This window comes from Schistocerca serialis, unplaced genomic scaffold (assembly GCF_023864345.2).
Source record: "Schistocerca serialis cubense isolate TAMUIC-IGC-003099 unplaced genomic scaffold, iqSchSeri2.2 HiC_scaffold_849, whole genome shotgun sequence".
In the NCBI taxonomy this organism is placed as follows: domain Eukaryota; kingdom Metazoa; phylum Arthropoda; class Insecta; order Orthoptera; family Acrididae; genus Schistocerca; species Schistocerca serialis.
This window is the reverse complement of record NW_026048462.1, coordinates 887,326-1,031,504: the sequence shown is the minus strand read 5'-3', so window position 1 is coordinate 1,031,504 and position 144,179 is coordinate 887,326.

The window sequence follows — 144,179 nt, the reverse complement described above, 5'->3', positions numbered from 1 at the left end:
AGCAGTAAAGAAGGAATAGTGCATCGTAGAGGAGATACTCGTATCCCAAAAATAAAACATGTCTTTTTCAATGAAGCGTTACTCGATGTAGAAGGAGAAGTCATAGAACCCATAGTATCTCATAGCGACACAATTTCTCTGATAATTTGCCAATGTGAGTTAGCGAGGTATGCAGTAAAGAAGGAATAGTGCATCGGAAAGGAGATACTCGTATCGCAAAGAAATCCCTGTCGTTTCCACAGAAACGATACTCGAGTTGGAAGGAGATGTCATAGAATGCATAGTATTTCATAGCGAACAATTTCTGTGTTAATTCGTCAATATGAGGGAGCGGGGGCTGCAGTGAAGAGCGAATGGTGCATCGGAAAGGAAATACTGGTATCCCAGAACAAAATGCTGTAGTTTCCACAGAATCGTTACTAAACTTAGAAGGAAAAGTCATAGAAACCATAGTATTTCATAGCGATCATTTTCTGTTTTAATTTGTCAATGTGGGGTTGCGACGGATGCCGAAAAGAAGGAATAATGCAAAGGAAAGGAGATAGTCGTATACCAAAAGAAAATCCTGTAGTTTCCATAGAAACGTTACTCTATTTAGAAGGAGAACTCATAGAACCCATAGTATTTCATAGCGACGCAATTTCTGTGTTAATTCGTCAGAGTGAGGGAGCAAGTGAAGCAGTAAAGATGGAATAGTGCATCAGAAAGGAGATATGCGTATCCCTAAAGAAAATCCAGACCTTTCCATAGAAACGTCACTCGAGTTTAAAGGAGATATCATAGAACCTATAGTATTTCAAAGCAACGCAATTTCTGTGTTCATTCGTCAGTGTGAGGGAGCGTTGGATGCAGTAAAGAAAGAATAGGGCATCGGAAAGGAGATACCCGTATCCCAAAAGAAAATCCTGTCGTTTCCATAGAAACATTACTCTATTTAGAAGGAGAACTCATAGAACCCATAGTATTCCTTAGTGCCGCTATATCTGTGTAAAATCGTCAATGTGAGGGTGCGAGGGATGCAGCACAGAAGGAATTGTGCATCGGAAAGGACATACTCGTATTCCAAAGGAAAATACTGTCGCTTCCGCAGAAACGTTACTCCATTTAGAAGTAGTAGTCATAGAACCCATAGTATTTCATAGCGGCGCAATTTATGTGTTAATTCGTAAATGTGAGGGAGTGAGGGATGCAGTAAAGAAGGAATAATGGTTCGGAAAGGAGATAGTCGTATCCCAAAAGGAAATCCTTTAGTTTCCATAGAAACGTTACTCGATTTAGAAGGAGAAGTCATTGAACCCATAGTATTTCATAACGATCAATTTCTGTGTTAATTCGTCAATGTGAGGAAGCGAGGAATGCAGTAAAAAAGGAATAGAGCATCGCAAAGGAGATAGTCGTATCCCAAAAGAAAATCCTGTCGTTTCCATAGAATCATTACTAGAGTTGGAAAGAGATGTCATAGAACCCGTAGTATTTCATAGCAACGCAATTTCTGTGTTAATTCGTCAATGTGAGGGAGCGATGCATGCAGTAAAGAAAGAATAGTGCATCGTAAATGAGATACTCGTATCCTTAGAGAAAATCCTGTCGTTTGCATAGAAACGTTACTCGATTTAGAAGGAGAAGTCAAAGCACCCTTAGCATATCATAGCGACACAATTTCTGTGTTAATTCGTCAATGTGAGGGAGCGATGCATGCAGTAAAGAAGCAATAGTGCATCGTAAATGAGATACTCGTATCCCAAAAGAAATTCCTGTCGTTTCCTTAGAAACGTTACTCGACTTAGGAGGAGAAGTCATAGAACCCAAATTTTTTCATAGCGACGCAATTTCTGTGTCACTTCCTCAATGTGAGGGAGCCAGGGATGCAGTAAATAAGGAATAGTGCATCGGAGAGGAGATACTCGTATCCCAAAAGAAAATCCTGTCGTTTCCATAGAAACGTCACTCACTTTAGGAGGAGAAGTCATAGAAACCATACTTTTTTATAGCGATCAATTTCTGTGTTAATTCGTCAATGTGGATGAGCGAGGAATGCAGTAAAAAGGAATAGAGGATGGGAAAGGAGATAGTCGTATCCCAAAAGAAAATCCTGTCGTTTCCATAGAAACGTTACTCGAGTTGGAAGGAGATGTCATAGAACCCGTAGTATTTCATAGCAACGAAATTTCTGTGTTAATTCGTCAATGTGAGGGAGCGAGGGATGCAGTAAAGAAGGAATAGTGATTCGGAAAGGAGATATTCGTATCCCAAAAGAAAATCCTGTCGTATCCATAGAAACGTTACTCGATTTACAAGGAGAAGTCATAGAACCCATAGTATTTGACAGCGAAGCAATTTCTGTATTAATTCGTAAATGTGAGGGGGCGAGGGATGCAGTAATGAAGGAATAGTGCATCGGAAAGTAGATAGTCGTATCTCAAAAGAAAATAACGTCGTTTCCATATAAAGGTTACTCGATTTAGAAGGAGAAGTCATAGAACCCATAGTATCTCATAGCGACACAATTACTCTGTTAATTTGCCAATGTGAGTTAGCGAGGGATGCAGTTAAGAAGGAATAGTGCATCGGAAAGGAGATACTCGTATCCCAAAGAAAATCCTTTCGTTTCCATAGAAACGTTACTCGATTAAGATCGACAAGTCATAGAATCAATAGTATTTCATAGCCATCAATTTCTGTGGTAATTCGTCAATGTGAGGGAGCGTTGGATGCAGTAAAGAAAGAATAGTCCATCGGAAAGGAGATACTCGTATCCCAAAAGAAAATCCTTTGGTTCCCATAGGAACATTACTCTATTTAGAAGGAGAAGTCAAAGAACTCATAGTATTTCATAGTGACGCTATATCTGTGTTAAATCGTCAATGTCAGGGAGCATGGGATGCTTTACAGAAGGAATAGTGCATCGGAAATGAGATACTCGTATTCCAAAAGAAAATGCTGTCGCTTCCACAGAACCGTTAGTCGATTTAGAAGGAGTAGTCAAAGAACCCATAGTATTTCATAGCGACGCAATTTATGTGTTAATTCGTCAATGTGAGGTAGTGGGGGATGCAGTAAAGCAGGAATAATGCATCGGAAAGGAGATAGTCGTATCCCAAAAGGAAATCCTGGAGGTTCCATAGAAACGTTACTAGATTTAGAAGAAGTCATAGAATCCATAGTATTTCATAGCGACGCAATTTTTGTGTTAATTCGTCAAAGTGAGGGAGCGATTCATTCAGTAAAGAAGGAATGGTGCATCGGTAAGGAGATACTCGTATCCCAAAAGAAAATCCCGTCGTTTCCATAGAAACGTTACTCAATTTAGAAGGAGAAGTCATAGCACACTCAGTATTTCATAGCGACGCAATTTCTGTGTTAATTCGTCAATGTGTGGGTGCGAGGGATGCAGTAAAGAAGGATTAGTGCATCTGAAAGGAAGTACTCGTATTCCAAAAGAAAATCCTGTCTTTTCCATAGAAACGTTATTCGATTTAGAAGGAGAAGTCATGGAACCCATAGTATGTCATAGCGATCAATTTCTGTGTTAATTCGTCATTGTGAGGGAGCGAGGGATGCACTAAAGAAGGAATAGTGCATCTGAGAGGAGATACCCGTATCCCAAAAGAAAATCCTGTCGTTTCCAAAGAAACGTTACCCCATTTAGAAGGAAAAGTCATTGAACCCATAGTATTTTATAGCGACGCAATTTCTGTGTTAATTCGTCAATGTGAGGTAGCGAGGGATGCAGTAAAGAAGGAATAGAGCATCGGAAAGGAGACAGTCGTATCCCAAAAGAAAATCCTCTCCATTTCAAAGAAACGTTACCCGATTTAGATGAAGTCATAGAACACATAGTATATCATAGCGACGCAATTTCTGTGTTAATTCGTCAATGTGAGTTAGCGAGTGATGCAGTAAATATGGATTAGTTCATCAGGAAGGAGATATTCGTATCCCAAAAGAAAATCCAGACCTTTCAACAGAAAAGTCACTCGAGCTTAAAGGAGATATCATAGAACCCATAGTATTTCATAGCAATGCAATTTCTGTGTTAATTCGTCAATGTGAAAGAGCGAGGGATGCAGTAAGGAATGAATATTGCATCGGAAAGGATAATGTCGTATCCCAAAAGAAAATTCTATGGTTTCCATTGAAACGTTACTAGATTTAGAGGGGGAAGACATAGAACCCACAGTTTTTAATAGCGACGCAATTTTTGTGTTAATTCGCCAATGTGGGAGAGCGAGGGATGCAGTAAAGAAGGAATAGTGCATCGGAAAGGTGGTACTCGTATTCCAAAAGAAAATCCTGTCGTTTCCATAGATACGTTACTCGATTTAGATGGAGAGGTCATAGAACACGTAGTATATCATAGCGACGCAATATCTGTGTTAATTCGTCAATGTGAGGGAGCGATGCATGCAGTAAAGGAGGAATAGTGCATAGGAAAGGAGATACTCCTATCCCAAAAGAAAATCCTGTGGTTTCCATAGAAACGTTACTCGATTTAGAAGGAGAAGTCATAGCACCCTTAGTATTTCATAGCGACGCAATTTCTGTGTTAATTTGTCTATGTGAGGGAGCGATGCATGCTGTAAAGAAGGAATAGTGCATTGTAAATGAGATACTCGTATCCCAAGAGAAAATCCTGTCGGTACCATAGAAACATTCCTCTATTTAGAAGGAGAAGTTATAGAACCCATAGTATTTCATAGCGACATAATTTCTGTGTTAAATCGTCAATGTGAGGGAGCGAGGGATGCAGTACAGAACGAATAGTGCATCGGAAAGGAAGTACTCGTATTCCAAAAGAAAATCCTGTCGTTTCCATAGATACGTTACTCGATTTAGAAGAAGAGGTCACAGAACCCATTGTACTTCATAGCAACGCAATTTCTGTGTTCATCCGTCAATGTGAGAGAGCGAGGGATGCAGTAAAGAATGAATAGTGCATAGCAAAGGAAATACCCGTATCCCAAAAGAAAATCCTGTCGTTTCCATAGAAACGTTACTCGGTTTAGAAGGAGAAGTCATAGAACAAATAGTATATCATAGAGATCAATTTCTGTGTTAATTCGTCAATGTGAAGGAGCGAAGGGATGCAGTAAAGAATGAATAGAGCATCGGAAAGGAGATACTCGTATCCTAAACGAAAATCCTGTCGTTTCCATAGATACGTTAGTCTATATACAAGGAGAAATCATAGGACCCATAGTATTTCATAGCGACCCAATTTCTGTGTTAAATCGTCAATGTGAGGGAGCGAGGGATGCAGTACAGAAGGAATAGTACATCGGAATGGAGATACTTGTATTCCAAAAATTAATCCTGTCGTTCCATAGAAACGTTACTCGATTTAGAGGGAGAAGTCTTAGTACCCATAGTATTTCATAGCGATGAATTTCTGTGTTACTTTGTCAATGTGAGGGAGCGAAGGATGCAGTACAGAAGGAATAGTCCATCGGAGAGGAGGTACTCGTATTCCAAAAGAAAATACTGTCGCTTCCACAGAAACGTTACTCGATTTAGAAGGAGTAGTCATAGAACCCATAGTATTTCATAGCGACGCAATTTATGTGTTAATTCGTCAATGTGAGGGAGTGAGGAATGCAGTAAAGAAGGAATAATGCATCGGAAAGGAGATAGTCGCATCCCAAAAGGAAATGTAGTAGTTTCCATAGAAACGTTACTCGATTGAGAAGGAGAATTCATAGAATCCATAGCATTTCATAGCGACGCAATTTCTGTGTTAATTCGTCAAAGTTAGGCAGCGAGGGATGCAGTAAAGAAGGAATAGTGCATCGGTACGGAGATACTCGTATCCCAAAAGAAAATCCGGTCGTTTCCATAGAAACGTTACTCGAGTTGGAAGGAGATGTCATAGACCCCGTAGTATATCATAGCAACGCAATTTCTGTATTCAAACGTCAATGTGAGGGAGAGAGGGATGCAGTAAAGAAGGAATAGTGTTTCGGAAAGGAGATATTCGTATCCCAAAAGAAAATCCTGTCGTTTCCTTAGAAACGTTACTCGATTTACAAGGAGATGTCTTAGTATCCATAGTATTTCACAGCGAAGAAATTTCTGTGTTAATTCACCAATATGAGGGGCGAGGGATGCAGTAATGAAGGAATAGTGCATCGGAAAGGAGGTAGTCGTATCCCAAAAGAAAATAATGCCGTTTCCATGGAAAGGTTACTCGATTTAGAAGGAGAAGTCATAGAACCCATAGTATCTCATAGCGACACAATTTCTCTGTTATTTAGCCAATGTGAGTTAGCGAGGGAGGCAGTAAAGAAGGAATAGTGCATCGGAAAGGAGATACTCGTATCGCAAAGAAAATCCTGTCGATTCCACAGAAACGATCCTCTAGTTGGAAGGAAATGTCATAGAACACATAGTATTTCATAGCGAACAATTCCTGTGTTAATTCGTCAATATGAGGGAGCGGGGGATGCAGTGAAGAGCGAATGGTGCATTGGAAAGGAAATTCTCGTATCCCAGAACAAAATGCTGTAGTTTCCACAGAAACGTTACTAGATTTAGAAGGAAAAGTCATAGAAACCATAGTATTTCATAGCGATCATCTTCTGTTTTAATTCGTCAATGTGGGGGTGCGACGGATGCCGTATAGAAGGAATAATGCATCGGAAAGGAGATAGTCGTATCCCAAAAGAAAATCCTGTAGTTTCCATAGACACGTTACTCGATTTAGTAGGAGAAGTCATAGAATCCATAGTATTTCATAGGAACGCAATTTCTGTGTTAATTCGTCAATGTGAGGGAGCGATGCATGCAGTAATTAAAGAATAGTGCTTCGTAAATGAGATACTCGTATCACAAGACAAAATCCTGTCGTTTGCATAGAAACGTTACTCGATTTAGTAGGAGAAGTCAAAGCACTCTTAGTATTTCATAGCGACGCAATTTCTGTGTTAATTCGTCAATGTGAAGGAGCGATGCATGCAGTAAACAAGGAATAGTGCATCGTAAATGAGATACTCGTATCCCAAAAGAAAATCCTGTCGTTTCCATAGAAACGTTACTCGACTTAGGAGGAGAAGTCATAGAAACCATACTATTTTATAGCGATCAGTTTCTTTGTTAATACATCAATGTGGGGGTGCGAGGGATGCAGTAATGAGGGAGTAGTGCATCGGCAAGGAGATAGTCGTATGCCAAAAGAAAATCCTATCGTTTCCAAAGAAACGTTGCTCGATTAGAAGAAGAAGTCATAGAACCCATAGTACTGCATAGCGACACAATTTCTGTGTTAATTCGACAATGTGAGGGAGCGTGGGATGCAGTAAAGAAGGAATAGTGATTCGGAAAGGAGATACTGGTATCCCAAAAGAAAATCCTCTCGTATCCATGGAAACGTTACTCGATTTACAAGGAGAAGTCATAGAACCCATAGTATTTCACAGCAAAGCAATTTCTGAATTAATGCGTCAATGTGAGGGGGCGAGCCATGCAGTAATGAAGGAATAGTGCATCGGAAAGGAGATAGTCGTATCTCAAAAGAAAATAATGTCGTTTCCATAGAAAGGTAACTCCATTTAGAAGGAGAAGTCAAAGAACCCATAGTATCTCATAGCGACACAATTACTCTGTTAATTTGCCAATGTGAGTTAGCGAGGGATGCAGTTAAGAAGGAATAGTGCATCGGAAAGGAGATACTCGTATCCCAAAGAAAATCCTGTCGTTTCCACAGAAACGTTACTCGAGTTGGAAGGAGATGTCATAGAACACATAGTATTTCATAGCGATCAATTTCTGTGTTAATTCGTCAATCTGAGGGAGCGGGGGATGCAGTGAAGAGCGAATAGGGCATCGGAAGGATATACTTGTATCCCAGAAGAAAATGCTGTAATTTCCATAGAAACGTTACTAGATTTAGTAAGAGAAGTCATAGAAACCATAGTATCTCATAGCGATCATTTTCTGTTTTAATTCGTCATTGTGGGGGTGCGACCAATGACGTAAAGAAGGAATAATGCATCAGAAAGGAGATAGTCGTATCCCAAAAGAAAATCCTGTAGTTTCCATAGAAACGTTACTCGATTTAGAAGGAGAAGTCATAGAATCTATAGTATTTCATAGCGACGCAATTTCTGTGTTAATTCGTCAAAGTGAGGGAGCGACTGATGCATTAAAGATGGAATAGAGCATCAGAAAGGAGATATTCGTATCCCAAAAGAAAATAATGTCGTTTCCATAGAAAGGTTATTCGATTTAGGAGGAGAAGTCATAGAACCCATAGTATATCACAGCGAAGCAATTTCTGTGTTAAATCGTCAATGTGAGGGGGCGAGGGATGCAGTAATGAAGGAATAGTGCATCGGAAAGGAGATACTCGTATTCCAAAAGAAAATCCAGTCGCTTCCACAGAACCGTTACTCGATTTAGGAGGAGTAGTCAAAGAAAACATAGTATTTCATAGCGACGCTATTTATGTGTTAATTCGTCAATGTGAGGAAGCGATGGATGCAGTAAGGAACGAATAGTGCATCGTAAATGAGATACTCGTATCCCAAAAGAAAATCCTGTCGTTTGCATAGAAATGTTGCTCGATTTGGAAAGAGAAGTCATAGCACACTTAGTAATTCATAGCTACGCAATCTCTGTGTTAATTTATCAATGTGAGGGAGCGATGCATGCAGTAAGGTTGGAATAGTGCATCGTAAATGAGATACTCGTATCCCAAAAGAAAATCCTGTCGTTTCCATTGAAACGTTACTCGATTTAGGAGGAGATGTCATAGAACCCAATGTATTTCATAGCGACGCCATTTCTGTGTTAATTCGTCAAAGTGAGGGAGCGATTTATTCCGTAAAGAAGGAATGGTGCATCGGTAAGGAGATACTCGTATCCCAAAAGAAAATCCCGTCGTTTCCATAGAAACGTTACTCAATTTAGAAGGAGAACTCATAGGACCCAAATTTTTTCATGACGACGCAATTTCTGTGTTACTTCCCCAATGTGAGTTAGCTAGGGATGCAGTAAAGAAGAAGTAGTGCATCGGAGAGGAGATACTCGTATCCCAAAAGAAAATCCTGTCGTAACCATTGAAACGTTACTCGATTTAGAAGGGGAAGTCATAGAACCCATAGTATTTCATAGCGTTCAATTTCTGTGTTAATTCGTCAATGTGAGAGAGCGATGCATGCAGTAAAGAAGGAATAGTGCATCATAAATGAGATACTCGTATTCCAAAAGAAAATCATGTCCTTTCAATAGAAACGTTAATCGATTTAGAAGGAGAAGTCATAGAACCCAAATTTTTTCATAGCGACGTAATTTCTGTGTCACTTCCTCAATGTGAGGGAGCCAGGGATGCAGTAAAGAAGGAATAGTGGATCGGAGAGGAGATACTCGTATCCGAAAAGAAAATCCTGTCGTTTCCATAAAAACGTCACTTGATTTAGAAGGAGAAGTCGTAGGAACCATACTATTTTATAGCGATCAATTTCTGTGTTAATTCGTCAGTGTGGGGGTGCGAGGGATGCAGTAATGAAGAAATAGTGCATCGGAGAGGACATAGTCGTATGCCAAAAGAAAATCCTCTCGTTTCCAAAGAAACGTCGCTCGATTAGAAGGAGAAGTCATAGAATCCATAGTATTTCATAGCGACAGAATTTATGTGTTAATTCGAGAATGTGAGGGAACGTGGGATGCAGTAAAGAAGGAATAGTGATTCGAAAAGGAGATACTCGTACCCCAAAAGAAAATCCGGTCGTATCCATAGAAACCTTACTCGATTTACAAGGATAAGTCATAGAACCCATAATATTTCACAGCGAAGCAATTTCAGTGTTAATTCGTCAATGTGAGGCGGTGAGGAATGCAGTAATGAAGGAATAGTGCATCGGAGAGGACATAGTCGTATCCCAAAAGAAAATCCTGTCGTTTCCATAGAAACGTTACTCGAGTTGGAAGGAGATCTCCTAGAACACATAGTATTTCATAGCGACGCAATTTCTGTGTTAATTCGTCAAAATGAAGGAGCGAGTGATGCAGTATAGTTGGAATAGTGCATCAGAAAGGAGATATTCGAATCCCAAAAGACAATCCAGTCATTTTCATAGAAACGTCACTCGAGTTTAAAGGAGATATCATAGAACCCATAGTATTTCATAGCAACGCAATTTCTGTGTTCATTCGTCAATGTGAGGGAGCGAGGGATGCAGTAAAGAGCGAATAGTGCACCGGAAAGGAAATACTCGTATCCCAAAAGAAAATCCTTTCCTTTCCATAGAATCGTACTCGATTTCGAAGGAGAAGTCATAGAATCAATAGTATTTCATAGCGTTAAATTTCTGTGTTAATTTGTCAATGTGAGGGAGCATTTGATGCACTAAAGAAAGAATGGTGCATCGGAAAGGAGATACTCGTATCCCAAAAGAAAATCCAGTCATTTTCATTGAAACGTCACTCGAGTTTAAAGGAGATATCATAGAACCCACAGTATTCCATAGCAACGCAATTTCTGTGTTAATTCGCCAATGTGCGGGAGCGATGCATGCAGTAAAGAAGGAATAGTGCATCATAAATGAGATATTCGTATCCCAAAAAAAAAATCCGGTCTTTTCCATAGAAACGTTACTCGATTTAGTAGAAGAAGTCATAGAACCCAAATTTTTTTTAGCGACGCAATTTCTGTGTTACTTCCTCAATGTGAGTTAGCCAGGGATGCAGTAAAGAAGGAATAGTGCATCGGAGAGGAGATACTCGTATCCCAAAAGAATATCCAGTCGTATCCATTGAAACGTTACTCGATTTAGAAAAAGAAGTCTTAGAACCCATAGTATCTCATAGCGACGCAATTTCTCTGTTAATTTGCCAATGTGAGTTAGCGAGGGATGCAGTAAAGAACGAATAGTGCATCGGAAAGGAGATACTCGTATCCCAAAGGAGAATCCTGTCGTTTCCGTAGAAACGTTACTCGATTTAGGAGACGTCATAGAACCAATAGTATTTCATAGCAACGCAATTTTTGTGTTAATTCGTCAATGTGAGGGAGCGAGGGATGCAGTAAAGAAGGAATTCTGCATCTGAAAGGAGTCACTCGTATCCCAAAAAAAATCCTGTCGTTTCCACAGAAACGTTACTCGAGTTGAAAGGAGATCTCATAGAACACATAGTATTTCATAGCAACGCAATTTCTGCGTTAATTCGTCAATGTGAGGGAGCGGGGGATGCAGTGAAGAGCGAATAGTGCTTTGGAAAGGATATAGTCCTATCCCAAAAGAAAATCCTGTCGTTTCCACAAAAACGTTACTCGAGATGGAAGGAGATGTCATAGAACACATAGTATTTCATAGCGAAGCAATTTCAGTGTTAATTCGTCAATGTGAGGGAGCGGGGGATGCAGTGAAGAGCGAATAGTGCATCGGAAAGGAAATACTCGTATCACAGAACAAAATGCTGTAGTTTCTATAGAAACGTTACTAGTTTTAGAAGGAGAAGTCATAGAAACCACTGTATTTCATAGCGATCATTTTCTGTGTCAATACGTCAATGTGGGGGTGCGACGGATGCCGTAAAGAAGGAATAATGCATCGGAAAGGAGATAGTCGTATCCCAAAAGAAAATCCTGTAGTTTCCATAGAAAGGTTACTCGATTTAGAAGGAGAAGTCATAGAACACATGGTATATCATAGCGACACAATTTCTCTGTTATTTTGCCAATATGAGTTAGCGAGGGATGCAGTAAAGAAGGAATAGTGCATCGGAAAGGAAATACTCGTATCCCAATGAAAATCCTGTCGTTTCCACAAAGAAGCTACTCGAGTTGGTAGGAGATGGTATGGAACACATAGTATTTCATAGCGATCAATTTCTGTGTTAATTCGTCAGTGTGAGGGAGCGGGGGATGCAGTGAAGAGCGAATAGTGCATCGGAAAGCAAATACTCGTATCCCAGAAGAAAATGCTGTAGTTTCCATAGAAACGTTACAAGATTTAGAAGGAGAAGTCATAGAAACCATAATATATCATAGCGATCATTGTCTGTTATAATTCGTCAATGTGGGGGTGCGACGGATGCCTTAAAGATGGAATAGTGAATCGGTAAGGAGATACTCGTATCCCAAAAGAAAATCCTGTCGTTTCCATAGAAACGTTACTCGATTTAGAAGGAGAAATCATAGAATCCATAGTATTTCATAGCGACGCAATTTTTGTGTTAATTCGTCCAAGTGAGGGAGCGAGTGATGCAATATAGTTGAAATAGTGCATTAGAAACGAGATATTCGAATCCCAAAAGAAAATCCAGTCCTTTTCATAGAATCGTCACTTGAGTTTAAAGGAGATATCTTAGAACCCATACTATTTCATAGCGATCTATTTCTGTGTTCATTCGTCAATGTGAGGGAGCGAGGGATGCAGTAAAGAAGGAATAGTTCGTCGGAGAGGAGATACTCGTATTCCAAAAGAAAATCCTGTCGTATCCATTGAAGCGTTACTCGATATAGAAGGAGAAGTCATTGAACCCATAGTATCTCATAGCGACGCAATTTCTCTGTTAATTTGCCAATGTGAGTTAGCGAGGGATGCAGTAAAGAAGGAATAGTGCATCGGAAAGGAGATACTCGTATCCCAAAAGAGAATCCTGTCGTTTCCGTAGAAACGTTACTCGATTTAGGAGACGTCATAGAACCCATAGTATTTCATAGCAACGCAATTTCTGTGTTAATACGTCAATGTGAAGGAGCGAGGGATGCAGTAAAGAAGGAATAGTGCATCGGAAAGGAGATGCTCGCATCCCAAAGAAAATTCTGTCGTTACCACAGAAACGTTTCTCGGGTTGGAAGGAGATGTCATAGAACTCATAGTATTTCATAGCAACGCAATTTCTGTGTTAATTCGTCAATGTGAGAGAGCGGGGGATGCAGTGAAAAGCGAATAGTGCATCGGAAAGGAAATACTCGTATCCCAGAAGAAAATGCTAGAGTTTCCATAGAAACGTTACTACGTTTAGAAGGAGAAGTCATAGAAACCATAGTATTTCATAGCGCTCATTTTCTGTTTTAATTCGTCAATGTGGGGGTGCGACGGATGCCGTAAAGAAAGAATAATGCATCGGAAAGGAGATAGTCGTATCCCAAAAGAAAATCCTGTAGTTTCCATAGAAACGTTACTCGATTTAGAAGGAGAAACCATAGAATCCATAGTATTTCATAGCGACGCAATTTTTGTGTTAATTCGTCAAAGTGAGGGAGCGAGTGATGCAGTATAGTTGAAATAGTGCATCAGAAACGAGATATTCGAATCCCAAAAGAAAATCCAGTCCTTTTCATAGAAACATCACTTGAGTTTAAAGGAGATATCATAGAACCCATACTATTTCATAGCGATCTATTTCTGTGTTCATTCGTCAATGTGAGGGAGCGAGGGATGCAGTAAGGAACGAATAGTGCATCGGAAAGGAGATACTGGTATTCCAAAAGACAATCCTGTCGCTTCCACAGAAACGTTCCCGGATTTAGAAGGAGTAGTCATAGAACACATAGTATTTCATAGCGACGCAATTTATGTGTTAATTCGTCAATGTGAGGGAGTGAGGGATGCAGTAAAAAAGGAATAATGCATCGGAAAGGAGATAGTCGTATCCCAAAAGGAAATCCCGTAGTTTCCATAGGAACGTTACACGATTTAGAAGGAGAAGTCATAGAATCCGTAGTACTTCATAGCCACGCTATTTCTGTGTTAATTCGTCAGAGTGAGGGAGCGATGCATGCAGTTAAGAAGGAATAGTGCATCGGTAAGGAGAAACTCGTATCCCAAAAGAAAATCCTGTCGTTTCCATTGAAACGTTACTCATTTTAGAAGGAGAAGTCATAGCACCTTTAGTATTTCATAGCGACTCAATTTCTGTGTTATTTCGCCAATGTGCAGAGCGATGCATGCAGTAAAGATGGAATAGTGCATAGTAAATGAGAATTTCGTATCGAAAAAAAAAAATCCCGTCGTTTCCATAGAAACGTTACTCGATTTAGAAGGAGAAGTCATAGAACACAAATCTTTTCATAGCGACGCAATTTCTGTGTTACTTCCTCAATGTGAGTCAGCCAGGGATGCAGTAAAGAAGGAATAGTGCATTGGAGAGGAGATACCCGTATCCCAAAAGAAAATCCTGTCGTATGCATTGAAACGTTACACGATTTAGAAGGAGAAGACATAGAACCCATAGTATCTCATAGCGACGCAATTTCTCTGTTAATTTGCCAATGTGAGTTAGCGAGGGATGCAGTAAAGAAGGAATAGTGCATCGGAAAGGAGATACTCGTATCCCAAAAGAGAATCCTGTCGTTTCCGTAGAAACGTTACTCGACTTAGGAGACGTCATAGAATACATAGTATTTCATAGCAACGCAATTTCTGTGTTAATTCGTCAATGTGGGGGAGCTCGGGATGCAGTGAAGAGCGAGTAGTGCATCGTAAAGTAAATACTCGTATCCCAGAAGAAAATGCTGTAGTTTCCATAGAAACGTTACTAGGTTTAGAAGGAGAAATCATAGAAACCATAGTATTTCATAGCGCTCATTTTCTGTTTTAATATGTCAATGTGGGGGCGCGACGGACGCCGTAAAGAAGGAATAATGCATCGGAAAGGAGTTAGTCGAATCCCAAAAGAAAATCCTGTAGTTTCCATATAAACGTTACTCGATTTAGAAGGAGAAGTCATAGAATACATAGTATTTCATAGCGACGCCATTTCTGTGTTAATTCTTCAAAGTGAGGGAGCGAGTGATGCTGTAAAGATGGAATAGTGCATCAGAAAGGAGATATTCGTATCCCAAAAGAAAATCCAGTCCTTTCCATAGAAACGTCACTCGAGTTAAAAGACGATATCATAGAACCTATAGTATTACATTGCAACGCAATTTCTGTGACATTCGTCAATGTGAGGTAGCGAGGGAAGCATTAAAGAACGAATAGTGCACCGGAATGGAAATACTCTTATCCCAAAAGAAAATCCATTCGTTTCCATGGATACGTTACTCCAGTAAGAAGGAGAAGTCATAGAATCAATAGTATTTCATACCGATCAATTTCAGTGTTAATTAATCAATGTGAGGGAGCGTTGGATGCAGTAAAGAAAGAATAGTGCATCGGAAAGGAAATAGTCGTATCTCAAAAGAAAATAATGTCGTTTCCATAGAAAGGTTACTCGATTTAGAAGGAGAAGTGATAGAACCCATAGTATCACATAGCGACGCAATTTCTCTGTTAATTTGCCAATGTGAGTTAGCGAGGGATGCAGTAAGGAAGGAATAGTGCATCGGAAAGGAGATACTCGTATCCCAAAAGAGAATCCTGTCGTTTCCGTAGAAACGTTACTCGATTTAGGAGGCGTCATAGAACCCATAGTATTTCGTAGCAACGCAATTTTTGTGTTAAGTCGTCAATGTGAGGGAGCGAGGGATGCAGTAAAGAAGGAATTGTGCATCAGAAACGAGTCACTCGTATCCCCAAAAAAATCCTGTCGTTTCCACAGAAACGTTACTCGAATTGGAAGGAGATCTCATAGAACACATAGTATTTCATAGCGACGCAATTTCTGTGTTAATTCGTCAATGTGAGGGAGCGGGGGATGCAGTGGAGAGCGAATAGTGCATCGGAATGGAAATACTCGTATCCCAGAAGAAAATGCTCTTGTTTCCATAGAAACGTTACTTGATATAGAAGGAGAAGTCACAGAAACCATAATATTTCATAGCGATCATTATCTGTTTTAATACGTCAATGTGGGTGTGCGACGGATGCCGTAAAGAAGGAATAATGCATCGGAAAGGAGATAGTCGTATACCAAAAGAAAATCCTGTAGTTTCCATAGAATCGTTACTCGATTTAGAAGGAGAAGTCATAGAATCCATAGTATTTCATAGCGACGTAATTTCTGTGTTAATTCCTCAAAGTGAGGGAGCGAGTGATGCAGTAAAGATGGAATAGTGCATCAGAAAGGAGATATTCGTATCCCAGAAGAAAATCCAGTCCTTTCCATAGAAACGTCACTCCAATTAAAAGTAGATATCATAGAACCCATAGTATTTCATAGCAATGCAATTTCTGTGTTCATTCGTCAATGTGAGGAAGCGAGGGATGCAGTAAATAACGAATACTGCACCGGAAAGGAAATACTCTAATCGCAAAAGAAAATCCTTTCGTTTCCATAGAAACCTTACTCGATTAAGAAGGAGAAGTCATAGAGTCAATAGTATTTCATAGCGATCAATTTCAGTGTTAATTCGTCAATGTGAGGGAGCGTTGGATGCAGTAAAGAAAGAATAGTGCATCGGAAAGGAGATGGTTGTATCTCAAATGAAAATAATGGCGTTTCCATAGAAAGGTTACTCGATCTAGAAGGAGAAGTCATAGAACCCATACTATTTCACAGCGAAGCTATTTCTTTGTTAATTCGTCAATGTGAGTGGGCGAGGGATGCAGTAATTAAGGAATAGTGCATCGGAAAGGAGATAGTCGTATCTCAAAAGAAAATAATGTCGTTTCCATAGAAAGGTTACTCGATTTAGAAATAGAACTAATAGAACCCATAGTATCACATAGCGACGCAATTTCTCTGTTAATTTGCCAATGTGAGTTAGCGAGGGATGCAGTAAAGAAGGAATAGTGCATCGGAAAGGATATACTCGTATCCCAAAAGAGAATCCTGTCGTTTCCATAGAAACGTTACTCGATTTAGGAGACGTAATAGAACCCATAGTATTTCACAGCAACGCAATTTCTTTGTTAATTCGTCAATGTGAGGGAGCGCGGGATGCAGTAAAGAAGAAATTGTGCATCAGAAAGGAGTCACTCGTATCCCAGAAAAAATCCTGTCGTTACCACAGAAACGTTACTCAAGTTGGAAGGAGATCTCATAGAACACATAGTATTTCATATCAACGCAATTTCTGTGTTAATTCGTCAATGTGAGGGAGCGGGGGATGCAGTGAAGAGCGAATAGTGCATCGGAAAGGAAATACTCGTATCCCAGAAGAAAATGCTGTAGTTTCCATAGAAACGTTACTAGATTTAGAAGGAGAAGTCACAGAAACCATAGTACTTCATAGCGATCATTTTCTGTTTTAATACGTCAATGTGGGGGTGCGACGGATGCAGTTAAGAAAGAATAATGCATCAGAAAGGAATTACTCGTGTCCCAAAAGAAAATCCTCTCGTTCCCATATAAACATTACTGTATTTAGAAGGAGAAGTCATAGAACCAATAGTATTTCATAGTGACGCTATATCTGTGTTAAATCGTCAATGTGAGGGAGCGAGGGATGCAGTACACAATAAATAGTGCATCGGTAAGGAGATACTCGTATCCCGAAAGAAAATACTGTCGTTTCCATAGTAACGTCACCCAGTTAAAGGAAGATATCATAGAACTCATAGTATTTCATAGCAACGCAATTTCTGTGTTAATTCGTCAATGAGAGGGAGCGGGGGATGCAGTGAAGAGCGAATAGTGCACCGGAAAGGAAATACTAATATCCCAAAAGAAAATCCTTTCATTTCCATAGAAACGATACTCGATTAAGAAGGAGAAGTCATAGAATCAATAGTATTTCATAGCGATCAATTTCAGTGTTAATTCGTCAATGTGAGGGAGCGTTGGATGCAGTAAAGAAAGAATAGTGCTTCGGAAAGGAGATACTCGTATCCCAAAAGAAAATCCTGTCGTTTCCATAGAAACATTACGGTATTTAGAGGGAGAAGTCATTGAACTCATAGTATTTCATAGTGACGCTATATCTGTGTTAAATCGTCAATGTGAGGGAGCGAGAGATGCAGTACACAAGGAATAGTGCATCCGAAAGGAGATACTCGTATCCCAAAAGGAAATCCTGTAGTTTCGATTGAAACGTTACTCGATTTAGAAGGAGAAAACATAGAACCCAGTTTTTTTCATAGCGACGGAATTTCTGTGTTAATCCGTCAATGTGAGGCAGCGGGGGATGCAGTGAAGAGCGAACAGTGCATCGGAAAGGAAATACTCGTATCCCAGTAGAAAATTCTGTAGTTTCCATAGAAACGTTACTAGATTTAGAAGGAGAAGTCATAGAAACCATGGTATATCATAGCGATCATTTTCTGTTTTAATACGTCAATTTGTGGGTGCGACGGACGCCGTAAAGAAGGAATAATGCATCGGAAAGAAGATAGTCGTATCCCAAAAGAAAATCCTGTAGTTTCCATAGAAACGTTACTCGATTAAGAAGGAGAAGTCATAACATCAATAGTATTTCACAGCGATCAATTTCAGTGTTAATTCGACTATGTGAGGGAGCGTTGGATTCAGTTAGGAAAGATTAATGCATCGGAAAGGAGATACTCGTATCCCGAAAGAAAATCCTGTCGTTTCCATAGAAACGTCACTCGATATAGAAGGAGTAGTCATAGAACACATAGTATTTCATAGCGACGCAATTTATTTTTTAATTCGTCAATGTGAGGGAGTGAGGGATGCAGTAAAGAAAGAATAATGCATCGGAGTGGAGATAGTCGTATCCCAAAAGGTAATCCTGAGGTTTCCATAGAAACGTTACTCGATTTAGAAGGAGAAGTCATAGAAACCATTGTACTTCATAGCGACGCAATTTCTGTGTTAATTCGTCAGAGTGAGGGAGCGATGCATGCAGTTAAGAAGGAATAGTGCATCGGTAAGGAGATACTTGTATCCCAAAAGAAAATCCTGTCGTTTCCATAGAAACGTCACTCGAGTTAAAAGAAGATATTATAGAACTCATAGTATTTCATTGCAACGCAATTTCTGTGCTCATTCGTCAATGTGAGGGAGCGAGGGATGCAGTAAAGAACGAATAGTGCACCGGAAAGGAAATACTCGTATCCCAAAAGAAAATCCTTTCGTTTCCATAGAAACGTTACTCGAATAAGAAGGAGAAGTCATAGAATCAATTGTATTTCATAGCGATCAATTTCAGTGTTAATTAGTCAATGTGAGGGAGCGTTGGATGCAGTAAAGAAAGAATAGTGCATCGGAAAGGAGATACTCGTATCCCAAAAGAAAATCCCTTCGTTTCCATAGAAACATTACGGTATTTAGAAGGAGAAGTCATAGAACACATAGTATTTCATAGCGACGCAATTTATGAGTTAATTCGTCAATGTGAGGGAGTGAGGGAGGCAGTAAAGAAGGAATAATGCATCGGAAAGGAGATAGTCGTATCCCAAAAGGAAATCCTGTAGATTCCATAGAAACGTTACTCGATTTCGAAGGAGAAGTCATAGAATCCATGGTACTTCATAGCGACGCAATTTCTGTGTTAATTCGTCAGAGTGAGGGAGCGATGCATGGAGTTAAGAAGGAATAGTGCATCGGTAAGGAGATACTCGTATCCCAAAAGAAAATCTTGTCGTTTCCATAGAAACGTTACTCAATTTAGAAGGAGAAGTCATAGCACCCTTAGTATTTCATAGCGCCGCAATTTCGGTGTTAATTCGCCAATGTGCGCGAGCGATGCATGCAGTAAAGAAGGAATAGTGCATCGTAAATAAGATTTTCGTATCCCAAAAAAAAATCCCGTCGTTTCCATTGAAACGTTACTCCATTTAGAAGGAGAAAACATAGAACCCAAATTTTTTCATAGCGACGCAATTTCTGTGTTAATCCGTCAATGTGAGGGAGCGGGGGATGCAGTGAAGAGCGAATAGTGCATCGGAAAGGAGATATTCGTATCCCAGAAGAAAATTCTGTAGTTTCCATAGAAACGTTACTAGATTTAGAAGGAGAAGTCATAGAAACCATAGTATTTCATAGCGATCATTTTCTGTTTTAATACGTCAATGTGGTTGTGCGACGGACGCCGTAAAGAAGGAATAATGCATCGGAAAGGAGATAGTCGTATCCCAAAAGAAAATCGAGTAGTTTCCATAGAAACGTTACTCGATTTAGAAGGAGAAGTCATAGAATACATAGTATTTCATAGCGACGCAATTTCTGTGTTAATTCTTCAAAGTGAGGGAGCGAGTGATGCAGTAAAGATGGAATAGTGCATCAGAAAGGAGAAATTCGTATCCCAAAAGAAAATCCAGGCCTTTCCATAGAAACGTCACTCAAGTTAAAAGAAGATATCATAGAACACATAGTATTTCATAGCAACGTAATTTCTGTGTTCATTCGTCAATGTGAGGGAGCGAGGGATGCAGTAAAGAACGAATAGTGCTCCGGAAAGGAAATAATTCGTATCCCGAAAGAATATCCTTTCATTTCCATAGAAACGTTTCTCGATTAAGAAGGAGAAGTCATAGCATCAATAGTATCTCATAGCGATCAATTTCTGTGTTAATTCGTCAATGTGAGGGAGCGAGGAATGCAGTAAAAATGAAAAGTGCATCGGGAAGGAGATAGTCGTATCTCAAAAGAAAATAATGTCGTTTCCATAGAAAGGTTACTCGATTTAGAAATAGAACTAATAGAACCCATAGTATCTCATAGCGACGCAATTTCTCTGTTAATTTGCCAATGTGAGTTAGCGAGGGATGCTGTAAAGAAGGAATAGTGCATCGGAAAGGATATACTCGTATCCCAAAAGAGAATCCTGTCGTTTCCGTAGAAACGTTACTCGATTTAGGAGACGTAATAGAACCCATAGTATTTCACAGCAACGCAATTTCTTTGTTAATTCGTCAATGTGAGGGAGCGAGGGATGCAGTAAAGAAGAAATTGTGCATCAGAAAGGAGTCACTCGTATCCCAAAAAAAATCCTGTCGTTTCCACAGAAACGTTACTCAAGTTGGAAGGAGATCTCATAGAACACATAGTATTTCATATCAACGCAATTTCTGTGTTAATTCGTCAATGTGAGGGAGCGGGGGATGCAGTGAAGAGCGAATAGTGCATCGGAAAGGAAATACTCGTATCCCAGAAGAAAATGCTGTAGTTTCCATAGAAACGTTACTAGATTTAGAAGGAGAAGTCACAGAAACCAAAGTACTTCATAGCGATCATTTTCTGTTTTAATACGTCAATGTGGGGTGCGACGGATGCAGTTAAGAAAGAATAATGCATCAGAAAGGAAATACTCGTGTCCCAAAAGAAAATCCTGTCGTTTCCATATAAACATTACTGTATTTAGAAGGAGAAGTCATAGAACCAATAGTATTTCATAGTGACGCTATATCTGTGTTAAATCGTCAATGTGAGCGAGCGAGGGATGCAGTACACAATAAATAGTGCATCGGTGAGGAGATACTCGTATCCCGAAAGAAAATTCTGTCGTTTCCATAGAAAGGTCACCCGAGTTAAAGGAAGATATCATAGAACTCATAGTATTTCATAGCAACGCAATTTCTGTGTTAATTCGTCAATGAGAGGGAGCGGGGGATGCAGTGAAGAGCGAATAGTGCACCGGAAAGGAAATACTAATATCCCAAAAGAAAATCCTTTCATTTCCATAGAAACGATACTCGATTAAGAAGTTGAAGCCATAGAATCAATAGTATTTCATAGCGATCAATTTCAGTGTTAATTCGTCAATGTGAGGGAGCGTTGGATGCAGTAAAGAAAGAATAGTGCTTCGGAAAGGAGATACTCGTATCCCAAAAGAAAATCCTGTCGTTTCCATAGAAACATTACGGTATTTAGAGGGAGAAGTCATTGAACTCATCGTATTTCATAGTGACGCTATATCTGTGTTAAGTCGTCAATGTGAGGGAGCGAGAGATGCAGTACACAAGGAATAGTGCATCCGAAAGGAGATACTCGTATCCCAAAAGGAAATCCTGTAGTTTCGATTGAAACGTTACTCGATTTAGAAGGAGAAGTCATAGAATCCATGGTACTTCATAGCTACTCAATTTCTGTGTTAATTCGTCAGAGTGAGGGAGCGATGCATGCAGTTAAGGAGGAATAGTGCATCGGTAAGGAGATACTTGTATCCCAAAAAAAATCCCGTCGTTTCCATTGAAACTTTACTCGATTTAGAAGGAGAAAACATAGAACCCAGTTTTTTTCATAGCGACGGAATTTCTGTGTTAATCCGTCAATGTGAGGCAGCGGGGGATGCAGTGAAGAGCGAACAGTGCATCGGAAAGGAAATACTCGTATCCCAGTAGAAAATTCTGTAGTTTCCATAGAAACGTTACTAGATTTAGAAGGAGAAGTCATAGAAACCATGGTATATCATAGCGATCATTTTCTGTTTTAATACGTCAATGTGTGGGTGCGACGGACGCCGTAAAGAAGGAATAATGCATCGGAAAGAAGATAGTCGTATCCCAGAAGAAAATCCTGTAGTTTCCATAGAAACGTTACTCGATTAAGAAGGAGAAGTCATAACATCAATAGTATTTCACAGCGATCAATTTCAGTGTTAATTCGACTATGTGAGGGAGCGTTGGATCCAGTTAGGAAAGATTAATGCATCGGAAAGGAGATACTCGTATCCCGAAAGAAAATCCTGTCGTTTCCATAGAAACGTCACTCGATATAGAAGGAGTAGTCATAGAACACATAGTATTTCATAGCGACGCAATTTATTTTTTAATTCGTCAATGTGAGGGAGTGAGGGATGCAGTAAAGAAGGAATAATGCATCGGAGTGGAGATAGTCGTATCCCAAAAGGTAATCCTGATGTTTCCATAGAAACGTTACTCGATTTAGAAGGAGAAGGCATAGAAACCATTGTACTTCATAGCGACGCAATTTCTGTGTTAATTCGTCAGAGTGAGGGAGTGATGCATGCAGTTAAGAAGGAATAGTGCATCGGTAAGGAGATACTTGTATCCCAAAAGAAAATCCTGTCGTTTCCATAGAAACGTCACTCGAGTTAAAAGAAGATATTATAGAACTCATAGTATTTCATTGCAACGCAATTTCTGTGTTAATTAGTCAATGTGAGGGAGCGTTGGATGCAGTAAAGAAAGAATAGTGCATCGGAAAGGAGATACTCGTATCCCAAAAGGAAATCCTGTAGATTCCATAGAAACGTTACTCGATTTCGAAGGAGAAGTCATAGAATCCATGGTACTTCTTAGCGACGCAATTTCTGTGTTAATTCGTCAGAGTGAGGGAGCGATGCATGGAGTTAAGAAGGAATAGTGCATCGGTAAGGAGATACTCGTATCCCAAGAGAAAATCTTGTCGTTTCCATAGAAACGTTACTCAATTTAGAAGGAGAAGTCACAGCACCCTTAGTATTTCATAGCGCCGCAATTTCGGTGTTAATTTGCCAATGTGCGCGAGCGATGCATGCAGTAAAGAAGGAATAGTGCATCGTAAATTAGATTTTCGTATCCCAAAAAAAAATCCCGTCGTTTCCATTGAAACGTTACTCCATTTAGAAGGAGAAAACATAGAACCCAAATTTTTTCATAGCGACGCAATTTCTGTGTTAATCCGTCAATGTGAGGGAGCGGGTGATGCAGTGAAGAGCGAATAATGCATCGGAAAGGAGATATTCGTATCCCAAAAGAAAATCCTGTAGTTTCCATAGAAACGTTACTCGATTTAGAAGGAGAAGTCATAGAATACATAGTATTTCATAGCGACGCAATTTCTGTGTTAATTCTTCAAAGTGAGGGAGCGAGTGATGCAGTAAAGATGGAATAGTGCATCAGAAAGGAGATATTCGTATCCCAAAAGAAAATCCAGGCCTTTCCATAGAAACGTCACTCGAGTTAAAAGAAGATATCATAGAACACATAGTATTTCATAGCAACGCAATTTCTGTGTTCATTCGTCAATGTGAGGGAGCGAGGGATGCAGTAAAGAACGAATAGTGCTCCGGAAAGGAAATAATTCGTATCCCGAAAGAATATCCTTTCATTTCCATAGAAACGTTTCTCGATTAAGAAGGAGAAGTCATAGCATCAATAGTATATCATAGCGATCAATTTCAGTGTTAATTCGTCAATGTGAGCGAGCGTTGGATGCAGTTAAGAAAGAATAATGCATCGGAAAGGAGATACTCGTATCCCAAAAGAAAATCCTGTCGTTTCCATAGAAACACTGCTGTATTTAGAAAGAGAAGTCATTGAACCCATAGTATTTCATAGTGACGCTATATCTGTGTTAAATCGTCAATGTGAGGGAGCGAGGGATGCAGTACAGAAGGAATAGTGCATCGGAGAGGAGATACACGTATTCCAAAAGAAAATCCTGTCGCTTCCACAGAAACGTTACTCGATATAAAAGGAGTAGTCATAGAACACATAGTATTTCATAGCGACGCAATTTATTTGTTAATTCGTCAATGTGAGGGAGTGAGGGATGCAGTAAAGAAGGAATAATGCATCGGAATGGAGATAGTCGTATCACAAAAGGATAATCCTGTAGTTTCCATAGAAACGTTACTCGATTTAGAAGGAGAAGTCATAAAATACATGGTACTTCATAGCGACACAATTTCTGTGTTTATTCGTCAGAGGGAGGGAGCGATGCATGCAGTTAAGAAGGAATAGTCCATCGGTAAGAAGATACTCGTATCCCAAAAGAAAATCCTGTCGTTTCCATAGAAACGTTACTCAATTTAGAAGGAGAAGTCATAGCACACTTAGTATTTCATAGCGCCGCAATTTCTGTGTTAATTCGCCAATGTGCGGAAGCGATGCATGCAGTAAAGAAGGAATAGTGCATCGTAAATGAGATTTTCGTATCCCAAAAAAAAATCCCGTCGTTTCCATTGAAACGTTACTCGATTTAGAAGGAGAAATCATAGAACCCAAATTTTGTCATAGCGACGCAATTTCTGTGTTAATCCGTCAATGTGAGGGAGCGGGGGATGCAGTGAAGAGCGAATAGTGCATCGGAAAGGAGAAACTCGTATCCCAGAAGAAAATTCTGTAGTTTCCAAAGAAACGTTACTAGATTTAGAAGGAGATGTCATAGAAACCATAGTATTTCATAGCGATCATTTTCTGTTTTAATACCTCAATGTGGGGGTGCGACGGACGCCGTAAAGAAGGAATAATGCATCGGAAAGGAGATAGTCGTATCCCAAAAGAAAATCCTGTAGTTTCCATAGAAACGTTACTCGATTTAGAAGGAGAAGTAATAGAATACATAGTATTTCATAGCGACGCGATTTCTGTGTTAATTCTTCAAAGTGAGGGAGCGAGTGATGCAGTAAAGATGGAATAGTGCATCAGAAAGGAGATATTCGTATCCCAAAAGAAAATCCAGGCCTTTCCATAGAAACGTCACTCGAGTTAAAAGAAGATATCATAGAACACATAGTATTTCATAGCAACGCAATTTCTGTGTTCATTCGTCAATGTGAGGGAGCGAGGGATGTAGTAAAGAACGAATAGTGCACCGGAAAGGAAATACTCGTATCCCGAAAGAAAATCTTGTCATTTCCATAGAAACGTTATTCGATTAAGAAGGAGAAGTCATAGAAACAATAGTATTTCATAGCGATCAATTTCAGTGTTAATTCGTCAATGTGAGGGAGCGTTGGATGCAGTAAAGAATGAATAATGCATCGGAAGGGAGATTCTCGTATCCCAAAAGAAAATCCTGTCGTTTCCATAGGAACATTACTGTATTTAGAAGGAGAAGTCATAGAACCCATAGCATTTCATAGTGACGCTATATCTGTGTTAAATCGTCAATGTGAGGGAGCGAGGGATGCAGTACAGAAGGAATAGTGCTTCGGAAAGGAGACACTCGTATTCCAAAAGAAACTCCTGTCGCTTCCACAGAAACGTTTCTCGATTTATAAGGAGTAGTCATAGAACACATAGTATTTCATAGCGACGCAATTTATGTGTTAATTCGTCAATGTGAGGGAGTGAGGGATGCAGTAAAGTAGGAATAATGCATCGGAAAGGAGATAGTCGTATCCCAAAAGGAAATCCTGTAGTTTCCATAGAAACGTTACTCGATTTAGAAGGAGAAGTCATAGAATCCATAGTACTTCATAGCGACGCAATTTCTGTGTTAATTCGTCAGAGTGAGGGAGCGATGCATGCAGTTAAGAAGGAATAGTGCATCGGTAAGGAGATACTCGTATCCCAAAAGAAAATCCTGTCGTTTCCATAGAAACGTCACTCGAGTTGAAAGAAGAAATCATAGTACCCATAGTATTTCATAGCAACGCAATTTCTGTGTTCATTCGTCAATGTGAAGGAGCGAGGGATGCAGTAAAGAACGAATAGTGCACCGGAAAGGAAATACTCGTATCCCAAAAGAAAATCCTTTCGTTTCCATAGAAACGTTACTCGATTAAGAAGGAGAAATCATAGAAACAATAGTATTTCATAGCGATCAATTTCAGTGTTAATTAGTGAATGTGAGGGAGCGTTGGATGCAGTAAAGAAAGAATAGTGCATCGGAAAGGAGATACTCGTATCCCAAAAGAAAATCCTGTCGTTTCCATAGAAACATTACGGTATTTAGAAGGATAAGTCATAGAACCCATAGTATTTCATAGTGACGCTATATCTGTGTTAAATCGTCAATGTGAGGGAGCGAGGGATGCAGTACACAAGGAATAGAGCATCCGAAAGGAGATACTCGTATTCCAAAAGAAAATCCTGTCGCTTACACAGAAACGTTATTCGATTTAGAAGAAGTAGTCATAGAACACATAGTATTTCATAGCGATGCAATTTATGTGTTAATTCGTCAATGTGAGGGAGTGAGGGATGCAGTAAAGAAGGATTAATGCATCGGAATGGAGATAGTCGTATCCCAAAAGAAAATCCTGTCGTTTCCATAGAAACGTTACTCAATTTAGAAGGAGAAGTCATAGCACCCTTAGTATTTCATAGCGCCGCAATTTCTGTGTTAATTCGCCTATGTGCGGGAGCGATGCATGCAGTAAAGAAGGATTAGTGCATCGTAAATGAGATTTTCGTATCGCAAAAAAAAATCCCGTCGTTTTATAAAATAAATAAAATAAAATAAAATAAATATTAATTATTTTATCTGTATGATTGTCTCTCCTATGAGTCGTCAGGTTTTAGTTATTCGGTATCAGACGCTTGACAGTGGCTTTTTCGTAAAGGCAATGTTACTCGTAGTTGACCGTGAAATAAAACTGAAATAATCGGACTTCGTAATTAAATCGTTTCCAAAGACTGCTGCGGTAGGTGCGGACTCATAATCTAAATCTCAATGTTACAATAATTTGCCAGCCATGCCAAAACGTCGTACAGAGGTGATTGTCTACTAAACAAAAAAATTACACAGTTAGTTAAATCAGATATATTCAATGAATAAGCCTACAGTTCATAATCCTACTTACTTTTATAAATATAAATTCTTTTCAGAATCGAGTGCCTAGTATGGTTGCAACTCGCAGTAATTTTCTATAACATGAAATATGGCGGTGTGCCAGACAATAAACTAAAATACGTGCTTCTCGCACCACTTCAACCAGAGCTCTCCTTTCTTAATCAAACATACGAGTAACGTAATTGTGCTTTTGTTTTATCAGCGACACAGCGCTGCAGTTGTGTGCCATAGGCTTTATTTATTTGTCACTGATTATTTATTTAATTAATATCTCGCGTTTCCAAGGAAACTCACGCTCGGCATGCAAATGTGCCTTTATATTGCCCCCTGAATTGCGAGGCGAAAGGACCCACCTGCAGGCGAGCAATTCACCTAAAGGCACAAGAAAATCTAAGTTATCTACAACTATTTACATGACCTACATTATACACATTATATACAAACTTTGAATGACGCGGGTGCGCCGTAAAAGTTCTTATGTTGGCAGATAGAGTGCGCGCATGCGCAGAAGCGTCTGTGTGACTGCCGTTATGTCGTACAGTTAGATCACGCGGCACAGTATTGCAGTTCATATTGTTCGTGTGCGCGCGTTTCTCAGTCGTTGCACAAAGAAAATATTCAACCAAGATTACATATGAAGACTACATTCTATGACAGGTAACTTAGTTTTAAATTTACAATATTCGTTTTAACACAATACAACTTAGATTGTTGAATGTTCTTAGTTACATAGTATTGTTTTGAAATACTTCAAAGAAAAATGTCCGTATTTTTCAGGTGCATTGACCTATACACATCGTGTCGTTATTACAGTTCATATTCATCTGCTGCACAATAATTTTTTTTTTTACAGGTTAGTATCGCCGTGGTAAAGTTTTTTGATCACAGTAACATCGTTGTATAACAACGTGATTAATACATAAGCGTGTCCATTTCCCATTTCCATTATAGTCGTTGTGAAGCAGTTCGTTGTAAGTAAAAGCATTGCTTATTACAGATCAGACGTGACCCGTCGAGTAATTGGTCCACGTGCAGTTCGTTTTTTACATTCCGTGGAAGCTTGGTTGCAGAACCTCGGGTGGCACATAGCTGGCGTCGATCCTTGGACAGTCCAGGTAAGAGTGTCCGTCACATTTCGAGAACAATTCATTCCCTGAAGTTCCAACCAAAATTCTTCCACCCGTCGTGTTGTTTTCTGGACAGGCACTTTGTGTCCATTTAATCCAGTTAACATCTTGAAGTTGGGTACTGTAGTAATGTCACTAGACGATGCACGAATTATTCACTTCACATTTTCAGTTTTTTTTGCTGAATATAGCTCACCTAAATGTTCGTAGTTATTAATCAAGGAAATCGTTCATCGCGTTAACATAGGTACGATGCATAATGAATGGCATTAACTGTTTCCTTCACATAGGTTTCTGCGTAGTTGCAGAGTTAGTAATGTTCGTTAATGTCCGTGAACAGAGGTCCACTACGCAATGTCTTTTTGGCACTCGTTTTGTTCAAATTTTTACATGATACATCAGTTAAAAAAAATAAGTAATTATACATACACACGTCACATATTTTGTTAGTATAAACATAATACAGTTGCACATAAACATGTTTACATCATCTTTACATCGCTATAGGTTATTACATTGTGTCACATTTGATTACATGAATTGCAGATATTTACATCCTCTTTAGCGGTTTTGCTGGGATATTATCGATGTTTTTTGTGATGTCATCTGAAATTAAGATAGGTTAGACACAACATTCATTACATCAGTAGGCAAGACCAGGCGTTTTCACTACTCAATAAATATTCAAAATAGTAAGAGAGAGAAAATGTTCGATTCCTCTCGTTTTGTGCGTGTGTGTAGAGTGTCTGTGTGGCCTTGACTACTGATAGATGCTTTTCGTGTTGAGAGATGTGCGTCTAATCTATTTCTCAAAGTAAAATATCGCTTCACAGATGACGTCTGTCAGTTAGTCAGGTGTCATACCAAGTCAGTGGTACCTACAATAACAAATGTTCCGTGAAAAATTAACATGTCATTCACTGCTACGTAATCATAAATTTTACTTTAATATTCAGTCTTCTCGGTGGAGCCGCGGCGTTGAAAGAAAAGTTCTTCTGTCTTCAACTGCGACTCTGGAACGCTGAAATGAAAATTTCTATACTACTTATTATCTGTGTTGTAGCAACCGAGTTTTTCGAGTTGCTTAGCAATATTTTGATGGGTATGACTTTGACATTATTCAGCATGAAATGCTCTAAGATCTCGGTGTGCGTATAGCCCAATAATTTTGTTAGTTCTACGATGTTGTAACAGATACGCACCAGGGTGCGGTATGTTAACAATTATATAAGGTCCTTCATATAGCAGACGCTACTTAGCGTTGCGTCGTTTGAGTGCAACAGATTTATGATGAGTACGAAGTAGTACAAGCATTCCTACCTCGAATTTTTGTTTTCTTTTTATTATGTTTCTGTGATGTTTGTTTCGTATCTGTGCGTGATGTGTCAGCGTAGTCAATACTTCTTTTATTTTCTGTTCAGGTGTGATTTCCTTGTCTGACAACTTAGGTAATGGTTCTATCCACTGATCGTTCTGTTTGCAATTGAACATGATCTCGTTAGGTGTGTAATTTGCATCGTTAATATTTAAGTTATTGTGTACGTCTTTGAAAAGACTTAGGTAGGACACCCAATTAGTATGTTTTGATGAAATATAGGCCCTCATGAAACGGTTTAACTCTCGGAAAAGTCTCTCGGTCGCGTTACATTGTGGACTAAACCTCGAAATAAATATACTTTTAATGTTATTGTCCTTCAAGAAATTTCTCCATTTGTACCCAGAATAGTATGCTGCATTATCTGATAGAATTGCTTTAGGTTTTCCCACGTGCGTCAGGTAATCACTTGAGAATCTTCGTATTATAGCACTTGCAGTGGCGGATTTTAAAGCATAAAGTTTAACATGTTTAGAAAATATATCGTAAAAAGCTAAGATATATTTGACGCCTCCAGAGCTTGCTGGATGCGGTCCACTGATGTCAGTACACAGAATTTCCAGGGGTTTACTAGGTAAAATAGAATGTAAATCTGTTTTTGTGGATAAATTCTGAGGTTTTGATTTTTGACATATGACACATGTTTTCAGTTCCCTGTAAATTTTTCTTCTCATATTGCTAAAATAACAGTATGTACTGAGCTTCGCTAAACACTTTTTTTGTCCCATAATGACCCCATACTAAGTGTGTGTGCCAAATTAAATTACGTTCAGACTCTTTGGGAATGCATACACACCAGTTAGTAGCATTTGGATGTCGGCGGTAAAATAGCACATCATTGTGTAACTTGTAACACTTAGTCAAAGGATGATTGTGTTTTTCTACCAGTAATGTTATTATTTTATACCAGTGAGGATCAGATTTTTGTAATTCAGCCATGTTTCTGCACATATCAATATAATATTGGTGATACTGCTTGTCTTGCATTAAGAGAATCCTGTAGTCATTTATATTTTCTAAGTCACTGTTGGTATCATTCATACCTTGTGGAAGTCTAGACAAAGTGTCTGCAATGGTGTTGTCCTTACCTCTTATGTACTTAATTTCAAAAGAGTAGTTCTGAAGTGTAACTGCCCATCGTTATAGTCTAGGATGTACAAGTTTACAAGTTAACAAAAATGTCAGGGCCTGGTGATCGGTGTAAATTACTGTATGTTTTCCAAATAAATAATAATTGAATTTCTTGAATGCCCATACTATGGAAAGTGTTTCTAACTCAGTAGTGGAGTATGTACGCTCACATTCAGTTAGAGTGCGACTCGCAAACCCAATAATTCTTATCTGTTCCTCCTCTTTATTCTTTACAACTTGAAATAAGCAACAGCCCAAGCCAGTACGTGAAGCGTCACAAGTCATACAAAAATCTAAATTGAAATCTGGATGGCTCAATATGTTAGCATTCACTAAAGCATGTTTAATTGTATTAAAGTCATTCTGGCACTGTTCCGACCAGATCCAAACTTGATTCTTTCTGAGTAGATTTAGCAGATGTTTACTGTTCAAAAGTGGTTGTGGCAAAAAAGTCTGAAAAATGAACATAGCCCAAGGAATGATTTTAACTGCTTTTTAGTTCGAGGGCTAGGAAAGTTTCTGATAGCATCTAATTTACTGGGATCCGGACGTATGCCCTGTGAATTAATGATATGTCCTAAATACTTTATCTCACTGCAACCAAACTTTGATTTTCTAAGATTGGCTGTGACTCCAGCTTGTGCAAATTTATCTAAAATTCTTTGAAGTGTGTCAACGTGTTCATTCCAGGATTGTGTAGCTATCAGTATATCATCTACATAGTGTGTGACTGTCTCAACTAAATCGTCGCCAAGCACGGTATCCAGGGCTGTAATGAATACCCCAGAGCTGACATTCAGTCCGAAGGGTAGAACACAAAACTGATAGGTTCGCCCCCCGAACATAAATGCAGTATATTTCCGAGAATCAGGAGTGATACCCACCTGCCAAAACGAATTAGCGAGATCTATTGTGGAAAAATATTTTGCATCTAGAAATTTCTCTGATTGCTTTTCTAAATTTTCAGGTTTTGTGTGAACCGGTAAAATTATTTCATTAATAGCTCGTGCGTCTAACACTAACCTAATGCTTCCATTTGATTTTTTGACAACAAGTAGAGGACTACAGTAAGGTGAGATGGATGGTTCAATGACCTTCCAGTCTAACATTTGTTTTAATTCTTGCCACACAGCAGGTCGTTGAGATAACGGTACGTTATATGTCTTGTGGTAGAAGATCTTGTGAGGCTTAACTTCAATCTTGTACACATACGTGTTGATAACACCTAATCGTTTGGTAAAAACTTGTAAATATTTGGATAACACTTCCTGTAGTTTTATACGTTCATGTACACTGAGAGCTGTAGCTTCACTTATCTTATGATCAAGCAATGTTTTCAAGTCCATTAGCTCTGCGTCAGATGAGCGTGTTTGCATGTCTTGAATGTCTTTGTCAAGTACTAACTGAACCTTGTACCCTGTACAGTGTTTGTCATGCTTTAGAGTTCTCCTGTCCAAATCAATAATAATTACCCTGCTTTTATCATTTAAAATACATTTACCTTTGGAGAAGTCTATAATGCAGTCCTTCTCACTCATAATATCTATTCCTAATATGCAATTTGTCACAAGGTTTTGTACAACCAGGAATGGCCATTGTACGGTTCCATTACCTATTTTAACGTTTACAAAAACTTGCTTCGTAACCCTACATGACTTATTACCTAGTGCAGTAGTTATTTTACAGTTTTGGGCAGGAAACTCAGGCACAGGTTCCAATTCACACATCTTTTTATAAAAATTAAAAGATAAAACGCTCACAGCTGCACCTGTATCTAGGATAATAGTAGTTGGAATCCCACCTACTACACCAGTAGTGGATGCTAAAACAATTTCATTTGTGTTTAAACGACATTGTGTACTGTCTTGTAAAAGTTCATCTGATATATTGTTATTGTGGTTGTATCTTATAAATAAAACAGGTAGTTTTTGTTTAGAATTACTCGGCATATCATTATTCTGTTGTTCAAGTGTGGTGTCAAATAACTGATTAACATTGAAGCCGCCCCCCAAGGATTCTTCAGCCACGACCTGGGGCAAAGTAGTGACTGTTTCTAGTTTGTTGGATTTGCATTTGTACTAGGTACTGACACAGATTGAGGTTGTGCATCAGGTGTCATTTCTATTATATTCACATTCGGATATTGCCTATTATGATCTCCAAACTTTTGCGGTTGTTGTTGCTGTTGCGCATTATAACTTACCTGTCGGTCGTAAGGTATGCTCCAATTTTGACCTCGTGGCTGCTGTGGTAAAGCAGAGTTTGAATGAAAGTACTGATCGTTACGAGTCCAACCTTGATGCTGTCTTGGCTCGTAGTTATTATTATTTCTATTTCTGTTTGTATTTTTGTTATTACCTTTGTATCCGTTGTTACCGTTGTAGTTATTACCGCGGTGCCTTTTGTATGGATTGCCGCATGAAATGTTATTACTGTTGTAACTATTGTTTGCATTGGAATACGCGTGTTGATTTTGATTTCCGTACTGAGACGGCATGTGAGTTTGCTGTTTTTGTTGTACCGCGTATCCAACTGTGGGCGCGCCAGAATTGTGTTGGCAAGCCTGCATGTTTTGCATACCCCTAGTGTAAACATTGTGGCTGCTGTTTTGCCGCGCGAAGCGCTGATCTTCAAGTAACATGTCAACCGAATCTAAAGCTGTTAAAAAATAATCTGAATCGTCATCCGGGATATGTAGGAGTTTTTCTTTAATGTTGAAAGGCAATTTGGCCTTCAACGCACGGAGTATATCTCGCGTTGCGGCTGGTTCGTCTAAAAAGTGTCCCATGTTCAAGTATTTTTCAAAATATCTGCGTAAGTTACCATTTTTACTGTTAAAAGTTTCAGGTTCTAAAATTTGTCTTCTGAGTCGCTCCTGAACGGATTGCGACCAGAATTTGTTCAGAAAAGCACGCTCAAACTCACTGTACGTGGTACATACGTCAGCTTGACTGTATGCCCAGACAGCTGCATCGCCTTGGATGTAACCGACAATATATGAAATCTTTTTCCGGTCACTCCAAGTGCGTGGAAATGCGTTACTAAAAGATTTGAGAAAAATCACCGGATGAATGGTTCGTTTTTCTGGGATAAAAATCTGAAATTGCCTGTGTTTCATTAAACTTTCGTCTTCCTTTGCATTATGATATGGATTTGTCCCACTGTAATTACTGCTATGTCCAGCTGGCGATTAATTACGATAATGTTGCTGTGGTTTACCATGATAATAGCTTGTGTTTGTGTTTGCACATCGTGGTATGTGTTGTAGTCGTGGTGTGTTTTGTTCTTGTGTGTTTGTCGTGTGCGGTATGTGTGTGTCATACTCGAATGTAAATTGGTTCCTGAACTGTGCATTTTGACTGATATTTTCGTTACATTCAGACTGTGGTCGATCGGTGAATTGTCTCATGGGTGCAGTGACGGATTGTATTGCGTCACTGATCAGCTGTTTGTTATTAGTAATGTATTGCGCTACGTAGTCGTGCACAATTGTTGGTAAATTTTCACGTAAGCATCTATCAAAATGTTTGTCTTTGTTCACTACCCAATCATGAAATTCTTTATTAATATTTTGAAAATGAGCTGTGGCATCAGATTGTAAGATGTCAGTCAGGTGTTGTTCAACATTGTCAAATTTATTCTGTACGTCAGTAATTCGTTTTTCAAGGTTGTCATGTACTGAAGGATATGTTTGAATTTGTTCAGTAAGAACTTCACACGTGACATTAAGGTTTTTTACTTGTGTCTGTAAAAGTGCTACGTCAGTTGTAGTCTTTTCTTGTCTCGTATTAAGCTGGGAAAATTTAGCACTGAGTTCAGTCATCTGTTTGGTCAGTGTGGCGTCTATAAGTTCCACACGCTTACATAAAGTGTCATTACCTGTCTTGAGTGCTATGAGATCAGATTTGATTCAGTCATTTTGTGTCTTTAACTGTTCATTTTGCGTCTGTAAGGTTGCCATATTTTCTGCGTTTTGTTTCATTAGCATTTGTAACATGTCGGCAATGTTTGCCGTTTGCAAGGTCTCTGCCCCCGCCGCGTCATTAGACGTGACGTCATGCATTAACATGGGCTCTGATTGAGACTTTGAAATTTTTGTGGTGGAAGGCCTATTGTCAAAATTTTCGTCAACACTTGCGTCAATGTTTGATGAATCGTCACTACCGGTTGCTGTCGTAAAGTCATTTTATAACATTTGTCTCTCGTCCGAGTCGGATTGCGTCTGAATAGTACGTCTTTGCTGTTCCATTTTTGCGTATTGTTTTCTAGTTATTACCATGCCACACGTGATATATGTTTCAAGAAAATATTTGACACTGATTTTAAAATAAAATGCAGTTGAGCATGAATCGCTCGTAGCAACAATGGCTGTCTGTTAATTTAAAAATATAAACTGAATTTGAGAATATTGGTAATGGCTGCTGGCCATGTTACATGATATCGTACAGAAGTCGGCCATTTTGTACACTCGTGTATTGGTATTGTTGCATACGTTATTGTTTAGGGAAAAGTACTGAGAATGAAATTTATCACTGAAACTGTTATGCGGAAAAGAAACACTACAGAATTTTACTGAAAAGCTAATACACTGAACAACGTCCTGTCACGCGGCGCCACAGGATTTACGTAGCTTATTTATTCAAATACCAAGTTTGGCTTAGTACATACGTTGCCCCAACAGAACAATTAGTCCTGTCACGGTCGCCAATATAAAATAAATAAAATAAAATAAAATAAATATTAATTATTTTATCTGTATGATTGTCTCTCCTATGAGTCGTCAGGTTTTAATTATTCGGTATCAGACGCTTGACAATGGCTTTTTCGTAAAGGCAATGTTACTCGTAGTTGACCGTGAAATAAAACTGAAATAATCGGACTTCGTAATTAAATCGTTTCCAAAGACTGCTGCGGTAGGTGCGGACTCATAATCTAAATCTCAATATTACAATAATTTGCCAGCCATGCCAAAACGTCGTACAGAGGTGATTGTCTACTAAACAAAAAAATTACACAGTTAGTTAAATCAGATATATTCAATGAATAAGCCTACAGTTCATAATCCTACTTACTTTTATAAATATAAATTCTTTTCAGAATCGAGTGCCTAGTATGGTTGCAACTCGCAGTAATTTTCTATAACATGAAATATGGCGGTGTGCCAGACAATAAACTAAAATACGTGCTTCTCGCACCACTTCAACCAGAGCTCTCCTTTCTTAATCAAACATACGAGTAACGTAATTGTGCTTTTGTTTTATCAGCGACACAGCGCTGCAGTTGTGTGCCATAGGTTTTATTTATTTGTCACTGATTATTTATTTAATTAATATCTCGCGTTTCCGAGGAAACTCACGCTCGGCATGCAAATGTGCCTTTATAGTTTCCATTGAAACGTTACTCGATTTAGAAGATGAAAACATAGAACCCAAATTTTGTCATAGCGACGCAATTTCTGTGTTAATCCGACAATGTGAGAGTGCGTTGGATGCAGTGAAGAGCGAATAGTGCATCGGAAAGGAAATACTCGTATCCCAGAAGAAAATTCTGTAGTTTCCATAGAAACGTTACTAGATTTAGAAGGAGAAGTCATGGAAACCATAGGATTTAATAGCGATCATTTTCTGTTTTAATACGTCAATGTGGGGGTGCGACGGACGCCGTTAAGACGGAATAATGCATCGGAAAGGAGATAGTTGTATCCCCAATGAAAATCCTGTAGTTTCCATAGAAACGTTACTCGGTTTAGAAGGAGAAGTCATAGAATCCATAGTACTTCATAGCTACGCAATTTCTGTGTTAATTCGTCAGAGTGAGGGAACGGTGCATGCAGTTAAGAAGGAATAGTGCATCGGTAAGGAGATACTCGTATCCCAAAAGAAAATCCTGTCGTTTCCATAGAAACGTAACTCGAGTTAAAAGAAGAAATCATAGTACCCATAGTATTTCATAGCAACGCAATTTCTGTGTTCATTCGTCAATGTGAAGGAGCGAGGGATGCAGTAAAGAACGAATAGTGCACCGGAAACGAAATACTCGTATCCCAAAAGAAAATCCTTTTGCTTCCATAGAAACGTTACTCGATTAAGAAGGAGAAGTCATAGAAACAATAGTATTTCATAGCGATCAATTTCAGTGTTAATTAGTGAATGTGAGGGAGCGTTGGATGCAGTAAAAAAGAATAGTGCATCGGAAAGTTGATACTCGTATTTCAAAAGAAAGTCCTGTCGTTTCCATAGAAACATTACGGTATTTAGAAGGAGAAGTCATAGAACCCATATTATTTCATAATGACGCTATATCTGTGTTAAATCGTCAATGTGAGGGAGCGAGGGATGCAGTACACAAGGAATAGTGCATCCGAAAGGAGATACTCGTATTCCAAAAGAAAATCCTGTCGCTTCCACAGAAACGTTACTCGATTTAGAAGAAGTAGTCATAGAACACATAGTATTTCACAGCGAAGCAATTTATGTGTTAATTCGTCAATGTGAGGGAGTGAGGGATGCAGTAAAGAGGGCATAATGCATCGGAAAGGAGATAGTCGTATCCCAAAAGGAAGTCCTGTAGTTTCCATAGAAACGTTACTCGATTTAGAAGAAGAAGTCTAGATTCCATGGTACTTCATAGCGACGCAATTTGTGTGTTAATTCGTCAGAGTGAGATAGCGATGCATGCAGTAAAGAAGGAATGGTGCATCGGTAAGGAGATACTCGTATCCCAAAAGAAAACCCTGTCGTTTCCATAGAAACGTTACTCAATTTAGAAGGAGAAGTCATAGCACCCTTAGTATTTCATAGCGCCGCAATTTCTGTGTTAATTCGCCAATGTGCGGGAGCGATGCATGCAGTAAAGAAGGAATAGTGCATCGTAAATGAGATTTTCGTATCCCAAAAAAAAATCCCGTCGTTTACATTGAAACGTTACTCGATTTAGAAGGAGAAAACATAGAACCCAAATTTTGTCATAGCGACGCAATTTCTGTGTTAATCCGACAATGTGAGAGAGCGAGGGATGCAGTGAAGAGCGAATAGTGCATCGGAAAGGAAATACTCGTATCCCAGAAGAAATTTCTGTAGTTTCCATAGAAACGTTACTAGATTTAGAAGGAGAAGTCATAGAAACCGTAGTATTTCATAGCGATCATTTTCTGTTTTAATACGCCAATGTGGGGGTGCGACGGACGCCGTAAAGACGGAATAATGCATCGGAAAGGAGATAGTCGTATCCCAAATGAAAATCCTGTAGTTTCCATAGAAACGTTACTCGGTTTAGAAGGAGAAGTCATAGAATACATAGTATTTCATAGCTACGCAATATCTGTGTTAATTCTTCGAAGTGAGGGAGCGAGTGATGCAGTAAAGATGGAATAGTGCATCAGAAAGGAGATGTTCGTATCCCAAAAGAAAATCCAGTCCTTTCCATAGAAACGTCACTCGAGTTAAAAGAAGATATCATAGAACACATAGTATTTCAAAGCAACGCAATTTCTGTGTTCATTCGTCAATATGAGTTAGCGAGGGATGCAGTAAAGAACGAATAGTGCACCGGAAAGGAAATACTCGTATCCCGAAAGAAAATCCTGTCATTTCCATAGATACGTTACTCGATTAAGAAGGAGAAGTCATAGAAACAATAGTATTTCATAGCGATCAATTTCAGTGTTAATTCGTCAATGTGAGGGAGCGTTGGATGCAGTAAAGAATGAATAATGCATCGAAAGGGAGATACTCGTATCCCAAAAGAAAATCCAGTCGTTTCCATAGAAACATTACTGTATTTAGAAGGAGAAGTCATAGAACCCATAGTATTTCATAGTGACGCTATATCTGTGTTAAATCGTCAATGTGAGGGAGCGAGGGATGCAGTACAGAAGGAATAGTGCATCGGAGAGGAGATACTCGTATTCCAAAAGAAAATCCTGTCGCTTCCACAGAAACGTTACTCGATTTAGAAGGAGTAGTCATAGAACACATAGTATTTCATAGCGACGCAATTTATGTGTTAATTCGTCAATGTGAGGGAGTGAGGGATGCAGTAAAGAAGAAATAATGCATCGGAAAGGAGATAGTCGTATCCCAAAACGAAATCCTGTAGTTTCCATAGAAACGTTACTCGATTGAGAAGGAGAAGTCATAGAATCCATAGTACTTCATAGCGACGCAATTTCTGTGTTAATTCGTCACAGTGAGGGAGCGATGCATGCAGTTAAGAAGGAATAGTGCATCGGTAAGGAGATACTCGTATCCCAAAAGAAAATCCTGTCGTTTCCATAGAAACGTCACTCGAGTTAAAAGAACAAATCACAGTACCCATAGTATTTCATAGCAAAGCAATTTCTGTGTTCATTCGTCAATGTGAGGGAGCGAGCGATGCAGTACAGAGCGAATAGTGCACCGGAAAGGAAATACTCGTATCCCAAAAGAAAATCCTTTCGTTTCCATAGAAACGTTACTCGATTAAGAAGGAGAAGTCATGGAATCAATAGTATTTCATAGCGATCAATTTCAGTGTTAATTCGTCAATGTGAGGGAGCGTTGGATGCAGTGAAGAAAGAATAGTGCATCGGAAAGGAGATACTCGTATCCCAAAAGAAAATCCTGTCGTTTCCGTAGAAACAATACGGTATTTAGAAGGAGAAGTCATAGAACCCATAGTATTTCATAGTGACGCTATATCTGTGTTAAATCGTCAATGTGAGGGAGCGAGAGATGCAGTACAGAAGGAATAGTGCATCGGAAAGGAGATACTCGTATTCCAAAAGAAAATCCTGTCGCTTCCACAGAAACGTTACTCGATTTAGAAGGAGTGGTAATAGAACACATAGTATTTCATAGCGACGCAAATTATGTGTTAATTCGTCAATGTGAGGGAGTAAGAGATGCAGTAAAGAAGGTATAATGCATCGGAAAGGAGATAGTCGTATCCCAAAAGGAAATCCTGTAGTTTCCATAGAAACGTTACTCGATTTAGAAGGAGAAGTCATAGAATCCATAGTACTTCATAGCGACACAATTTCTGTGTTAATTCGTCAGAGTGAGGGAGCGCTGCATGCAGTTAAGAAGGAATAGTGCATCGGTAAGGAGATACTCGTATCCCAAAAGAAAATCCTGTCGTTTCCATAGAAACGTTACTCAATTTGGAAGGAGAAGTCATAGCACCCTTAGTTTTTCATAGCGACGCAATTTCTCTGTTAATTCGCCAATGTGAGGGAGCGAGGGATGTAGTAAAGAAGGAATTGTGCATCAGAAAGGAGTCACTCGTATCCCAAAAGAGAATCCTGACGTTTCCGTAGAAACGTAACTCGATTTAGGAGACGTCATAGAACCCATAGTATTTCATAGCAACGTAATTTCTGTGTTAATTCGTCAATGTGAGGGAGCGAGGGATGTAGTAAAGAAGGAATTGTGCATCAGAAAGGAGTCACTCGTATCCCAAAATAAATCCTGTCGTTTCCACAGAAACGTTACTCGAGTTGGAAGGAGATCTCATAGAACACATAGTATTTCATAGCAACGCAATTTCTGTGTTAATTCGTCAAAGTGAGGGAGCGGGGGATGCAGTGAAGACCGAATAGTGCATTGGAAAGGATATAGTCCTATCCCAAAAAAAAATTCCTGTCGTTTCCATAGAAACGTTACTCGAGTTGTAAGGAGAACTCATAGAACACATAGTATTTCATAGCGACGCAGTTTCTGTGTTAATTCGACAATGTGAGGGAGCGAGGGATGCAGTAAAGAACGAATAGTGCACCGGAAAGGAAATACTCGTATCCCAAAAGAAAATCCCGTCGTTTCCATAGAAATATTACTGTATTTAGAAGGAGAAGTCATAGAACCCATAGTATTTCATAGTGACGCTATATCTGTGATAAATCGTCAATGTGAGGGAGCGAGGGATGCAGTACCGAAGGAATAGTGCATCGGAAAGGAGATACTCGTATTCCAAAAGAAAATGCTGTCGCTTCCACTGAAACGTTACTCGTTTTAGAAGGAGACGTCATAGAATCAATAGCGTTTCATAGCGATCAGTTTCAGTATTAATTCGTCAATGTGAGGGAGTGAGGGATGCAGTAAAGAAGGAATAATGCATCGTAAATGAGATATTCGTATCCCAAAAAAAAATCCTGTCGTTTCCATAGAAACGTTACTCGATTTGGAAGGAGTAGCCATAGAACCCATAGTATTTCACAGCGAAGTAATTTCTGTGTTAATCCGTCAATGTGAGGGAGCGAGGGAGGCAGTATTGAAGGAATAGTGCATCGGAAAGGAGATACTCGTATCGCAATAAAAAATCCTGTCGTTTCCATAGAAACGTTGCTGTATTTAGAAGGAGAAGTCATAGAACCTATAGTATTTCATAGCGATCAATTTCTGTGTTAATTCGTCAATGTGAGGGAGCCAGGGATGCTTTAAAGTAGGAATAGTGCATCGGAAAGGAGATACTCGCATCCCAAGTGAAAATCCTGTCGTCTCCATAGAAACGTAATTCGATTTACAAGGAGAAGCCGTAGAACCCATAGTATTTCATGGCGACGCAATTTCTGTGTTACTTCCTCAATGTGAGGGAGCCTGGGATGCAGTAAAGAAGGAATAGTGCATCGGAGAGTAGATGTACCCCAAATGAAAATCCTGTCGTTTCCATTGAAACGTTACTCGATTTAGAAGGAGAAGTCATGTAACCCATAGTATTTCATAGCGATCAATTTCTGTGTTCAATCGTCAATGTGAGGGAGGGAGGAATGCAGTAAAAATGGAATAGAGCATCGGAAAGAAGATACTTGTATCCCAAAAGAAAATCCTGTCGGTTCCATAGAAACGTCACTCAATTTAGAAGGAGAAGTCATAAAACACATAGTTTTTCACAGCGAAGCAATATCTGTGCTAATTCGGCAATGTGAGTTAGCGAGGGATGCAGTAAAGAAGGAATAGTGCATCGGAAAGGAGATACTCGTATCCCAAAAGATAATCCTATTGTTTCTGTAGAAACGTTACTCGATTTAGAAGGAGACGTCATAGAACCCATAGTATTTCATAGCAACGCAATTTCTGTGTTAATTCATCAATGTGAGGGAGCGAGGGATGCAGAGAAGAAGGTATAGTGCATCAGAAAGGAGTCACACGTCTCCTAAAAAAATCCTGTCGTTTCCACAGAAACGTGATTTGATTTAGAAGGAGAACTCATAGAACCCATAGTATTTCATAGCGACCCAATTTCGATGTTAATTCGTCAATGTGTGTGAGTGAGGGATGCAGTAAAGAAGGAATAGCGATCGGAAAGGAGATACTCGTATCCCAAAGGAAAATCCTGTCGTTTCCACAGAAACGTTACTCGAGTTGGAAGGAGATGTCATAGAACACATAGTATTTCATAGCAACGCAATTACTGTGTTAATTCATCAATGTGAGGGAGTGAGGGATGCAGTAAAGAGCGAATAGTGCATCGGAAAGGAAATACTCGTATCTCAATAGTATATCCTGTAGTTTCCATATAAACGTTACTCGATTTAGATGGAGAAGTCATAGAACCCATAGTATTTCACAGCGATCAATATCTGTGTGAATTCGTCTATGTGAGGGAGCGAGGGATGCAGTAAAGAAGGAATAGTGCATTGGGGAGGAGATACACGTATCCCTGATGAAAATCCTGTCGATTCCAATGAAACGTTGCTCGATTTAGAAGGAGACGTCATAGAACCCATAGTATTTCATAGGTACGCAATTTCTGTATTAATTCGTCAATGTGAGGGAGCGAGGGATGCAGTAAAGAAGGAATAGTGCATCAGAAATTAGTCACTCGTATCCCAAAAAGAATCCTGCCTTTTCCACAAAAACGTTTTTCGATCTAGAAGGAGATGTCATAGAACGCATAGTATTTCATAGCGACGCAAATTCTATTTTAATTCGTCAATGTGTAGGTGTGAGGGATGCAGTAAAGAAGGAATAGTGCATCGGAAAGGAGATACTCGAATCCCAAGGAAAATCCTGTCGTTTTCACAGAAACGTTCCTCGAGTTGGAAGGAGATGTCATAGAACACATAGTATTTCATAGCAACGCAATTTCTGTGTTAATTCGTCAATGTGTGGGAGCGAGGGATGCAGTAAAGGACGAATAGTGCATCGGAAAGGAAATACTCGTATCCCAAAAGAATATCCTGTCGTTTCCATAGAAACGTTACTCGATTTAGATGGAGAAGTCATAGAACCTATTGTATTTCATAGCGTCGCAATTTATGTGTTAATTCGTCAATGTGAGGGAGCGATGCATGCAGTAAAGAATGAATAGTGCATCGTAAATGAGATACTCGTATCCCAAAAGAAATTCCTTTCGTTTCCATAGAAACGTTACTCGATTTAGAAGGAGAAGTCTAGAACCCATCGTATTTCATAGCGATCAACTGCTGTGTTAATACGTCAAAGTGAGGGAGCGAGGGATGCAGTAAAGAAGGAATAGTGCATCGCAAAGGATATAGTGCTATCCCAAAAGAAAATTTTGTCGTTTCCATAGAAACGTTACTCGAGTTGGAAGGAGATGTCATAGAACCCATAATATTTCATGGCAACGCAATTTCTGTGTTCATTCCTCAATGTGAGGGAGCGAGGAATGCAGTAAAGATGGAATAGTGCATCGGAAAGGAGATACTCGAATCCCAGAAGAAAATCCTATCGTTTCCATACAAACGTTACTCGATTTAGAAGGAGAAGTCATAGAACCCAAAGTATTTCATAGCGACCCGATTTCGATGTTAATTTGTCAATGTGTGTGAGTGAGGGATGCAGCAAAGAAGGAATAGAGCATCGGAAAGGAGATACTCGTATCCCAAAAGAAAATCCTGTCTTTTCCACAGAAACGTTAGTCAAGTTGGAAGGAGATGTCATTGAACACATAGTATTTCATAGCAACGCAATTTCTGTGTTAATTCGTCAATGTGAGGGAGCGAGGGATGCAGTAAAGAGCGAATAGTGCATCGGAAAGGAAATACTCGTATCTCAATAGAATATGATGTAGTTTCCATATAAACGTTACTCGATTTAGAAAGAGAAGTCGTTGAACCCATCGTATTTCATAACGATCAATTTCTGTGTTAATTCGTCAGTGTGAGGGAGCGAGGGATGCAGTAAAGATGGAATAGTGCATCGGAAAGGAGATACCCGAATCCCAAAAAAAAAAATCATGTCGTTTCCATAGAAACATTACGTTATTTAAAAGGGGAAGTCATAGAACAAATCGTACTACATAGCGAGCAATTTCTGTGTTAATTCGTCAATGTGAGGGAGCGAGGGATGCAGTAAAGGAGCAATTGTGCATCGGAAAGGAGATACTCGTATCCCAAAAGAAAATCCTGTCGTTTCCATAGAAACATTACTTTATTTAGAAGGGGAAGACATAGAACCCATAGTATTTCATAGCGACGCAATTTCTCTGTTAATTCTTTAATGTGAGGGAGCGAGGGATGCAGTTAAGAAGGAATAGTGCATTGTAATGTAAATAGTCTAATCCCAAAAGAAAATCCTTTCGTTTCCACAGAAACGTTACTCCATTTACAAGGAGGAGTCGTAGAACCCATAGTATTTCATTGCGATCAATTTCTGTGTTAATTCGTCAATGTCAGGGAGCGAGGGATGCAGTAAAGAAGGAATAGTGCACCGGAAAGGAGATACTCGTATCCCAAAAGAATATCCTGTCGTTTCTGTAGAAACGTTACTCGATTTAGCAGGAGATGTCATAGAACCCATAGTATTTCATAGCAACGCAATATCTGTGTTAATTCGTCAATGTGAAGGAGCGAGGGATGCAGTAAAGAAGGAATAGTGCATCGGAAAGGAAATACTTGTATCCCAAATGAAAATCCTGTCGTTTCCATACAAACGTTACTCGATTTAGAAGGTGAAGTCATAGAACCCACAGTATTTCATAGCGATCAATTTCTGTGTTAATTCGTCAATGTGGGGGTGCGAGTGTTGCCGAAAAGAACTAATAATACATCGCAAAGGAGATTGTCGTATCCAAAGAGAAAATCCTGTCGTTTCCATAGAAACGTTACTCGATCAGAAGGAGAAGACATAGAACCCATAGTATTTCATAGCGACGCAATTTCTATGTTAAATCGACAACGTGAGGAAGAGAGAGATGCAGTGAAGAAAGAATAGTGCATCGGAAAGGAGATATTCGTATCCCATAAGAAAATCCTGTCGTTTCCATAGAAACGTTATTCTATTTAGAAGGTGAAGTCATAGAACCCATAGTATTTCATAGCTACGCAATTTCTGTGTTAATTCGTCATTGTGAGGGAGCAACGGATGTCGTAAAGAAGGAATAAAGCATCGGAAAGGAAATAGTCGTACCCCAAAAGAAAATCCTGTCGTTTCCATAGAAACGTTACTCGATTTAGAAGAAGAAGTCATAGAAACCATAGTACTTCATAGCGACGCAATTTCAGTGTTAATTCGTCAATGTGAAGGAGCGGGGGATGCAGTAAGGAAGGAATAGTGCATGGGAAAGGAGATACTCGTATCCCAAAAGATAATCCTGCCGTTTCCATAGAACCGTTACTCGAATTGTAAGGAGATGTCAATGAACCCATAGTATTTCATAGCAACGCAATTTCTGTGTTCATTCGTCAATGTGAGCTATCGAGGGATGCAGTAAAGAAGGAATAGTGCATCTGAAAGGAAATACTCGTATCCCAAAAGAATATCCTGTCGTTTCCATACAAACGTTGCTCGATTTAGAAGGAGAAGTCATAGAACCCAAAGTACTTCATAGCGACGCAATTTCTGTGTTACTTTGTCAATGTGAGGGAGCGAGGGATGCAGTAAGGAGGGAATAGTGCATGAGAAAGGAGATACTCGTATCCCAAAAGAAAATCCAGTCCTTTCCATACAAACGTTACCCGATTTAGAAGGAGACGTCAAAGAACCCATACTATATCATAGCAACGCAATTTCTGTGTTAATTCGTGAATGTGACGGAACGTGGGATGCAGTAAAGAAGGAATAGTGCATCGGGATCGAGATAGTCGTATCCCAAAAGAAAATCCTGTCGTTTCCATAGAAACGTTACTCGAGTTGGAAGGAGATGTCATAGAACCCATAGTATTTCATAGCAACGTAATTTCTGTGTTCATTCGTCAATGTGGGCTATCGAGGGATGCAGCAAAGAAGGAATAGTGCATTGGAGAGGAGATACTCGTATCCCAAAAGAAAATCCTGTCGATTCCAATGAAACGTTACTCGATTTAGAAAGAGAAGTCGTTGAACCCATCGTGTTTCATAACGATCAATTTCTGTGTTAATTCGTCAGTGTGAGGGAGCGAGGGATGCAGTAAAGAAGGAATAGTGCATCGCAAAGGAGATACCCGTATCCCAAAAGAAAATCCTGTCGTTTCCATAGAAACATTACTTTATTTAGAAGGGGAAGTCATAGAACAAATCGTACTACATAGCGAGCAATTTCTGTGTTAATTCGTCAATGTGAGGGAGCGAGGGATACAGTAAAGGAGCAATAGTGCGTCGGAAAGGAGATACTCGTATCCCAAAAGAAAATCCTGTCGTTTCCATAGAAACATTACTTTATTTAGAAGGGGAAGATATAGAACCCATAGTATTTCATAGCGACGCAATTTCTATGTTAATACTTTAATGTGAGGGAGCGAAGGATGCAGTAAAGAAGGAATAGTGCAATGTAATGGATATAGTCTAATCCCAAAAGAAACTCCTGTCGATTCCATAGAAACGTTACTCCATTTACAAGGAGGAGTCGTAGAACCCATAGTATTTTATTGCGATCAATTTCTGTGTTAATTCGTCAATGTGGGGGTGCGAGGGTTGTCGTAAAGAACTAATAATACATCGCAAAGGAAATTGTCGTATCCAAAGAGAAAAACCTGTCGTTTCCATAGAAAAGTTACTCGATTAGAAGGAGAAGACATAGAACCCATAGTATTTCATAGCGACGCAATTTCTGTGTTAAATCGACAACGTGAGGGAGCGAGAGATGCAGTGAAGAAAGAATAGTGCATCGGAAAGGAGATAGTCGTATCACAAAAGAAAATAATGTCGTTCCCATAGAAAGGTTACTTGATTTTGAACGAGAAGTCATAGAGCACCTAGTATCTCATAGCGACGCAATTTCTCTGTTAATTCGTCAATGTGAGTTAGCGAGGGATGCGGTAAAGAAGGAATAGTTCATCGGAAAGGAGATACTCGTAACCCTAAAGAAAATCCTGTCGTTTCCGTAGAAACGTTACTCGATTTAGGAGGAGATGTCATAGAAACCATACTATTTCATAGCAACACAATAACTGTGTTCATTCGTCAATGTGAAGGAGCGAGGAATGCAGTAAAGAACGAATAGTGCATCGGAAAGGAAATACTCGTATCCCATAAGAAATACCTGACGATTCCATAGAAACGTTACTCTACTTAGAAGGAGAAGTCATAGAACCCATAGTATATCATAGCGATCAATTTCTGTGTTAATTCGTCAATGTGAGGGAGCGAGGGATGCAGTAGAGAAGCAATAGTGCATCGGAAAGGAGATATTCGTATCCCAAAAGAAAATCCTGTCATTTCTATAGAAACGTTACTCTATTTAGAAGGTGAAGTCATGGAACCCATAGTATTTCATAGCGACGCTATTTCTGTGTTAATTCGTCATTGTGAGGGAGCAACGGATGCCGTAAAGAAGGAATAAAGCATCGGAAAGGAGATACTCGAATCGCAGAAGATAATCCTGTCGTTTCCATAGAAACGTTACTCGAGTTGGAAGGAGATGTCATAGATCCCATAGTATTTCACTGCGACACATTTTCTATGTTAATTCTTCAATGTGATGGAGCGAGGGATGCAGTAAAGAAGGAATTGTGCATCGAAGAAGCGATACTCGTATTCCAAAAGCAAATCCTGTCGTTCCCATAGAAACGTTACTCGACTTCGAAGGAGAAGTCATAGAACACATAGTTTTTCATAGCGAAGTAATTTCTGTGTTAATTCGTCAATGTGAGGGAGCGAGGGATGCTGTAAAGATGGAATAGTGCATCGGAAAGGAGATACTCGAATCGCAGAAGAAAATCCGGTCGTTTCCATAGAAACGTTACTCGATTTAGGAAGAGAAGTCATAGAACCCATAGTACTTCATAGCGACGGATTTTCAGTGTTAATTCGTCAATGTGAGATAGCGGGGGATGCAGTAAGGAATGAATAGTGCATGGGAAAGGAGATACTCGTATCCCAAAAGATAATCCTGTCGTTTCCATAGAAACGTTACTCGAGTTGGAAGGAGATGTCATAGAACCCATAGTATTTCATAGCAACGCAATTTCTGTGTTAATTCGTCAATGTGAGGGAGCTATGGATGCAGAGAAGAAGGAATAGTGCATCAGGAAGGAGTCACACGTATCCTAAAAAAAATCCTGTCGTTTCCACAGAAATGTGATTTGTTTTAGAAGGAGATGTCGTAGAACACATAGTATATCATTGCGACCCAATTTCTATGTTAATTCGTCAATGTGTGTGAGTGAAGGATTCAGTAAAAAAGGAATAGTGCGTCGGAAAGGAGATACCCGTATCCCAAAGAAAATCCTGTCGTTTCCACAGAAACGTTACTCGATTTAGACGGAGAAGTCATAGGACCCATAGTATTTCAGAGCGATCAATATCTGTGTGAATTCGTCTATGTGAGGGAGCGAGTGATGCAGTAAAGAACGAATAGTGCATCGGAAAGGAAATACTCGTATCCCAAAAGAAAATCCTGTCGTTTCCATTGAAACGTTACTCATTTTTGTAGGAGAAGCCATAGAACCCATTGTATATCATAGCGATCATTTTCTGTGTTAATTCGTCAATGTGAGGGAGCGAGGGATGCAGTAAAGAAGGAATAGTGCATCGGAAAGGATATAGTCCTATCCGAAAAGAAAATCCCATCGTTTCCATAGGAACGTTACTCGATTTAGAAGGAGAAGTCATAGAACCCATAGTATTTCATAGCGACGCAATTTCTGTGTTAAATCGACAATGTGAGGGAGCGAGGGATGAAGCAAAGAACGAATAGTGCATCGGAAAGGAAATACACGTATCTCAAAGGAAAATCCTGTCGTTTCCATAGAAACGTTACTCGAAGTAGAAGGAGAAGTCATAGAACCCATAGTATTTCATATCGACGTAATTTCTGTGTATATTCGTCAATGTAAGTTATCGAGGATGCAGTAAAGAAGGAATAGTGCATTGTAAAGGATATAGTCCAATCCCAAAAGAAAATCCTGTCGTTTCCATAGAAACGTTACTCCATTTAGAAGCAGGAGTCGTAGAACCCATAGTATTTCATTGCGATCAATTTCTGTGTTAATTCGTCAATGTGAGGGAGCGAGGGATGCAGTAAAGAAGGAATAGTGCATCTGAAAGGAGATACCCGTATCCCAAAGGAAAATCCGGTCGTTACCATAGAAACGTTACTCGAAGTAGAAGGAGAAGTCATAGAACCAATAGTATTTCATAGCGACGCAATTTCTGTGTATATTCGTGAATGTGAGGGAGCGAGGGATGCAGGAAAGAAGGAACACTTCATCAGATGGGAGACACTTGTATCCCAAAAAAAATCATGCCGTTTACACAGAAACGTTACTCGATTTAGAAGGAGAAGTCATAGTAGTCATGGTATTTCATAGCGACGCAATTTCTACAATAAGTCGTCTATGTGAGGGAGCGATGAATTCAGTAAGGAAGGCATAGTGCATGGGAAAGGAGATAGTCGTATCCCAAAAGAAAATCCTGTCGTCTCCATAGAAACGTTACTCGAGTTGGAAGGAGATGTCATTGAACTCATAGTACTTCATAGCAACGCAATTTCTGAGTTTAATCGACAATGTGAGTTAGCGAGGATGCAGTAAAGAAGGAATAGTGCATCGGCAGGAAATACCCGTATCCCAAAAGAAAATCCTGTCGTTTCCATACAAACGTTACTCGATTTAGAAGGAGAAGTCATAGAACCCATAGTATTTCATAGCGATCAATTTCTGTGTTAATTCGTCAATGTGGAAGTGCGAGGGTTGCCGTAAAAAACTAATAATACATCGGAAAGGAGATTGTCGAATCCCAAAAGGAAATCCTGTCGTTTCCACAGAAACGTTACTCTATTAGCAGGAGAAGACGTAGGACCCATAGTATTTCATAGCGACGCAATTTCTGTGTTAAATCGCCAATGTGAGGGAGCGAGGGATGCAGTAAAGAAGGAATAGTGCATCGGAAAGGAGATACTAGTATCCCAAAAGAATATCCTGTCGTTTCTGTAGAAACGTTACTCGATTTAGCAGGAGATGTCATAGAACACATAGTATTTCATGGCGACGCAATTTATGTGTTAATTCGTCAATGTGAGGGAGTGAGGGATGCAGTAAAGAGGGAATAATGCATCGGAAAGGAGATAGTCGTATCCCAAAAGGAAATCCTTTAGTTTCCACAGAAACGTTACCCGATTTAGAATGAGAAGTCATAGAATCCATAGTTCTTCATAGCGACGCAATTTCTGTGTTAATTCGTCAGAGTGAGGGAGCGATGCATGCAGTTAAGGAGGAATAGTGCATCGGTAAGGAGATACTCGTATCCCAAAAGAAAATCCAGTCGTTTCCATAGAAACGTTACTCATTTTAGAAGGAGAAGGCATAGCACCTTTAGTATTTCATAGCGACGCAATTTCTGTGCTAATTCGCCAATGTGCGGGAGCGATGCATGCAGTAAGGAAGGAATAGTGCATCGTAAAAGAGAATTTCGTATCGAAAAAAAAAAATCCCCTCATTTCCATAGAAACATTACTCGAGTTAGAAGGAGAAGTCATAGAACACAAAACTTTACATAACGACGCAATTTCTGTGTTACTTCCTCAATGTGAGTTAGCCAGGGATGCAGTAAAGAAGGAATAGTGCATCGGAGAGGAGATACTCGTATCCCAAAAGAAAATCCTGTAGTTTCCATAGAAAAGTTACTCGATTTAGATGGTGAAGTCATAGTATCCATAGTATTTCATAGTGAAGCTATATCTGTTATAATCGTCTATGTGAGGGAGCGAGGGATGCAGTACAGAAGGAATCGTGCATCGAAAAGGAGATACTCGTATTCCAAAAGAAAATGCTGTCGCTTCCACTGAAACGTTACTCGATTTAGAAGGAGAAGTCATAGAATCAATAGTATTTCATAGCGATCAATTTCAGTGTTAATTCGTCAATGTGAGGGAGTGAGGGACTCAGTAAAGAAGGAAGAATGCATCGGAAAGGAGATAGTCGGATCCCAAAAGGAAATCCTGTAGTTTCCATAGAAACGTTACTCGATTTAGAAGGAGAAGTCATAGAATCCATAGTATTTCATAGCGACGCAATTTCTGTGGTAATTCGTCAATGTTAGGGAGCGAAGGATGCAGTAAAGAAGGAATAGTGCATCGGTAAGGAGATACTCGTATCCCAAAAGAAAATCCTCTCGTTTCCATAGAAACGTTTTTCAATTAAGAAGGAGAAGTCATAGCACCCTTAGTATTTCATAGCGACGCAATTTCTGTGTTAATTCGTCAATGTGAGGGAACGATGCATGCAGTAAGAAGGAATAGTGCATCGGAAAGGAGATAGTCGTATCCCAAAAGAAAATAATGTCGTTTCCATAGAGAGGTTACTCGATTTAGAAGGAGAAGTCATAGAACTCATAGTATCTCATAGCGACGTAATTTCTCTGTTAATTCGTCAATGTGAGTTAGCTTGGGATTCTGTAAAGAAGGAATAGTGCATCGGAAAGGAAATACTCGTATCCCAAAAAGAGAATCCTGTCGTTTCCGTAGAAACGTTAGTCGATTTAAAAGGAGACGTCATAGAACCCATAGTATTTCATATGTACGCAATTTCTGTGTTAATTCGTCAATGTGAGGGAGCGAGGGATGCAGTAAAGAAGGAATAGTGCATCAGAAAGGAGTCATTCGTATCCCAAAAAGGATCCTGCCTTTTCCACAAAAACGTTCTTCGATTTAGAAGGAGAAGTCATAGAACGCATAGTATTTCATAGCGACGCAAATTCTGTTTTAATTCGTCAATGTGTAGGAGTGAGGGATGCAGTAAAGAAGGAATAGTGCATCGGAAAGGAGATACTCGTATCCCAAGGAAAATCCCGTCGTTTCCACAGAAACGTTCCTCGAGTTGGAAGGAGATGTCACAGAACACATAGTATTTCATAGCAACGCAATTTCTGCGTCAATTCGTCAATGTGAGGGAGCGAGGGATGCAGTAAAGGACGAATTGTGCATCGGAAAGGAAATACTCGTATCCTAAAAGAATATCCTGGCGTGTCCATAGAAACGTTACTCGATTTAAATGGAGAAGTCATAGAACCCATAGTATTTCATAGCGACGCAATTTATGTGTTAATTCGTCAATGTGAGGGAGCGATGCATGCAGTAAAGAATGAATAGTGCATCGTAAATGAGATACTCGTATCCCAAAAGAAATTCCTTTCGTTTCCATAGATACGTTTCTCGATTTAGAAGGAGAAGTCATAGAACCCATCGTATTTCATAGCGATCAACTGCTGTGTTAATTCGTCAAAGTGAGGGAGCGAGGGATGCAGTAAAGAAGGAATAGTGCATCGCAAAGGATATGGTGCTATCAGAAAAGAAAATTTTGTCGTTTCCATAGAAACGTTACTCGAGTCGGAAGGAGATGTCATAGAACCCATAATATTTCATGGCAACGCAATTTCTGTGTTCATTTCTCAATGTGAGGGAGCGAGGAATGCAGTAAAGAACGAATAGTGCATCGGAAAGGAAGTACTCGTATCCCAAAAGAAAATCCTGTCGTTTCCATAGAATCGTTACTCGATTTAGAATAAGAAGTCATAGAACCCATAGTTTTCATATCGACGCAATTTCTGTGTTACTTCCTCAATGTGAGGGAGCCTGGGATACAGTAAAGAAGGAATAGTGCATCGGAGAGTAGATGTATCCCACGTGAAAATCCTGTCGTTTCCATTCAAACGTTACTCGAATTAAAAGGAGAAATCATATAACACATAGTATTTCATAGCGATCAATTTCTGTGTTAATTCGTCAATGTGAGGAAGCGAGGAATGCAGTAAAGAAGAAATAGAGCATCGGAAAGGAGATACTCGTATCCGAAAAGAAAATCCTGTCGTTTCCATAGAAACGTAACTCTAATTAGAAGGTGAAGTCATGGAACCCATAGTATTTCATAGCGATCAATTTCTGTGTTAATTCGTCAATGTGAGGGAGCGAGGGATGCAGTAAAGGAGCAATAGTGCATCGGAAAGGAGATACTCGTATCCCAAAAGAAAATCCTGTCGTTTCCATAGAAACGTTGCTGTATTTAGAAGGAGTAGTCATAGAACCCATAGTATTTCATAGCGATCAATTTCTGTGTTAATTCGTCAATGTGAGGGAGCCGGGGATGCTTTAAAGAAGGAATAGTGCATCGGAAACTAGATACTCGCATCCCAAGTGAAAATCCTGTCGATTCCATTGAAACGTTACTCGATTTCGAAGGAGAAGTCATATAACCCGTAGTATTTCATGGCGATCAATTTCTGTGTTAATTCGTCAATGTGAGAGAGCGAGGAATGCAGTGAAGATGGAATAGAGCATCGGAAAGAAGATACTCATATCTCAAAAGAAAATCCTGTCGTTTCCATAGAAACGTTACTCCATTTTGAAGGAGGAGTCGTAGAAGCCATAGTATTTCATTGCGATCAATTTCTGTGTTAATTCGTCAATGTGAGGGAGCGGGCGATGCAGTGAAGAGCGAATAGTGCATCGGAAAGGAAATACTCGTATCCCAGAAGAAACTGCTGTAGGTTCCATAGAAACGTTACTAGATTTAGAAGGAGAAGTCATAGAAACCATAGTATTGCATAGCGATCATTTACTGTTTTAATACGTCAATGTGGGGGTGCGACGGATGCCGTAAAGAAAGAATAATGCATCGGAAAGGAGATAGTCGTATCCCAGAAGAAAATCCTGTACATTCCATTGAAACGTTACTCGATTTAGATGGTGAAGTCATAGTATCCATAGTATTTCATAGCGATCAATTTCTGTGTTAATTCGTCAATGTGAGGGAGCGAGGAATGCAGTAACGAAGAAATAGAGCATCGGAAAGGAGATACTCGTATCCCAAAAGAAAATCCTTTCGTTTCCATAGAAACGTTACTCGATTTAGAAGGAGAAGTCATAGAACCCATAGTATATCATAGCGATCAATTTCTGTGTTAATAAGTCAATGTGAGGGAGCGAGGGATGCAGTAAAACAGCAATAGTGCATCGGAAAGGAGATACTCGTACCCCAAAAGAAAATCCTGTCGTTTCCATAGAAACGTTGCTGTATTTAGAAGGAGAAGTCATAGAACCCATAGTTTTTCATAGCGATCAATTTCTGTGTTAATTCGTGAATGTGAGGGAGCCAGGGATGCTTTAAAGAAGGAATAGTGCATCGGAAATGAGATACTCGCATCCCAAGAGAAAATCCTGTCGTCTCTATAGAAACGCAAATCGATTTACAAGGAGAAGCCGTAGAACCCATAGTATTTCATGGTGACGCAATTTCTGTGTTACTTCCTCAATGTGAGGGAGCCTGGGATGCAGTAAAAAAGGAATAGTACTTCGGAGAGGAGATGTATCCCAAATGAAAATCCTGTCGTTTCCATTGAAACGTTACTCGATTTAGAAGGAGAAGTCATGTACCCCATAGTATTTCATAGCGATCAATTTCTGTGTCAATTCGTCAATGTGAGGGAGCGAGGAATGCAGTATAGATGGAATAGAGCATCGGGAAGAAGATACTCGTATCCAAAAAGAAAATCCTGTCGTTTCCATAGAAACGTTACTCGATGTAGAAGGAGATGTCATAAAACCCATAGTTTTTCACAGCGAAGCAATATCTGTGTTAATTCGGCAATGTGAGTTAGCGAGGGATGCAGTAAAGAATTAATAGTGCATCAGAAAGGAGATACTCGGTTCCCAAAAGAGAATACTGTCGTTTCTGTAAAAACGTTACTCGATTTAGAAGGAGACGTCATAGTATCCATAGTATTTCACAGCGATCAATTTCTGTGTTAATTCGTCAATGTGAGGGAGCGAGGGATGCAGTAAAGAAGGAATTGTGCATCGCGAATGAGATCCCAAAAGGATATCCCGTCGTTTCCATAGAAACTTTGCTCGATCTTGAAGAAGTCATAGAGACCTTAGAGTAACATTGCAATTTCTGTTTAATTCGTCAATGTGAGGGAGCGGGGGATGAAGTAAGGAATGAATAGTGCATCGGAGAGGAGACAGTCGTATCCCAAAAGAAAATCCAGTCGTTTCCATAGACACGTAACTCGATTTAGAATGAGATGTCATAGAACCCATAGTATTTCATAGCGACGCAGTTTCTGTGTTAATTCGTCAATGTGAGGGAGGGAGGGATGCTGTAAAGAAGGAATAGTGCATCGGAAAAAAAACACTTGTATCCCAAAAGAAAATCCTGTCTTTTCATTGAAACGTTACTCGATTTAGAAGGAGAAGTCCTAGAACCCATAGTATTTCATGGCAATGCAATTTCTGTGTTAATTCGTCAATGTGAGGGATCGAGGGATGAAGTAAAGAAGAAATAGTGCATCCGAAAGGAGGTAGTAGTGTCAAAAAAGAAAATCCCGTCTTTTCCATAGAAACGGTACTCAATTTAGAAGGAGATGTCATATAACTCATAGTATTTCAATGTGACGCAATTTCTGTGTTAATTCGTCAATGTGTGGGAGCGAGGAATACAGTAAAGATCGAATAGTGCATCGGAAAGAGATAGTCGTATCCCCAAGGAAATTCCTGTCGTTTCGATAGAAACGTTACTCGATTTAGACGAAGATGTCATAGAACACACAGTATTTCATAGCGACGCAATTTCTATATTAATTCGTCAATGTGAGCGAGCGAGGGATGCAGTAAAGAAGGAATGGTGCACCGTAAAGGATATAGTCGTTTCCCAAAAGAAAATCCTGTCGTTTCGATAGAAACGTTTCTCGATTTTGAAGGAGCTGTTATAGAACACATAGTATTTCATAGCGACCCAATTTCTGTGTTCATTCGTCAATGTGAGGGAGCGACGGATGAAGTAAAGAAGAAATAGTGCATCGGAAAGGAGATAGTTGTATCCCAAAAGAAAATCCTGTCGTTTCCATAGAAACGTTACTCGATTTCGAACGAGATGTCGTAGAACCCATAGTATTTCATTGCGACGCAATTTCGGTGGTAATTCGTTAATGTGAGGGAGCGAAAGATGCAGTGAAGAAGGAATAGTGCATCGGAAAGGAGATAGTCGTATCCCAAAAGAAAATCCAGTCGTTTTCATAGAAACTCGATTTAATATGAGAAGTCATAGGACTCATGGTATCTCATAGCGACGCAACTTCTGTGTTAATTCGTCAATGTGAGGGATCGAGGGATGACGTATAGAAGAAATAGTGCATCGGAAAGGAGATATTCGTATCCCAAAAGAAAATCCTATCGTTTCCATTGGAACGTTACTCGATATAGAAGGAGATGTCATATAATCCATAGTGTTTCATTGCGACGCAATTTGTGTGTTAATTCGTCAATGTGAGGGAGCGAGGGATGCAGTAAAGAAGGAATAGTGCAACGGAATGGAGAAAGTCGTATCGCAAAAGAAAATACTGTCGTTTCCATAGAAACGTTACTCGATTGAATAGGAGAAGTCATAGAACTCATAGTATTTCATAGCGACGCAATTTCTGTGTTAATTCGTCAATGTGAGGGAGCGAGGGATGAAGTAAAGTAGAAATAGAGCATCGGAAAGGAGATAGTTGTATCTAAAAAGATAATTATGTCGTATCCATAGAAACGGTGCTCAATTTAGAAGGAGATGTCATAGAACCCATAGTATTTCATAGTGACGCAAATTCTGTGTTAATTCTTCAATGTGAGGGAGCGAGGGATGAGGTAAAGGAGGAATAGAGCATCGGAGAGGAGACCGTCGTATCCCAAAAGAAAATCCTGAAGTTTCCATGAAAACGTTACTCGATTTAGAAGGAGATATCATAGAACCCATATTATTTCATAGCGACATAATTTCTGTGTTAATTCGTCAATGTGAGGGTGCGAGGGATGCAGTAAAGAAGGAATACTGCATCGGAAAGGAGATAGTCGTATCCCAAAAGAAAATCCTGTCGTTTCCATAGAAACGTAACTCGATTTAGACGAAGATGTTATAGAACACATAGTATTTTATAGCGACACAATTTCTGTATTAATTCGTCAATGTGAAGGAGCGAGGGATGCAGTAAAGAAGGAATAGTGCATCGGAAAGGAGACCGTCGTATCCCAAAAGAAAATCCTGTCGTTTCCATAGGAACGTTACTCGCTTTAGAAGGAGATGTTATTGAACCCATAGTATTTCATAGCGACGCAATTTGTGAGTTAATTAGTCAATGTGAGGGAACGAGTTATGCAGTAAGGAAGGAATAGTGCATTGGAATGGAGAAAGTCGAATCCCAATAGTAAATACTGTTGTTTCCATAGAAACTTCCCTCGATTTAGACGGAGACGTCATAGAAGAAATAGTATTTCATAGCGACGCCATTTCTGTGTTAATTCGTCAATGTGAGGGAGCCAAGGATGAAGTAAAGAAGAAATAGCGCATCGGAGAGGAGATAGTTGTATCAAAAATGATAATCCCGTCCTTTCTATAGAAACGTTACTGGAATTAGAAGGAGATGTCATAGAACCCATAGTATTTCATTGCGACGCAATTTCGGTGTTAATACGCTAACGTGAGGGACCGAGGGATGAAGTAAAGAAGAAATAGTGCATCGGCAAGGAGATAGTTGTGTCTAAAAAGAAAATCCCGTTGTCTCAATAGAAACGTTACTCAATTTAGAAGATGTCATAGAACCCATAGTATTTCATAGCGACGCTATATCTGTGTTAATTCCTCAATGTGAGGGAGCGAGGGATGTAGTAAAGAGAAAAAAGTGCATCGGAAAGGAGATAGTTGTATAAAAAATGATAATCCCTTCGTTTCTATAGAAACGTTCCTCGATTTAGAAGGAGATGTCATAGAACAGATGGTATTTCATAGCGACACAATTTCTGTGTTAATTCGTCAATGTGAGGGAGCGAGGGATGCAGTAAAGAAGGAATGGTGCATCGGATATGAGGTACCCGTGTCCCAAAAGAAAATCCTGTCGTTTCCATAGAAACGTTACTCGATTTCGAACGAGAAGTCATAGAACTCATAGTATATCATAGCGACGAAATTTCTGTGTTAATTTGTCAATGTGACTGTGCAAGGGATGCAGTTAAGAAGTAATACTGCATCGGAAAGGAGACAGTCGTATCCCAAAATAAAAACCTGTTGTCTCCATAGAAACGTTACTCGATTTAGAAGGAGATGTCATAGAACCCATAGTATTTCATAGCGACGCAATTACTGTGTTAATTCGTCAATGAGATTGAAAGATGGATGCAGTAAAGAAGGAATAGTGCATCGGAATGGAGAAAGTCGTATCCGAAAAGAAAATCCAGTCGTTTCCATAGAAACCTTACTCGATTTTATATGAGAAGTCATAGAACTCATAGTATTTCATAGCGACGCAATTTCTGTGTTAATTCGTCAATGTGGGTGAGCGAGGGAAGAAGTAAAGAAGAAATAGTGCATCGGAATGGAGATAGTTGTATCAAAAAAGTAATGCCTGTCGTTTCCATAGAGACGTAACTCGATTTAGAAAGAGATGTCATAGAACCCATAGTATTTCATAGAACGCAATTTCTGTGTTAGTTAGTCAATGTGAGGGAGCGAGGGCTGCAGTACAATAGGAATAGTACATCGGAAAGGAAATACTTGTATCCCAAAAGAAAATCCTGTCGTTTCCATATAATCGTTACTCGATTTAGAAGGAGAGGTCATAGAACACATAGTAATTCATAGCCCCGCTATTTCTGTGTTAATTCGTCAATGTGAGGGAGCGGGGATGCAGTACAGAAGAAATAGTGCATCGGAAAGGAGATACTTGTATCCCAAAAGAAAATCCTATCGTTTCCATTGGAATGTTACTCGATATAGAAGAAGATGTCATAGATCCCATAGTGTTTCATTGCGATGCAATTTGTGTGTTCTTTCGTCAATGTGAGGGAGCAAGGGATGCAGTAATGAAGAAATAGTGCAACGGAATGGAGAAAGTCGTATCGCAAAAGAAAATCCTGTCGTTTCCATAGAAACGTTACTCGATTTTATAGGAGAAGTCCTAGAACTCATAGCATTTCATAGCGACGCAATTTCTGTGTTAATTCTTCAATGTGAGGGAGCGAGGGATGAAGTAAAGTAGAAATAGAGCATCGGAAAGGAGATAGTTGTATCTAAAAAGAAAATTCCGTCGTATCCATAGAAACGTTGCTCAATTTAGAAGGAGATGTCATAGAACACATAGTACTTCATAGCGACGCAAATCTTGTGTTGATTCTTCAATGTGAGGGTGCCAGGGATGAAGTAAAGAAGGAATAGAACATCGGAGAGGAGACAGTCGTATCCCAAAAGAAAGTCCTGTCGTTTACATCTAAACGTTACTCGATTTACAAGGAGATGTCATAGAACCCATAGTATTTTATAGCGACGCAATTTCTGTGTTAATTCGTCAATGTGAGGGAGCGAGGGATGCAGTAAAGAAGGAATAGTGCATCGGAAAGGAGACCGTCGTATCCCAAAAGGAAATCCTGTCGTTTCCATAGAAACGTTACTCGATTTAGAAGGAGATGTCATAGAACACATAGTATTTTATAGCGACACAATTTCTGTGTTAATTCGTCAATGTGAAGGAGCGAGGGATGAAATAACGTAGAAATAGAGCATCGGAAAGGAGATAGTTGTATCTAAAAAGAAAATCCAGTCGTATCCATAGAAACGTTACTCAATTTAGAAGGAGATGTCATAGAACCCATAGTATTTCATAGCGACGCAAATTCTGTGTTAATTCTTCAATGTGAGGGAGCGAGGGATGAAGTAAAGAAGGAATAGAGCATCGGAAAGGATACAGTCGTATCCCAAAGGAAAGTCCTGTCGTTTACATAGATACGTTACTCGATTTACAAGGAGATGTAATAGAACCCATTGTATTTTATAGCGACGCAATTTCTTTGTTAATTCGTCAATGTGAGGGAGCGAGGGATGCAGTATAGAAGGAATAGTGTATCGGAAAGGAGACCGTCGTATCCCAAAAGAAAATCCTGTCGTTTCCATAGAAACGTTACTCGATTTAATAGGAGACGTCATAGAACTCATAGTATTTCATAGCGACGCAATTTCTGTGTTAATTCGTCAATGTGAGGGCGCGAGGGTTGCAGTAAAGGAGAAATAGTGCATCGGAAAGGAGATAGTTGTATCAAAAATGATAATCCCGTCGTTTCTATTGAAACGTTACTCGATTTAGAAAGAGATGTCATAGAACCCACAGTATTTCATTGCGACGCAATTTCGGTGTTAATCCGTTAATGTGAGGGAGCGAGGGATGCAGTGAAGAAGGAATAGTGCATCGGAAAGGAGAAAGTCGTAGCCCAAAATAAAATCCTTTCGTTTCCATAGAAACGTTACTAGATTTAGACGGAGATGTTATTGAACCCATAGCATTTCTTACCGACGCAATTTGTGAGTTAATTATGAAACGTCGCCTTTGAACAATAATACACGACTGTCCTTTACCTGACACACAATATTTTTTTAGCGCAACGCAATCTGACTTTCAAAAAAATCCCTACGAAAGAATGGCCCTGACTAACATTAACGTATACGTTTCACAAATCACTTACCTCACAAAAATCTTCGCTGCTCAAGCAACTGCAATACAGCGAGTGCCACTACTGCCAGCTAAATAAAAGATTCAAGCTACTGAAGGCACTAACTACTGATAGTGATAGTTAGCAAATGAAAGATATTAGTAGAGAACAAACAATGTATTTCCCTTGATATCATCATATATAAATATAGCAGTTCATGACAAATTTCAAAACTCCGCCATCTCTCTCCCCACATCCACCACTGCTGGCGGCTCACCTACAACTGCGCAACGCTACGCGCTGTTCACAGCCAGCTGCCTAACACTACAATGGCGAGTATTACAACAATGCAAAGCAGCCACAGACTGCACACATCACAGCCAGTGATTTTCATACAGAGAGCGCTACGTGGCGGTGGCGTTACCAATATAAGAACCTAAACAGCCTACTTACATAAAGAACACATAAACAGCCTACTTACAATTAGTCAATGTGAGGGCACGAGTTATGCAGTAAGGAATGAATAGTGCATCGGAATGGAGAAAGTCGTATCCCAATAGAAATTCCAGTCGTTTCCATAGAAACTTCCCTCAATTTAGACGGAGACGTCATAGAACAACTAGTATTTCATAGCGACGCCATTTCTGTGTTAATTCGTCAATGTGAGGGAGCAAAGGATGAAGTAAAGAAGAAATAGTGCATCGGTGAGGAGATAGTTGTATCAAAAATGATAATCCCGTCCTTTATATAGAAACGTTACTGGATTTGGAAGGAGATGTCATAGAACCCATAGTATTTCATTGCGACGCAATTTCGGTGTTAATACGCTAACGTGAGGGACCGAGGGATGAAGTAAAGAAGAAATAGTGCATCGGAAAGAAGGTAGTTGTGTCTAAAAAGAAAATTACGCTGTCTCAATAGAAACGTTAATCAATTTAGAAGATGTCATAGAACCCATAGTATTTCATAGCGACGCTATTTCTGCGTTAATTCTTCAATGTGAGGGAGCGAGGGATGAGGTATAGAAGGAATAGTGCATCGGAGAGGAGACAGTCGTATCCCAAAAGAAAATACTGTCGTTTCCATAGAAACTTCACTCGATTTCGATGGAGATGTCATAGAACCCATAGTATTACATAGCGACGCATTTTCTGTGTTAATTCGTCAATGTGAGGGAGCGAGGGATGAAGTAAAGAGAAAAAAGTGCAACGGAAAGGAGATAGTTGTATAAAAAATGATAATCCCTTCATTTGTATAGAAACGTTCCTCGATTTAGAAGGAGATGTCATAGAACAGATGGTATTTCATAGCGACATAATTTCTGTGTTAATTCGTCAATGTGAGGGAGCAAGGGGGGCAGTAAAGAAGGAATAGTGCATCGGAAAGGAGATAGTCGTATCCCAAAAGAAGATCCCTTCGTTTCCATAGAAACGTTACTCGATTTAGAGGGAGAAGTCATAGAAGCCATAGTATATCATAGCGACCCAGTTTCTGTGTTAATTCGTCAAAGTGAGGGAGCGATGGATGAAGTAAAGGAGGAATAGTGTATCGGAGACGAGACAGTCGTATCCCAAAAGAAAATCCTGTCGTTTCCATAGAGACGTCTCTCGATTTAGACGGAGATGTCATAGAACACATAGTATTTCATGGCTACGCAATTTCTTTCTTAATTCGCCAATGTGAGAGAACGAGGGATGAAGTAAAGAAGAAATAGTGCATCTGAAAGGAGTTAGTTGGATCAAAAATGATAATCCCGTCGTTACGATAGAAACGTTACCCGCCTTAGAAGGAGATGTCATAGAGCCCATTGCATTTCATAGCCCCCCAATTTCTGTGATAATTCGTCAATGTTAGTGAGCGAGGGATGCAGTAAAGAAGGACTAATGCATCGGAAAAGAGATACTTGAATCCCAAAAGAAAATCTTGTCGTTTCCATAGGAACGTTACTCCAATTTAGAAGGAGATGTCATAGAACCCCCAGTATTTCACAGCGACGCAATTTCTGTGTTAATTCGTCAATGTGAGGGAGCGAGGAATGCAGTAAAGAAGGAATAGTGCATCGGAAAGGAGATAGTTGTATCAAAAAAGATAAACCTGTCGTATCGATAGAAACGTTACTCGATTTAGAAGGAGATGTCATAGAACCCATTGTATATCATAGCGACGCAATTTCTGTGTTAATTCGTCAATGTGAGGGAGCTAGGGATGCAGTAAGGAAGGAATAGTGCATCGGAAAGGAGATACTCGTATCCTAAAAGAAAATCCATTCGTTTGTATAGAAACGTTACTCGATTTAGATGGAGAAGTCGTAGAACACATAGTATTTAAGACCCCCGCAATTTCTGTGTTAATTGGTCAATGTGAGAGAGCGTGGAATGCAGTAAAGAAGGAATAGTGCATCGGAATGGAGAAAGTCATATCCCAAGAGAGAATCCTGTCATTTCCATTGAAACGTCACTCGATTTAGAAGGAGATGTCATAGAACCCATAGTATATCATAGCGACGCAATTTCTGTGTTAATTCGTCAATGTGAGGAAGCGAGGAATGAAGTAAAGAAGAAATAGTGCATCGGAAAGGAGATATGTGGATCAAAAAAGAAAATCCCGTCGTATACATAGAAACGTAACTCAATTTTGAAAGAGATGTCATAGAACCCATAGTATTTCATAGCGACGCAATTTCTGTGTTAATTCTTCATTGTGAGGGAGCGAGGGATGATGTAGAGAAGGTAAAGTGCATCGTAGAGGAGACAGTCGTACCCCAAAAGGAAATCCTTTCGTTTACATTGAAACGTTACTCAATTTAGAAGGAGATGTCATAGAAACCATAGTATTTTATAGCGACGCAATTTCTGTCTTAATTCGTCAATGTGAGAGAGCGAGGGATGCAGTAAAGAAGGAATAGTGCATCGGAAAGGATATAGTTGTATCAAAAAAGATAATCCTGTCGTTTCGATAGAAACGTTACTCGATTTCGATGGAGATGTCATAGAACACATAGCATTTCATAGCCCCGCAATTTCTATGTAAATTCGTCAATGTGGGGGAGCGAGGGATGCAGTAAAGAAGAAATAGTTAATCGGAATGGAGATACTCGTATCCCAAAAGAAAATCCAGTCGTCTCCGTAGAAACGTCACTCCATTTAGAAGGAGATGTCATAGAACCCATACTATTTCATAGCGGCGCAATTTCTGTGTTTATTCGTCAATGTGAGTTAACGAGGGATGCAGTAAAGAAGCAATTTGTGCATCGGAAAGGGGATAGTCGTATCCAAAAACAAAATCCCATCGTTTCCATAGAAACGTAACTCGATTTAGAAGGAAATTTCATAGAAACCATAGATTATCATAGCGACGCAATATCTGTGTTATTGCGTCAACGTGAGGGAGCGTGGGATGAAGTAAAGAAGGAACAGTGCATCGGAGAGGAGAACGTCGTATCCCAAAAGCAAATCCTGTCGATTCCATAAATACGATACTCGATTTAGAAGGAGATGTCATAGAACAGATAGTATTTTATAGCGTCGCAATCTCTGTGTTAATTCGTCAATGTGAGGGAGCGGTGGATGAAGTAAAGAAGAAATACTGCATCGGAAAGGAGATAGTTGTATCAAAAAAGATAATCCCGTCGTTTCGATAGACACGTTACTCGATTTACAAGGACATGTCATAGAACACATAATATTTAATAGCCCTGAAATTTCTGTGTTATTTCGTCAATGTGTGGGAGCGAGGGATGCAGTAAAGTAGGGAATAGTGCATCGTAAATGAGACAGTCGTATCCCAAAAGCAAATCCTCTCTTTTCCATAGAAACGGTACCCGACTTAGAAGAAAATGTCATAGAACCCACAGAATTTGATAGCGACGCTATTTCTGCGTCAATCGTCAGTGTGAGGGAGCGAGGGATGCAGTAAATAAGGAATAGTGCATCGGAAAGGAGATAGTGGAATCCCAAAAGAAAATCCCGTCGTTTCCATAGAAACGTTACTCGATTTAGAGTGAGATGTCATAGAACACATAGAATTTCATAGCGCCGCAATTTATGTGTTAATTCGTCAATGTGAGGGAGCGAGGGATGTAGTAAAGAAGAAATAACGCATCGGAAAGGAGATACTCGTATCCCAAAAGAAAATCCTGTCGTTTCCATAGAAACGTTACTCGAACTAGAAGGACATGACTTACAACTTATAGTATTTCATAGCGTCGCAAATTCTGTGTTAATTCGTCAATGTGAGGGAGCGAAGTATGCAGTTAAGGAGGAGTAGTGCATCGGATAGAAGTTAGTCGTATCCCTAAAGAAAATACCTTCGTTTCCACAGAAACATTACTCGATTTAGAAGGAGATGTCATGGAACCCATAGTATTTCATATCAACGCAATTTCTGTGTTAATTCGTCAATGTGAGGTATCGAGGGAAGCAGTAAAGAAGGAATAGTGCATCGGAAAGGAGATACTCGTATCCCTAAAGAAAATCCTGTCGTTTCCATAGTAACGTTTCTCGATTTAGTTGGAGATGTCATAGAACCCATAGTATTTCATAGCGACGCAATTTCTGTGTTAATTCCTCAATGTGAGGGAGCAAAGGATGCGGTATAGAAGGAATTGTGCATCGGAAAGGAGGTAGTTGTATCCCAAAAGAAAATCCCCTCGCTTCCGTAGAAACTTTACTCGATTTAGAAGGAGAAGTCATAGAAACCATAGTATACCATAGCGACGCAACTTCTGTGTTTATTCGACAATGTGAGGGAGCGAGGGATGAAGTAAAGAAGGAATAGTGCATCGGAGAGGAGACTGTCGTGTCCCAAAACAAAATCCTGTCGTTTCCATAGAAACGCTACTCGATTTAGAAGGAGAAGTCATAGAACCCATAGTAATTCATAGCGACGCAATTTTTGTGTTAATTGGTCAATGTGAGGGTGCGAGGGATGCAGTAAAGAAGGAATAGTGCAACGGGAAAGAAAAACTTGTAGCCAAAAAAGAAAATCCTCTCCTTTCCATAGATACGATACTCGATTTAGAAGGAGAAGTCATAGAACACGTAGTATTTCATAGCCCTGTAATTTCTGTGTTATTTCGTCAATGTGAGGGAGCGAGGGATGCAGTAAAGAAGGAATAGTGCATCGGAAAGGATATAGTGGATCCCAAAAGAAAATCCCGTCGTTTCCATAGAAACGTTACTCGATTTACAATGAGATGTCATAGAACACATAGAATTTCATAGCGCCGCAATTTATGTGTTAATTCGTCAATGTAAGGGAGCGAGGGATGATGTAAAGAAGAAATAACGCATCGGAAAGGAGATAGTTGTATCGAAAAACATAATCCCGTCGTTTCGATAGAAACGTTACTCGATTTAGAAGGAGATGTCATTAAACCCATAGCATTTCATAGCGACGCAATTTCTGTGATAATTCGTCAATGTGAGGGAGCGAGGGATGCAGTAAAGAAGGAATAGTGCATCGGAAATGAGACAGTCGTATCCCAAAAGCAAATCCTCTCTTTTCCATATAAACGGTACCCGACTTAGAAGAAAATGTCATAGAACACACAGTATTTCATAGCGACGCTATTTCTGCGTCACTTCGTCAGTGTGAGGGAGCGAGGGATGCAGTAATGAAGGAATAGTGCATCGAAAGGAGATAGTGGAATCCCAAAAGAAAATCCCGTCGTTTCCAAAGAAACGTTACTCGATTTAGAATGTGATGTCATAGAACACATAGAATTTCATAGCGCCGCAATTTATGTGTTAATTCGTCAATGTGAGGGAGCGAGGGATGAAGTAAAGAACAAATAATGCATCGGAAAGGTGATAGTTGTATCGAAAAACATAAACCCGTCGTTTCGATAGAAACGTTACTCGATTTAGAAGGAGATGTCATAGAACTCATTGTGTTACATAGCAACGCAATTTCTGTGTTAATTCGTCAATGTGATGGAGCGATGGATGCAGTAAAGAAGGAATAGTGAATCGGAAAAGATATACTTGTATCCCAAAAGAAAATCATGTCCTTTCCAAAGAAACGTTACTCGATTTAGACGAAGAAGTAATAGAATTCATAATATTTCATAGAGACACAATTTCTGTGTTAATTCGTCAATGTGAGGGAGCGAGGGATGAAGTAAAGATGAAATACTGCATCGGAAAGGAGATAGTTGTATCAAAATGTTAATACCGTCGTTTCGATAGATACGTTACTCGATTTAGAAGGTGAAGTCATAGAACCCATAGTATTTCATAGCGACGCAAATTCTGTGCTATTTCGTCAATGTGGAGGAGCGAGGGATGCAGTAAAGAAGGAATAGTGCATTGAAAAGAAGATTCACGTATCCCAAAAGAAAATCCTGTCGTTTCCATAAAAACGTTACTCGATTTAGAAGGAGATGTCATTGAACCCATAGTATTTTTAGCGACGCAATTCCTGTGTTAATTCGTCAATGTGATGGAGCGCGGGATGCTGTATAGAGGGAATAGTGCATCGGAAAAGAAATACTTGAATCCCAAAAGAAAATCATGTCGTTTCCATAGAAACGTTACTCGATTTAGACGGAGATGTCAAAGAACACAAAATATTTTGTAGCGACGCAATTCCTGTATTAATTCGTCAATGTCAGTGAGCAAGGGATGCAGTAAAGAAGGTATAGTGCATCGGAAAGGAGACAGTCGTATCCCAAAAGAAAATCCTGCCGTTTCCATAGAAGTGTCACTCGATTTGAACGAGATGTCATAGAACCCATAGTATTTCAAAGCGACGCAATTTCTGTGTTAATTCGTCAATGTGAGCGAGCGAGGGATGCAGTAAAGAAGGAATGGTGCACCGTAAAGGAGATAGTCGTTTCCCAAAAGAAAATCCTGTCGTTTCGATAGAAACGTTTCTCGATTTTGAAGGAGCTGTTATAGAACACATAGTATTTCATAACGACCCAATTTCTGTGTTCATTCGTCAATGTGAGGGAGCGACGGATGAAGTAAAGAAGAAATAGTGCATCGGAAAGGAGATAGTGGTATCCCAAAAGAAAATCCTGTCGTTTCCATAGAAACGTTACTCGATTTCGAACGAGATGTCATAGAACCCATAGTATTTCATTGCGACGCAATTTCGGTGTTAATTCGTTAATGTGAGGGAGCGAAAGATGCAGTGAAGAAGGAATAGTGCATCGGAAAGGAGATAGTCGTATCCCAAAAGAAAATCCAGTCGTTTTCGTAGAAACCTTACTCGATTTAATATGAGAAGTCATAGGACTCATGGTATTTCATAGCGACGCAACTTCTGTGTTAATTCGTCAATGTGAGAGAGCGAGGGATGAAGTATAGAAGAAATAGTGCATCGGAAAGGAGATATTCGTATCCCAAAAGAAAATCCTATCGTTTCCATTGGAACGTTACTCGATATAGAAGGAGATGTCATACAATCCATAGTGTTTCATTGCGACGCAATTTGTGTGTTAATTCGTCAATGTGAGGGAGCGAGGGATGCAGTAAAGAAGGAATAGTGCAACGGAATGGAGAAAGTCGTATCGCAAAAGAAAATACTGTCGTTTCCATAGAAACGTTACTCGATTTAATAGGAGAAGTCATAGAACTCATAGTATTTCATAGCGACGCAATTTCTGTGTTAATTCGTCAATGTGAGGGAGCGAGGGATGAAGTAAAGTAGAAATAGAGCATCGGAAAGGAGATAGTTGTATCTAAAAAGATAATTATGTCGTATCCATAGAAACGTTGCTCAATTTAGAAGGAGATGTCATAGAACCCATCGTATTTCATAGTGACGCAAATTCTGTGTTAATTCTTCAATGTGAGGGAGCGAGGGATGAGGTTAAGGAGGAATAGAGCATCGGAGAGGAGACCGTCGTATCCCAAAAGAAAATCCTGAAGTTTCCATGAAAACGTTACTCGATTTAGAAGGAGATATCATAGAACCCATAGTATTTCATAGCGACATAATTTCTGTGTTAATTCGTCAATGTGAGGGTGCGAGGGATGCAGTTAAGAAGGAATACTGCATCGGAAAGGAGATAGTCGTATCCCAAAAGAAAATCCTGTCGTTTCCATAGAAACGTAACTCGATTTAGACGGAGATGTCATAGAACACATAATATTTTATAGCGACACAATTTCTGTATTAATTCGTCAATGTGAAGGAGCGAGGGATGCAGTAAAGAAGGAATAGTGCATCGGAAAGGAGACCGTCGTATCCCAAAAGAAAATCCTGTCGTTTCCATAGGAACGTTACTCGCTTTAGAAGGAGATGTTATTGAACCCATAGTATTTCATAGCGACGCAATTTGTGAGTTAATTAGTCAATGTGAGGGAACGAGTTATGCAGTAAGGAAGGAATAGTGCATTGGAATGGAGAAAGTCGAATCCCAATAGTAAATACTGTCGTTTCCATAGAAACTTCCCTCGATTTAGACGGAGACGTCATAGAAGAAATAGTATTTCATAGCGACGCCATTTCTGTGTTAATTCGTCAATGTGAGGGAGCCAAGGATGAAGTAAAGAAGAAATAGTGCATCGGAGAGGAGATAGTTGTATCAAAAATGATAATCCCGTCCTTTCTATAGAAACGTTACTGGAATTAGAAGGAGATGCCATAGAACCCATAGTATTTCATTGCGACGCAATTTCGGTGTTAATACGCTAACGTGAGGGACCGAGGGATGAAGTAAAGAAGAAATAGTGCATCGGCAAGGAGATAGTTGTGTCTAAAAAGAAAATCCCGTTGTCTCAATAGAAACGTTACTCAATTTAGAAGATGTCATAGAACCCATAGTATTTCATAGCGACGCTATATCTGTGTTAATTCCTCAATGTGAGGGAGCGAGGGATGTAGTAAAGAGAAAAAAGTGCATCGGAAAGGAGATAGTTGTATAAAAAATGATAATCCCTTCGTTTCTATAGAAACGTTCCTCGATTTAGAAGGAGATGTCATAGAACAGATGGTATTTCATAGCGACACAATTTCTGTGTTAATTCGTCAATGTGAGGGAGCGAGGGATGCAGTAAAGAAGGAATGGTGAATCGGATATGAGGTACCCGTGTCCCAAAAGAAAATCCTGTCGTTTCCATAGAAACGTTACTCGATTTCGAACGAGAAGTCATAGAACTCATAGTATATCATAGCGACGAAATTTCTGTGTTAATTTGTCAATGTGACTGTGCGAGGGATGCAGTTAAGACGTAATACTGCATCGGAAAGGAGACAGTCGTATCCCAAAATAAAAACCTGTTGTCTCCATAGAAACGTTACTCGATTTAGAAGGAGATGTCATAGAACCCATAGTATTCCATAGCGACGCAATTACTGTGTTAATTCGTCAATGAGATTGAAAGATGGATGCAGTAAAGGAGGAATAGTGCATCGGAATGGAGAAAGTCGTATCCGAAAAGAAAATCCAGTCGTTTCCATAGAAACCTTACTCGATTTTATATGAGAAGTCATAGAACTCATAGTATTTCATAGCGACGCAATTTCTGTGTTAATTCGTCAATGTGGGTGAGCGAGGGAAGAAGTAAAGAAGAAATAGTGCATCGGAATGGAGATAGTTGTATCAAAAAAGTAATGCCTGTCGTTTCCATAGAGACGTAACTCGATTTAGAAAGAGATGTCATAGAACCCATAGTATTTCATAGAACGCAATTTCTGTGTTAGTTAGTCAATGTGAGGGAGCGAGGGCTGCAGTACAATAGGAATAGTACATCGGAAAGGAAATACTTGTATCCCAAAAGAAAATCCTGTCGTTTCCATATAATCGTTACTCGATTTAGAAGGAGAGGTCATAGAACACATAGTAATTCACAGCCCCGCTATATCTGTGTTAATTCGTCAATGTGAGGGAGCGGGGGTTGCAGTACAGAAGAAATAGTGCATCGGAAAGGAGATACTTGTATCCCAAAAGAAAATCCTATCGTTTCCATTGGAATGTTACTCGATATAGAAGAAGATGTCATAGATCCCATAGTGTTTCATTGCGATGCAATTTGTGTGTTCTTTCGTCAATGTGAGGGAGCAAGGGATGCAGTAATGAAGAAATAGTGCAACGGAATGGAGAAAGTCGTATCGCAAAAGAAAATCCTGTCGTTTCCATAGAAACGTTACTCGATTGTATAGGAGAAGTCCTAGAACTCATAGTATTTCATAGCGACGCAATTTCTGTGTTAATTCTTCAATGTGAGGGAGCGAGGGATGAAGTAAAGTAGAAATAGAGCATCGGAAAGGGGATAGTTGTATCTAAAAAGAAAATTCCGTCGTATCCATAGAAACGTTGCTCAATTTAGAAGGAGATGTCATAGAACACATAGTACTTCATAGCGACGCAAATCTTGTGTTGATTCTTCAATGTGAGGGAGCCAGGGATGAAGTAAAGAAGGAATAGAACATCGGAGAGGAGACAGTCGTATCCCAAAAGAAAGTCCTGTCGTTTACATCTAAACATTACTCGATTTACAAGGAGATGTCATAGAACCCATAGTATTTTATAGCGACGCAATTTCTGTGTTAATTCGTCAACGTGAGGGAGCGAGGGATGCAGTAAAGAAGGAATAGTGCATCGGAAAGGAGACCGTCGTATCCCAAAAGGAAATCCTGTCGTTTCCATAGAAACGTTACTCGATTTAGAAGGAGATGTCATAGAACCCATAGTAAATCATAGCGACGCAATTACTGTGTTAATTCGTCATGTGAGGGAGTGAGGGATGCAGTAAAGAAGGAATAGTGCATCCGAATGGAGATACTCGTATCCCAAAAGAAAATCCACTCGTTTCCATAGAAACGTTACTCGATTTAGACGGAGACGGCATAGAATACATGGTATTTCATAGCAACGCAATTTCTGTGTTAATTCGTCAATGTGAAGGAGCGAGGGATGAAATAACGTAGAAATAGAGCATCGGAAAGGAGATAGTTGTATCTAAAAAGAAAATCCAGTCGTATCCATAGAAACGTTACTCAATTTAGAAGGAGATGTCATAGAACCCATAGTATTTCATAGCGACGCAAATTCTGTGTTAATTCTTCAATGTGAGGGAGCGAGGGATGAAGTAAAGAAGGAATAGAGCATCGGAAAGGATACAGTCGTATCCCAAAAGAAAGTCCTGTCGTTTACATAGATACGTTACTCGATTTACAAGGAGATGTAATAGAACCCATTGTATTTTATAGCGACGCAATTTCTTTGTTAATTCGTCAATGTGAGGGAGCGAGGGATGCAGTATAGAAGGAATAGTGTATCGGAAAGGAGACCGTCGTATCCCAAAAGAAAATCCTGTCGTTTCCATAGAAACGTTACTCGATTTAATAGGAGACGTCATAGAACTCATAGTATTTCATAGCGACGCAATTTCTGTGTTAATTCGTCAATGTGAGGGCGCGAGGGTTGCAGTAAAGGAGAAATAGTGCATCGGAAAGGAGATAGTTGTATCAAAAATGATAATCCCGTCGTTTCTATTGAAACGTTACTCGATTTAAAAAGAGATGTCATAGAACCCACAGTATTTCATTGCGACGCAATTTCGGTGTTAATCCGTTAATGTGAGGGAGCGAGGGATGCAGTGAAGTAGGAATAGTGCATCGGAAAGGAGAAAGTCGTAGCCCAAAATAAAATCCTTTCGTTTCCATAGAAACGTTACTAGATTTAGACGGAGATGTTATTGAACTCATAGCATTTCATACCGACGCAATTTGTGAGTTAATTATGAAACGTCGCCTTTGAACAATAATACACGACTGTCCTTTACCTGACACACAATATTTTTTTAGCGCAACGCAATCTGACTTTCAAAAAAATCCCTACGAAAGAATGGCCCTGACTAACATTAACGTATACGTTTCACAAATCACTTACCTCACAAAAATCTTCGCTGCTCAAGCTACTGCAATACAGCGAGCGCCACTACTGCCAGTTAAATAAAAGATTCAAGCTACTGAAGGCACTAACTACTGATAGGGATAGTTAGCAAATGAAAGCTATTAGTAGAGAACAAACAATGTATTTCCCTTGATATCATCATATATAAATATACAGTTCATGACAAATTTCAAAACTCCGCCATCTCTCTCCCCACATCCACCACTGCTGGCGGCTCACCTACAACTGCGCAACGCTACGCGCTGTTCACAGCCAGCTGCCTAACACTACAATGGCGAGTATTACAACAATGCAAAGCAGCCACAGACTGCACACATCACAGCCAGTGATTTTCATACAGAGAGCGCTACGTGGCGGTGGCGTTACCAATATAAGAACCTAAACAGCCTACTTACATAAAGAACACATAAACAGCCTACTTACAATTAGTCAATGTGAGGGCACGAGTTATGCAGTAAGGAATGAATAGTGCATCGGAATGGAGAAAGTCGTATCCCAATAGAAAATCCAGTCGTTTCCATAGAAACTTCCCTCAATTTAGACGGAGACGTCATAGAACAACTAGTATTTCATAGCGACGCCATTTCTGTGTTAATTCGTCAATGTGAGGGAGCAAAGGATGAAGTAAAGAAGAAATAGTGCATCGGTGAGGAGATAGTTGTATCAAAAATGATAATCCCGTCCTTTATATAGAAACGTTACTGGATTTGGAAGGAGATGTCATAGAACCCATAGTATTTCATTGCGACGCAATTTCGGTGTTAATACGCTAACGTGAGGGACCGAGGGATGAAGTAAAGAAGAAATAGTGCATCGGAAAGAAGGTAGTTGTGTCTAAAAAGAAAATCCCGCTGTCTCAATAGAAACGTTAATCAATTTAGAAGATGTCATAGAACCCATAGTATTTCATAGCGACGCTATTTCTGCGTTAATTCTTCAATGTGAGGGAGCGAGGGATGAGGTATAGAAGGAATAGTGCATCGGAGAGGAGACAGTCGTATCCCATAGAAAATACTGTCGTTTCCATAGAAACTTCACTCGATTTCGAAGGAGATGTCATAGAACCCATAGTATTACATAGCGACGCATTTTCTGTGTTAATTCGTCAATGTGAGGGAGCGAGGGATGAAGTAAAGAGAAAAAAGTGCATCGGAAAGGAGATAGTTGTATAAAAAATGATAATCCCTTCATTTGTATAGAAACGTTCCTCGATTTAGAAGGAGATGTCATAGAACAGATGGTATTTCATAGCGACATAATATCTGTGTTAATTCCTCAATGTGAGGGAGCAAGGGGGGCAGTAAAGAAGGAATAGTGCATCGGAAAGGAGATAGTCGTATCCCAAAAGAAGATCCCTTCGTTTCCATAGAAACGTTACTCGATTTAGAGGGAGAAGTCATAGAAGCCATAGTATATCATAGCGACCCAGTTTCTGTGTTAATTCGTCAAAGTGAGGGAGCGATGGATGAAGTAAAGGAGGAATAGTGTATCGGAGACGAGACAGTCGTATCCCAAAAGAAAATCCTGTCGTTTCCATAGAGACGTCTCTCGATTTAGACGGAGATGTCATAGAACACATAGTATTTCATGGCTACGCAATTTCTTTCTTAATTCGCCAATGTGAGAGAACGAGGGATGAAGTAAAGAAGAAATAGTGCATCTGAAAGGAGTTAGTTGGATCAAAAATGATAATCCCGTCGTTACGATAGAAACGTTACCCGCCTTAGAAGGAGATGTCATAGAGCCCATTGCATTTCATAGCCCCCAAATTTCTGTGATAATTCGTCAATGTTAGTGAGCGAGGGATGCAGTAAAGAAGGACTAATGCATCGGAAAAGAGATACTTGAATCCCAAAAGAAAATCTTGTCGTTTCCATAGGAACGTTACTCCAATTTAGAAGGAGATGTCATAGAACCCATAGTATTTCACAGCGACGCAATTTCTGTGTTAATTCGTCAATGTGAGGGAGCGAGGAATGCAGTAAAGAAGGAATAGTGCATCGGAAAGGAGATAGTTGTATCAAAAAAGATAAACCTGTCGTATCGATAGAAACGTTACTCGATTTAGAAGGAGATGTCATAGAACCCATTGTATATCATAGCGACGCAATTTCTGTGTTAATTCGTCAATGTGAGGGAGCTAGGGATGCAGTAAGGAAGGAATAGTGCATCGGAAAGGAGATACTCGTATCCTAAAAGAAAATCCATTCGTTTGTATAGAAACGTTACTCGATTTAGATGGAGAAGTCATAGAAACCATAGTATTTTATAGCGACGCAATTTCTGTCTTAATTCGTCAATGTGAGGGAGCGAGGGATGCAGTAAAGAAGAAATAGTGCAGCGGAAAGGATATAGTTGTATCAAAAAAGAAAATCCCGTCGTATACATAGAAACGTAACTCAATTTAGAAAGAGATGTCATTAAACCCATAGCATTTCATAGCGACGCAATTTCTGTGTTAATTCTACAATGTGAGGGAGCGAGAGATGAAGTAAAGAAGAAATAGTGCAGCGGAAAGGATATAGTTGTATCAAAAAAGATAATCCCGTCGTATACATACAAACGTAACTCAATTTTGAAAGAGATGTCATAGAACCCATAGTATTTCATAGCGACGCAATTTCTGTGTTAATTCTTCATTGTGAGGGAGCGAGGGATGATGTAGAGAAGGTAAAGTGCATCGTAGAGGAGACAGTCGTACCCCAAAAGGAAATCCTTTCGTTTACATTGAAACGTTACTCAATTTAGAAGGAGATGTCATAGAAACCATAGTATTTTATAGCGACGCAATTTCTGTCTTAATTCGTCAATGTGAGGGAGCGAGGGATGCAGTAAAGAAGGAATAGTGCATCGGAAAGGATATAGTTGTATCAAAAAAGATAATCCTGTCGTTTCGATAGAAACGTTACTCGATTTCGATGGAGATGTCATAGAACACATAGCATTTCATAGCCCCGCAATTTCTATGTAAATTCGTCAATGTGGGGGAGCGAGGGATGCAGTAAAGAAGAAATAGTTAATCGGAATGGAGATACTCGTATCCCAAAAGAAAATCCAGTCGTCTCCGTAGAAACGTCACTCCATTTAGAAGGAGATGTCATAGAACCCATACTATTTCATAGCGGCGCAATTTCTGTGTTTATTCGTCAATGTGAGTTAACGAGGGATGCAGTAAAGAAGCAATTTGTGCATCGGAAAGGGGATAGTCGTATCCAAAAACAAAATCCCATCGTTTCCATAGAAACGTAACTCGATTTAGAAGGAGATTTCATAGAAACCATAGATTATCATAGCGACGCAATATCTGTGTTATTGCGTCAACGTGAGGGAGCGTGGGATGTAGTAAAGAAGGAACAGTGCATCGGAGAGGTGAACGTCGTATCCCAAAAGCAAATCCTGTCGATTCCATAAATACGATACTCGATTTAGAAGGAGATGTCATAGTACAGATAGTATTTCATAGCGTCGCAATCTCTGTGTTAATTCGTCAATGTGAGGGAGCGGTGGATGAAGTAAAGAAGAAATACTGCATCGGAAAGGAGATAGTTGTATCAAAAAAGATAATCCCGTCGTTTCGATAGACACGTTACTCGATTTACAAGGACATGTCATACAACACATAATATTTCATAGCCCTGAAATTTCTGTGTTATTTCGTCAATGTGTGGGAGCGAGGGATGCAGTAAAGTAGGGAATAGTGCATCGTAAATGAGACAGTCGTATCCCAAAAGCAAATCCTCTCTTTTCCATAGAAACGGTACCCGACTTAGAAGAAAATGTCATAGAACCCACAGAATTTGATAGCGACGTTATTTCTGCGTCAATCGTCAGTGTGAGGGAGCGAGGGATGCAGTAAATAAGGAATAGTGCATCGGAAAGGAGATAGTGGAATCCCAAAAGAAAATCCCGTCGTTTCCATAGAAACGTTACTCGATTTAGAGTGAGATGTCATAGAACACATAGAATTTCATAGCGCCGCAATTTATGTGTTAATTCGTCAATGTGAGGGAGCGAGGGATGTAGTAAAGAAGAAATAACGCATCGGAAAGGAGATACTCGTATCCCAAAAGAAAATCCTGTCGTTTCCATAGAAACGTTACTCGAACTAGAAGGACATGTCTTACAACTTATAGTATTTCATAGCGTCGCAAATTCTTTGTTAATTCGTCAATGTGAGGGAGCGAAGTATGCAGTTAAGGAGGAGTAGTGCATCGGATAGAAGTTAGTCGTATCCCTAAAGAAAATACCTTCGTTTCCACAGAAACATTACTCGATTTAGAAGGAGATGTCATGGAACCCATAGTATTTCATATCAACGTAATTTCTGTGTTAATTCGTCAATGTGAGGTATCGAGGGAAGCAGTAAAGAAGGAATAGTGCATCGGAAAGGAGATACTCGTATCCCTAAAGAAAATCCTGTCGTTTCCATAGTAACGTTTCTCGATTTAGTTGGAGATGTCATAGAACCCATAGTATTTCATAGCGACGCAATTTCTGTGTTAATTCCTCAATGTGAGGGAGCAAAGGATGCGGTATAGAAGGAATTGTGCATCGGAAAGGAGGTAGTTGTATCCCAAAAGAAAATCCCCTCGCTTCCGTAGAAACTTTACTCGATTTAGAAGGAGAAGTCATAGAAACCATAGTATACCATAGCGACGCAACTTCTGTGTTTATTCGACAATGTGAGGGAGCGAGGGATGAAGTAAAGAAGGAATAGTGCATCGGAGAGGAGACTGTCGTGTCCCAAAACAAAATCCTGTCGTTTCCATAGAAACGCTACTCGATTTAGAAGGAGAAGTCATAGAACCCATAGTAATTCATAGCGACGCAATTTTTGTGTTAATTGGTCAATGTGAGGATGCTAGGGATGCAGTAAAGAAGGAATAGTGCAACGGGAAAGAAAAACTTGTTGCCAAAAATGAAAATCCTCTCCTTTCCATAGATACGATACTCGATTTAGAAGGAGAAGTCATAGAACACGTAGTATTTCATAGCCCTGTAATTTCTGTGTTATTTCGTCAATGTGAGGGAGCGAGGGATGCAGTAAAGAAGGAATAGTGCATCGGAAATGAGACAGTCGTATCCCAAAAACAAATCCTCTCTTTTCCATAGAAACGGTACCCGACTTAGAAGAAAATGTCATAGAACCCACAGTATTTGATAGCGACGCTATTTCAGCGTCAATTCGTCAGTGTGAGGGAGCGAGGGATGCAGTAAAGAAGGAATAGTGCATCGGAAAGGATATAGTGGAATCCCAAAAGAAAATCCCGTCGTTTCCATAGAAACGTTACTCGATTTACAATGAGATGTCATAGAACACATAGAATTTCATAGCGCCGCAATTTATGTGTTAATTCGTCAATGTAAGGGAGCGAGGCATGATGTAAAGAAGAAATAACGCATCGGAAAGGAGATAGTTGTATCGAAAAACATAATCCCGTCGTTTCGATAGAAACGTTACTCGATTTAGAAGGAGATGTCATTAAACCCATAGCATTTCATAGCGACGCAATTTCTGTGATAATTCGTCAATGTGAGGGAGCGAGGGATGCAGTAAAGAAGGAATAGTGCATCGGAAATGAGACAGTCGTATCCCAAAAGCAAATCCTCTCTTTTCCATATAAACGGTACCCGACTTAGAAGAAAATGTCATAGAACACACAGTATTTCATAGCGACGCTATTTCTGCGTCACTTCGTCAGTGTGAGGGAGCGAGGGATGCAGTAATGAAGGAATAGTGCATCGAAAGGAGATAGTGGAATCCCAAAAGATAATCCCGTCGTTTCCATAGAAACGTTACTCGATTTAGAATGTGATGTCATAGAACACATAGAATTTCATAGCGCCGCAATTTATGTGTTAATTCGTCAATGTGAGGGAGCGAGGGATGAAGTAAAGAACAAATAATGCATCGGAAAGGAGATAGTTGTATCGAAAAACATAAACCCGTCGTTTCGATAGAAACGTTACTCGATTTAGAAGGAGATGTCATAGAACTCATTGTGTTACATAGCAACGCAATTTCTGTGTTAATTCGTCAATGTGATGGAGCGATGCATGCAGTAAAGAAGGAATAGTGAATCGGAAAAGATATACTTGTATCCCAAAAGAAAATCATGTCGTTTCCAAAGAAACGTTACTCGATTTAGACGAAGAAGTAATAGAATTCATAATATTTCATAGAGACACAATTTCTGTGTTAATTCGTCAATGTGAGGGAGCGAGGGATGAAGTAAAGATTAAATACTGCATCGGAAAGGAGATAGTTGTATCAAAATGTTAATACCGTCGTTTCGATAGAAACGTTACTCGATTTAGAAGGTGAAGTCATAGAACCCATAGTATTTCATAGCGACGCAAATTCTGTGCTATTTCGTCAATGTGGAGGAGCGAGGGATGCAGTTAAGAAGGAATAGTGCATTGAAAAGAAGATTCACGTATCCCAAAAGAAAATCCTGTCATTTCCATAAGAACGTTACTCGATTTAGAAGGAGATGTCATTGAACCCATAGTATTTTTAGCAACGCAATTCCTGTGTTAATTCGTCAATGTGATGGAGCGCGGGATGCTGTATAGAAGGAATAGTGCATCGGAAAAGAAATACTTGAATCCCAAAAGAAAATCATGTCGTTTCCATAGAAACGTTACTCGATTTAGACGGAGATGTCAAAGAACACAAATTATTTTGTAGCGACGCAATTCCTGTATTAATTCGTCAATGTCAGTGAGCAAGGGATGCAGTAAAGAAGGTATGGTGCATCGGAAAGGAGACAGTCGTATCCCAAAAGAAAATCCTGCCGTTTCCATAGAAGTGTCACTCGATTTGAACGAGATGTCATAGAACCCATAGTATTTCAAAGCGACGCAATTTCTGTGTTAATTCGTCAATGTGAGGGAGCGAGGGATGCAGTAAAGAGGGAATAGTGCATCGGAAAGGAAATACTTGTATCCCAAGAGAAAATCAGGTCGTTTCCATGGAAACGTTACTCGATTTAAACGGAGATGTCATAGAACACAAAATATTTCGTAGTGACGCAATTTCTGTATTAATTCTGCAATGTCAGTGAGCGAGGGATGCAGTGAAGAAGTAATAGTGCATCGGAAAAGAAATACTTGAATCCCAAATGAAAATCATGTCGTTTCCATAGAGACGTTACTCGATTTAGACGGAGATGTCATAGAACACAAAATATTTCGTAGTGACGCAATTTCTGTATTAATTCGTCAATGTCAGTGAGCGAGGGATGCAGTAAAGAAGGAATTGTGCATCGGAAAGGAGACAGTGGTATCCAAAAGAAAATCCTGTCGTTTCCATAGAAGTGTCACTCGATTTGAAGGAGATGTCATAGAACCCATAGTATATCACAGCGACGCAATTTCAGTGTTAATTCGTCCATGTGAGGGAGCAAGGGATGAAGTAAAGAAGAAATACTGCATCGGAAAGGAGATAGTTGTATCAAAAAAGATAATCCCCTCGATTCGATAGAAATGTTACTCGATTTACAAGGACATGTCATAGAACCCATAATATTTCATAGAACACAATTTCTGTGTTAATTCGTCAATGTGAGGGAGCGAGGGACGCAGTAAAGAAGGATTGGTGCATCGGAAAGGAGATACTCGTTTCCCTAAAGAAAATCCTGTCGTTTCCATAGTAACGTTACTCGATTTAGGTGGAGATGTCATAGAACCCATGGTATTTCACAGCGACGCAATTTCTGTGTTAATTCCTCAATGTGAAGGAGCAAGGGATGCGGTAGAGAAGGAATGGTGTATCGGAAATGAGACAGTCGTACCCCAAAAGCAAATCCTCTCTTTTCCATAGAAACGGTACCCGACTTAGAAGAAAATGTCATAGAACCCACAGTATTTCATAGCGACGCTATTTCTGCGTCAATTCGTCAGTGTTAGGGAGCGAGGGATGCAGTAAAGAAGGAATAGTGCATCGGAAAGGAGACAGTCGTATCCCAAAAGAAAATCCTGTCGCTTCCATAGAAACGTCGCTCGATATAGAGGGAGTTGGCATAGAACCCACAGTATTTCATAGCGACGCAAATTGTTTGTTAATTCGTCAATAAGAGGGAGCGGGGGATGAAGTAAAGAAGAAGTACTGCTTCGGAATGGAGATAGTTGTATCAAAAAAGATAATCCCACCGTTTCGATAGAGACGTTACTCCATTTAGAAGGAGATGTCATAGAACACATAGTATTTCATAGCAACGCAATTTCTGTGTTAATTCAGCAATCTGAGGGAGCGAGGGATGCAGTAAAGAGGGAATAGTACATCTGAAAGGAGTTACTGGTATCCCAAAAGAAATTCCTGTCTTTTGCATAGTAACGTTACTCGATATCGAATTAGATGTCATAGAACCCATAGTATTTCATTGCGACGCCTTTTCTATGATAATTCGTCAATGTGATGGATCGGGAGATGCAGACAAGAAGGAATTGCGCATCGGAAAGGAGATAGTCGTATCCCAAAAGAATATCTCGTCGTTTCCATAGAAACGTTACTCGATTTAGAAGGAGAAGTCATAGAAAACATAGTATATCATAGCGACGCAATTTCTCTGTTAATTAGTGATTGTGTATGAGCGAGGGAAGAAGTAAAGAAGAAATACTTCATCGGAAGAGAGATAGTTGTATCAAAAAAGATAATCCCGTCGTTTCGATTGAAACGTTACTCGATTTAGAAGGAAATGTCATGGAACCCATTGTGTTTCATAGCAACGCAATTTCTGTGTTAATTCGTCAATGTGAGGGAGCGAGGGATGCAGTAAAGAAGGAATAGTTCATCGGGAAGAAGATGATCGCATCCCAAAAGAAAATCCTGTCGTTTCCATAGAAACGTTACTCGATTTAAGATAAGATATCATAGAACCCATAACTTATCATAGCGACGCAATTTCTGTGTTAATTCCTCAATGTGAGGGAGCGACGGGTGAAGTAAAGAAGAAATACTGCATCGGAAATTAGACATTCGTATCCCAAAAGAAAATCCCGTCGTTTCGATAGAAACGTTACTCGATTTAGAAGGTGATGTCATAGAACCCATAGTATTTCATAGCAACGCAATTTCTGTGTTAATTCGTCAATGTCAGGGATCGGGCGATGCAGTAAAGAAGTAATAGTGCATCTGAAAGGAGATACTAGTATCCCAAAAGGAAATCCTATCGTTTCCATAGAAACGTTACTCGATTTAGAAGGAGAAATCATAGGTCCCATATTATTTCATAGTTCCGCAATTTGGGTGTTAATTCGTCAATGTCAGGGAGCGAGGGATGCAGTGATGAAGGAATACTGCATCGGAAACGAGACAGTCGTATCCGAAAAGAAAATCCTATCGTTTCCATAGAAGCGTCACTCTATTTGAAGGAGATGTCATAGAACCCATTGTAATTCATAGCGACGCAAATTCTGTGTTAATTCGGCAATGTGAGAGAGCGAGGGATGAAGTAAACAAAAAATACTCCATCGGAAAGGAGATAGTTGTATCAAAAAAGATAATCCCGTCGTTTCGATAGAGACGTTACTCGATTTAGAAGGAGATGTCATAGAACCCATTGTATTTCATAGCAATGCAATTTCTGTGTAAATCGTCAATGTGAGGGTGCGAGGGATGCAGTGATGAAGAAATGGTGCATCGGAAAGGAGATACTCGTATCCCAAAAGAAAATCCAGTCGTTACCATGGAGACGTTACTCGATTTAGATGGAGAAATCATAGAAACCATAGTTTTTCATAGCGACGCATTTTCTGTGTTAATTCGTCAATGTGAAGGATCGGGGGATGCAATAAAGAAGGCATTGTGCATCGGAAAGGAGATAGTCGTATCCCAAAAGGAAATCCTGTCGTTTCCATTGAAAAGCCACTCGCTTTGGAATGAGATGTCATAGAACCCGTAGTATTTCATAGCGACACAATTTCTGTGTTAATGCGTCAACGTGAGGGTGCGAGGGATGCAGTAAAGAAGGAATAGTGCATCGGAAAGGAGATACTCGCATCCCAAAGAAAATCCTGTCGTTTCCATAGAAACGTTACTCGATTTAGAAGGAGAAATCATAGAACCCATAGTATTTTATTACGACGCAATTTCTGTGTTAATTCGTCAATGTGATGGAGCGAGGGATGCAGTAAACTGGGAATAGTGCATCGGGAAAGGAGATACTTGTATCCCAAAAGAAAATCCTGCCGTTTCCATAGAAACGTTACTCGATTTAGAAGGTGATGTCATAGAACCTATAGAATATCATAGCGACGCGATTTCTTTGTTAAATCGTCAATGTGAGGGAGCGAGGGATGCAGTGAAGGAGGAATAGTGCATCGGAAAGGAGACAGTCGTAACCCAAAAGAAAATCCTGTCGTTTCCGTCACAGAACACACAGTATTTCATAGCGACGCAAATTCTGTGATAATTCGTCAATTTGAGGGAGCGTGGGATGCAGTAAAGAACGAATAGTGCCTCTGGAACAAGATAGTCGTATCCCAAAAGAAAATCCTGTCCTTTCCATAGAAACATTACTCGATTCTTAAGGAGATGTCATAGAACCCATAATATTTCGTAGCGTCGCAATTTCTGTGTTAATTCGTCACTGTGAGGTAGCGAGGGATGCAGTGAAGACGTAATAGTGCATCGGAAATGAGATATTCGTATCTCAAAAAAAATCATGTCGTTTCCAAATAAACGTTACTCGATTTAGAAGGAGATGTCATAGAACCCATAGTATGTCATAGCGATGCAATTTCTATGTTAATTCTTCAATGTGAGGAAGTGAGGGAAGCTGAAAAGAAGGAAGTGTATCGGAAAGGAGATACTCGTATTTAAAAAGAAAATCCTTTCGTTTCCATACAAACGTTACTCGATTTAAAACTAGATGTGTTAGAACCCATAGTCTTTCATAGCGACGCGATTTCAGTGTTAATTCGTCAATGTGAGGTGGCGAGAGATGCAGTAAAGAAGGATTAGTGCATCGGAAAGAAGCTACTCGTATCCCAAAGTAAATTCTATCGTTTCCATACAAACGTTATTCGATTTAGAAGGAGATGTCATAGAACCCATAGTATTTCATAGCGACGCAATTTCTGTGTTAATTCGTCAGTGTGAGGGAGCGAGGGATGCAGTCAAGACGGAATAGTGCATCGGAAAGTAGATACTCGTATCCCAAAATATAACCCTGTCGTTTCCAGAGAAACGTTACTCGATTTAGAAGGAGAAGTCATTGAACACATAGTATTTTATAGCGACGCAATATCTGTGTTAAATTGTCAATGTGAGGGTGCGAGGGATGCAGTAAAGAAGGATTAGTGCATCGGGAAGGAGATAGTAGTATCCCAATAGAAAATCCTGTAGTTTCAATAGAAACGTTACTCGATTTAGTTGGAAATGTCATACAACCCGTAGTAATCCATTGCGACGCAATTTCTAAGTTAATGCGTTAATTTAAGGTAGCGAGGGATGCAGTAAAGAAGGAATAGTTCATCGGGAAGGAGATAGTCGACTCCCAAATGAAAACCTTTCGTTTCCATAGAAACGTTACTCGGTTTAGAGGGAGAAGTCTTAGAACCCATAGTTTTTCATAGCGACGCAATTTATGTGTTAATTCGTCTATGTGAGGGAGCGCCGGATGCAGTATGGAAGGAATAGTGCTTCGGAAAGGAGACACTCGTATCCCAAATGAAAATCCTGTTGTTTCCATAGAAACGTTACTCGATGTAGATGGAGAAGTCATAGAACCCACAGTATTTCATGGTGACGCAATTTCTGCGTTTATTCGTGAATGTGAGGGAGCGAAGGATGCAGTAAAAATGGAATAGGGCATCGGAAAGGAGATACTCGTATCCCAAAAGGGAATCCTGTCGTTTCCATAGAAACGTTATTCGATTTAGAAGGAGAAGTCATACAACCCATAGTTTTTCATGGCGACGCAATTTCTGTGTTAACTCGTCAATGTGAATGAGCGAGGGATGCAGTAAAGAAGGAATAGTGCATCGGATAGGAGATAATCGTATCCCAAAAGAAATTCCTCTCGTCTCCATAGAAACGTTACTCGATTTAGAAGGAGAAGTCATAGAACACATAGTTTTCCATAGCGACGCAATTTCTGTGTTAATTCGTTAATGTGAGGGAGTGAGCGATGCAGTACAGAAGGAATAGTGCATCGGAAAGGAGATACCCGTATCCCAAAAGAAAATCCTGTCGTTTCCATAGAAACGTTACTCGATTTAGCAGGAGATGTCATAGAACCCATAGTATTTCATAGCGACGCAATATCTGTGTTAATTCGCCAATTTGAGGTAGCGAGGGATGCAGTAAAGAGGTAATAGTGCATCGGAAAAGAGATATTCGTATCCAAATAGAAAATCCTGTCGTCCCCATAGAAACGTTGCTCGATTTAGAAGGAGAAGTCATAGTACCCATAGTATTGCATAGCGACGCATTTTCTGTGTTAACTCGCCAATGTGAAAGAGCGAGGGATGCAGTAAAGAACGAATAATGCATCGGATAGAAGACACTCGTATCCCAAAAGAAACTCCTGTCGTTTCGATAGAAACGTTACTGGATTTAGAAGGAGATGTATTAGAACCCGTAGTATTTCATTGCGACGCAATTTCTGTGGTAATTCGTCAATGTGAGGGAGCGAAGGTTGCAGTAAAGAAGGAATAGTGCATCGGAAAGGAGATACTCGTAGCCCAAAAGAAATTCCTGTCGTTTCCATAAAAACGTAACTCGATTTAGTAGGAAAAGTCGTTGAACCCATAGTATTTCATAGCGACGCAATTTCTATGTTAATTCGTAAATGTGAGGGAGCCAGGGATGCAGTAAAGAACGAATAGTGCATCGGAAATTAGATACTGGTATCCCAAAAAAAATCCTGCCGTTTCCCTAGAAACGTTACTCAATTTAGAAGGAGAAGTCATGGAACTCATACTATCGCATAGCACCGCAGTTTCTGAGGTTATTCGTCAATGTGAGGCAGCGAAGGATGCAGTATGGAAGGAATAGTGCATCAGAAGAGAGATACACGTATCCCAAAAGAAAATCCTGTCGTTTCCTTAGAAACGTTACTCGATTTAAAAGGAGAAGTATTAGAACCCATAGTATTTCATAGCGACGCAACATTTGTGTTTATTCGTCAACGTGAGGGAGTGAAGGATGCAGTAAAGAAGGAATACTGCATCGGAAGAGAGATATTCGTATTCCAAAAGAATATCCTGTCGTTTCCATAGAACCGTTACTCGATTTAGAAGCAGAAGTCATAGCCCACATTGTATCTCATAGCGACGCAATTTCTGTGTTAATTCGTCAATGTGAGGGGGCGAAGGATGCAGTAAAGTAGGAATAGTGCATAGGAAAGGGGATACTCGTATCCCAAAAGAAAATCCTGTCGTTTAAATAGAAACTTTACTCGATTTAGAAGAAGAAGTCAAAGAACCCATAGTATTTCATAGCGACGCAACATTTGTGTTTATTCGTCAATGTGAGGGAGCGAGGATAGCAGTTAAGAAGGAATAGTGCATCGGAAAGCAGATAGTTGTGTCCCAAAAGAAAATCCAGTCCATTCTATAGAAACGTTACTCGAATTAGGATGAGATGTCATAGAACATATAGTATTTCATAGCGAGTCAATTTCTGTGTTAATTCGTCAATGTGAAGGAGCGAGAGACGCAGTAAAGAAGGAATAATGCATCGGAAAGGAGATAGTCGTATCCCAACAGGAAATCCTGTTGTTCCCATAGAAACGTTGCTCGATTTAGAAGGAGAAAACATAGTGCCCATAGTATTTCATAGCGACGCAATTTCTCTGTTAATTCGTCAATGTGAGATAGCGAGGGATGCAGCAAAGAAGGAATAGTGCATTGGAAAGGAAGTACTCGTATCCCAAAAGAAAATCATGTCCTTTCCATAGAAACGTTACTCGATTTAGAAGGAGAAGTCATAGAACCCATAGTATTACTTAGCGACGCAATTTCTGTGTTGATTCGTCAATGTGAGGGAGCGAGGGATGCAGTAAAGAGGAAATAGTGCATCGGAAAAGAGATACTCGTATCCCAAAAGGAAATCCTGTCGTTTCCATAGAAACGTTACTCGATTTAGAAGAAATATCCATAGTGCCCATAGTATATCATAGCGACGCAATTTCTATGTTAACTCGTCAATGTGAGGGGTCGGGGGATGCTGTAAAGAGGGAATAGTGCATCGGAAAGGAAATACACGTACCCCAAATGAAAATACTTTCGTTTCCATAAAACCGTTACCCGATTTAGAAGAAGAAGTCATAGGACCCATAGTATTTCATAGCGACGCAATTTCTGTGTTAATTCGTCAATGTGAGAGAGCGAGGGATGTAGTAAAGAAGGAATAGTGCATCGGGAAGGAGATAGTCGACTCCCAAATGAAAACCTTTCGTTTCCATAGAAACGTTACTCGGTTTAGAGGGAGAAGTCTTAGAACCCATAGTTTTTCATAGCGACGCAATTTATGTGTTAATTCGTCTATGTGAGGGAGCGACGGATGCAGTAAGGAAGGAATAGTGCTTCGGAAAGGAGACACTCGTATCCCAAAAGAAAATCCTGTTGTTTCCATAGAAACGTTACTCGATGTGTTGTGTTTAGACTATACAGCCTAGACACAATGCTGTAGCCGATAGGGCACGCAAGGCTAACGCCGACGGGCGTGAAGTCTGGAACATGAGAACTTAAAAATGAATAAGAAGAAAAGTATGTAGATGCTTATTACTTATCTTTTTATTAGTCCTTGGAATACATCTCTCTTGAATACTCGTAAGCTATAGGCACTGATACAAATGGCGCCTTGCTAGTTCGTAGCCATTAACTTAGCTGATGGCTATTCTGTCTCTCGGCTAATGAGAGAGAAAGGCTTCGTACATCTGGTCGGTAGCTAGGTTCTCGTACAACTGGGCGGTAGCTAGGTTCTCGTACAACTGGGCGAGTCCACTCTCGTATCACGAGACCTGCCTTGGTGGTGGCGCTAGGTCTGCGATTACACAGTGGCGACACGCGGGTCCGACATGTACTAAATGGACCGCGGCCAATTTAAGCTACCACCTAGCAAGTGTGGTGTCTGGCGGTGACACCACATTCCTCCCCCGCAAATCGGCGAACGGTCGTGTGATAAGGCTTCCGCCCGCCGTGGGGAGGACCACACGTTGACGTATGCGATGAGGTGGGGAGCCTAACAACAGGCGAGGCTGTGCCACCCGCACCCGGCCATTCGGTCCGAGGGGAGCTAGGAAACGCCTGCAAAACTAGTCCAGGGTGCACGTCAACATGCGGTGTATGCGCCCGTAAAGAGACAGGAGTGACCGAAGGATCAACCTCCATTGCGTCGGGGTAGCCGACGCGCGATGACGTCATGTGGTCCGGAGCGGGCGGGAGTTCCATGGCGGAGGACAGCTGGTCACGGGAAGCGATCGGCGGCTGCTGCTGCGGCTGCGGCGGCGCGTCGCCATGGGGCAAAATGGAAGGCATCGTCGGTAACACCTGGGGATGAGGCGAGCCAGTAGATGGGTCCCCAGGGCGCTGACCGGACGGCACCGTCGCTGAAAGCAGACGGGGAGCGGCAGAACCCGAGCGACGACAGAGGCGCAGCTGATTGAGATGCCGACGCACCTCACCAGAGGCCCCCAAAACCAAATACATCGCGCGGCCGAGGCAGCGAAGAATGCGCCCTGCGAGCCAACGCCGTGAACCTCGATAGTTGCGATAAAATACAACGTCGCCTGGAGCAAAAGCAGGAGTCTGCCGCTGCACAGGAACCTGATGCGGCGGATGCAGCAAAGACATCAAGGTGCGATGAGGACGACCGTGGAGCAACTCAGCCGGCGAGCGACCATCTCGGGGCTGAGAGCGATACGAAGACAAAAAGAGCAACAATGCGTCCTCCCGAGAATGCGACTCTTTCAATTTCAACATCTGTGACTTGAAAGTCCGGACCAATCGTTCAGCGGCACCGTTGGACTGAGGCGAAAACGGCGCGGATGTCAGATGTTGAATACCATTGGCCTGGCAGAATGACTGAAATTCTGCGGACATGAATTGTGGGCCATTGTCGGAAACAATAGTCTGCGGAAGACCTTCAATGCAAAAGATAGCAGACAACGCCTGGATGGTGGCGGAGGACGTCGTGGAAGACATCCGGACAACAAAAGGAAAATTACTGAAGGCATCGACCAGAACCAACCATCGAGCATTCCAGAATGGACCAGCAAAATCAATGTGCAAGCGTTGCCAAGGGGAAGTGGCTTTTGGCCACGCAAAGACTTTCCGCGGCGGTGCGGACTGTTGTTCGGCACACGCCGGGCACGAAGAACACATATTCGTAATCGCAGCATCGATTCCGAACCAAGTACAGTGCTGACGAGCAAGTTGTTTCGTTCGCACTATACCCCAATGTCCTTGGTGAAGAAGCCGTAAAACAGAGGACTGTAACGAACGTGGGACCACGACTCTGGACTGATCATTATCAGAACGCAACAACAAAACACCACGTCGAACAAAAAGTTTCTCCTTGTGAGCAAAAAATCGGCGAACCAACGGATCCTCGATCCGAGGCTTTGACAAAGGCCATTGCGTAGCAACAAAACGTAAAACAGTAGCAAGGACAGGGTCAGCAGCTGTGGCTGTAGCGACACGACGAAAATCAATCGGAAACGATTCGACCACTTCATCGGTTTCCGAATCAATGAACATGCAAGCAAGTTCGGAAGAATCGAATGCTTTATCCTCAGCAACAGGCAAACGGGACAACGCATCGGCGTTTCCGTGCTTAGCAGTGGACCGATACAAGATATCGTAGCGGTACTGCGAGAAGAAAATCGACCAGCGAATGAATTTCTGCGCTGTACGTGGAGGTACAGGCTTGGTCGGATGAAAAAGCGATGTCAAAGGTTTGTGGTCTGTGATGATGGTAAAGTGACGACCATACAAGAAATCATGGAACTTAGTAACACCAAACACGAGAGCCAAAGCTTCTTTCTCTATCTGTGAATAATTTCTTTGCGCAGACGAGAGCAATTTGGACGCAAAGGCAATAGGGCGATCATGGGAGCCAACTTTGTGCGCAAGCACAGCACCGATCCTGAAATCCGATGCATCTACCATCAACAAAAGGGGTTTCTGGGGATCGAATGGCGTAAGGCAAGTATTAGAAAGCAACGCCGATTTCAACTGGCGAAAGGCGCGTTCGCATTCCGTCGTCCAGACGAACGGAAGACCTGTACGGCGTAAGCGATGAAGCGGAGCTGAAATGAAAGAGGCATTGCGCACATTCACTCACACCTTGTGATTCTACATTGTTCAATGTTCTTGCGACCTCCTGACGCAAGGCGTGGGGAACATTGCGCGCTCTGAAAATGTTCGGTTGCGCGTTTACCTTCAGTTCTAAATGTGCTTCATAGATTTTAGCGCAACCTAAGCCCGGTGCAAAAATGTCTGCAAATTCGTCACACAGCCGAGAAACACTGTCTGTAGGCACAGTCTGATTCACTGATAGGACCTGATTTACAATAGACATGTTAAACAACTGAAACAAGTCTAGACCAAACAAGTTCACCGCAGAAGAAGAACGAAGAACGTAAAATGACACAAGTTTTGTTTGTCCCTTGTATGTTGCAAGAAGGCTGCACTGTCCTAACACAGGAATTGTCTGTCCGGAATATGTAGTTAGCTTAACATTTGCGGAACGCAACGGAGGTTTGCCCAGTTGTTTGTACGTGTCATGATTGAGCAATGAAACTGCAGCTCCGGTATCGAGCTGGAATGGTATCACTTTGCCTTCAAAGTCTAAGTCCACAAAAAGTTTATTGTTCTGCTGACGACAAGAGCGACTGTTTTGTGCAATTGGAACAGACACTGGTACAGAATCAGTTGCTAATTGACGTGATTTCCGGCGACGTCGACGCACAGTTTTTGTGGGACGATCACTGTTACTGTTAGAGAAAGTGTCACTGGACGAAGTGGAATTAACGACATTAATGGCCATAGGCGAAGGTCCACGAGCCTGAGTGTCCTTGGTTCGATTCCGGCGCGAAGCAAAGGGCCTGGAATGATTGTGATGGTCTGATCTGAGCTTTTTCTGGCAAACACTTTGAACATGTCCTTTCTTATTGCAGAAAAAGCTAATAGCTTGGCGTGACGGGCAATGTTCACGCGAATGTCTAGTAGCACACCGCGGGCATGATTTCACTACATTTGTGGGCTGGCTCGGCACACGTGGCTTAGCGCGCGGCGGCAGCTGCGTTTGTTTGTGCGATGGCAGTTGTGCGGACGTGCGCGAGGCCCGGTTACCGGGCCGCGCAGCGCGGCCAGCGGGCCGGTTAATGTTACACACGGCTGGCGAAGTTTCAAAAGATTCCTGAGCACAGTCAAGTGTGTCCTGTCTATCCAATATGTCTATCACTTGTTGAAGGGAGGGATTAACTAGTTTCAAAATTTGCTCCCGTATGCGAACATCAGAAACGTTCTGTGCAATTGCATCACGCACCATTGTATCTGAATAAAAAAGACCACAGTCACATTCAAAGGCACAGTCCCTAGTAAGTCCTTGCAATGTTGCTACCCACTCCCTATTAGTTTGACCGGCCGTACGTTTTGTACGAAAGAACGTATACCGTTTTGCAACCACATTAACTGTTTCTTTGAAATAGGCATCTAATGCAGACAAAATTTCCTCATAGGACAGAGTTGCTACGTCTCGTCGGGGAAACAATTTCACTATCACACGGTATGTGGACACACCGACACAAGAAAGCAAAAACGGCTGCCGCTCATTACCTTGAATTCTGTAGGCAGCGAGGTGAAAGTTGAACTGGCGCGACCACTCGTGCCAGGTCTCATCGGCTGCCACGTATGGTCGAAAGGGAGGTGCAACAGCGTGTAGTGGCAGCGGTAGCGAAGAAGCGGCGGCGGCCGCATCGGTGTGCAGCGCACGTTGACCCTGGACGAGCTGTCCAAGGGCATCCAGTAACGCCTGCGTCTGCTGATTCTGCAAGCGATAAAATTCGGACAGTACATCTGGAGAATGTGGCGAAGCCATGACACAATTAAATGTAAGCAATCAGAACACTTTAAATCGTCGCCAATGTTGTGTCAGTAGCTGGGCCGACACCGTGAAGTTGAGATGGCTGAAAATGCACGCAAGACTAAAGCAGACGGGCGTGAAGTCTGGAACATGAGAACTTATAAATGAATAAGAAGAAAAGTATGTAGATGCTTATTACTTATCTTTTAATTAGTCCTTGGAATACATCTCTCTTGAATACTCGTAAGCTATAGGCACTGATACAAATGGCGCCTTGCTAGTTCGTAGCCATTAACTTAGCTGATGGCTATTCTGTCTCTCGGCTAATGAGAGAGAAAGGCTTCGTACATCTGGTCGGTAGCTAGGTTCTCGTTCAACTGGGCGGTAGCTAGGTTCTAGTACAACTGGGCGGTAGCTAGGTTCTCGTACAACTGGGCTGTAGCTAGGTTCTCGTCCAACTGGGGTCGAGTGCTCTCTCGTATCACGAGACCTGCCTTGGTGGTGGCGCTAGGTCTGCGATCACAGTGGCGACACGCGGGTCCGACATGTACTACATGGACCGCGGCCGATTTAAGCTACTACCTAGCAAGTGTGGTGTCTGGCGGTGACACCACAGAAACTTGTATGGTTCACTCATTTAACCTGGGGACATTTCAGTGCGACAAAATGTGCAGACAAGATAAGTGGGTACTGTTATTTTCCCAACATAAAGCGCAAAGTGCATGAGGTTTTAAAGAGATGCATAATCTGTCAAAAAACAAAGCCGGATTCAAAAGGGAGTAAGCGCCCATTATGCTCTATATTAGTCCAAGAACCAAAAGAATTAATTTCGTGCGATCTGTGTGGACCGTTACCTACTTCAAGAGGTGGTGTTAGATATGTGTTGGCATTTCTTGATGTGTGTACGAAATACGTGAAGCTATACCCGATAAAGGCGGCTACAGCCAAAGTAATTGTATTAAGATTGATAAGGGATTATCTTCCACATGTTGGTACACCTAAGGCGATCATAACAGACAATGCTAAAATATTCACGGGACTCCGATGGAAACAGACTTTGTCTCAAGTCGGTGTGAAACGCATACTAACATCATTTGACCACCCACAAGGCAATTTGGTTGAGAGAATTTTTAGAGAATTCAATCGATTTATGAGGACGTATTGCCATAATAAGCAGACTGCGTGGGCAAATTATGTGGAAGAGTTTGAGCAGATATACAATAACATGCCCCACTCCTCAACTGGATATACACCTCGTGAAGTGATGTTCGAAGCAAAAGAGGAAAACTTCTGGACGAACCATATGCCGAAAACTCAGGAAACTGAGATGCCTTGGGAAGAAAAAATAAGACAAGCCATCATAAATATGACGAAAAAGGCTGATCAGAGAAAACAACATTATGACAAATTAATCAAGAGGGTACAGACATACCATGTTGGAGAGAAGGTACTAGTCAAAAGACATACCAAATCATCCTTAATAAAGAGAAGTATAAAGAAATGGGAGTTACTATATACTGGCCCATACATTATCCTACAAATTCCGACTCCTGGGGCTTATCTGTTAGCATACCCGGGATCGAACAAAATAAAAGGGTTATTTTGCCATAACGACTTGAAAAAATTTAATGAAGATTAGAAGATAGGGAGGAATGGCGTTGCGAACGACAGAGATGAACGCTCGTAAAATACATAACAATAAACTGTGTGTGTAGTGTTAGAAAACTTTAAATTGAAATAGTTAATCAGTGACATAGATTATAGAAATAGTGATTAACTATTACTATCGAGTGTTGTAAAGAAGATAGTGGAGATGGGCTTCACCTATGGTTTGGGTGAACATGGAACCTCAGCATTGCTAATGTCATCAAGATTTATAAAGGATCTAACTGACCTTCAAGAACAATGAAATGTTTCCCGTAAATGACGCTGAATAATCAAAAGAGGTTCCGAGTGAAGGTACATATATAATTTCAAGTGCATGCTTAGATGTGTAAACGTATGAAGGGATGTGTTGAGGCAGTGAATCATGAGTGACGGTTAACGCCGCAAAGATAATTTCCCGCGCAAAACAGTTGACGTCGGCGCGAGAGTTAGAATCGATATAGACGACACAGATATGCTTTGTAGGAGACTCGCACCAAACGCGAGGGTAAACTGATTCATGTTGAACTTTAAAAAGAAAACGTGTTATAATTAGAAGTTAAGAGTTGTTAATTTATTATTGAATGTTTAAAGAAAGTAATATTCATAGAATTAGTAGTTATTTAATGGGTCATGTTCGTTTGGAATTTTTGTTTGAAAAAAAAAATCCATTTCCATATATGTGCATGTGTGAACGCCGTATGAATCAGAGAATAAATGAAAGAAGTGAATCCGCATTCCCCAATGCTAATAACTTTTACATTAAAGCCATCAAGCGGAGAAATATATGTATTTAGAATAAAAAGTTTTTGAGTATAGATAAATTATATGACTTTTCAAGGAAATGATGGATTATGTCTTTGTATAAAATGAACTACACTTTCCATTATTTGGTGATTTGAATCCTAAACCTATTGTAAGTTGCATGAATCCTTTAAATTACGAAGAACAAATCAGTGATAGCAAATGTGTCAGAACTTTTGGACTTATAAGCACAAGTGGGGATGCAAAGTCAAAAAGAGTATTCAAACGAGAGTAAATACGATGATGCTTTTGGCAACATCATTAGTTACTGGCTAAGTTCCTTGAAGTACGTCGTAACAAAAAGGATGCATGAAGCCATAAGGATTTTGCTTTCCAAAAGGGGAATCTGGGACGGTGCAACCTAACCAGTTCTCTTACAGGAAGAGTTTCCCTTTTGGTCATTGCTAATTCTTTTGGAATGAATGTTGCATGTGAATTCGAGTATCCCCGTCCCTTCTACTCTTCCCATTGTGGGCCGCGTAGAAGACCGACTACAAAGTGGGCCGCGTAGAAGACCGACTACAAATGTGGACGTTGGGGACATGCAAGACCCGGGGGAGATTTAGCACCGCAAGATATTGTCCTAGGAACAAGATTGTAAAACAAAAATTCACGTTATTTATTGTAAAATGTTTTTTTTTTTTTTTTTTTTTTTTTTTTTTTTTTTTTTTTGCTAGAGGCACAAATCACACTTCTCCAAGGCGTTATATAAATCGATCCCTATCTTTCCTTTAGAGATCTATTTCCACAATTATTTTTTTTCCTTCTATAGGCTTTCCTATCTTCTATGTACCGTAGGCTGGGGGTCTAGGCATAAGAGGTTTTCCAAGGTTTCCCTGCTTAAGAAAGTTCCCGAATGGGTAGACCGCGATAACAGTTTCATGAAAGATCATCTTCCTTGGTTGTGCACAGCAGACATAACACCTTGATGCACGTAAAAGCAATACAGCCGCGGTACATGTCTCTTCATTTCTTCTGTTTTCAATACTTCGTTTCTTCGTCTGTGTTAAACATAATATTCTTTTCCAGTCGGAGAACTGACAATTATCACTTCCGGGTTATCCACACTAATAGATAGCTCGCGAAGTGTGTTCGGTAATTCAAAATTGAGCTCACAAACTTCGCTCGCTGCGAGGGGCATTGTAATCTCCCCACGGAAAATTACCCTCTACCACACAATAATTAATAATTATCAATCAAATCATCCACATTTATTCACTATTGGATAGTATCTGATCGGATTTTTTAGTAATATATGCGCCGACAGCTCGTCGACGCCAAGGTATTTTGCTAGTACGTTTCTTCTTTGGAATAACAGAGATACATATGTGTATTCTCCATGGTTGTTGGGGACGGATAACTAGGACAGCTTCGGAAGTATCAGTTGGAAGATTATCGGGTTGCTAAAAGAGACATATTTGCTCTTCTTCTCGCTAAAGCGAGCTATTAACGTTTGTGCCACTAGCGGGTCATTTGAAGAGAGAGAAAAACTGTAAACGCAAATTAAGTAAGACTTGGAATCAACAGAAAACGGAACATGTAATGGAGATGGATTGAATATACAATTTTCCCCAGAAATAAGGTCTGTGTCCCTTTTATTCGAGAGTGAATGACGAATAATTCTCTGTCTGAATCATTGATGATTGTCTTGGCCCTGTAATTAGTGGGGAAGTTTCAGTTGTGACGAAGAGAGCCCGCAATCACCGATATTTTATAAAATCGTCCAAAAAGACTTCGACACATCTGAAATCCTAAATCTGTCGTAAAATGAACGAATTGTTCAAACTATCGACTTCCCCAACTGAATGCAGCGCTTAACAATAATAATAGATATAAAGATCTTTTACAGCTAGCCAGCCGCTGGATATTAAGACGAAGGGCTCCACCAGAGATTCTATTGGGCTGAGTTCACGTAATGAAATATTATATTTAAAACTGTATATAGATAAAGGACAGAGAGAGAGAGAGCGAATGGAATTAGAGAAAATACGCAGAATCCTCCATTAGTATAATTGTTTGCCTGTCTTATCACGGATCAGGCTAAAGATAAAACAAGAGGCCATTACTTTGCTGTACAGGTTTATGTGTGAGAGACATTACACCAAGCTAGCGGCAAGCTGCATTCACATACTTTCATCATTTACAGTATAATCCATTATAAAACGTTACTCATATGAGAAGGAGATGTCATAGAAGCCATAGTATTTCAGAGCGACACAATTTCTGTGTTAATTCGTCAATGTGAGGGAGCGAAGGATGCAGTTAAGAAGGAATAGTGCATCGCACAGGAGATACTCATATCCCAAAGGAAATTCCAGTCGTTTCCGTAGAAACGTTACTCGCTTTAGAAGGAGAAGTCATAGAATCCATAGTATTTCGAGCCACGCTATTTCTCTGTTAATTCGTCAATGTGAGGGAGCGAGATATGCTGTAAAGAAGGAATAGTGCATCGGAAAGGAGATACTCATATCCCAAAAGAAAATCCTGTCGTTTCCATAGAAAGTTACTCCATTTAGAAGGAGAAGTCATAGAACCCACAGTACTCCATAGCGACGCAATTTTGTGTATATTCGTCAATGGGAGGGAGCGAAGGATGCTGTAAAGAAGGAATAGTGCATCGGAAAGGACATACTCGTAACCCCAAAAGAAATCCGGTAGTTTCCATAGAAACGTTACTCGATTAAGAAGAAAAAGTCATAGATCCCATAGTCTTTCATAGCGACGCAATTTCTGTGTCAATTCGTCAATGTGAGGGAGTGAGGGATGCAATATACAAGGAATAGTGCATCGGAAAGGATATACTCGTTTCCCAAAAGAAAATCCTGTCGTTTCCATAAAAAAGTTACTCGATTTAGAAGAAGAAGACATAGAACACATAGAATTTCATAGCGACGCAATTTCTGTGTTAATTCGTCAATGTGAGGGAGCCAGGGTTGCAGTAAAGAAGGAATAGTGCATCGGAAAGGAGATAGTCGTATCCCAAAAGAAATTCCTGTCCTTTCCATAGACACGTTACTCGCTTTAGAAGGAGAAGTCATAGAACCAATTGTATTTCATAGCGACGCAATTTGTGTGTTAAATCGTCAATGTGAGGGAGCGAGGGATGCAGTAAAGGAGGAATAGTGCATCGGGAAAGGAGATACCTGTATCCCAAAAGTAAATCCTGTCGTTTCCATAGAAACGATACTCGATTTAGAAGGAGAAGTCATGGAACCCATAGTATTTCAAAGCGATCAATTTATGTGTTAATTCGTCAATGTGAGGGAGCGAGGGATGCAGTAAAGAAGGAATAGTGCATCGGAAAGGAGATAGTCGTATACCAAAAGAAAATCCTGTCGTTTCCATGGAAACGTTACTCGATTTAGAAGGAGAATTCATATAACAAATGATATATCATAGCGACACAATTACTGTGTTAATTCGTCAATGTGAGGGAGCGAGGGATGCAGAAAAGATGGAATAGCGCATCGGAAAGGAGTTAGTCGTATACCAAAAGAAAATCCTGTAATTTCCATAGACACGTTACTCGATTTAGAAGGAGAAGTCATAGAACACATAGTATTTCACAGCGACGCAGTTTCTGTGTAAATTCGTCAATGTGAGGGAGCGGGGGATGCAGTCAAGAACGAATAGTGCATCGGAAAGGAATACTCGTATCCCAAAAGAAAATTCTGTCGTTTCCATAGAAACGATCCTCGATTTGGAAGAAGATGGCATAGAACGCATAGTATTTCATAGCGACGCACTTTCTGTATTAATTCATCAATATGAGGGAGAGAGGGAGGCAATATACAAAGAAGAGCGCATCGGAAAGGAGATACACGTATGCCAAAAGAAAATCCTTTTGATTCAATAGAAACGTTACTCGATTTAGATGGAGAAGTCATAGAACTCATACTACATCATAGCGACGCAGTTTCTGTGTTAATTCGTCAATGTTAGGGAGCGAGGGATGCATTAAAGATGGAGTAGTGCACCGGAAAGGAGATACTCGTATCCCGAATGAAAATCCTATCGCTTCCATAGAAGCGTTACTCGAGTTAGAAGGAGTTTCATAGAACCCATAGTATTTCATAGCGACGCAATTTCTGTGTTAATTCGTCAATTTGGGGGGGCGGGGGATGCAATAAAGAAGGAATAGTGCACCGGAACGGAGTTACTCGTATCCCAAAAGATAATTCTGTCGTATCCATAGAAACGTTACTCAATTTAGAAGAAGAAGTCATAGAACCCATATGTATTTAATAGCGACGCAATTTCTGTGTTCATTCGTTAATGTGAGTGAGCGAGGGATGCAGTAAAGAAGGAATAGTGCATCGTAAAAGAGATAGTCGTATCCCAAAAGAATATCCTTTTCTTAACATGAAAACGTTACTCGATTTAGAAGGAGGAGTCATAGAACCCACAGTATTTCATAGCGACGCCATTTCTGTGTTAATTCGTCAATGGGAGGGAGCAGGGTATACAACATACAAGGAATAGCCCATCGCAAGGGAGAGACTCGTATGCCAAAAGAAAATCCTGTCGTTTCCATAGAAACGTTACTCGATTTAGAAGAAGAAGTCATAGAACCTATAGATTTCATTGCGACCCAATTTCTGTGTTAACTCGTCAATGTGAGGGAGCGCGGGATACAGTAAAGAGGGAATAGTGCATCGAAATGGAGATAGTCGTACCCCAAATGAAAATCCCGTCGTTTCCATTGAAACGGTACTCGATTTAGAAGAAGAGGTCATAGAACCCATAGTATTTCATAGCGAACCAATTTCTGTGTTAAGTCGTCAATGTGAGGGAGCGAGGGATTCAGTAAAGGATTTTGTTTTGGGAGACGACTATCTCCTTTCCGATGCATTATTCCTTCTTTACTGCATCCCTCGCTCCCTCACATTGACGAATTAACACAGAATTTGCGTCGCTATTAAATACTATGGGTTCTAAGACTTCTTCTTTTATATCGAGTAACGTTTCTATGGAAACGACAGGATTTTCTTTTGGGTTACGAGTATCTCCGTTCCGATGCACTATTCCTTCTTTATTGCATCCCCCCGCTGCCTCACATTGACGAATTAACACAGAAAATGCGTCGCTATGAAATTCTATGGGTTCTATGACTTCTCCTTTTAAATCAGGCTACGTTTCTATGGAAAGGACTGGATTTTTTTTTTGGAATACGACTATCTCCTTTCCGATGCACTATTCCTTCTTTACTGCAACCCTCGCTACCTCACATTGACGATTTAACACAGAAATTTCGTCGCTATGAAGCACTATGTGTTCTAAGACTTCTTCTTCTAAATACGAGTAACGTTTCTATGGAATCGACAGGATTTTCTTATGGGATACGAGTATCTCCTTTCCGATGCACTATTCCTTTTTTACTGCATCCTTCGCTCCCTCACATTGACGTATAAGCACTGAAATTGCGTCGCTATGAGACACTATGGGTTCTATGACTTCTCCTTCTAAATCGAGTAACGTTTCTACGGAAACGAGATGATTTTCTTTTGGGATACGAGTATATTCATTCCGATGCACTATTCCTACTGTACTGCATCCTTCGCTCACTCACAAGGACGAATTAACACAGAACATGCGTCGCTATGAAATACTATAGATTCTATGACTTCTCCTTCTAAATCGAGTAACGTTTCTACGGAAATGACAGGATTTTCTTTTGGGATACGAGTATCTCCTTTCCCGGTGCACTATTCCCTCTTTACTGCATCCCTCGCTCCCTCACATTGAAGAATTAACACAGATATTGCGTCGCTATGAAATACTATGAGTTCTATGACTTCTTCTTCTAAATCGAGTAACATTTCTATGCAAACGACAGGATTTTCTTTGGGAATACGAGTATCTCCGTTCAGCTGCACTATTCCTTGTATATTGCATCCCCCGCTCCCTCCCATTGACGAATTAAAACAGAAATTGGTCGCTATGAAATTCTATTTGTTCTATGACTTCTCCATCTAAATCGAGTAACGTTTCTATGGAAGCGACAGGATTTTCTTTTGGGATACGAGTATCTCCTTTCTGGTGCACTACTCCATCTTTACTGCATCCCTCGCTCCCTCACATTCGTCAATGTGAGGGAGCGAGGGATGCAGTAAAGAAGGAGTAGTGCATCGGAAAGGAGATACTCGTATCCCAAAATAAATCCTGTCGTTTTCATAGAAACGATACTCGATTTAGGAGAAGAAGTCATTGGACCCATAGTCTTTAATAGCGACGCAGTTCCATAGAAACATTACTCGATTTTGAGGAAGAAGTCATAGAACCCTTAGTCTATTATAGCGGCAAAATTTCAGTGTAAATTCGTCAATGTGAGGGAGCGAGCGATGCAATATACAAGGAATAGTGCATCGGAAAGGAGATACTCGTATCCCAAAAGAAAATCCTGTCGTTTCCATAGAAACGTTACTCGATTTAGATTCAGAAGTCATAGAACTCATAGTATTTCATAGCGACGCAATTTCTGTATTCATTTGTCAATGTGACGGAGCGAGGGATGCAGTAAAAATGTAGTAGTGCATCGGAAAGGAGATACTCGTATCCCAAAAGATAATCCTGTCGTTTCCATAGTAACGTTTTTCGATTTAGGAGAAGAAGTAAAAGAACACATAGAATTTCTTAGCGACGCAATTTCTGTGTTAATTCGTTAATGTGAGGGAGCGAGGGATGCAGTAAAGATTGAATAGTGCATCGGAAAAGAGATAGTCGTATCCCAAAAGAAAATCCTGTCTTTACATAGAAATGTTACTCGATTTAGAAGGAGACGTCATAGAGCCCATAGTATTTCATAGCGACGCAATTTCTGTGTTAATTCGTCAATGGGATGGAGCGGAGGATGCAATATACAAGGAATAGTCATCGGAAAGGAGATACTCGTATCCCATCAGAAAATCCTGTGGTTTCCATTGAAACGTCACTCGATTTAGGAGAAGAAGACATGGAACTCATAGTCTTTAATAGCGACGCAATTTCTGTGTTAATTCGTCAATGTGACGGAGTGAGGTATGCAGTAAAAGAGGAGTGCATCGGAAAGGAGATACTCGTATCCCAAAAGAAAATCCTGGCGATTCCACAGAAACGTTACTCGATTTAGAAGAAGAAGTCAAAGAACCAATAGTATTTCATAGCAACGCAATTTCTGTGTTAATTCGTGAACGTGAGTGGGCGAGGGATGCAGTAAAGAAGGAATAGTGCATCGGAAAGGAGATAGTCGTATCCCAAAAGAAAATCCTCTCCTTTCCATAGACATGTTACTCGATTTAGAAGGAGAAGTCATAGAACTCATAGCATTTCATAGCGACGCTATTTCTGGGTTAATTCTTCAATGTGAGGGAGCGAGGGATGCAGTAATGAAGGAATAGTGCATCGGAAAGGAGATACTCGTATCCCAAAAGAACATCCTGTCGTTTCCATAGAAACGTTGCTCGATTTAGAAGGAGAAGTCCTAGAACCATTAGTCTTTGATAGCGACGCAATTTCTGTGTTAATTCGTTAATGTAATGGAGCGAGGGATGCAATAACGAATGAATAGTCCATCGGAAAAGAGATAGTCGTATCCCAAAAGAAAATTGTGACCTTTACATAGAAACGTTACTCAATTTAGAAGGTGAAGTCATAGAACCCTTAGTATTTCATAGCGACGCAATTTCTGTGTTAATTCGTCAATGGGAGGGAGCGGGGGATGCAATATACAAGGAATAGTGCATTGGAAAGGAGTTACTCGTATCCCAAAAGGAAATCCTGTCGTATCCGTAGAAACGTTTCTCGATTAAGACGAAGAAGTCATAGAACCCATAGTATTTCATAGCGACACAATTTCTGTGTTGATTCGTCAATGTGAGGGAGCGAGGGATGCAGTAATGAAGGAATAGTGCATCGGAAAGGATATAGTCGTATCCCGAAAGAAAATCCTCTCCTTTCCATAGACACGTTTCTCGATTTAGAAGGGGAAGTCATAGGACCCATAGTATTTCATAGCGACGCAATTTCTGGGTTAATTCGTCAATGTGAGAGAGCGAGGGATGCAGTAAAGAAGGAATAGTGCATCGGGAAATGAGATACTCGTATGCCAAAAGAAAATCCTGTCGTTTCCATTGAAACGTTACTTGATTTAGACGGAAAAGTCATAGAACACATAGTATTTCATAGCGACATAATAATTGTGTTAAATCGTCAATGTGAGGGAGCGAGAAATACAGTAAAGTAGGAATAGTTCATCGGAAAGGAGATACTCGTATCCCAAAAGAAAATCCTGTCGTTTCCATAGAAACATTACTCGATTTTGAGGAAGAAGTCATAGAACCCATAGTCTATTATAGCGGCAAAATTTCTGTGTTAATTCGTCAATGTGAGGGAGCGAGCGATGCAATATACAAGGAATAGTGCATCGGAGACTAGTTACTCGTATCCCAAAAGAAAATCCTGTCGCTTCCATAGAAACATTACTCGATGTAGATCGAGAAGTCATAGAACTCATAGTATTTCATAGCGACGCAATTACTGTATTAATTAGTCAATGTGAGGGAGCGAGGGATGCAGTAATGATGGAGTAGTTTATCGGAAAGGATATACTCGTATCCCAAAAGAAAATCCTGTCGCTTGCATAGAATCGATACTCGATTTAGAAGGAGAGGTCATAGACCACATAGTATTTCATAGCGGCGCAATTTCTATATTAATTCGACAATGTGAGGTGAGCGGGAGATTCAATAAAGAAGCAATAGTGCATCGGAAAGGAGATACGCGTATCCCAAAAGAAAATCCTCACCTTTCCATAGACACGTTTCTCGATTTAGAAGGGGAGGTCATATGACCCATTGTATTTCATAGCAACGCAATTTCTTGGTTAATTCGTCAATGTGAGGGAGCGAGGGATGCAGTAAAGAAGGAATAGTGCATCTGGAAATGAGATACTCGTATGCCAAAAGAAAATCCTGTCGTTGCCATAGAAACGTTACTTGATTTAGACGGAAAAGTCATAGAACACAAAGTATTTCATAGCGACACAATAACTGTGTAAAATCGTCAATGTGAGGGAGCGAGGGATGCAGTTACGAAGGAATAGTGCATCGGAAAGGAAATACTCGTATCCAAAAAGAAAATCATGTTGTTTCCATAGAAACGTTAGTCGATTTAGAAGGAGATGTCATAGAACCCTCAGTATTTCATAGCGACGCAATTTCTGTGTTAATTCGTCAATTAGAATGAGCGAACGATGCAGTAAAGAATGAATAGAGCATCGGAAATGAGGTACCCGTATCCCAAAAGAAAATCCTTTCGTTTCCATAGATACGTTACTCGATTTAAAACGAGAAGCCATAAAACCCATAGGCTATAATAGCGACAAAATTTCAGTGTTAATTCGTTAATGTGAGGGAGCGAGGGATGCAATATACAAGGAATAATGCATCGGGAAGGAGACACTCGTACCCCAAAAGAAAAACCTGTCGTACCCATAGAAAAGTTACTCGATTTAGATGGAGAAGTCATAGAACTCATAGTATTTCATAGGGACGCAATTTCTGTATTAATTCGTCAATGTGAGGGAGCGAGGGATGCATTAAAGATGGAGGAGTGCATCGGAAAGGAGATATTCGTATCCGAAAAGAAAATCCTGTCGCTTCCATTGAAACGTTACACGATTGAGAAGGAGAGGTCATAGAACCCATAGTATTTCATAGCGACGTAATTTCTGTGTTAATTCGTCAATGTGAGGGAGCAGGGGATGCAATAAAGAACGAATAGTGCATCGGAAAGGAGATTCTCGTATCCCAAAAGAAAATCCTGTAGTTTACATAGCAACGTTACTCGATTTAGAAGGAGACGTCATAGAACCCATAGTATTTCATTGCGACGCAATTTCTGTGTTAATTCGTCAATGGGATGGAGCGGAGGATGCAATATACAAGGAAGAGGCATCGGAAAGGAGATAATCGTATCCCAAAAGAGAATCCTGTCGTTTCCATAGAAACGTTACTCGATTTAGGAGAAGAAGACATAGAACCCATAGTCTTCAATAGCGACGCAATTTCTGTGTTAATTCGTCAATATGACGGATTGTGGTATGCAGTAAAGGAGGAGAGCATCAGAAAGGAGATACTCGTATCCCAAAAGAAAATCCTGGCGATTCCACAGAAACGTTACTCGATTTAGAAGAAGAAGTCAAAGAACCCTTAGTGTTTCATAGCAACGCTACTTCAGTGCTAATTAGACAATTTGAGGGACCGAGGGATGCAGTAAAGATGGAATAGTGCATCGGAAAGGAGATACTCGTAACAAAAAAGAAAATCCTGTGCTTTAGATAGAAACGTTACTCGATTTAGAAGGAGAAGTCATAGAACTCATAGTATTTCATAGCGACGCAATTTCTGTGTTAATTCGTCAATGTGAGGGAGCGAGGGATGCAGTAAAGAACGAACAGTGCATCGAAAAGGAAATACTCGTATCCCTAATGAAAATACTGTCGTTTCCATATAAACGTTACTCGATTTAGGAGAAGATGTCATAGAACCAATAGTAATTCAAAGCGACGCAATTTCTGTGTTAATTCATCAATGTGAGGGAGCGAGGTATGCAGTGAAGAAAGAATAGTGCATCGGAAAGGAGATACGCGTATCCCAAAAGAAAATCCTGTCGATTCCATAGAAACGTTACTCGATTGAAATGGAGAAGTCATAGAACTCATAGTATGTCTAAGCGACGCAATTTCTATATTAATTCGTCAATGTGAGGGAGCGAGGGATGCAGTAAAGATGGAGCAGTGCATCGGAAAGGAGATACTCGTATCACAAAAGAAAATCCTGTCGCCTCCATAGAAACGTTACCCGACATTGAAGGAGATGTCATATAACCCATAGTATTTCATAGCGACGCAATTTCTGTGTTAATTCGCCAATGTGAGGGAGCGGGGGATGCAAAAAAGAATGAATAAAGCATCGGAAAGGAGATACTCGTATCCCAAAAGATAATCCTGTCGTTTCCATAGAAACGTTACTCGATTTAGGAGAAGAATTAATAAAACCCATAGTATTTCATAGCGACCCAATTTCTGGATTAATTCGTTAATGTGAGGAAGCGAGGGATGCAATAACGAATGAATAGTCCATCGGAAAAAAGATAGTCGTATCCCAAAAGAAAATCGTCTCCTTTCCATAGACACGTTTCTCGATTTAGAAGGGGAAGTCATAGGACCCATAGTATTTCATAGCGACGCAATTTCTGGGTTAATTCGTCAATGTGAGGGAGCGAGGGATGCAGTAAAGAAGGAATAGTGCATCGGGAAATTAGATACTCGTATGCCAAAAGAAAATCCTGTCGTTTCCATAGAAACATTACTTGATTTATACGGAAAAGTAATAGAACACATAGTATTTCATAGCGACACAATCACTGTGTTAAATCGTCAATGTGAGGGAGCGAGGGATGCAGTATAGAAGGAATAGTGCATCGGAAAGTAAATACTCGTATCCAAAAAGAAAATCCTGTTGTTTCCATAGAAACGTTACTCGATTTAGAAGGAGATGTCATAGAACCCACAGTATTTCATAGCGACGCAATTTCTGTGTTAATTCGTCAATGTGAGGGAGCGAAGGATGCAGTAATGGAGGTATAGAGCATCGGAAATGGGATACCCGTCTCCCAAAAGAAAATCCTTTCGTTTCCATAGATACGTTACTCGATTTAAAAGGAGAAATCATAAAACCCATAGGCTTTTATAGCGACGAATTTTCAGTGTAAATTCGTCAATGGGAGGGAGCGAGGGATGCAATATACAAGGAATAATGCATCGGAAAGGAGATACTCGTATCCCAAAAGAAAATCCTATCACCTCCATAGAAACGTTACTCGATTTAGAAGGAGAGGTCATTGAAACCATAGTATTACATAGCGACGCAATTTCTGTGTTAATTCGTCAATCTGAGGGTGCGGGGGATGCAATAAAGAAGGAATAATGCATCGGAAAGGATATACTCGTATCCCAAAACAAAATCCTGTCGATTCCGTAGAAACGTTACTCCATTTAGAAGAAGAAATCATAGAACCCATAGTATTTTATAGCGACGCAATTTCTGTGTTAATTCGTCAATGGGAGGGAGCGGAGGATGCAATATACAAGGAATAGTCATCGGAAAGGAGATACTCCTATCCCAAAAGAAAATCCTGTCGATTCTGTAGAAACATTAATCGATTTTGAAAAAGAAGTCATAGAACCCATAGTCTATTATAGCGGCAAAATTTCTGTGTTAATTCGTCAATGTGAGGGAGCGAGCGATGCAATATACAAGGAATAGTGCGTCGGAAAGGAGATACTCGTATCCCAAAAGAAAATCCTGTCGTTTCCATAGAAACGTTACTCGATTTAGATGGAGAAGTCATACAACTCATAGTATTTCATAGCGACGCAATTTATGTGTTAATTCGTCAATGTGATGGAGCGAGGGATGCAGTAAAGATAGAATAATGCATCGGAAAGGAGATAGTCGTATCCCAAAAGAAAATCAAGTCCTTTCCATAGAAACGTTACTCGATTTAGAAGAAGATATCATAGAACCCATAGTATTTCATAGCGACGCAATTTCTGTGTTAATTCGTCATTGTGATGGAGCGAGGGATGCAGTAAAGATAGAATAATGCATCGGAAAGGAGATAGTCGTATCCCAAAAGAAAATCCATTCCTTTCCATAGAAACGTTACTCGATTTAGAAGAAGATATCATAGAACCCATAGTATTTCATAGCGACGCAATTTCTGTGTTAATTCGTCAATGTGATGGAGCGAGGGATGCAAGAAAGATAGAATAATGCATCGGAAAGAAGATAGTCGTATCCCAAAAGAAAATCAAGTCCTTACCATAGAAACGTTACTCGATTTAGAAGAAGATGTCATAGAACCCATTGTATTTCATAGCGACGCAATTTCTGTGTTAATTCGTCAATTTGAGAGAGCGAGGGATGTAGTAATGAAGGAATAGGACATCGGGAAAGTAGGTACTCGTATCCCAAAAGAAAATCCTGTCGTTTCCATAGAAACGTTACTCGATTCAGAAGGAGAAGTCATAGAACCCATAATATATCATGGCGACGCAATTTCTGTGTTAATTCGTCAATGTGAGGCAGTGAGGGATGCAGTAAAGCGGGAATAGTGCATCGGTCAGTAGATACTCGTATCCCAATAGAAAATCACGTCCTTTCCATAGCAACGTTACTTGATTTAGAAGTAGAAATCATAGAACCCATAGTATTTTATAGCGACGCAATTTGTGTGTTAACTCGTCAATGTGATGGAGCGAGGGATACAGTAAAGAAGGAATAGTGCATCGGAGAGGAGATACTCGTATCCCAAAAGAAAATCCTGTCGATCCATAGAAACGGTACTCGATTTAGAAGAAGAAATCATAGAACCCATAGTATTTCATAGCAACGCAACTTTGTGTTTATTCGTCAACGTGAGGGAGCGAAGGATACAGTAAAGAAGGAATAGTGCATCGGAAAGGAGATACTCGTATCCCATAAGAAAATCCTGTCGTTTATATAGAAAGGTTACCCGATTTAGAAGAAGAAGTCATAAAACCCATAGTATTTCATAGCGACGCAATTTCTGTGTTAATTCGTCAATGTGAGGGAGCGAAGGATGCAGTAAAGAAGGTATAGTGCATCGGAAAAGAGATAGTCTAATCCCAAAAGAAAATCTTGTGCATTTCATAGAAACGTTACTCGATATAGAAGGAGAAGTCATGGAACCCATAGTATTTCATAGCGACGCAATTTCGGTGTTAATTCATCAATGTGAAGGAGCGAGGGATGCAGTAAAGAAGGAATAGTGCATCAGGAAAGGAGATACTCGTATCCCAAAAGAAAATCCTGTCATTTCCATAGAAACGATACTCGATTTAGAAGGAGAAGTTATATAACCCATAGTCTTTTATAGCGATGAATTTCTGTTGTACTTCGCCAATGTGAGGGAGGGAAGGATGCGGTAAAGAAGGAATAGTGCATCGGAAAGGAGATACTCGTATCCCAAAAGAAAATCCTGTCGTTTCCATAGAAACGTTACTCGATTTAGATGAAGACGTCATAGAACCGATAGTATTTCATAGCGACGCAATATCTGTGTTGATTCGCGAATGTGAGGGAGCGAGGGATGCAGTAAAAAAGGAATAGTGCATCGGAAAAGAGATTGTCGTATCCCAAAAGAAAATCCTGTCCTTTCCATGGAAACGTTACTCAATTTAGAAGGAGAAGTCATTGAACACATAGTTTTTTATAGCGACGCAATTTCTGTGTTAATTCGTCAATGTGAAGGAGCGAGAGATGCAGTAAAGATGGATTAATGCATTGGAAAGGAGATAGTCGTATCCCAAAAGAAAATCCTGTTGTTCCCATAGGAACGTTGCTCGATTTAGAACGAGAAGTCATAGACCTCATAGTATTTCGTAGCGACGTAATTTCTGTGTTAATGCTTCAATGTGAGGGAGCGAGGGATGCAGTAAAGCGGAAATAGTGCATCGGAATGGAGATACTCGTATCCTAAAAGAAAATCAGGTCGTTTCCATTGATACGTTACTTGATTTAGAAGAAGATATCATAGAACCCATAGTATTTCATAGCGACGCAATTTCTGTGTTAATTCGTCAATGTGATGGAGCGAGGGATGCAGTAAAGATAGAATAATGCATCGGAAAGGAGATAGTCGTATCCCAAAAGAAAATCCAGTCCTTTCCAAAGAAACGTTACTCGATTTTGAAGCAGATGTCATAGAACCCATAGTATTTTATATCGATGCAATTTCTGTGTTAATTCGTCAATGTGAGGGAGCGAGGGATGCAGTAAAGCGGAAATAGTGCATTGGAAAGGAGTTACTCGTATCCCAAAAGAAAATCCTGTCGTTTCCATAGTAACGTTACTTGATTTAGAAGAAGAAATCATAGAACCCATAGTATTTTATAACGACGCAATTTCTGTGTTAATTCGTCAATGTGATGGAGCGAGGGATGCAGTAAAGATAGAATAATGCATCGGAAAGGACATAGTCGTATCCCGAAAGAAAATCCAGTCCTCTCCATAGAAACGTTACTCGATTTAGAAGGAGAAAACTTAGAACCCATAGTATTTCATAGCGACGCAAATTCTGTGTTAGTTCGTCAATGTGAATGAGCGAGGGATGCAGTAAAGAAGGAATAGTGCATCGGGAAGGAGATACTCGTATCCCAAAAGAAAATCCTGTCGTTTCCATAGAAGCGTTACTCGATTTAGATGTAGAAGTCATAGGACTTATAGTATTTTATAGCGACTCAATTTCTGTATTAATTCGTAAATGTGAGGGAGCGAGGGATACAGTAAAGATGGAGTAGTGCATCGGAACGGAGATACTCGTATCCCAAAAGAAAATCCTGTAGTCACCATAGAAACGTTACTCGGTTTAGAAGGTGATGTCATGGAACTCATAGTATTACATTGCGATGAAATTTTTGTGTTATTTCGTAAACGTGAGGGAGGGAGGAACGCAGTAAAGAGGGAATAGTGCATCGGAAAGGAGATACTCGTATCCCAAAAGCAAACCTGTCGTTTCCATAGTAACGTTACTCGATTTAGAAGAAGAAGTCATGGAATCCATAATATTTCATAGCGACGCGATTTCTCTTTTAATTCGTCAATGTGATGGAGCGAGGTATGCAGTAAAGAAAGAATAAAGCATCGGAAAGAAGATACTCGTATCCCAAAAGAAAATCATGTCCTTTCCATAGAAACGTTACTCGATGTAGAAGGAGAAGTCATAGAACACATAGTATATCATAGCGACGTAATTTCTGTGTTAATTCTTCAATGTGAGGGAGCGAGTGATGCAGTAAAGAGGGAATAGTGCATTGGAAAGGAGATACTCGATTCCCAGAAGAAATTCTTTTCGTTTCCATAGAAACGTTACTCGATTTACAAGAAGAAGTCATTGAACACATAGTAATTCATAGGAACGCAAATGCTGTGTTAATTCGTCAGCATTAGGTAGCCAGGGATGCAGTAAAGAAGGAGTAGTGCATCGGGAAGGAGATACTCGTTTCCCAAAAGAACATCCTGTCCGTTCCATAGAAACGTTACTCGATTTAGAAGGAGAAGTCATAGGACACATAGTATTTCATAACGCCGCTATCTCTGTGACAATTCGTCAATGTGAAGGAGCGTGGGATGTAGTAAAGGTGGAATAATGGATCGGAAAGGAGATAGTCGTATCCCAAAAGAAAATCCTGTAGTTTCCATAGAAACGTTACTCGATTTAGAAGGAGAAGACATAGAACTCATGGTATTTCATAGCGACGCAATTTCTCTGTTAATTCGTCAATGTGAGGGAGAGAGGGATGCAGGAAAGAAGGAATAGTACATCGGAAAGGAGATACTCGTTTCCCAAATGAACATCATGTCGTTTCCATAGTAACGTTACTCGATTTACAAAAAGAACACATAGAACACATAAAATTTCGTAGCGACGTAATATCTGTGTTAATTCGTCAATGTGAGGGAGCGAGGGATGCAGCAAAGAAGAAGTACTGTATCGGAAAGGAGATATTCGTATCGCACAAGAAAATCCTGTCGTTTCCACAGAAACGTTACTCGATTTAGAAGGAGAAGTCATAGAAGTCATAGTATTCCATAGCGACGGAATTTCTGTGTTAATTCGTCAATGTGAGGCAGGGAGGGATGCAGTAAAGAAGGAATTTTGCATCGAAGTGGTGATAGTCGTATCCCAAAAGAAAATCCTTTCGTTTCCACAGAAACGTTACACGATTTAGAAGGAGAAATCATAGATCCCATAGTATTTCATAGCGACGCAATTTCTGTGTTGATTCGTCAATGTGAGGAAGCGAGGTATGCAGTAAAGAAGGAATAGTGCATCGGAAAGGAGTTACTCCTATCCCAAAGAAAAATCCTGTTCTTTTCGTAGAAACGATACTCGATTAAGAAGGAGAAGTCATAGAACACATAGTATTTCATAGCGACGCAATTTCTGTTGTAATTCGTCAATGTGAGGGAGCGAGCGATGCAGTAAAGAAGGAATAGTGCATCGGAGAGGAGATAGTCGTATGCCAAAAGAAAATCCTGTCGTTTCCATAGAAACGTTACTCAATTTAGGAGGAGAAGTCGTAGAACACATTGTATTTTATAGCGACGCAATTTCTGTGTTGATTCGTCAATGTGAAGTAGCGAGGGATGCAGTAATGAAGGAATATTGCGTTGTAAAGGAGATAGTCGTATCCCAAAAAAAATCCCGTAGTTTCAATAGAAACGTTACTCGATTTAGAAGGAGAAGACATAGAACTCATAGTATTTCATAGCGACGAAATTTCTGTGTTAATTCGACATTGTGAGGGAGAGAGGGATGCAGTAAAGATGGAATAGTGCATCGGAATGGAGATGGTTGGATGCCAAAAGAAAATCCTGTCCTTTCCATAGACACGTTACTCCATTTAGAAATAGAACTTACAGAACCCATAGTATTTCAAAGCGACGCAACTTCTGTGTTAATTCGTCAACAAGAGGGAGCGAGGGATGCAGTAAAGAAGGAATAGTGCATCGGAAAGGAGATACTCGTAACCCAAATGCAAATCATATCTTTTCCATTGAAACGATACTCGATATAGAAGGAGAAGTCATAGATCCAATAGTATATCACAGCGGCGCAATTTCTGTGTTAATTCGTCATTGTGAGTGAGCGAGGGATGCAGCAAAGAGGGAATAGTGCATCGGAAAGGAGATACTCGTATCCCAAAAGAAAATCCTGACGTTTCCATAGAAACGTAACTCGATTTAGAAGAAGAAGACATAGAACCCGTAGTATTTCATAGGGACGCAAGGTCTGTGTTAGTTCGTCAATGTTAGGTAGCGAGGGATCCAGTAAAAAAGGAATAGTGCATCGGAAAGGAGTTATTTGTATCCCAAAAGAAAATCCTGTCGTTTCCATTGAAACGTTACTCGATGTAGGAGGAGAAGAAATTGAACCCACAGTATTCCTTAGCAACGCAATTTCTGTGTTAATTCGTCAATGTGGAGGAGCGATGGATGAAGTAATGAAGGAATAATGCATCGGAAAGGAGATAGTCGTATCCCAAAAGAAAATCCTGTAGATTCAATAAAAAAGTTACTCGATTTAGAAGGAGAAGACATAGAACTCATAGTATTTCATAGCGACGCAATTTCTGTGTTAATTCGTCAATATGAGGGAGAGAGGGATGCAGTAAAGATGGAATAGTGCATCGGAAGGGAGACAGTCGGTTCCCAAAGAAAATCCTGTCCTTTCCATAGACTCGTTACTCGGTTTAGAAGGAGAAGTCATAGGACCCATAGTATTTCATAGCGACGCAACTTCTGTGTTCATTCGTCAACAAGAGGGAGCGAGGGATGCAGTAAAGAAGGAACGGTGCATCGTGAAAGGAGATACTTGTATCCCAAACGAAAATCGTGTCGTATCCATAGTAACGTTACTCGATTTAGAAGGATAAGAAATTGAATCCATAGTATGCCTTAGCAACGCAATTTCTGTGTTAATTCGTCAATGTGAAGGAGCGCGGGATGAAGTAATGAAGGAATAATGCATCGGAAAGGAGATACTCGTATCCCAAAAGAAAATCCTGTAGTTTCAATAGAAACGTTACTCGAATTACAAGGAGAAGACATAGAACTCATAGTATTTCATAGCGACGCAATTTCTGTGATAATTCGACAATGTGAGGAAGAGAGGGATGCAGTAAAGATGGAATAGTGCATCGGAATGGAGATAGTTGAATGCCAAAAGGAAATCCTGTACTTTCCATAGACACGTTACTCTTTTCAGAAATAGAAGTTATAGAACCCATAGTATTTCAAAGCGACGCAACTTCTGTGTTAATTCGTCAACTAGAGGGAGCGAAGGATGCAGTAAAGGAGGAATGGTGCTTCGGGAAAGCAGATACTCGTATCCCAAACGAAAATCCTGTCGTTTCCATAGAAACGTTACTCGATTTAGAAGGAGAAGTCATAGAACGCATAGTATTTTATAGCGACGCAATTTATGTGATATTTCGTCAATGTGAGGGAGCGAGATATGCAGTAGAGAAGGAATAGTGATCCGGAAAGGAGATACTCGTATCCCAAAAGAAAATCCTGTCGTTTCCATAGAAACGTAACTCGATTTAGAAGAAGATGACATAGAACACATACTATTTCATAGCGGCGCAATCTCTGTGTTAATTCGTCAATGTGAGGGTGCGAAGGATGCAGTAAAGAATGAACAGAGCATCGGAAGGGAGATAGTCGGTTCCGAAAGGGAATTCCATTCCTTTACATAGAAACGTTACCCCACTTCGAAGGAGAACTCATAGAACCCATAGTAGTTCATAGAGACACAATGTCTGTGTTAACTCGTCAATGTTAGGTAGCGAGGAATGCGGCAAAGAAGGAGTAGTGCATCGGTATTGAGATATTCGTAACGCAAAAGAAAATCCTGTCGCTTCCACGGAAACGTTAGTCGCTTATGAAGGAGAAGTCATAGACCTCATAGTATTCCATAGCGCCGCTATTTCTGTGATAATTCGTCAATGTGAGAGGGGGACGGAAGCAGTAAAGAGGGAATAATGCATCGGAAAGGAGATACTCGTATCCCAAAATAACATACTGTCCTTTCCATAGAAACGTTACTCGATTTACAAAAAGAAGACATAGAACACATAAAATTTCATAGCGACGTAATATCTGTGTTAGTTCGTCAATGTTTGGTAGCGAGGGATCCAGTAAAGAAATAATAGTGCATCGGAAAGGAGTTATTCGTATCCTAAAAGAAAATCCTGTCGTTTCCATTGAAACGTTACTCGATTTAGACGGAGAAGAAATTGAACATATAGTACAATTTAGCGAGGGATGCAGTAATGATGGAGTAATGCATCAGAAAGGAGATAGTCGTATCCCTAAAGAAAATCCTGTAGTTTCCATAGAAACGTTACTCGAGTTAGAGGGAGAAGTCTTAGAACTCATAGTATTTCATTGCGACGCAATTTCTGTGTTAAATCGTCAATGTGAGGGAGCGAGGGAAGCAGTAAAGAAGGAAGAGTGCTTCGGTAAGGAGACACTAATATCCCATTAGAAAATTCTGTCGTTTTCATAGAAACGTTACTCGATTTAGAAGAAGATGTTATAGAACCCACAGTATTTCATAGGGACGCAATTTCAGTGTTAACTTGTCAATGTCGGGTTGCGAGGGATGCAGCAAAGAAGGAATAGTGCATCGGAAAGGAGATATTCGTATCGCAAAAGAAAATCCTGTCGTTTCCACAGAAACATTAGTCGATTCTGAAGGAGAAGTCATAAAACTCATAGTATTCCATAGCGACGCTATTTCTGTGTTAATTCGTCAATGTGAGGGAGGGACGGATGGAGTAAAGAAGGAATAATGCATCGGAAAGGAGATACTCGTTTCCCAAAAGAACATCCTGTCGTTTCCATAGAAACGTTACTCGATTTACAAAAAGAAGACGTAGAACACATTAAATTTCGTAGCGACGTAATCTCTGTGTTAATTCGTCAATGTGAGGGAGCGAGAGATTCAGTAAAGAAGGAATAATTAATCGGAAAGGAGATAGTCGTATCCCAAATGAAAATCCTTTCGTTTACATAGAAACGTTACTCGATTTAGAAGGGGAAGTCATAGAACCCATAGTATTTCATAACGACTCAATTTCTGTGTTAATTCGTCAATGTGAGGAGGCGAGGAATGCAGTAAAGAAGGAATCGTGCATCGGAGAGGAGATACTCGTATCCCAAAATAAAATCCTGTCCTGTCCATAGAAACGATACTCGAATTAGAAGGAGAAGTCATAGAACCCATAGTATTTCATATCGATCAATTTCTGTGTTAATTCGTCAATGTCAGGAAGTGAGGGATGCAGTAAAGGTGGAATAGTGCATCGGAAAGGCGATAGTCGTATCCCAAATGAAAATCCTGTCCTTTCCATAGACACGTCACCCGTTTTAGAAGAAGTCATAGGACCCATAGTATTTCATAGCGACGCAATTTCTGTGTTAATTCGTCAATAACAGGGAGCGAGGGTTGCAGTATAGAAGTAATAGTGCATCGGGAAAGGATATACTCGTATCCCAAAAGAAAATCCTGTCCATTCCATAGAAACGTAACGCGATTTAGAAGGAGATGTCATAGAACACATAGAATTTTATAGCGGCGCAATTTCTGTGTTAGTTCGTCAATGTGAGGGAGTGAGGGATGCAGTAAAGAGGGAATAGTGCATCGGTAAGGAGATACTCCTATCCCAAAAGGAAATCCTGTCGTTTCCATAGACACGTTACTCGATTTAGAAGAAGAAGTAATGGAACCCGGAGTATTTCGTAGCTACGCAATTTCAGCGTTAATTCGTCAATGTGAAGGAGCGAGGGATGCAGTAAAGTAGGAATAGTGCATCGGAAGGGAGGTAGTCGTTTCCCAAAGTTAATCCAGTCCTTTCCATAGAAAGGATACTCGACTTACGAGGAGAAGTCATGGAACACATAGTAATTCATAGCGGCGCAATTTCTGTATTAAGTCTTCAATGTGAGGGAGCGGGGGATGCAGTGAAGAAGGAAGAGTGCATCGGAAAGGAGATACTCGTATCCCATAAGAAAATCCAGTCGTTTTCATAGAAACGTTACTCGATTCAGAAGACGATGTCATAGATGCCAAAGTATTTCATAGGGATGCAAATTTCAGTGTTGACTCGTCAATGTTAGGTAGCGAGGGATGCAGCAAAGAAGGAGTAGTGCATCGGAAAGGAGATATTCGTATCGCAAAAAAAAAGCCTGTCGTACCTACAGAAACGTTAGTCGATTTTGAAGGAGAAGTCATGGAACTAATATTATTCCATAGCGACGCTAATTCTGTGTTAATTCGCCAATGTGAGGGAGGGAGGGATGCAGTAAAGTAGGAATAATGCATTGGAAAGGAGATACTCGTATTCCAAAAGAAAATCTTGTCCTTTGCGGAGACACGATACTCGTTTTAGAAGGAGAAGTCATGGAACCCATAGTATTTCATAGCGACGCAATTTCTGTGTTAATTCGTGAATGTGAAGGAGCGAGGGATGCAGTAATGAAGGAATAATGCATCGTAAAGGAGATAGTCGTATCCCAGTAGAAAATCCTGTAGTTTCAATAGAAACGTTACTCGATTTAGAAGGAGAAGACATAGAACTCATAGTATTTCATAGCGACGCATTCTCCTCCATTAATTCGTCAATGTGAGGGAGTGAGGGATGCAGAAAAGAAGGATAATGCATCGGAAAGGAGATAGTTGGATGCCAAAAGAAAATCCTGTCCTTACCATAGACACGTTACTCAATTTAGAAATAGTGGTCATAGAACCCATAGTATTTCATACCGACGCAACTTCTGTGTTAATTCGCCAACAAGATTTAGCGAGGGATGCAGTAAAGAAGGAATGGTGCATCGGAAAAGGAGATACTCGTATCCTAAACGACAATCCGGTCGTTTCCATAGAAACGTTACTCGATATACAAGGGGAAGTCATAGAAACCATAGTATTTCATAGCGACCCAATTTATGTGATATTTCGTCAATGGGAGGGAGCGAGGTATGCAGTAAAGAAGGAATTGTGCATCGGAAAGGAGATACTCGTATTCTTAAAGCAAATCATGTACTTTCCATAGAAACATTATTCGATATAGAAGGAGAAGTCATAGAACCAATAGTATTTCACAGCGACGCAATTTCTGTGTTAATTCGTCAACAAGAGGGAGCGAGGGATGCAGAAAAGATGGAGTACAGCATCGGAAAGCAGATACTCGTATCCCGGAAGAAAATCCTGTCGTTTCCATAGAAACGTTATTCGATTTAAAAGGAGATGTCATAGAACCCAATTTATGTGATATTTCGTCAATGGGAGGGAGCGAGGTATGCAGTAAAGAAGGAATTGTGCATCGGAAAGGAGATACTCGTATTCTTAAAGCAAATCATGTACTTTCCATAGAAACGTTCCACGATTTAGTAGGAGAAGTCATAGGACCTATTGTATTTCATAGCGACACAATTTCTGTGTTAATTCGCAAATGAGAGGGAGCGAGGGATGCAGTAAGGATGGAATAGTGCATCGGAAAGGAGATATTCTTATCCCAAAGAAAATCCTGTCGTTTTCGTAGAAACGTTACTCGATTTAGAAGGAGAAGTCATAGAACCCATATTAGTTCATAGCAACGCAATTTCGGTGATAATTCGTCAATGTGAGGAAGCGATGGATGCAGTAATAAAAGTAATAGTGCATCGGAAAGGAGATACTCGTATCCCATAAGAAAATCGTGTCATTTCTATAGAAACGTAACTCGATTTAGAAGGAGATGTCATAGAACCCATAGAATTTCATAGGGACGCAATTTCTGTGTTAATTTCTCAATGTTAGGTGGCGAGAGAAGCAGCAAAGAAGGAGAAGTGTATCGGAAAGAAGATATTCGTATCCCAAAAGAAAATCCTTTCGTTTCCTTAGTAACGTTCCACGATTTAGTAGGAGAAGTCATAGGAAATATTGTATTTCATAGCGACGCAATTTCTGTGTTAATTCGCAAATGAGAGGGAGCGAGGGATGCAGTAAAGAAGGAATAATGCGTCGGAGAGGAGTTATTTGTATCCCAAAAGAAAATCCTGTCGTTTCCACAGAAACGTTACTCGATTTAGAAGGAGAAGTCATAGAACCCATTGTATTTCATTGCGACGCAATCTCTGCGTTAAATTGTCAATGTGAATGAGCGAGGGACGCCGTAAAGAATTAATAGTGCATCGGAAAGGAGATACACCTATCCCAAAAGAAATTCCTGTCCTTTCCGTAGAAACGATACTCGATTTAGAAGGAGAAATCATATAGCCCATAGTATTTCATAGCGACGCCATTTGTGTGTTAATTCGTCAATGTGAGGGAGCGAGCGAAGCAGTAAAGAAGGAATAGTGCATCGGAAATGAGATAGTCGTATTCCAAAAGCATATCATGTCCTTTCCATAGAAATGTTACTCGATGTAGAGGGAGAAGTCATAGTACCCATAGTATTTCATAGCGACGCAATTTCTGTGTTAATTCGTTAATGTGATTGAGCGAGGGATGCAGTAAAGAAGGAATAATGCATCGGAAAGGAGATACTCGTATCCCAAAAGAAAATCCTTTCGTTTCCATAGTAACGTTCCACGATTTAGTAGGAGAAGTCATAGAACCTATTGTATTTCATAGCGACGCAATTTGTGTATTAATTCGCAAATGAGGGGGAGCAAGGGATGCAGTAAAGAAGCAATAGTGCATCGGAAAGGAGATCGTCGTATCCCAAAATAAAATCCTGTTGTTTCCATAGAAACGTTACTCGATTTAGAAGAAGAAGTCATAGAACACATTGAATTTAATAGCGAGGCATTTTCTGTGTTATTTCGTCAATAAGAGGGAGCGAGGGATGCAGTAAAGGAGGAATAGTGCATCGGAAAGGTGATACTCGTATCCCAAAAGGAAATCCTGTCGTTTCCATAGAAACGTTACTCGATTTAGAAGGAGATGACATAGAAGCCATAGTATTTCATAGGGGCCCAATGTCTGTGTTAAATCGTCAATGTGAGGGAGCGAGGGATGCAGTAAAGAAGGAATAGTGCATCGGAAACGAGATATTCGTATCCCAAAAGAAAATCCTCTCGTTTTCATAGATACGTTCTTCGATTTAGATGGAGGAGTCATAGAACCCATAGCAGTTCATAGCGACGCAATTTCTGTGTTAATTCGTCAATGTGAGGGAGCGATGAATGCAGTAATAAAAGGAATAGTGCATCGGAAAGGAGATACTCGTATCCCATAAGAAAATTATGTCGTTTTCATAGAAACGTTACTCGATTTAGAAGGAGATGTCATAGAACCCATAGAATGTCATAGGGACGCTATTTCTGTGTTAATTTGTCATTGTTAGGTAGCGAGGGATGCAGCAAAGATGGAGTAGAGCATCGGAAAGGAGAAATTCGTATCGCAAAGGAAAATCCTGTCGTTTCCATAGAAACGTTACTCGATTTAGTAGGAGAAGTCATAGAACTCATAGTATCCCATAGCGACGCAATTTCTGTGTTAATTCGTCAATGTGGGGGAGCGAGGGATGCAGTAAAGAAGGAATAATGCATCGGAGAGGAGATAGTCGTATCCCAAAAGTAAATCCTGTCGTTTCCATAGAAACGTTACTCGATTTAGGAGGAGAAGTAATAGAACCCATAGTATTTCATAGCGACGCAACTTCTGTGTTAATTCGTCAACAAGAGAGGGCGAGGGATGCAGTAAAGAAGGAATGGTGCATCGGGATAGGAGATACTCGTACCCCAAAAGAAAATCCTGCCGTTTCCATAGAAACGTTACTCGATTTAGAAGGAGATGTCATAGAACCCATAGAATTTCATAGGGACGCAATTTCTGTGTTAATTTCTCAATGTTAGGTAGCGAGAGAAGCAGCAAAGAAGGAGAAGTGTATCGGAAAGGAGATATTCGTATCCCAAAAGAAAATCCTTTCGTTTCCTTAGTAACGTTCCACGATTTAGTAGGAGAAGTCATAGGAAATATTGTATTTCATAGCGACGCAATTTCTGTGTTAATTCGCAAATGAGAGGGAGCGAGGGATGCAGTAAAGAAGGAATAATGCGTCGGAGAGGAGTTATTTGTATCCCAAAAGAAAATCCTGTCGTTTCCAAAGGAACGTTACTCGATTTAGAAAGAGAAGTCATAGAGCCCATAGTATTTCAAAGGGACGCAATTTTGTGTTAATTCGTCAATGTCAGGAAGTGAGTGATGCAGTTAAGAAGGAATAGTGCATCGGAAAGGAGATATTCGTATCCCAAAAGAAAATCCTGTCGTTTCCAAAGGAACGTTACTCGATTTAGAAAGAGAAGTCATAGAAGCCATAGTATTTCATAGCGTCGCACTTTCTGTGTTAATTCGTCAATGTGAGGGAGCGAGGGATGGAGTAAGGAGGCAGTAGTGCATCGGAAAGGAGATACTCGTATCCCAAAAAAATATATTGTCTCTTCCATATAAACGTTACTCGATTTAGAAGAAGATGACATAGAACCCATAGTATTTCATAGCGTCGCAATCTCTGTGTTAATTTGTCAGTGTGAGGGAGGGAGGGATGCAGTTAAGTAGGTATAGAGCATCAGAAAGGAGATAGTCGGTTCCGAAAAGAAAAACCAGTCCTTTCCATAGAATCGTTACTCGATTTAGTAGGAGAAGTCATAGGACACATAGTATTTCATAGCGACGCAATTTCTGGATTAATTCGTCAATGTGAGGGAGCGAGGGATGCAGTAAAGAATGAATTGTGCATCGGAAAGGAGATACTCGTATCCCAAAAGGAAATCCTGTGGTTTCCTTAGAATCGTTACTCGATTTAGAAGAAGAAGTCATAGAACTTATAGTATTTCATAGTGATGCAAATTCTGTTTAAGTTTGTCAATGCGAGGGATCGAGGGATGCAGTATAGTTGGAGTAGTGCATCGGAAAGGAGATACTCGTATACCAAAAGGAAATCCTGTCGTTTCCATAGAAACGTTACTCGATTTAGAAGGAGATGGCATTGAACCCATAGTATTTCATAGCGATGCAATTTCTGTGTTAATTCATCAGTGTGAGGGAGCGAGGGATGCAGTAAAGAAGGAATAATGCATCAGAATGCAGATACTCGTATCCGAAAAGAAAATCCTGTCGTTTCCATAGTAACGATCCACGATTTAGTAGGAGAAGTCATGGGACCTATGGTATTTCATAGCGACGCAATTTCTGTGTTCATTCGCAAATGAGAGGGAGCGAGGGATGCAGTAAAGAAGCAATAGTGCATCGGTTAGGAGATAGTCGTATCCCAAAAGAAAATCCTGTCGTTTCCATAGAAACGTTACTCGATTTAGAAGAAATAGAACACATGGAATTTCATAGCGAGGCATTTTCTGTGTTATTTCGTCAATGTGTGGGAGCGAGGGATGCAGTAGAAAAGGAATAGTGCATCGGAAAAGAGATAGTCGTATCCCAAAAGAAAATCCTGTCCTTTCTATAGACACGTTACTCGATTTAGAAGGAGAAGTCATAGAACCCATAGTATTTCATAGCGACGCAATATCTGTGTTAATTCGTCAATGTCAGGGAGCGAGGGATGATGAAAAGATGGAATAGTGCATGGGAAAGGAAATAGTTGGATCCCAAATGAAAATCCGGTAGTTTCAATAGAAACCCAACACGATTTTGAAGGAGAAGGCATAGAACTCATAGTATTTCATAGCGACACAATTTCTGTGTTAATTCGTCAATGTGAGGGAGCGAGGGATGCAGTAAAGAGGGAATAGTGCATCGGAAATGAGATAGTCGTATCCCAAAAGAAAATCCTGTCAATTCCATAGAAACGTTACTCGATTTAAAAGAAGAAGGCATAGAACACATATTATTTCATAGCGACGAATTTTCTGTGTTAATTCGTCAATGTGAGGGAGCGAAGGATGCAGTAAAGAAGGAATAATGCTTCGGAAAGGAGATAGTCGTATCCCAAAAAATAATCCTGTTGTTTCAATAGAAACCCAACACGATTTAGAAGGAGACGGCATAGAACTCATAGTAATTCATAGCGACGCAATTTCTGTGGTAATTCGTCAATGCGAGCGGGCGAGGGTTGCAGTAAAAATGAAATAGTGCATCGGAAAGGAGATGGTTGGATCCCAAAAGAAAATCATGTCCATTCCATAGACACGTTACTCTATTTAGAAGGAGAAGTCATAGAACTCATAGTATTTCATAGCGACGCAACTTCTGTGTTAATTCGTCAACAAGAGAGGCCGAGGTATGCTGTAAAGAAGGAATGGTGCATCGGGATAGGAGATACTCATAACCCAAAAAAAAAATCCTGCCGTTTCCATAGAAACGTTACTCTATTTAGAAGGAGATGGGTTTGAACACATAGTATTTCACAGCGACGCAATTTCTGTGTTAATTTATCAGTGTGACGGAGCGAGGGATGCAGTAAAGGAGGAATAATGCATCGGAAAGGAGATACTCGTATCCCAAAAGAAAATCCTGTCGTTTCCATAGTAACGTTCCACGATTTAGTAGGAGAAGTCATAGGACCTATAGTATTTCATAGCGACGCAATATCTGTGTTAATTCGCAAATGAGAGGTAGCGAGGGATGCAGTAAAGAAGCAATAGTGCATCGGATAGGAGATAGTCATATCCCAAAAGAAAACCCTGTCGTTTCCATAGAAACGTTACTCGATTTAGAAGAAGTCATGAAAACCATTGTATTATATAGCGACGCCATATTTGTGTTAATTCGTCAATGTGGCGGAGCGAGAAATGCAGTAAAGATGGAGTAGTGCATCGGAGAGGAGATACGCCTATCCCACAAGAAATTCCTGTCGCTACCATAGAAACGTTTCTCGATTTAGGAGGAGGAGTCATAGAACACATAGTATATCATAGCGACGCAATGTCTGTGCTAATTCGTCAGTGTGAGGGAGCGAGGAATGCACTAAAGAAGGAATAGTGCATCGGAAAGGTGATACTCGTATCCTAAAAGAATATCTTGTCGTTTCCATAGAAACGTAATTCGATTTAGAAGGAGAAGTCATGGAACCCATAGTTATTTATAGCGACGCAATTTCTGTGTTAAATCGTCAATGTGAAGCAGCGAGTGATGCAGTAAAGAAGGAATAATGCATCGGAATGGAGATAGTCGTATCCCAAAAGAAAATCCTGTAGTTTCAATAGAAACGTTACTCGATTTAGAAGGAGAAGTCATAGAACTCATAGTATTTCATAGCGACGCAATTTCTGTTATAATTCGTCAATGTGAGGGAGCGAGGGATGCAGTAAAGATGGAGTAGTGCATAGGAAAGGAGATTCTCGTAGCCCAAAAGAATATCCTCTCGCTACCATAGAAACGGCACTCGATTTAGAAGGTGATGTCATAGAACACATAGTATTTCATAGCGACGCAATGTCTGTGTTAATTCGTCAATGTGAGGGAACGAGGGATGCACTAAAGTAGGAATAGTGCATCGGAAAGGAGATACTCGTACCCCAAAAATAAATCCTGTCGTTTCCATGTAAAGGTTACTCGATTTAGAAGGAGAAATCATAGAACCCATAGTAATTCATAGCGACGCAATTTTTGGGTAATTCGTCAATGTGAGGGAGCGAGGGATGCAGTAAAGATGGATTAGTGCATCGGAAAGGAGATACTCTAATCCCAAAAGAAAATCCTCTCGTTTCCATAAAAACGTTACTCGATTTAGAAGGAGAAGCCATAGAACACATAGGATTTCATAGCGACGCAGATTCTGTGTTAATTCGTCAATGTGAGGGAGCGAGGGATGCTGTAAAGATGGAATAGTGCATCGGAAAAGAGATAGTCGGATCCGAAATGAAAATCCTGTCCTTTCCATAGACACGTTACTCGACTTAGCAGGAGAAGTCATAGAATCCATAGTGCTTCATAGCGACGGTATTTCTGTGTTAATTCGTCAATGTGAGGAAGCGAGGGATGCAGTAAAGAGGGAACAGTGTATCGGAAACAGATAGTCGTATCCCAAAAGAAATTCCTGTAGTTTCAATAGAAACGTCACTCGATTTAGAAGGAGAAGTCATAGAACGCATAGTATTTCATAGCGACGCAATTTCTGTGTTGATTCGTCAATGTGAGGGAGCGAAGGATGCAGTAAAGTTGGAGTAGTGCATCGGAAAGGAGATACTCGTATCCCAAAAGAAAATTCTCTCGCTACGATAGAAACGTTACTCGATTTAGAAGGTGATGTCATAGAACACATAGCATTTCATAGAGACGCAATGTCTGTGTTACTTCGTCAATGTGAGGGAGCTAGGGATGCACTAAAGAAGGAATAGTGCACCGGAAATCAGGCACTCGTATCCCAAATGAAAATCTTGTCGTTTCCATACAAACGTTACTCGATTTAGAAGGAGATTTCATAGATCCCATCGTATTTCGTAGCGACGCAACTTCTGTGTTAATTCGTCAATGTGAGGAAGCGAGGGATGCAGCAAAGATGGAATAGTGCATCGGAAAAGAGATAGTCGGATCCCAAAAGAAAATACTGTCTTTCCATAGACACGTTACTCGACTTAGAAGGAGAAGTCATAGAACCCATTGTATTTTATAGAGACGCAATTTCTGTGTTAATTCGTCAATGTGAGGGAGCGAGGGATGCAGTAAAGGGGGAAAAGTGCATCGGAATGGATATAGTCGTGTCCCAAAAGAAAATCCTGTCGATTCCATAGAAATGTTACTCGATTTAGAAGAAGAAGACATTGAACAAATAGTATTTCATAGCGACGCAATTTCTGTGTTAATTCGTCAATGTGAGGGAGCAAGGGATGTATCAAAGAAGGAACAGTGCATCCGAAAGGAAATCGTCGGATCCCAAAAGAAAATCCTGTCCTCTCCATAGACACGTTACTCAATTTAGAAGGAGAAGTCATAGAACTCATAGTATTTCATAGCGACGCAATTTCTGTTATAATTCGTCAATGTGAGGGAGCGAGGGATGCAGTAAAGATGGAGTAGTGCATAGGAAAGAAGATTCTCGTAGCCCAAAAGAAAATCCTCTCGCTACCATAGAAACGGCACTCGATTTAGAAGGTGATGTCATAGAACACATAGTATTTCATAATGACGCAATGTCTGTGTCAATTCGTCAATGTGAGGGAACGAGGGATGCACTAAAGTAGGAATAGTGCATCGGAATGGAGATACTCGTACCCCAAAAATAAATCCTGTCGTTTCCATGTAAAGGTTACTCGATTTAGAAGGAGAATTCATAGAACCCATAGTAAATCATAGCGACGCAATTTTTGGGTAATTCGTCAATGTGAGGGAGCGAGGGATGCAGTAAAGGTGGATTAGTGAATCGGAAAGGAGATACTCTAATCCCAAAAGAAAATCCTCTCGTATCCAGAAAAACGTTACTCGATTTAGAAGGAGAAGCCATAGAACACATAGGATTTCATAGCGACGCAGATTCTGTGTTAATTCGTCAATGTGAGGGAGCGAGGGATGCTGTATAGATGGAATAGTGCATCGGAAAAGAGATAGTCGGATCCGAAATGAAAATCCTGTCCTTTCCATAGACACGTTACTCGATTTAGCAGGAGAAGTCATAGAATCCATAGTGCTTCATAGCGACGGTATTTCTGTGTTAATTCGTCAATGTGAGGAAGCGAGGGATGCAGTAAAGAGGGAACAGTGTATCGGAAAGGAGATAGTCGTATCCCAAAAGAAATTCCTGTAGTTTCTATAGAAACGTCACTCGATGTAGAAGGAGAAGTCATAGAACGCATAGTATTTCATAGCGACGCAATTTCTGTGTTGATTCGTCAATGTGAGGGAGCGAAGGATGCAGTAAAGTTGGAGTAGTGCATCGGAAAGGAGATACTCGTATCCCAAAAGAAAATCCTCTCGCTACGATAGAAACGTTACTCGATTTAGAAGGTGATGTCATAGAACACATAGTATTTCATAGCGACGCAATGTCTGTGTTACTTCGTCAATGTGAGGGAGCTAGGGATGCACTAAAGAAGGAATAGTGCACCGGAAATCAGATACTCGTATCCCAAAAGAAAATCTTCACGTTTCCATACAAACGTTACTCGATATAGAAGGAGATTTCATAGATCCCATCGTATTTCGTAGCGACGCAACTTCTGTGTTAAATCGTCAATGTGAGGAAGCGAGGGATGCAGTAACGATGGAATAGTGCATCGGAAAAGAGATAGTCGGATCCCAAAAGAAAATCCTGTCTTTCCATAGACACGTTACTCGACTTAGAAGGAGAAGTCATAGAACCCATTGTATTTTATAGAGACGCAATTTCTGTGTTAATTCGTCAATGTGAGGGAGCGAGGGATGCAGTAAAGAGGGAATAGTGCATCGGAATGGATATAGTCGTATCCCAAAAGAAAATCCTGTCGATTCCATAGAAACGTTACTCGATTTAGAAGAAGAAGACATTGAACACATAGTATTTCATAGCGACGCAATTTCTGTGTTAATTCGTCAATGTGAGGGAGCAAGGGATGTATCAAAGAAGGAACAGTGCATCCGAAAGGAAATCGTCGGATCCGAAAAGAAAATCCTGTCCTCTCCATAGACACGTTACTCGATTTAGAAGGAGAAGTCATAGAACCCATAGTACTTCATAGCGATGCAATTTCTGTTATAATTCGTCAAAGTGAGGGAGGGAGGGATGCAGTAAAGATGGAGTAGTGCATCGGAAAGGAGATACACGTATCCCAAAAGAAAATCCTGTCGTTTGTGAGGGAGCGAGGGATGCAGTAAGGAGGGAATAGTGCATCGGAAAGGAGATAGTCGTATCCCGAAAGAAATTCTTGTCGATTCCATTGAAACGTTACCTGTTTAAGAAGAAGAAGTCATAGAACCCATAGTATTTCATTGCGACGCAATCCATGTGTTAATTCGTCAATGTGAGGGAGCGAGGGATGCAGTGAAGAACGAATAGTGCATCGGAATGGAGGTAGCCGGTTCCAAAAAGAAAATCCAGTCCTTTCCATACAAACGTTACTCGATTTAGAGAGATGAGTCATAGAACCCATTGTATTGCATAGCGTCGCAATTTCTGATATAATTCGTCAATGTGAGGGAGCGAGGGATGCAGTAAAGATAGAGTAGTGCATCGGAAAGGAGATATTCGTATCCCAAAAGAAAATCCTCTCGTTTCCATAAAAACGTTACTCGATTTAGAAGGAGAAGCCGTAGAGCACATAGGATTTCATAGCGACGCAGATTCTGTGTTAATTCGTCAATGTGAGGGAGCGAGGGATGCTGTAAAGATGAAATAGAGCATCGGAAAAGAGATAGTCGCATCCCAAATGAAAATCCTGTCCTTTCCATAGACACGTTACTCGACTTAGCAGGAGAAATCATAGAATCCATAGTGCTTCATAGCGACGCAATTTCCGTTGTTAATTCGTCAATGTGAGGAAGCGAGGGATGCAGTAAAGAGGGAACAGTGCATCGGAAAGGAGATAGTCGTATCCCAAAAGAAAATCCTATCGATTCCATTGAAACGTTACTCGATTTAGAAGAAGAAGTCATAGAACCCATAGTATTTCATTGCGACGCAATCCCTGTGTTAATTCGTCAATGTGAGGGAGCGAGGGATGCAGTGAAGAAGGAATAGTGCATCGGAATGAAGATAGTCGGTTCCGAAAAGAAAATCCAGTCCTTTCCATACAAACGTTACTCGATTTAGAAAGATAAGTCATAGAACCCATTGTATTTCATAGCGTCGCAATTTCTGATATAATTCGTCAATGTGAGGGAGCGAGGGATGCAGTAAAGATGGAGTAGTGCATCGGAAAGGAGATATTCGTATCCCAAAAGAAAATCCTGTCGTTTGTGAGGGAGCGAGGGATGCAGTAAGGAGGGAATAGTGCATCGGAAAGGAGATAGTCGAATCCCAAAAGAAATTCCTGTAGTTTCAATAGAAACGTTACTCGATTTAAAAGGACATGTCATAGAACGCATAGTATTTCATAGCGACGCAATTTCTGTGTTGATTCGTCAATGTGAGGGAGCGAGGGATGCAGTAAAACTGGAGTAGTGCATCGGAAAGGAGATACTCGTATCCCAAAAGAAAATCCTCTCGCTACGATAGAAACGTTACACGATTTAGAAGGTGATGTCATAGAACACATAGTATGTCATAGCGACGCAATGTCTGTGTTACTTCGTCAATGTGAGGGAGCTAGGAATGCACTAAAGAAGGAATAGTGCATCGGATATCAGATACTCGTATCCCAAAAGAAAATCTTGTCGTATCGATACAAACGTTACTCGATTTAGAAGATGTCATAGATCCCATCGTATTTCGTAGCGACGCAACTTCTGTGTTAATTCGTCAATGTGAGGAAGCGAGGGATGCAGTAAAGATGGAATAGTGCATCGGAAAAGAGATAGTCGGATCCCAAAAGAAAATCCTGTCCTTTCCATAGACACGTTACTCGACTTAGAAGGAGAAGTCATAGAACCCATTGTATTCTATAGAGACGCAATTTCTGTGTTAATTCGTCAATGAGAGGGAGCGAAGGATGCAGTAAAGAGGGAATAGTGCATCGGAAAGGATATAGTCGTATCCCAAAAGAAAATCCTGTCGATTTCATAGAAACGTTACTCGATTTAGAAGAAGAAGACATAGAACCCATAGTATTTCATAGCGACGCAATTTCTGTGTTAATACGTCAATGTGAGGGAGCAAGAGATGTATCAAAGAAGGAACAGTGCATCGGAAAGGAAATAGTCCGATGCCAAAAGAAAATCCTGTCCTCTCCATAGACACGTTACTCGATTTAGAAGTAGAAGTCATAGAACCCATAGTATTTCATAGCGACGCAATTTCTGTGTTGATTCGTCAATGTGAGGGAGCGAGGGATGCAGTAAAACTGGAGTAGTGCATCGGAAAGGAGATACTCGTATCCTAAAAGAAAATTCTGTCGTTTCAATAGAAACATTACTCGATTTAGAAGGAGAAGTCATAGAACTCATAGTATTTTATTGCGACGCTATTTCTGTGTTAATTCGGCAATGTGAGGCAGCGAGGGATGCATCAAAGATGGAACAGTGCATCGGGAAGAAGATAGTCGCATCCCAAAAAAAATCCTGTCGAATCCATAGAAACGTTACTCGATTTAGAAGAAGAAGACATAGAACCCATAGTATTTCATAGCGACGCAATTTCTGCGTTAATTCATCAGGGTGAGGGAGCTAGGGATGCATCAAAGAAGGAACAGTGCATCGGAAAGGAGATAGTCGGATCCCAAAAGAAAATCGTTTCGTTTCCATAGAAACGTTACTTGATTTAGAAGGAGAAGTCAAAGAACCCATAGTATTTCATAGCGACGCAATTTCTGTGTTACATCGTCAATGTGAAGGAGCGAGTGATGCAGTAAAGAGGGAATAATGCATCGGAAAGGAGATAGTCGTATCCCAAAAGAAAATCCTGTAGTTTCAATAGAAACGTTACACGCTTTAGAAGGAGAAGTCATGGAACTCATAGTGTTTCATGGCGACACAATATCTGTGTTAATTCTTCAGTATGAGGGAGCGAGGGATGCAGTAAATATGTAAGAGTGCATCGGAAAGGAGATAGTCGGATCCCAAAAGAAAATCCTGTCCTTTCCACAGACACATTACGCGATTTAGATGGAGAAGTCATAGAACTCATAGTATTTCATAGCGACGCAATTTCTGTTATAATTCTTCAATGTGAGGGAGCGCGGGATGCAGTAAAGATGGAGTATTGCATCGGAAAGGAGTTACTCGTATCCCAAAAGAAAACCCTCTCGCTACAATAGAAATGTTACTCGATTTAGAAGGAAATGTCATAGAACTCATAGTATTTCATAGCGACGCAATGTCTGTGTTATTACGTCAATGTGTGGAACGAGGGATGCAGTAAAGAGGAATAGTGCATCGGAAAGGAGATAGCCGTATCCCAAAAGCAAATCCTGTCGATTCCATAGAAACGTTACTCGATTTAGAAGAAGAAGACATAGAACCCATAGTATTTCATAGCGCCGCATTTTCTGTGTTAATTCGTCAATGTGAAGCAGCGAGGGATGCATCAAAGAAGGAACAGTGCATCGGAAAGGAGATAGTCGGATCCCAAAAGAAAATCGTTTCGTTTCCATAGAAACGTTACTTGATTTAGAAGCAGAAGTCATAGAACCCATAGTATTTCATAGCGACGCAATTTCAGTGTTAAATCGTCAATGTGATGGAGCGAGTGATGCAGTAAAGAGGGAATAATGCATCGGAAAGGAGATACTCGTATCCCAAAAGAAAATCCTGTGGTTTCAATAGAAAATTTACTCGATTTAGGAGGAGAAGTCATAGAACTCATAGTATTTCATAGCAACGTAATCTCTATGTTAATTCGACAATGTGAGGGAGCGAGGGATGCACTAAAGAAGGAATAATGCATCGGAAAGGAGATACTCGTATCCCAAAAGAAAATCCTGTCGTTTCCATACAAAGGTTACTCGATTAGCTGAAGAAGTCATAGAAACCATAGTATTTCGTGGCGACGCAATTTCTGTGTTAAATCGTCAATGTGAAGGAGCGAGTGATGCAGTATAGATGGAATAATGCATCGGAAAGGAGATAGTCGTATCCCGAAAGAAAATCCTGTAGTTTCAATAGAAACGTTACTCGATTTAGAAGGAGAAGTCATGGAACTCATAGTATTTCATGGCGACGCAATATCTGTGTTAATGCGTCAATGTGAGGGACCGAGGGATGCAGTAAAGATGGAAAAGTGCATTGGAAAGGAGATACTCTGATCCCAAAAGAAAATCCTCTCGTTTCCATAAAAACGATATTCGATTTAGAAGGAGAAGTCATAGAACACATGGGATTTCATAGCGACGCTATTTCTGTGTTAATTCGTCATTGTGAGGGAGCGAGCGATGCAGTAAATATGGAATAGTGCATCGGAAAGGAGATAGTCGTATCCCAAAAGAAAATCCTGTCGTTTCCAAAGAACGTTACTCGATTTAGAAGAAGAAGTCATAGAACTCATAGTATTTCATAGCGACGCAATTTCTGTGTTAATTCCTCAATGTAAGGGAGTGAGGTATGCAGTAAAGAAGGAATAGAGCATCGGAAAGGGGATACTCGTATCCCAAATGAAAATCATGTCCTTTCAATAGAAACGTTAATCGATTTAGAAGGAGAAGACATAAAACCCAGAGTATTTCATAGCGACGCACTTTCTGTGTTAATACGTCAATGTGATGGAGCGAGGGATGCAGTAAAGAGGGAATAGTGCATCGGAAAGGAGATACTCCTATCCCAAAAGAAAATCCTGTCGTTCCCATAGAACCGTTACTCGATTTAGAAGAAGAAGTCATAGAACCCATAATATTTCATAGCGACGCAATTTCTGTGTTAATTCGTCATTGTGAGGGAGCGAGGCATGCAGTAAAGATGGACTAGTGCATCGGAAAGGACATACTCGTATCCCAAAAGAACATCCCGTCGTTTCCATAGAAACGTTACTCGATTTAGAAGGACAAGACATGGATCCCATAGTTTTTCATAGCGACGCTATTTCTGTGATAATTCGTCAATGTGAAGGAGCGAGGGATGCAGGAAAGAAAAAATAGTGCATCGGAAAGGAGATAGTCGTATCCCAAAAGAAAATCCTGTCGTTTCCATTGAAACTTTACTCGATTTAGAGGGAGATGTCATAGTACACATTGTATTTAATATAGACGCAACACCTGTGTTAAACCGTCAATGTGAAGTAGCGAGGGATGCAGTAAAGAAGGAATAATGCATCGGAAAGGAGATAGTCGTATCCCAAAAGAAAATCCTGTAGTTTCAATAGAAACGTTACTCGATATAGAAGGAGAAGTCATAGACTCATAGTATATCATAGGGACTTAATTTCTGAGTTAATTCGTCAATGTGAGGGAGCGAGGGAAGCAGTAAAGATGGAATAATGCATCGGAAAGGAGATACTCGTATCCCAAAAGGAAATCCTGTCGTTTCCATAGAAACGTTACTCGATTTAGAATGAGAAGTAGTAGTACCCATGGAATTTCATAGCGAGGCAATTTCTGTGTTAATTCGTCAATGTGACGGAGCGTGGCATGCAGTAAAGATGGAATAGTGCATCGGAAAGGGGATACTCGTATCCCAAAAGAAAATAATGTCCTTTCAATAGAAACGTTAATCGATTTAGAAGGAGAAGTCATAAAACCCAGAGTATTTCATAGCGACGCATTTTCTGTGTTAATACGTCAATGTGATGGAGCGAGGGATGCAGTACAGAAGGAATAGTGCATCGGAAAGTAGATACTCGTATCCCAAAAGAAAATCCTGTCGTTTCCATAGAAACGTTACTCGATTTAGAAGGAGAAGTCATAGTACCCATAGTATTACATAGCGACGCAATTTCTGTGTTCATTCGTCAATGTGAGGGAGCAAAGGATGCTGTAAAGAACGAATAGAGCATCGGAAAGGAGATAGTCGTATCCCAAAAGAAAATCCTGTCGATTCCATAGAAACGTTACTCGATTTAGAAGGAGAAGTCATAGAACTCATACCAGCTCATAGCGACGCAATTTCTGTGTTAATTCGTCAATGTGAGGGAGCGTGCGATACAGTAAAGATGGAATAGTGCATCGGAATGGAGATAGTCGTATCCCGAAAGAAATTCCTCTACTCTCCATAGACACGTTACTCGATTTAGAAGGAGAAGTCATAGACCCCATAATATATCATAGCGACCCAATTTCTGTGTTAATTCGTCAATAGGAGGGAGCGACGGATGCAGTAATGAAGGAATAGTGCATCGGGAAAGGAGATACTCGTATACCAAAAGAAAATTCTGTCGTTTCCATAGAAACGTTACTCGATTTAGAAGGAGCAGTCATAGAATTCATAGTATTTCGTAGCGACGCAATTTCTGTGTTAATTCATCAATGTGAGGGAGCAAGATATGCAGTAAAGAATGAATAGTGCATCGGAAAGGAGATACTCGTATACCAAAAGAAAATCATGTCCTTTCCATGGAAACGTTACTCGATTTAGAAGGAGAAGTCATAGAACTCATACTATTTCATAGCGACGCAATTTCTGTGTTTATTCGTCAATGTGATGGAGCGAGTGATGCAGTAGAAAGGGAATAGTCCATCGGAAAGGAGATACTCGTATCCCAAAAGAAAATCCTGTCGTTTCCATAGAACCGTCACTCGATTTGGGAGAAGAGGTCATAGAACCCATAGTACTTCATAGTACGAGAAAATATAATAGTGAGATCAGTGTGCAAGTAATCAAGACGGCAGAAAATTCTAAACAGCATGTAATTAGTGAGTTCCAAGTCAAAGGAGATTTCGGTCGATTAGTGAAGGAGAAGTTAAATGAATCCGACTGCATTACTGAAGATCAGAAGAAGCAGCTAAGAGAATTATTATTAGCGTATGAAAACGTGTTTGATGAAAGGCCAGGAGTTATTAAGGGATACATATGCCATCTCTACGTTAAGCCGCACGAAACGTATTCTAGAACTTTCTATCCTGTTTCCTGAAAGTTAAAGGCTCAAGTTCAGAAATAAATAGATCGCATGTTGAAATGGGGTTTGATCGAACCCTCTAAAAGCCCATACTGCTCCTCATTGTTGGTCGTGCCAAAAGCAAATGGGACTGTGAGACTGGTACCCAACGCCAGAGAAATAAATAAAATTATAATTCCAGTAAGAACACATCCGGAAAAAATAGACGAACTTATACAACGGTTCCAGGATGCCCAATATTTGACAAGCATTGATTTGCGGAGTTCATATTGGCAAGTCAAGCTGGATGAGTCATCATGGAAATATACGGCTTTCATTTATTCTGGAAGAAGTTACCAATTTACTGTAGTTCCTTTCGGACTCAACATTAGTGCTGGAATCTTTATAGCTGCTCTAGATTATGCACTAGGCCCAGAACTAAGAACCAGGATAGCAGTGTTTCTTGATGATTTTCTTATTGCATCGAAGACTTGGGAGGAGCATATTACCTTACTGAGCCGGGTGTTGGACGTGTTCAAAACTATGGGAATAACTGCTAACCTACAGAAATCCCATTTTGCAGTAAACAGAATCAAGTTCCTGGGGCATATAATTGACGCAAAGGGAATTTTACCAACCAAGGAGAAGCTAATTGCGATTAGTAAGTTTCCAACACCCAGAAATAGGAGGCAATTAAAAGGGTTTATGGGACTTGCCTCATTTTTTAGAAGATTTATAACAAATCAGGCCATGAACACATCAGCTCCGAATAGTTTGCTGAAGAAGGATGTGCCCTGGCTCTGGACATTAGAGTGTCAAGAAGCATTCGAGGAGATAAAGAAGCAATTAGTAAATGCACCGCTTTTGTACCATCCGGACATGCGAGAAGAATTTTACTTGTCAACAGATTCGTCGAATGTGGGTCTTGGAGCGTACCTTTTCCAAGTACGCAAGATAAATGGACAACTTACCTTCTGTCCTATTGCGTTTGCTAGTCGCGTTTTGTCCAACTGTGAACGAACTTACACGACGACAGAATTAGAGGCTCTTGCGGTCGTCTGGGGATTTAAAAAATTTCATTATTATCTATATGGGTCAAAGACTATATTATATTGTGATCAGCAATCATTAACGTTTTTACAAACGTGCAAACTGTGACACCCCAGACTGGCTAGATGGACTCTTGCTCTGCAACAAAACCAATTTAAGATCGTACATGTCTCAGGGCAGCAAAACATTATTGCTGACGCTCTATCAAGGTCACCGCAGGGTTTAACCAAAGAGATTGAAGTAAATAATAACTCAGAATTCCCTGTATTGCTGCTGCAGGAAAACCCATTTAAGACGTACTATGTCAATTTGTGTGTGCATATGGCCCAGTTACAGAAAAGAGATGCTCAATGGGGAAGCGTCATTGAGAGGTTACAACAGCAACCTTCGGATCAGATGGCAAATTATTACAAGCTGGTAAATGGCGTATTATTTTTCCGCTGTGGAAGGCCAAACAAAGTCCGTTGGTGTGTTTGTATACCTGAGGCGCAAATAGAGAAACTTGTATGGTTCACTCATTTAACCTGGGGACATTTCGGTGCAACAAAATGTGCAGACAAGATAAGTGGGTACTGTTATTTTCCCAACATAAAGCGCAGAGTGCATGAGGTCTTAAAGAGATGCATAATCTGTCAAAAAACAAAGCCGGATTCAAAAGGGAGTAAGCACCCATTATGCTCTATATTAGTCCAAGAACCAAAAGAATTAATTTCGTGCGATCTGTGTGCACCGTTACCTACTTCAAGAGGTGGTGTTAGATATGTGTTGGCATTTCTCGATGTGTGTACGAAATACGTGAAGCTATACCCGATAAAGGCGGCTACAGCCAAAGTAATTGTATTAAGATTGATAAGGGATTATCTTCCACATGTTGGTACACCTAAGGCGATCATAACAGACAACGCTAAAATATTCACGGGACTCCGATGGAAACAGACTTTGTCTCAAGTCGGTGTGAAACACATACTAACATCATTTTACCACCCACAAGGCAATTTGGTTGAGAGAATTTTTAGAGAATTCAATCGATTTATGAGGACGTATTGCCATAATAAGCAGACTGCGTGGGCAAATTATGTGGAAGAGTTTGAGCAGATATACAATAACATGCCCCACTCCTCAACTGGATATACACCTCGTGAAGTGATGTTCGAAGCAAAAGAGGAAAACTTCTGGACGGACCATATGCCCAAAACTCAGGAAACTGAGATGCCTTGGGAAGAAAAAATAAGACAAGCCATCATAAATATGACGAAAAAGGCTGATCAGAGAAATCAACAATATGACAAATTAATCAAGAGGGTACAGACATACCATGTTGGAGAGAAGGTACTAGTCAAAAGACATACCAAATCATCCTTAATGAAGAGAAGTATAAAGAAATGGGAGTTACTATATACTGGCCCATACATTATCCTACAAATTCCGAATCCTGGGGCTTATCTGTTAGCATACCCGGGATCGAACAAAATAAAAGGGTTATTTTGCCAAAACGACTTGAAAAAATTTAATGAAGATTAGAAGATAGGGAGGAATGGTGTTGCGAATGACAGAGATGAACGCTCGTAAAATACATAACAATAAACTGTGTGTGTAGTGTTAGAAAACTTTAAATTGAAATAGTTAATCAGTGACATAGATTATAGAAATAGTGATTAACTATTAGTATCGAGTGTTGTAAAGAAGATAGTGGAGATAGGCTTCACCTATGGTTTCGGTGAACATGGAACCTTAGCATTGCTAATGTCATCAAGATTTATAAAGGATCTAACTGACCTTCAAGAACAATGAAATGTTTCCCGTAAATGACGCTGAATAATCAAAAGAGGTTCCGAGTGAAGGTTCATATATAATTTCAAGTAAACGCTTAGATGGGTAAACGTGTGAAGGGATGTGTTGAGGCAGTGAATCATGAGTGACGGTTAACGCCGCAAAGATAATTTCCCGCGCAGCCGCTGGATATTAAGACGAAGGGCTCCACCAGAGATTCTATTGGGCTGAGTTCACGTAATGAAATATTATATTTAATACTGTATATAGATAATGGACAGAGAGAGCGAATGGAATTAGAGAAAATACGCAGAATCCTCCATTAGTATAATTGTTTGCCTGTCTTATCACGGATCAGCCTAAAGATAAAACAGGCGGTCATTACTTTGCTGTACAGGTTTATGTGTGAGAGACGTTACACCTAGTTAGCGGCAAGCTGCATTCACATACTTTCATCATTTACAGTATAATCCATTATAAAACGTTTCTCATATGAGAAGGAGATGTCATAGAACCCATAGTATTTCAGAGCGACACAATTTCTGTGTTAATTCGTCAATGTGAGGGAGCGAAGGATGCAGTAAAGAAGGAATAGTGCATCGGAAAGGAGATAATCATATCCCAAAGGAAAATCCAGTCGTTTCCATAGAAACGTTACTCGATTTAGAAGGAGAAGTCATAGAATCCATAGTATTTCGTAGCGACGCAATTTCTGTGTTAATTCGTCAATGTGAGGGAGCGAGATATGCAGAAAAGAAGGAATAGTGCATCGGAAAGGAGATACTCATATCCCAAAAGAAAATCCTGTCGTTCCCATTGAAAGTTACTCGATTTAGAAGGAGAAGTCATAGAACCCACAGTACTTCATAGCGATGCAATTATGTGTTTATTCGTCGATGTGAGGGAGCGAAGGATGCAGTAAAGAAGGAATAGTGCATCGGAAAGGTGATACTCGTATCCCAAAAGAAAATCCTGTAGTTTCCATAGAAACGTTACTCGATTAAGAAGAGGAAGACATAGATCCCATAGTCTTTTATAGCGACGCAATTTCTTTGTTAATTCGTCAATGTAAGGGAGTGAGGGATGCAATATACAAGGAATAATGCATCGGAAAGGATATACTCGTTTCCCAAAAGAAAATCCTATCGTTTCCATAAAAACGTTACTCGATTTAGAAGAAGAAGTCATAGAACACATAGAATTTCATAGCGACGCAATTTCAGTGTTAATTCGTCAATGTGAGGGAGCCAGGGTTGCAGTAAAGAAGGAATAGTGCATCGGGATGGAGATAGTCGTATCCCAAAAGAAAATCCTGTCCTTTCCATAGACACATTACTTGCTTTAGAAGGAGAAGTCATAGAACCAGTAGCATTTCATAGCGACGCAATTTATGTGTTAATTCGTCAATGTGAGGGAGCGAGGGATGCAGTAAAGATGGAATAGTGCATCGGGAAAGGAGATACCTGTATCCCAAAAGAAAATCCTATCGTTTACATAGAAACGACACTCGATTTAGAAGGAGAAGTCATGGAACCCATTGTATTTTAAAGCGATCAATTTCTGTGTTAATTCGTCAATGTGAGGGTACGAGGGATGCAGTAAAGAAGGAATAGTGCATCGGAAAGGAGATAGTCGTATCCCAAAAGAAAATCCTGTCGATTCCATGGAAACGTTCCTCGATTTAGAAGCAGATGTCATAGAACCTTTAGAATTTCATAGCGACGCAATTTCTGTGTTAATTTGTCAATGTGAAGGAGCGAGGGATGCAGTAAAGAAGGAATAATGCATCGGTAAGGAGATAGTCGTATCCCAAAAGAAAATCCTGTAGTGTCCATAGAAACGTTACTCGATTTAGAAGGAGAATTCATAGAACTAATGATATATCATAGCGACGCAATTACTGTGTTAATTCGTCAATTTGAAGGAGCAAGGGATGCAGAAAAGATGGAATAGTGCATCGGAAAGGAGTCAGTCGTATCCCAAAAGAAAATCCTGTAATTTCCACAGACACGTTACTCGATTTAGTAGGCACAGTCATAGAACACCTAGTATTTCATAGCGTCTCAATTTCTGTGTTAATTCGTAAATAAGGGGGAACGAGGGATGCAGTAAAGAAGGAATAGTGCATCGGAAAGGAATTACTCGTATCCCAAAAGAAAATCCTGTCGTTTCCATAAAAAAGTTACTCGATTTAGAAGAAGAAGTCATAGAACCCATAGTATTTCATAGCGACGCTATTTCTGTGTTAATTCGTCAATGGGAGGGAGTGGGGGATGCAATATACAAGGAATAGCGCATCGGAAAGGATATACTCGTTTCCCAAAAGAAAATCCTGTCGTTTCCATAAAAAAGTTACTCGATTTAGAAGAAGAAGTCATAGAACACACAGAATATCATAGCGACGCAATTTCTGTGTTAATTCGTCAATGTGAGGGAGCCAGGGTTGCAGTAAAGATGGAATAGTGCATCGGAAAGGAGATAGTCGTATCCCAAAAGAGAATCCTGTCCTTTCCATAGACACGTTACTTGCTTTAGAAGGAGAAGTCATAGAACCAATAGTATTTCATAGCGACGCAATTTCTGTGTTAATTCCTCAATGTGAAGGAACGAGGGATGCAGTAAAGAAGGAATAGTGCATCGGGAAAGGAGATACCAGTATCCCATAAGAAAATCCCGTCCTTTGCATAGGAAGGTTACTCAATTTAGAAGGAGAGGTCATAGAACCCACAGTATTTCATAGTGACGCAATTTCTGTGTTAATTCGTCAATGGGAGGGAGCGGGGGATGCAATATACAAGGAATAGTGCATCGGAAAGGAGATAGTCGCATCCCAAAAGAAAATCCTGTCCTTTCCATAGACACGTTATTCGATTTAGAAGGAGAAGTCATAGTACTCATAGTATTTCATAGCGACGCAATTTCTGTAATAATTCGTCAGTGTCAGGGAGCGAGGTATGCAGTAAAGAAGGAATAGTGCATCGGAAAGGAGATAATCGCATCCCAAAAGAAAATCATGTCCTTTCCATAGAAACGTTACTCGATTTAGAAGGAGAAGTCATGGAACCCATAGTATTTCATAGCGACCAATTTCTGTGTTAATTCGTCAGTGTGAGGGAGCCAGGGATGCAGCAAAGAGGGAATAGTTCATCGGAAAGGAGATACTCGTATTTAAAAAGAAAATCCTGTCGATTCCATAGAGACGTTACTCGATTTAGATGGAGGAGTCATAGAAATGATAGTACATCATGGCGACGCAGTTTCAGTATAAATTCGTCAATGTGAGGGAGCGAGGGATGCAGTAAATATGGAGTAGTGCACCGGAAAGGAGATACTCGTATCCCAAAAGATAATCCTGTCGTTTCCATAGAAACGTTACTCGATTTAGAAGAAGAAGTTATAGATCCCATAGTATTTCATAGCGACGCAATTTCTGTGTTAATTCGTCAACGTTAGGGAGCGAGGTATGCAGTAAAGAAGGAATAGTGCATCGGAAAGGAGAAACTCGTATACCAAAAGAAAATCACGTCCTTTCCATAGAAACGTAACTCGATTTACAAGGAGAAGTCATAGAACCCATAGTCTTTCATAGCGACGCAATTTCTGTGTTAATTCTTCAATGTGAAGGAGCGATTGATGCTGTAAAGACGGAATATTGCATCGGAAACGAGATATTCGTATCCCAAAAGAAAATCCTGTCGTTTCCTTAGAAACGTTACTCGATTTAGAAGGAAAAGTCATAGAACTCATACCATCTCATAGCTACGCAGTTTCTGTGTTAATTCGCCAATGTGAGGGAGCGATAAATGCGGTAAGGAAGGAATAGTGCATCGGAAAGGAGATACTCGTATCCCAAAAGAATATCCTGTCGTTTTCATAGAAAAGTTACTCGATTTAGAAGGAGAAGTAATAGATCCCATAGTATTTCATAGCGATGCTATTATTGTGTTAATTCGTCAATGTGAGGGAGCGGAGGATGCACTAAAGAAGGAATAGTGCATCGGTGAGGAGATACTCGTATCCCAAAAGAAAATTCTGTCTTTTACATAAAAACGTTACTCGATTTAGAAGAAGTAGTCTTAGAACACATAGTATTTCATAGCGACGCATTTTCTGTGTTAATTCGTCATTGTGAGGCAGCGGGGGGATGCAATAAAGAAGGAATAGTGCATCGGAATGGAGATAGTCGTATCCCAAAAGAAAATCCTGTCATGTCCATAGAAACGTTACTCGATATAGAAGAAGAAGTCTTAGAACCCATAGCATTTCATAGCGACGCAATTGCTGTGTTAATTCGTCAATGTGAGGGAGCGAGGGATGCAGTAAAGAAGGAAAGTGCATCGGAAAAGAGGTAGTCGTCTCCCAAAAGTTAATCGTGTCTTTCCATAGACACGTTACTCGATTTAGAAGGAGATGTCATAGAACCCATAGTATTTCATAGCGACGCAATTTGTGTGTTAATTCGTCAATGTGAGGGTGCGAAGGATGCTGTAAAGAAGGAATAGTGTATCGGAATAGAGATACTCGTATCCCAAAACAATATCCTTTCGTTTCCATAGAAACGTTACCCGATTTAGAAGGAGATGTCATAGAACACATAGAATTACATAGCGACGCCATTTCTGTGTTAATTCGTCAATGTGATGTAGTGAAGGATGCAGTAAAGAAGGAATAGTACATCGTAAAGGAGATAGTCGTATCCCAAAAGAAAATCCTGTCTTTTCCATAGGAACGTTACTCGATTTAGAAGGAGAAGTCATAGAACTCATACCATCTCACAGCGACGCAATTTCTGTGTTAATTCGTCAATGTGAGGGAGCTATAGGTGCAGTAAGGAAGGAATAGTGCATCGGAAAAGAGATACTCGTATCCCAATAGAAAATCCTGTTGTTTCCGAAGAAAAGTTACTCGATTTAGAAGGAGAAGTCATTGATCCCATAGTATTTTATAGCGACGCTATTATTGTGTTAATTCGTCAGTGTGAGGGAGCGAAGGATGCAGTGAAGAAGGAATAGTGCATGGGAAAGGATATACTCGCATCCCAAAAGAAAATCGTGTCGATTCCGTAGGAACGTTACTCGATTTAGAAGGAGATGTCATAGAGCTTATAGTGTCTGATAGCGACGCAATTTCTGTGTTTATTCGTCAATGTGAGAGAGCGAAGGATGCAGTAAGGAAGGAATAGTGCATCGGAAAGGAGATACTCGTATCCCATAAAAAAATCCTGTCGTTTCCATAGAAACGTTACTCGTATTTAGAAGAAGAAGTCTTAGAACCCATAGTACTTTATAGCGACGCAATTTCTGTGTTAATTGCTCAATGTGAGGGAGTGAGGGATGTAGTAACGAAGGAATAGTGCATTGGTAAAGGAGATACTCGTATCCCAAAAGAAAATCCTGTCGTTTTTATAGAAACGTTACTCGATGTAGAAGGAGATGTCATAGAACTCATAGTATTTCATAGCGACGCAATTTGTGTGTTAATTCGTCAAAGTGAGGGAGCGAGGGATGCAGTAAGAAGGGAATAGTGAATAGGAAAGGAAATACTCGTGTCCCAAAAGAAGCTCTTGTCCTTTCCATAGAAACTGTAAGCTCCCCACGGAAAATTACCTGCTACCTTGCAATAACTAGTAATTATCAATCAAATCATCCACATTTATTCACTTTTGGAAAGTATCTGATCGGATTTTCTAGTAATATATGCCCCGACAGCTCGTCGACGCCAAGGTATTTTTCTAGTACGTTTATTCTTTGGAATAACAGAGATACATATGTGTATTCTCCATGGTCGTTGGGGACGGATAACTAGGACAGCTTCGGAAGTATCGGTTGGAAGATTGTCGGGTTGTTAAAAGAGACATATTTGTTCTTCTTCTCGGTAAAGCGAGCTATTAACGTTTGTGCCACTAGCGGGTCATTTGAAGAGAGAGAAAAAGTGTAAAAGCAAATTAAGTAAGACTTAGAATCAACAGAAAACGGAACATGTAATGGAGATGGATTGAATATACAATTTTCCCCAGAAATAAGGTTTGTGACCCTTTTATTCTAGAGTGAATGACGAATGAGTTCTCTGTCTGAATCATTGATGATTGTCTTGGCCCTGTAATTAGTGGGGAAGTTTCAGTTGTGACGAAGAGAGCCTGCAATCACCGAGATTTTATAAAATCGTCCAAAAAGGCTTCGGACACATCTGAAATTCTAAATCTGTCGTGAAATGAACGAATTGTTCAATCGATCGATTTTCCCAACTGAATGCAGCGCTTAACAATAATAATAGATATAAAGATCTTTTACAGCAAGCCAGCCGCTGAATATGAAGACGAAGGGCTCCACCAGATTTTCTATTGGGCTGAGTTCACGTAATGAAATATTATATTTAAAACTGTATATAGATAAAGGACAGAGAGTGAGAGAGAGAGAGAGCGAATGAAATTAGAGAAAATACGCAGAATCCTCCATTAGTATAATTGTTTGCCTGTCTTATCACGGATCAGGCTAATGATAAAACAGGAGGCCCTTACTTTACTGTACAGGTTTATGTGTGAGAGACATTACACCAAGTTAGCGGCAAGCTGCATTCACATACTTTCATCATTTACAGTATAATCCTTTATAATGGCGACCGTGACAGGACACGTTTTTGGACGTTGTTAAAATAATTTTGTTCTCTGTTTCATATGAACTATGACGAGCCAACACAACTGACGCTTGGAAAAGAGAAGAAATACTCGCAGTCACATTATGTGGATCTACAAATAAGAACATAAAACAACACACTTGGCGCAGAGCAAAGGCCAGATTTATAATTTTATTATTAAAGCTTGCTAGAATAGATGAAGTATACGCTTTTCTATTTAGTGTTATTGGATATTTGAACATTGATTAATTGTGTTCATGCTAGGTGTAGTTTGATTGACGTGACCCAGTTGCATTTACATATAGTGACAGTAGAAGGGGGATATATACATATATATATATATATATATATATATATATATATATATATATATATATTGACGGTAGAATATTTATATGGTTTTAACTAGGGCAATGTTTAAGATGAGTCAAGCAGAGCAGAGAAGCACGCAACAGCCTTCAGCTGTTAGCACTGATAATAATGATGTAGTAAGAAGTGTTGTAGAACCGGTCGCTAGAGATAGCGCAAGAGAACGCCCTGTAGACACGGCTGGAGATGAAACGGCAAGTACGCTACATGGGTTAGATCCATTGGTCATTATCATGAGACAGATGCAGATGATAACCGAGAGCATGAATAATATGAATACAAAATTAGCCTCAGTCACTGAAGGGCAAAATGATTTGAACGCGAAATTAGCCTCAGTTACTGAAGGGCTAAATGATCTGAATACAAAATTAGCCTCAGTTACTGAAGGGCAAAATGATTTGAACGCGAAATTAGCCTCAGTTACGGAAGGGCAGGAAAATTTGAAAACTGAGATTAAGCAGCAGTTACAGGACAGTTTTTCCGAATTAGAGCAGCGGATAGAGGCGAAGACAAAGGAACTTAAAGATCAGGCCGAAGAGACGGAACGAAAATTAACTGCACAAATAGAATTGGTGAAAGCTCAATGTGAGGAATCTACTCACCGCGTACGTGTAGAAATGAAGGAGTATGTGGCTATTAAGATAGATACCGTACGGGAACAGGTGGAAATGGTTCCGCAATTAGTACAAAAGCAAGATGCCATGTCATGTGCAATTGCGCAACTTCCTGAATTGGCACGTACGCACAGTAACCTAAAGGAAAGTGTTGAACATCTGACAGAGCGTCAAGATGTTATAGACCACCAAATTAATGTATTAACGGGTTAATTATCTGAAATCACATTAGAAAACAAAAGGCTAATGTGTGAAAACGTTGAGCAAAATGTTAAGGCAGCATTCCAGAGACTATCTGGCAAACAGGAAGAGAATTTGTTTGCGAAAGGACTTGAGGAAGTGCGACAGCAGTTAGGTGCTGATTTCGAGCATTGGAAACAAACGATAGAAGAGTCGATACGCGTTTCACAACAAGGCTCAGAACAAATGAATACGGGCCAGCAGCAGAAGTTGGCAGCGACTATAGAGCCAGTTACTGCACATTCGCACACGATACCGACTTGTGTAAGTAACTCAAACATTAAATTGCCTCGAGCTAGTTGTTCGCGTGAAGTCTTATCTAACGGAGATTACGAAAGCCTTTGCCATGCCGAAGAAAAAATGATAAAGCATCGGCAATTCCAGATTTTTAACACTGACAAAAGGGGGGTCCATCCA